Genomic DNA, 144,179 nt, shown 5'->3' on the forward strand with positions numbered 1-144,179 from the left:
GTCGATTTAGTCGTAAAAACTTGGTTTTTATGTGTTGAATGAGGTCGAAATAGAACTCAGCTTCAATCACGGTCGGGGGCCGGTAGGTGTTAATTCGAACGAGGTTGAATGTAATCTATACTTAGTTAATTCGAACGAGGTTGAATGTAATCTATACTTAGTTAATTCGAACAAGGTCAAGTGTGAGTTAATTCGAGTGAGATCGAATGTAACTTTTATTTAATTGTGGTCGGGGATCGAGCGGGTGTTGATTCGAACGAGGTCGAATATAACCCGTACTTAGTTAATTTGAGCAAGGTCGAATATAACTTTTATTTAATTATGGCAAGTGGCCGAGCGGGTGTTGATTCGAACGAGGTCGAATATAACCCATACTTAGTTAATTCGAGCAAGGTCGAATGTGAGTTAATTCGAGCAAGGTCGAATGTAACTTTTATTTAATTATGATCGGGGGCGAGCGGGTGTTGATTCGAACAAGGTCGAATGTAACTCGTACTTAATTGTGGCTAGGGTCCGAGTAGATATTAAGGCAATGTTGCTCTTGGCAAAAGTATGGGCGGACTTCAAACGTTTGTGTTTTGCTCATACTTGGAGAAATTTACTTGTTTTTCGGGCTGGCATTCCAGTCCTAGTCTATCTAGTCCCTTCATTGGGCGACCTGAAGACGTGTTGAGACGTTGGGCAATGAACTAATCATCCGATGCCTTCTTCCATTCGTATTTCAACTTGAAGTGCCCCCTTTGTCGCCTCGTTAAAACCCTCCTTGAGACAACTTAACTGGGACAAAACTCAAGTAAGGGAAAAAAGAGTACGACTTGGAGAATGGTTTTTCTTAAAAGTTGAAGTACTTGAGGTGCGTGATGTTCCAGTTGTTTGGTAGTAGTTTTCCTTCCATTGTTTCTAGTTAGAAAGACCCTTTGTTTGCTATTGCCGTGATTTTGTACGGGCCGTCCCAATTTGTTCCCAGTTTACCTTCCTGCGGGTCTTTGCTTTCTTGTGTTTTGGCCTTGAGCACGAAGTCCCCGACTTTGAGTGGTCTGATCTAGGCCTTTTTGTTATAATAGCATTCTGCATGTTGTTTTTGGGCGATCATCCTTAAGTAGGCCATATCTCTCCGTTCTTCGACTTCGTCGAGCTCTTGCCTTCTGCTTTCATCGTTCCTCGGCACGCTCCCATGGAAATATCTCAAACTGGGCTCTTCAACTTTGACCGGTATTACTGCATCAGTCCCATAAACTAATAAGTAGGGCGTCTCTCCTGTGCTCGTCTTCGGTGTTGTACGATAGGCCAAAAGCACTTCTGGTAATAACTCCGGCCATAGTCCATTGGCATCCTCAAGCTTTTTCTTCATGATGTTCAGTATTGATTTATTGGAGGATTCCACTTGTCCGTTGCCCACGGGGTGGTACGGTGTATAGAGTATTCTTTTGATAAGCCACTTCTTAAAAGCTTCGGTGGCCTTTTTCCAGTAAATTGGGGTCCATTGTCGCAACTGATCTCTTTGGGGAGGCTGAAGCGGCACACGATGTTTTGACATATGAAGACGATCACTTCATGTTCACATATCTAGGCAAATGCTCCTGCTTCTATCCATTTAGAAAAATAGTAAGTTAAAACCAAAAGAAATCATACGTTATCTCGCCCCGCATGGAGTGGGCCAACGATGTCCATTCTCCACTTGATGAACGGCCAAGGGGAAGTGACCGAGTGGAGGTGCTCTCCAGCTTGATGGATCATTGAGCGTATTTTTGGCATTGCTCGCATTTTTTCATGAAGTCTGCGACCTCTTTTTTCATAGTGGGCCAGTAGTCACCTGCCCGTATGAGACATCTGACCAGAGCTCAACTATCGGAATGAGCTCCGCACTGGACTTCGTGGACTTCTTCTAGTACGCGCCGAGTTTGATTCGGTCCTAAGCATTTCGCCTGGCGGTGCCATACGTTCTCTTGTATAGGTCATAATGAATGATGTTGTACCTGGCTGCTTGCATCCGAAGCTTCTTGGCTTCCTTTTTATCATCTGGGAGTGCGCCATCCTGGAAGTATGTAACAATACGGTTGCGCCAGTCCCAAATTAGATTTATGGTCCTTACCTCGATTTGATCTATTGATGAGCGGAGGAGGGTGACCACGTTTCTTTCTCCAGTTATGATTTTAGTGGTTGCTGCTAATTTGGCGAGGCCGTCTGCTTCGATGTTTTGTGCTCTAGGAATCTGGTCGAGCTGTCATTCGTCAAAATCGGGCAGTAGTTTGCAGATCTCGGTCTAGTATTTTTCTAACCTTTGCTCATTGATCTGGAAAGTCCTTGCAACTTGGTTGACGATGAGTTGAGAGTCGCAGCATAGTATGACCCATCTCGCCTTGTACTTGAGTGACAGCCTTAATCCTGCAATCACGGCCTCATACTCGGTCTCGTTATTAGTCATGTCTGAGCACCTTATGGACTGGCGAATCACTTCGCCTGTTGGGATTTCGAGTACAAGTCCCAGTCTAGACCCTGACGCAATAGAGGTGTCGTCGGTGTAAAAAATCCATAGATCTTGTGTTTGTGGAGAAGCGTGGTCCGCTTCTCTTTCTACTTTGGGCATTATTTTTGTGCTGAAGTAGGCGACGAAGTCGGCGAGGACTTGTGATTTTAACGCCATTCGCTGTTGATATGTGATATCATGCTCGCTTAATTCTGTGGCCCATTTGGCTAATCTTCCCGATTGCTCGGGCCTATGCAAAATACTTCTCAAGGGGAAAGTTGTGAATACCGAGATTGGGTGGCACTGAAAGTAGGGTCTAAGCTTTCGTGAAGCTACGACCAAGGCAAGGGCCAATTTTTAGAGGTGGGGTACCTTGTCTCGCCCTCAACTAAGGTTTTGCTAATGTAATAGATGGGAGATTGTGTATCTTTGTCTTCTCGGACCAGGACCGCACTCACCCTCACTTCAGATACGGCGAGGTAGACGAGGAGGTGGTTCCCAGGCTCCGCTTTGGAAAGCAATGGTGGTGATGACAGGTAAGCCTATAACTCCTTCAAGGCTTGGACGCACTCAGAGGTCCACTGGAGGCCGGTGTCCTTTCTGAGTACGTCAAAAAACTTGTGGCATCGGTCGGATGATCGCGAAATGAATCTTGACAGGGCGGCGATACGGCCAGTCAGCCTCTGAACCTGTTTTTTGGTGATTAAGTGCTCTAGTATTCCTTCTATGGCTTTAATTTGGTCGGGGTTGACCTCGATGCCTCGCTGTGATACTAGGAAACCTAGTAACTTTCCTGAGGTCACACTGAATGCACACTTTTCAGGATTTAGTTTCATTCTGTATCGCCTGAGTATGTCGAAGGCTACTTTCAAGTGGACGATGTGATCTTCTTTCCTTTTGGACTTGACCAACATATCATCTATGTAGACTTCCATAGTCTTGCCGAGTTGAGCTTTGAACATTTTGGTCACCAACCTTTGGTATGTCGCCCCTGCGTTTTTTATTCCGAAGGGCATAACTATGTAGTAGTACGACCCTTGATGGGTGATTAAGGTGGTCTTCTCCTGATCCTCATCTTCCATGAGCATCTGATTGTAGCCTGAGTAGGTGTCTAAGAAGCTTAGCAATTCATGCCCGGCCGTTGCGTCAATGAGCTGGTCTATATGAGGTAACGGGAATGAATCTTTGGGGCATACTTTATTTAAATCTTCAAAGTCTACGCACATTCGCCACTTCCCGTTTTTCTTTTTCACCATGACCACATTGGCGACCCATTAAGGGTATTTGGACTCTCTGATGGAGCCATTATCCAGTAATTTTTTGACCTCTTCGCGGACTGTATCGTTTATTATGGAATTAAACTTTCACCTAACCTGCCTCACCGGGGGTGGAATGGGTCGACGTTCAACTTGTGTGTGGCGATCTCATTCGGGATTTATGGCATGTATGCATGGGAAAAAGCAAACAAGTTTGCGTTAGCAGTTAAGAATTGACGGAATTTACCTAGTTCTCGAAGCTTGCAACCGATGTAGGTTTTCTTGTTGTGGACGTTATCATCAAGTCGAACAGGATCGAGGTCTGCTATGGTTGATTCTGCGGCCTCTACTATTTCGGGATCTCTGATGACATCCTCTCTTTAGTCACAGCTCGACCTCGACCCTGTTAATTTCTATGCCTCTTTTTCTTTTCCATTCATATATTGGGTGGTCGTACAATCCAGGGCGATGCGGTAGCATTCTCTAGATATGTGTTATATTCCTCGTATGCTGAATATTCCCTATAGGGTTGGAAATTGGATAACTTGGTACAAGCTGGAGGGGATGGCCCTCATGGCGTGTATCCAGGTTCGGCCTAGTATGGCATTGTACGTCGTATCCTGGTCCATGATGTGGAATGTGATTTCTAGAGTGACGCCGCTGGCCAGGATAGGGAGTGTGATTTCTCCAGACGTTCGTTCAATTGCATTGTTAAAACCTAGCGTGATGCAGTGCGGCACTATCTTATCCTCGTGTTTCATTTGTGCAAGTACTCGAGGGTGGATAATGCACGCGACGCTCCCATCATCCACCATAATTCGTCTTACATCTATATCTAATATTCATAAAGTGATAACAAGGGCATCATAGTGAGGGAAAACCAAACCGTGGGTATCTGACTTATCGAAGATAATACTTTCTTCGAGTTCGTCATACCGTTCGTAAGTGATCGACCGTTTGAGCTTGTAGTTTGTAGTGAACTTTACGATGTTGATCGAAGCGTCGTCGCCGTCCCCAATGATCATTTGAATGGTGCAAGCCGGTGAGGGTGGTTTCGGCGGTCCCTGGTGCTATTCACGTCCTCGGGCAAAGTTGGTCCTTCCTCGGTCGCTCAGCAATTCTTTGAGGTGTCCTTGGTGAAGCATGTTTACGACCTCCTACCTTAGGGTGATGCAATCCTCAGTTTTGTGACCTCGCTCTTGGTGGAACTCGCCGAGGGCATTTAACTTTTTGGTGCTTGGGTTTGACCTCATCTTTTGTGGCCACTTTACTTGGTGTACTTCATCCAAAGTAGTTGGAGGATATTTCATAAGCCGACTTAATAATTTTCTGGTCACCCTTGAGCCATTCCCGTTCAGCCCATTTTGGAAAGTTGGTACAACCATTCCTTCTGATACATTCGATAAGGTCATTCTTAATCGGTTTCATCGAGTGAGGAAGTCCCTCAATCCCTCTCCGGGAGATTGTTTGATGGAAAATATATTGTTCACTCTTGCCTCCGCCTTTTTGGCCCCAGCATGAGCCGTTACAAACTTGTCGGCCATCACTTCGAACGTTTCGATGGAACGCGTGGGCAGTTGTGAATACCAAGTTAATGCTCATCCGGTGAGGGTCTCGTCGAGCCTTTTCAACAAGATGGAGGATACTTGTTCTTTGGCGAGATCATTTCCTTTTACCGTAGTGACATAGTGAGTCACATGATATTCGGGGTTGGTCGTACCACCATATATTTTCAGATAAGGCGGCATCTTGAAGGTCTTGGGTATGGCATGTGGGACAGCTTCATCACTGTAGGGTTACTCAATGAACCGACCAGCATCTCTTTTAGGCAAGAGTTTTGGGGCACCCGGTAGTTTGTCGATTCTTTCTTGGTGCTCTCTCATTTGGTCCCGAAGTATTTTTTTCTCATTTTATATTTCTTCCATCTTCCTCAGTATGGTTGTGAGGGTGTCGTCACCTGCATTATTAACATTATGAGTGATACCTGTTACTGGAGGGAGAGGGTCGTGTTGCTCGGTCGTTGTCGGTATAATGCTAGTCCTTGCGTTTTCTCTAGTTTTCTCCTGGGCGTCCTTGTCGAGGATGTTGATTAGCATGTTTGTTAGCCAAGCCTCAAGTAGTTTTTTTACTGCTGGTGGCGCCTCTTCCATCGTGGACGTGGAAGCTCCTTTACAGCGGGATGTTGTTATATTGCCGCAAGGGAGGGGCGATCCACCTCGCCTGGGGAAGGCGTTGGGCATTATATCCTCATCGTATGTTTCAGAAACTTCATTGATGGTGTTCAAGAGGTTGGTGGTGAGATTGGCCACTACCTTCATTCTTTCTTATCCATTACCTGCCATGTCATATCCATGTGTACAAGGAAAAAGGAGTTTTGCTCTACTTTTTTTTGTAAACTATGCTAGTTATAGATCTAGAAGAAACTAAAAATTTAACTAGGAAATCCCCACAGACAGCGCCAAATTATTTGACCAAAAAGTATAAATCTTCGGTTAAACTAATCAATTTTATGTAATGAGGGATTAAGCCTAGTTGATAATAATATTCCTGAATTTATAACTAGCTAACACTAATAACGCGGGATAGTGTTGGTGAGGGATTAAATGCAGTATGCATTTAATGTTTCAAGAGATGTAATGATAGAAGAATATCAAGCAATAAATAATAATAAATAGCATTTAATGTAAATAAGGAGAATGATTCACCCAATATCGAATGAGGTGGATGATTCTTCTTTCTGACAGCGATGAGTGATAGACAAATCCTAGAATATTGAAACTATTCTTAGATCTGATGGAAAAGTATGGAATAACGGATGGCAGAATCTTATTAGAAAGGTAGTGCTTGTATCTTTTCTAGAGAGAGTCTTCTTCTCAAAAAGTGCTCTTATCAGAATAAATTACCTCTCCTTTCCCCTTATCTCTTTTTCTATTTATATGGGACATATCCCCAGTCAACCCTAAAAGTACCAGTATATAGAATATTCAATGTAATATTCCCTTAAATATCCTATTACAAAAACTAGTCGTTAGTACCGTCCTTGATACTTGACCTCAGCCATTATTGATGCCTCTCTTTTTTCCTGTTGTCTACTAGTCGACCTCGGCCACATCACTCTCTATAATACCACTCCACGCTAAATCCCATTGAGGTAGATTTTGACCTATACAATGTCACCTCATCGCACCTATCCCATTTTCCCCCCTTCCCTACTTCTTCTTCTACCACCACCAAAATCACCTTCTCCTTCACCACGAACCTATTCTTCCACCACCATCAAATCACTAGTCTTGACCATCATTCCTTTACCAAATATCAGACTCAATTAAAAAATTTAAATTTTTTATCTCTCTTTATAAATGCTAAACTATATCAGAGAGCAAGAGAAGAGAACAATCTATTGAAATTTCTTTATCCAATCTTTTGCCCCAGTTTTGCTCTAGTCGATTTTCCCTTAAGAGAAATAGGTTGATTCAAGAGGTTTAGTGAAGGAAATTTTGAAGTTGCAGGCATTTTCATTTGGGCAGAAAGTTTCTGAAGTCTTTCTTTAACAATGATACCTCAAAATCAAACTTGTTATGACTAATCACATTTACCTTTGCAGCGATATGAGCTGTGGTTAAGTACATCATGTCTATCAAAAAACTTCTTCCAAGAAGCTTGCCAACAGTTTGATTTAGTCTATTACAAAAAAAATCAAAACTTTCGATTTAATTTGATTTTTGGTGAAAGAATAGTGGTCACGACTAATGGTTTGATAGTAATAGAAGAATATGTGCGGTGAAGGAGGAGGTGATGTTGGTGGTGGTTGGGTGAAGAAGGAGGTGGTGGTTGGGGGAAAAGTAGGGGGTAAAATGGATAGGTGCGATGAGGTGGCATTCTATGTGGGATCCACCTCAGCAATATGTCAAGCCACGTGGGATAATTTCGGTATTGTGGAGGGTGTTAACGGCAGAGGGTTAGTTTTGCACAAGTTTTATGATGTCGGGGACTGTTGTGGACCAAAAGTATAACGGGGGATATAAATGAATATTTTTGAATACTAGAGGGATATTTTTGACCATTTTCCATTAAATAAATGCATGCAAGTTTATTCCTCATGGACCAGTGAAAAATATAGTTAAACATCTTCTCCTCTCAAATATTGATTTTATCGAGTATGTTGTTTTTTAGACATTTAAAAGTTTTTATCATATTTTTTTTCATAGCTGCTTTGATTTTGCTTTCCTTGACTTAGGGATCTATCAAAAACAACTTATCTACCTTTACAAGATAGGTATAAGGTCTGCATACACAATCAACACTACTCTTATCAGATCCCACTTGCAGGATTACACTTGGTATGTGGTTGTTGTTATTCAGACATTTAAAAGTTTAAATGATCTAAAAAAATACATGAATGGCGTGGATATTGAATTGTTGGTAGGGATGGCAGTGGGCGGGGAGGGCGGGTGCGGGGCGGGTTTGGACTAAACCCGCAAAATATTCAACCCGCCCCGCTCTGCCCCGCACTTCAAATTTTTTGTTTTCAACCCACCCCATCTAGCACCCGCAAAACCCGCCCTGCCCCGCCCCGCATAAGTTTTCTTTTTCTTTTTTCTTTCATTTTGTTATTTAACTAAAACAAATAAGTTAAACAATTTATTATTCTATAAAGTGGAGAGGTTATTATTTACATTACTCAAGCAATTTGATATTTTATTATTTTTCTTCTGTTAGAATTTAAATGATAATTTTATCAAATATACTCAATCCTTCCTCGTCATTTTTATTGACCTAGTTTGTATTTACAAAGTCAACAACTCTATTCTTATTTCTTTTTCAAAATCTTTTTGATAGTATACCATTTTAACTATTTCCTGGTCATTTTTAGTTCAGAAAGTTGGTTGCTAATAGTGTCTTCTGTAGTTGCAAAATATATACCAATACTAGTATAAAAGAAAAACAAACCAACGACTTAATTAGGCCAAGAATTTATCAATTCAATTGTAACAAACTGGGAAAAACAATTGTCATACACTGAATTAGTACAACTGGATCTTGGAGAAAGTGAGTTGATAATTCCACCAAATAACAGAAAAAATAGAAAGAGAGAAAAGAGTTTAACATAAATAGACAAACAAAATTGGACGAAGCATTTTAAGATTAATAAGAGCAAAAGAGGGAGCAGATTGCTTTAATGGTTTCAACCCACAAACTGCACCGCCCCGCTTGAAAGTTTTACAAAAGGGGAGTCAACCCGCCCGCCCCGCCCCGCACCCCATTAAAAGCAAACCCACCCCGCCCTACATCAGAGAAAATCCGTCCCGCCCCGCACATGCCCCGCCCCATTGCCATCCCTAATTGTTGGCGCATTCCCGCAATTTGAACATGTTAACTAATAAGAATATTACAAAGAAATTTCTAGAATTTGTAAGATAAATCAATGATTCAATGGGCCATTAACATTATTTTGAAGAGAAAAATAGGAACACTCAAATGGAACTCAAAGAAGAAAATCGTTTCTTTTGAATTAGTTTATGTTGTTCATCATTTGCTTGTTATTACTGTTAAATAAAATTACCCCACAAACATGTAGCATGTTGCTTTTGTTGAATTTGACAAGATTAATGTGAACTAGTGTGAACATTTGAAACCTCCTTTTAGGAAGAAATTGGTAGATGCATTTTTTATGTATTTACATTGCATGATCACACTTAATATGATGTCATGCATGACATTATTAAGGCCATTTCCATTCTATAAATAGCAAGAGTTTTGTTCATTTGTAAACATCTCTCACTTGCCTTCTTATCTCATGATATGCCTAGTATCACCATACTCATAACAACCCCTCTGAGGTCGCGTCTGCTCGTACTGAGTCTGTGCCGGATAACTGGAATAGCCACTGTAAGAATCTCGTGTCGGTGGTGCACTGTAAACTGGAGCACTCCGAGTAATCTGATGTGCAGGCTGAGCTGACCGACTGCTCGAGCCTCCGCTATAATGGGTTCTAGCTGAAGAGTAAAACCCACTGAATCATCCAGACCTTCAAGACCTTTTGGCCTCCTTAAACTCCCTTTCCTCGCCTAAAACACCCTCAATCTTCCTTGCAATCTCCACTACTTGTTGAAATGGAGCATCAGTTTGCAACTCTCGATCCATGCATATTTTAATATCATAATCGAGCCCCTCAATGAATCTGCGGACCCGTTCTCTGATTGTAGGAACTAAGATAGGTGCATGACGGGCTAACTCATTGAACCTGATAGCATATTCGGACACTGTCATAGTGCCCTGACGCAACCATTCAAACTTTGTACGCCACGCATCTCTGAGAGTCTGGGGAACAAACTCTTTCAAGAAAATTTTCGAAAATTGAACCCAAGTTAGTGGTGTGGCATCGGTTGGTCTACCTTCTTCATAGATTTGCCATTACCGATGCGCTGTGCCTGACAGTTGAAATATAGTAAAGGAAACTCTGCTAACTTCCACAATACCCATGGTGCGGAGAATACAGTGATAATTTTTCAGAAATCCTTGGGCATCCTCTGTAGTTGTGCCACTGAAAGTTAGTGGATCATATTTCTTAAACCTTTCAAGTGTCTTTTGTTCTTCTTCTGATGCCTCGGGCCTGACCTCAGGCTGAACCGGAATAACAGGTTGTACCAGTAGTACACCCGGAACCTGTCTAACGTGAACCTGCTGCTCTGGGGTTGTGGTAGGATTCACTACTCCCCCAATCTGTGGAATGTTTGGTGCAACAGAGATCAATCCCGCCTGAGTTAATGTACCAAACATACTCAGGAACTATGCTAAAGTCTCTTGAAGTCCTGGGGTAACAACAGGTGCTTCTGGTATTTGTCCCCCAACTGGAGCTACTAGTGGCTCCTCAACTGTTGTTCTGACAGGTGCTCTAGTCGCAGCACGTGCCCTTCCTCGACCTCTACCTCGGCCCCAGCCTCTTGCAGACCTAGCAGTATATGCGGATGCCTGCTGAGCTAACCCAGTAGCACGTGTTCTCACCATCTGTGAGAGAATGGAGATATAAAGGTTCAAATTTCAAATTCAACAAATTCTGCATGACAGGAATGAAAGAAATGGAAATTTCCTAACAGTTATGTAGCCTCTCGAAGATAAGTACAGACGTCTCCGTACCGATTCGCAAGACTCTACTAGACTCGTTCGTGACTCGTAGAACCTATGAACCGAGAGCACTGATACTAACTTGTCACGGCCCAAAAATCCCACCACAGGCGTCGTGATGGCACTTAGTCTCTAAGACTAGGTAAGCCAATTTTAATTATATTTTTTTTTGGAGCCATTTTTTTTAATTAAATAAGTAACGAAAACTAACAGCGAAACAAATATGAATGTACAACCTCCCAAGACTGGTAGTACTAAGTCACGAACTCTAACTGAATACATGGAATGATCACGAGGGCCAAATATACAATACTGTTTGATTAAAAATTAACAGTACAATGAAATAAAAAAACTCCAAGGGACTGTGACGACCAAGCAGCTCTACCTTGAATCCTTACGATCCCGCTTTAACTCTTCTCAAGCCCAATAACTCCAATACCTAGCTCTGCACAAAAATGTGCAGAAGTGTAGTATGAGTACACCACGGTTGGTACCCAGTAAGTATCAAGACTAACCTCAGTGGAGTAGAGACAAGGTACAGTCAAGACACTCACTAGTCTAATAGCATGTGCAATATAATATACAAAATAATAGGAAGCAGATAACAATAAGGACAACATAAACAACCAGTAATATGCACATCAGACAACAAGAATACCATTAATATCGCTTAAAGAATTAATAAATACAATTACACACAATAAATCAAATCCTTCAAATAAATGTCTTTCACATATAATTCTTTCAAATAAATCTCTTTCAAATATAATTTTCTCAAATAATTACCTTTCAAATATAACTCTTTCATATAATACCTTCTACATAAAAATCCTTTCAAATAAATATTTTGAATATAATCCTTTCAATTAAAAAGTCACCATGTGACACCTTGTTTCATAATCATAAAAATACGGGTCTCATCCCATTTTTATATTTTTCGTAAACACGGGTCTCAACCCATTTTTCATATTTCCACGGCACCTCGTGCCCATAATTAAATCATCATATTTGCCCCGGCACCTCGTGCCCTTATTTCATATCACAACTGCATGGACAATTCACGTGCCAAATATCATTAGCATTTAATCACAGCACCCCGTGCCCACAATTCATATCACAACTGCACGGACAATTCACGTACCAATATCCTCATTATTTACTCACGGCACCTCGTGCCCACATTTCATTTTATAATCTGCCTGGCAATAGCCACAGGCTCTCAATTTCAACATAAATCAGATTGTTATCAATTTAACAACAATAAGAAAAATTGCACAAGGTATAAAAATAAACACAGGAATATCACAATATCATATGAAAATCATCAACCCCACATCATCACATACCATCCCTGACAATAGCCACCCTTATCGCTCCTATTATTACCCTTATCACTCATATAGCCACCCTTATCGCTCCGCCCAGACAATATCAATAGCCACCCTTATCGCTCCTATTGTCATCCTTATCGCTCCGCCCAGATAATATTTCAACAAACACAATCACAATGAAATGCCACCCTTATACCCATATAATATCAACGGTGAAATGCCACCCTTATACTCACATAATATCAACGGTGAAATGCTACCCTTATATCTTCAAAATAATAATTAACACAACACAATAATTTACACGGAAAATTATCACGGCAATATAACAAAATCAATTCATATCACAATTTTCCCAATGGCTACAACCAAAATTCCAAAGATACAACTAAGTCAATTAATTTCACAATAAATAGTCGAAGGCTCCACACAATGTGTACAACACCCAAAAATAATCAACAGAGATAGAAATTACTCAACATAAAGCAAAGTTTTTATTAACTCCAAATTTTCGATAATTATATAAATACCTCTTCTTAAGCTCATTTAATTAATTATTTGCAGAGGGAAAAATCTAAAATGAAATTAAATTTCAATATTATCAAACCAGCAAATTCATAGAATTTCATAAATCAAATAACAATCACATCAACTTGTCATATAACAACAGAGTCAACAACAAGGATTTAGGCATGACAAATAGATAATTAAATATATGCCAACAATTATCCAATTTACTACACAATATGCTCAAGACTTTAACTCAATAAAATTTGCACATATAAACCAAGTACGTACTCGTCACCTCGCGTACATGGTTTTCAATTATACAAATTGTATATAAGACTTAATACCTAAGGAAAAATTCTCACACTCGAGGTTAAGCAAGACACTTACCTTTTTGAAGTTAGGTCGATATTCCAAAATAGCTTTCTCACGTGAATTGACCTTTGTACGGCTCCAATCTTTCTTGAGCCTTCCTTACATTACTACGAGATTCCGAAAATCCTAGCAACTTCAATCTATTTATAATCATAACAAAAGTGAACAATAATTAGGAAGATTTTCATGGTTTCAACTCATTTGAGCATTTTATCAAACACTAGGTGTGCAAATTTGGTTACAAGGTTCTTCTACAAGATTTCCTTCATCCCACAACCCAATCTTTACTTATTTAATCTCAACAATATTCCCACAAACCTTATTGGTACAAGAATATATAGATAATACTCTTACACCTAAGAATCATACTCCTAATCACCAATCTTTTACCCCAAACTCGAAATTGAAGACTAGGGGTTGAATCTTACCTCTTTGATTAAGATCTTATGATTAGCTTCCTTGATTCTTGAAGATTGGATGATAGAATGTTAGGTTCCCTACTTCTCTCTCTAAAATGCACTTACCTCTCTCTAAAACCCTCAGAAAAATACCCCAAAATAAGCCCCAAAGCCTATTTATGAAAATATGGTCGGGTTATGAAAATAGAAAAATTAACCCTCCGAAAGTAGGTCTGCGGTCGCATAATGGACCGCAGAATGGGTATGTGGCCCGCAAAATTGGTGCCTGGAACTTAGCTATTCTAGTCCATTCTGCGACCAGTTTGTGGTCGCAGAAGCAGTTTTGCGATCGCATAACTGTTTTGCGATCGCATAATTGGCCGCGAAATTGTATTTTTCCAGCCTTTGGTAATTTGGTCATAACTTCTTGTAGGAATGTCCAAATGACGAACGGTTTGAAGCATTGGAAACTAGACAAATAGACCTTTCTTTTTCTAGGTAACACTCTATATAAATCTTAATATCAAGAGAGGTATGCTCGTTTGAAGTTAGGTATGGTGCGAACTCACTCGAAACTTTAGTCTATTATGAAATTTCCAACTTCAACATTCAATGTTGAAACCTATCGAATCAAGTCCGATTGACCTCAAATTTTGCACACAAGTCATAAGTGACATAACGGACAGATTCAAATTTCCAGAATTGGATTCCGACCTCGTTATCAAAAATTCGACCTTCGATCGAACTTTCCGAAAATCATCTATTTTCCAACTTTCGCCAAAATACGTCGAATTGTCCTACGGACTTCCAAATCCAAATCTAAACACGCGCCTAAGTCCGAAATTACCATACGAAGCTATTGACATCATCAAAATTCTATTCCGAGGTTGTTTGCTCAAAAGTCAACTCTTTGGTCAACTCTTTCCATTTAAGCTTCAAAATGAGAATTTCTCTTTCAATTAAATTCTAAATCTTCCGAAAATCAAACTCAACCACACCCGTGGGTCATAATACATATTATAAAGTTGCCTGGGACCTTAAGTCATTAAACAGGGCATTAATTCTTAAAACGACAAGTCGGGTCGTTACATAAGTATAACTCGTTAAGTCGGGTAAATAATTATGAGGTCTTCATGCCTCACATTTTGATGTCAGTATTGTGAAGATTTGAAACGAGGTTTTGGTTAATATGAAGATAATAGATAACGCTAGAATTAATTATGAACAACTATTATAACCATAGATTTATGGACATATGTATTATGTGTGCATAAGCACGAGTTGCTACAGCCGGTTGAGACTAATACCGCGTGTTGATGCAAAAAATCAAGCCTCTTTAAAATATTTGGAGTGTAAGAAATTTGGTTTTAAAGTTTATAAGTATGGATAAAAGAAATAGTCTCAATTGAGATAGTGTTGTCGGGCCCATATTCAATTTGCGCTGGAATCACCCGTGAGTATATGTGTAAGAATACACTTAGAAATTTAATGTCCTCAGAATAATTCTTGGCACGTTCGAGGACGAATGTATGTTTAAGAGGGGGAGAATGTAACGACCCGACATGTCGTTTTAAGAATTTATGCCTCGTTCAGCGACTTAAGGTCCCGACTAGCTATGAAATGTGTATTATGACTTGCGAGTGTGATCGAGTTTTATTTTTAGAAGATTCAGAACTAAATTGAAAGAACAATTCTTATTTTTTAAGCTTAAATGAAAAGAGTTGATCGGAGTTTGACTTTTGAGAAAACGACTCCGAAATGGAATTTTGATAATGTCAATAGTTTCGTATGGTAATTTTGGACTTAGTAGTGTGTCCGGATATTTATTTGGAAGTCCGTAGTTGATTTTGGCTTGAAATGGCAAAAGTTTGAATTGGAAGGTTTGAAAGTTTGACCGGAAGTTGACTTTAGAGATATCGGGGTCAAAATATGATTCCAAGAGTTGGATTAGCTTTGTTATGCCATTTGAAACTTGCATGCAAAATTTGACGTTATTCCGGGTTAATTTGATATGTTTCAGCATAAGTTTTGGAAGTTGGAAGATTAAAAAATTTATGAGTTCGATTTGTGGTGCGATTCATAGTTTTGACGTTGTTTGATATGGTTTGAGGCCTCGAGCAGGTTCGCATTATGTTCTAGGACTTGTTGGTATATTTGGTTGAGGTCCCGAGTGGCTCGGGTGACTTTCGGGATCAGCTTTGAACAAGTTTGGGCATTTCGGCACTCTAATAATGTTCTGAAACAGTTGAAGTGCGGAGGAAATATTTTGGAGTGCGGATGTGCGGCCGCAAACTCCCAAAGTGCGGAGGCAGTGGTAATTGTGTGGACCGCAGTTGAAAATGTGCGGACTGCAGTTGAAATTATGCGGTCCGCAGAATTCTTCTTGCGGCCGTAGAAAGGAGATTCTGCAGATTTGATGGTCCAAATTCGGAAGCTTATATCCTTTGATCTATAAAGAATTTGGAGATAATACAAAAATAAAAGTTGTAGGCCTTTGAGTCCAGTTTTCAGAAAGGTAAACCATACATCATTTGGACATTTGTACCGAAAGTTATGGTCAATTTACTAAAGTATGATAGTGCAATGGCTGCTGAAGTGCGGGCGCACAATTTGGATTGCGGCCGTAGAGACCTTAAATGTGCGGACCGCACAAAAAAATATGCGGTCAGCACTTTGGAAGTAAGATGTGGTACCATATAAATGGGGTTTTCATCTCATATTTTATTTTCGGACTTTGGGAGCTCGGTTTGTGGCGAGTTTTTGTGGGATTTTCAAGAAAATCATCGGGGTAAGTAATTCTAACTCGGATTTAGTTAATATATATGAATATATCATTGTTTTCATCATTTAATTAGTATTTTGAGATAAAAATTTGGAAAAAATTATAGAAATTTCATAAAATGAATTTTTGGGATTTGAATGTCGATTCGGAGTCGGATTTGAGTGAAACTAATATGGTTCTACTCGTAACGGAATAGGTGTTCGGATTTCGTAAAAATTCTTTCAGGTTTTGAGAGGCGAGCCCCGCATTGATTTTTGGTTGACTTTTTTAAGGTAAATTTTTAAGTTGACGCTATATTATCCGGAATTATTTATGATGAATTTTAATGAAGTTATACAATCAATTTGGATATATTTGAGTTGTCCGGAAGTCAATTCATGCGAGTAGGCTATTTTGGAATATCGGAATAATTTCAAAAAGGTAAGTATCTTGCCTAACCTTGAGTGGGAGAAATTCCCCTTAGGTATTGAATCGTATGTGAAAATTCTGTGATTGAAAACCATGTACACGAGGTGACGAATACGTACTTGGTTTATATGTGCAAATTATATTGGTTTAAATTCGTAGACACCCTTATGTATTAAATTAGAAAAAATTTAAAACATAGTAAATCCTTTATTTGTCATGCCTCGTTCCTTGTTTGTCGAGTTTGTATTTTATATGATACTTTGGGGTGATTACCACTTGAATTTTATGTGAATTCTGTGTGTTTGTTGATTTGATATTTCTTGGAATTAATTTCATTATGGACTTTCCATCTGTAAATAATTAATTAAATAAGATTAAAAAGAGGCGTTAATATATTTATCAAAAATTTGGATTAAAGAAGGTGTTGTCCTATGCTGAGTTATTTTTCCATCTTTGTTGTTGTTTTTGAGGTTTTATATACATTGTGTGGAGCCTTGGGCTATTTGCTTTGAAATTAATTGATTTTTGTTGTATCTTTGGAGTTGGTTGTGGCAGGTGGGCAAATTATGATATGAATTATTGTATTGTGTTGTCGTTTAAATACTCTTCTTGATATTATTTATGCTTCCTACCTTGCTTGTTAATGATATACATGTGCTTGGTAAGGAAGAGTGTAAAACACGAAGGGTGATGCCGTGTCATTTGAGAGTGTAAAGCACGAAGGGTGATGCCGTGCCATTTGAGAGTATAAAGCACGAAGGGTGATGTCGTGCCATTTCAGTTATATTATCATGTGAGGAAAAAGTATAAAGCACGAAGGGTGATGTTGTGACATTCTTAATATGCACGAAGGATAATGCCATGCCATTTCATTTATATTATCATGTGAGGATGAGAGTAAAAGCACGAAGGGTGATGTCGTGCCATTATTTTTATATTATCTTATGTTCATGGCACGAAGGGTGTTTCCGTGCAGGCGAGGACAAGAGACATACATTATATTGTGATATCTTTTTCGTTATGTATACATTCATGCCTTTATCTTGAGCTGTTATTGTGCACCTATATTTTCTATGTGACTTGTAGTCGTTGTTGCTTCATGTGTTCCTCCCACTTTATTTCTTTTATTGTTATTAGCATTTCTCCCACCTAGTTGGTAATGTTATATGTATGCACAGTGAGAAATAGATAAATGCACGAAGGGTGTTGCCGTGCCAATTGACTTGATCTATATATATATATATATATATATATATATATATATATATATATATATATATATCGGGTGAGAATGAGACAAGTGTATGCAATTATTACCGTATCATTTGATGTGATATGTTGAATATATTTCTCACACCAGAAAAGTTAAATGAGGTGTCACATGGTGACTTTTACTTGAAAGAATTATATTCGAAAGGTATTTACTTGAAAGAATTATATTTAAAAGATATTTACTTGAAAGAATTATATTTGAAAGATATTTATTCGTAAGATATTTATTTAAAGAAAGTATATTCATGATATATTTAATTGTACGGATTACATTTTAAAGATTTTTATTTAAAAAACTTATAGATAAAAGATGTATATTTTGAAGGATTTGATTAATTGGTTGTACTTGTGTTTATTATTCGTTTGAGCAATATTTATGGTGTTCTTGTTGTCTTGTTGTTTATGTCACAAGTTGATTATTGTTGTCATCACTGCTATTTGTTTTCTACTAGCTTTAGGGTACATGCGTTGCACGTGAATTTTGCATCTTTCAATAAAAGTCTATATAATATAAAATAAAAATAAATTATGAATATAGACTTGAACTCACAATAAGGTTTGAACAAATTAGGAAAATTTATTACCTTATGCATCAACGCCACAATATGCAACAATTAGTTTAGTTGAAGAACACACACATCACTCTTCAAGCTTGCTCAGTATCTAAGTGTAATTTATTTGAAGATTTTTTATAATACCAAACAAAGGATTATTATAGATTTACATATTAATATCGAATATAGATTTAAAAGAAGACTTGAACAAAATATAAGGATTCATCATAATAGAAAATTTTATTTCCTAATACACTGACGGCGAAATATACTATAATTTGTTCGCGTGAGTTGAATGACACAAAATACTTTTTTTCAAGTTTTCCCAATATCTAAATGTAGTTTATTTACATATTCTTTTTGATAATATTAAACAAAAAATATTTACAGCTTGACACATTATTAAAATGAAATATATAGATTCAAAAGAATAACTTAGACAAAAAATAAGGATTGAAAAAATTAAAAAATGCACTGATGTCACAATATACAATAATTAGTTTGCATCAGTTGATGAACACCAGACAAACCATCATTCTTCAAGTTTATCTAGTAGTTAAGTGTACTTCAATTTGTTTTTAATAATACCAAACAAAGGTTTATTTATAAATTTACATATTAATACCAAATAAAGATTTATATATTTAAATATTTTCTTATAAGTGTTTTATTTACCATATCTTTAAATTCAATTAATGCGATATAACTTTCAAAACATAATAAATTATTTCCGTGCGCAATACAACTATAATGATTAGAAAAAATTTATATTATATAAGTGAGACAATAAAATTTTGCACCACTCTATAACAATCACTTTTCGTGAGATTAAAAGTTATTATACGAACTGATAAAACTGTCAAAATTCTGGCTAGATGCAAGGTTGCCAATTGCCATGTCTATTCTTAAATCATGCAATGTATATAATACAATCAATCAAAATAGCTAATCAAATTTATCTTTTACTTACATAATATGAGTAACTTGAACTGACTTAGCAATTAATAATTATAATAATAAAATATTTGACAAAAATAATATAAATTAATGAGATCTTTAATTGATATGAGCTAGAACGCCTTATTTATGGAACGCAATGACTTTAACAATCTCTACAAAATTTATAAATATGTCAATTATTAAACTGATAATCGTACATGAAATATGATAAATAAAAAATACAATTGATAACTTTTTAATTTGCAATTGTCTATCAGGAATAAACGAACGTATATTATCGGGCAACTTCAAGAAAAGCTTGAAGATTAGACTGTTTATCTTGAGTCACAAGTAAATATTCATGTGAAACGATTATTCTATCAAAATTTTATGATAAAGACCATAGAATACTTGCTACTTTTATAGAAGTATTCAACCCCTTATTCTAAATGGTTTTAGTTTTATAATCATAGAACATTGAATTTAATTCTTTTACTTTTAATTCAACGACAATTTATATTACTTGTTGAAACGTAAACCTAAAGTGATAATTCGGAGTTGAAAGTGGTCGAAAGTTTTACCTAAATATTTTAGAATATTTTAGAATAATTAAAGTTTAATAGCAAAACAAAAAACTCCTTAACCGAATAAGAGTACAAACGGGTCGAAAGATTCCTAACGTAATCTATTGCGTTATTACTTTCCTTTTACAAATTTGACTTATTACATAATTCTAATAAGGAAACAATCAATAACTAAATATTTAGTTAATTTTAAAGTCCCTAATATTAATTAAATGACTATTTTGTCTAGTGTGAACTATATTTCTAAAGGGTTAAAAAGACTAACGATATTTAGTTAAGGGCGTTCGTGCTTTTAATATAACTAGTTTTAGTGTACGTGCGTTGCACGTGTGCCTAACGTCAATCAGTAAAATATGTACAAAAGGAATATGTAAATTAGGTTATCAAATACTAAGTTTTAAAATGTCTACATTAAGTTAATATGATAAAATAAATAACTCACTATATAGAAAGTATAGGGAGTTGTCATTTGTCTAAATGAATATCAAAAGAAATAAAAATAATTAATGCCAACTCATGTAAAATATTTTTTATCTTCTAATATTTCATCCCTATTGTAATGACCCAACCGGTCATTTTAACTTTTAGAAACCCATTTTCTAAAATAAAACTCTCCGAACATGTTTTTATTAATTTATGACTCGCGGGGATAGTTGGTTCGGGATTTGGAAGTATTTGGGTTGAAATCGAAATACTCGGTTCCCTAAGTTGGCTTTAAATGGCCAAATTTGACTTCGGTCAATATTTTGAGAAAACGACCTCGAAATCGGGATTTGACGGTTCCAATAGGTCCGTACGATGATTTTGGACTTGGGCGTATATCCGAATCGGGATTTGGATAACCCGGAAGCGTTTTGATGCTTAATAGTAAAAATCAACTATTTGAAGGTTTAAAATTCTTTAAATTTGGTTTGGAGTAGGTTTTCGAGTAATTTAAGTCCGTTTGGAATTCCGAGTTTGGGAATAGTTTTGTATAGTGATTTAAGACTTGCACGTAAAATTCCGTATCATTCCGAGTAGTTTAAGTATATTTCGGCGCATTGGAGGTAAATTGAAGAACTTGAAATTCTTAAGTTTGAATCAATTTGGTTTGGGGTATGATTCATAGATTTGTTGTTGTTTTACACGTTCCGTGAGTTCGAGCGAGTCCGTTTTATGATTTTAAATGTGTTGGTATGTTCGGGCGGGGCCCCGGGGGTCCCGGGTGTTAACCGGACGAGGCTCAGACCAATTTCGAGAAATTGATCAAGGACTGAAGCTTCCAGCTACTGTCATAATCGCACTTGCGCTTGGACAGCCGCAGGTGCGAGCTCGCAGGTGTGAGTCACCAATCGTAGGTGCGAACGAGAGAAGCCTGCCCAGCCATTACAGATGCGAAGCAATTGGCGCACCTGCGAACGCGCAGGTGCGATGGCATTGTGCGCAGAAGCGGAAAAATGCGCAGGTGCGAAGGGATGGGCGCACCTGCGCTTGCGCAGAAGCGAGCATTTCTTCCGCAGTTGCGAAGCCAGGAAAAGAAAGAAAATGCGCACCTGCGAGAAATTTCCGCAGGTGCGAAAACCGTATGTGCGGTACTCCTTCCGCAGGTGCGAAAAACCTGTCTGGGCAGAACCTTAAAACGGACGAAAATTCAGTCTATTTTTTTATATTTTTCATCCATTGTTGGGCGATTTCAGAGCTCTTTGTGAGGAGTTTTCAACTAACAACTTGGAGGTAAGCTAATTATATACCCTTTGAATTAAATACATAGATTATGAGTAGATTATAACTAGTAAATCTTAGAAATCAAGGGTTTAGGTGAAAAACCTAGATTTTTACAAAATAAAATTTTAACCACGAAAATGGTTATGAAATTGGATAGAAATTATATATTTAAGTTGCTGAGGTTATGGGCAATGTTTTCATCCGAAAATTTCCAGAATCCGAGCACGTGAGCCCGGGGGTAAATTTTAGAAATTTTACCATTTTGGATAGAATAATTTATTTAATAGATGAATTTTGAATTATTGAACATATATTAATTATTTTGTATAATATTTGGATAGCTTCGAATTTTTCGGCGTCGAATCGAGAATTTTACGCGACGCAGTAATCGAAAAATGGACTTTGAGAAAAGGTAAATCTCTTGTTTAATCTTGTGAGGGGAAAATTACCCCATAGAAATTAAATTAACTAATTGTTGCTCATTGATATTTAGTATGTAAAGTTCATATATTTATTGTTCATTATTATGTTATTTTTTAACTAATAAATTTATTTCTAATATAATTTAGTCTAAAATAATTAAATTAGTAACAAAATAAATAGAGAAAATAAACAAAAACTTGGGAAGAAAGTAATTTTTCTCACAACATTCCGTGTTCATTAAAGTCTCCAAGAAATAGTACAAATTAAATAAGTTATATTAGTAGTTCAAATAAGGAAGGATATAATATACAAAATCTAATTGATTTGAGAAATCATAGATATTTGAAAAATAATTAAATGCATATAATTCAAATGACTATTTTGTCTTGTGCGAAAATAATATTTTAAGGGTAAAAAAGGCGAACGACATTTTGCTAAAGGTCTTCGTGCTTTTAATATAGTATAGATATAGATTATTTTCGTATGCTATATTGCACAGGTTATTTAACTAGTGAGTGGTCTTGATTGTATCTCGTCACTACTCCACCGAGGTTAGTCTCGATACTTAGTAGGTACCGACTGTGGTGTACTCATATTACACTTCTGCATATTTTTGTACAGAGCCAGGTATTAGAGATATCAGACTCGGGTAGAGTTAGTGTGTTGATCGCAAGGATTCAAGGTAGAGCTGCTTGGTCGTCGCAGTCCCTTGGAGTCTTTCTGTTATATTGTATTGTCAACTCTTATTCGAACAGTATTGTATATTTGATCCTTGAGATCATTCCATGTATTTAGTTAGAGTTCGTAACTCAGTATTACCAGTCTTGGGAGGTTGTTATATTTGTTTCCGCTTTTGGTTTCGACACTTATATTAAATTATATATTTTTTTAAAAGAAATGGCTCGAAATGTAATTGTAATCGGCTTACCTAGTCTTAGAGATTAAGTGCCATCACGACGCATGTGGTGGGATTTTGGGTCGTGACACCTGTCCTTAGGAGTATCGGGGCCATGACCCTCAGGTTCGGTTCGAATCCCAAAGGCCTCGGAGAGCATTACCAGATAATCGAGCACCGTGACCAGTCGGATGTCACGGGCGTGAAGCTTGGCACTTATCGGCAGAGAATCGGTGATTAGTCAAACATAAGATTTTTACCTTTCATGGAATTGTACTTAGGGTAAAATTCTCATGATATATAAAGGGGTGTGTGATTATTCATTAGACACATTGTAACACGTTCATCAAGGCAATATACTCTTATTTTCTCTTTTATTTAAAGTTCTTACTTTTGTTCATCAAATCATCAGCAACGTGAGCCCGGGATCAAAGGCAGGCATTTCATTAAGCTATTACTAAGTCCGGGATCACTCCTCTTGATTGGTTTGACAATTTATTACATCATTTATCTGTTTAATCTAACACAATTTATCGTTTGTCTTGAATTAATACATGTATCCTTAAAACCACTTACAAATTTAATTGTTATCTATTTTTTAGGGAAAATAGATAATTCATATATACGATCAAAAAAATAAATAATAAATTCGATCGGCTATTTATGTAAATGTCCTTTTTGATTTGCAGTCTGTCGTTAGGCCATTTTGGGCTCAGTTGAAGAGCCCGTAGGCAACCAAACCTTAGACACTTGACTTGTAGCTCGGTTACCAAATAGAACTAGGCAAACGAAAATGAGTGGATCTCTTTTTCCATTTATCTTATTTCTTTTTAAATTTTTGGTGTGTGTAATAACGAAAGTCATTTTGAAATATAATATTGTTTAAGATAAAATTATTTTCTGGTATTTAGTTGCCATTTTCTATCACAAAGAATAAAGTGAACTTACCTCACTAATGGGAGGAAATCATTTTTCTTACAACAATTTTAATTTCTGACTTCATATTATTTGTCCTTATTAACACTAGGATTAAACTTATATTACACAATCCTTGATCTTTATATTGTTCAGCTTACCTCAAAGAAGAAAAGGAACATAGATTTCAGGTATAAAAAATTGCTGTTGACTATTCCATTAATTTCATAATGTACAATGATACTTTTGACGCATTAATTAAACATGTATAAATATATTTCAAATTTTTTTTGAATCTTATTGTCTTAAATATGTAATTTAATTCTTATAAAAAAGTGTCATAGAAATATTAGAACTACAGAGTTTTGAAAGGAGTATAAAAAAGTGTCAATTTATTTCGAACAAATAAAAAAGTTAAATGTAATATAACATGGAACATAGAGTAACTTATTTATTAATTAAAATGAAATGATTTTTTTTTTTTTGAGATTCTTAGGACATGTATAGGCATCGAAGGTACTTCGATTTTTCTAATACTAAATTTTAATATTTTCAGGTACTGATTTGACTATTTATATTTGCAAAAATTGAACTTTATAAAGTTTTTCTTCAAAATTTCTTCACTCTCCCTCTTACCATAATTATGTTTATTTTTCTCACTTGGACACGTGTAAAAAGGTTCAAATTTCACAATTAACTGTCTTGTAAAAGTGACGGGTGTCAATCCTCCCCAACATCTTCTCCTCTCACCTCCCCCCAAAGATGAACTCCGGTGGACTGCCGGAGAAGGAAAATAGGCTTTCTGTGTGACGAGATTGAAATCTTGGCAAAGTTCAAAGAAATCACCCGCAGGTAAGATTGTTGATTCAATATACTCTAGGGTGTGAGGAAGTTGGTATAATGCTATAATGTATAATGCAAGCGAGATTTTCTTTTTAAAAAATGGAATGGTTTTTGATTCAAAATTAAGTTCATTGTCAGTATTTTTGTTTTCTCCACACGAATCAAAATCACCCAGTAGACTTCTATTGTATTATGATTTGATTTGTTTACGTTGCCAGTGAGTGGAAAACCCAGTAGTTTGTCAGGGTTGAAGATTGGCATAAGAGCTGTCCCACATCGGCCCGCTAACTTATCAATCTGCTGTTTATCGAGCCATTCATTACAACTGAAGGGCACGACCTTACTTGAACAGGATCTGTTCTATAGGCTCGTACCACTGTATCCTTGAGTTCTAAGGAGACAGAAAACCAAGTCTGGTTGACGAGGCATGGCTATGAGACTAGAGCGTGATTAACAGTCTACCATGGTTACTTGTGTGGCCTTGGAGCAGTAGAGGATCGTTCTCAGCTCTGTTTGCCAGGCCTGGGATGGTCTCATAGCTGTCTGACAGACTCCAAATCTTTTTTCCTCTTTCGACGCCTAATTGCTTCTCTTTTAACCTTGGAACAAGATTAGACCTAAACCAAGCAATGTCCTTCTTGTTTTGTCTTTAATGACATCCACTTAATAGAAAACATATTAGAGAGATTGAGACATCACATGCATTCCGCCAACTTCCAGTTGTCTCAATTCACTGGCACTTAAGTACACCAAATGAAGTGCAAATATGAGGGTGAAATTCAAGGTGTGAAAGCTGGGATCTTTTAACCATTGATTTGTTCCTGCTTAATTAGCAGGCCATGCCCTCCCAATAAAGATTGTGACTTTTGTTCGTGTATGCACACTTAAATCTAGATCACTTAAACAAAATTGGCAGTGCCTTTTCCAACAAACTCTCGTTTAATCACTTTGATAGTGTTTGAAGACATTGATTCATCCCAACTCTGAGACGGCAACCTTATTGTCTATTTCCTAGTACACTGAAGTGGCTTTTAATACTATAATACGGTAAACACCGGGGACGGAGTACTGTAAGTCGTAATCACTAATCAGTAAGCGAAGAAATTCTTATTCCTTGTGAGATCAAAGAGCAAAATCAGAAATATGGCAAAGCAGACAAACCTTGGTCTTAGATATCACAGTTACGCGTGTAATGGTGTTTTGTACCCGAAAGGCTGACTTGAAATTAATCCAAACTGGCAGTTTGTCACTGTCGTCGACCAAACATCTTCCCTTGTACACTATTTTTCTTACTTTTCAACTCTCAAGTAAAATAACCTTTAGCATCGAGTCAAAATGTCAAATATTTGTAAATTGAGCAATGCTAATATAAAGTACTATAATCCACGTCTAGCTATCACGCTGCAGTAAGCCATTACGTTATTGCTTTGAATCTGCTTCGTTTGACAAAGAAGGAAGAAGCTTCTAAGCTTTATGATCAAATAAGCGTTGCTTTGCACCAAATTGAATAATGTTGGCACATTACACCAAGGTAATGATACGAAGAATCTGTCCACATGCCTAACCTGTATATGAAGAGGAAATAACAGCACAAACTGCACTTTTATTAGCAACTTCCTGATAGCCAATCATCATTACAGAAACAACTCAAACAAGTGAGGAAAAACTGCCAAAAATTGGATAATGGCATATGAAACCTCAACATTTTACTGGCAGAGTGCATTGAAATTACAAAATACACACTGCAATGAAGCATTAATTCACAACTCATATATCTTCATCCTTACAGCTTTGAAGCTGCAGCCTTGTCTAAAAACCAAACCAATTCTCCTTCAGGTGAAACCATCTGCACGGGCAACAAATCAGAACTTTCACTATCACCTAGCGATTTATGCACTACATCTGCCTTCCCAGCACCTGCTACAACAAGAGCGATATTGGCGGATGAGTTTATTACAGGAAATGTAAATGTAATCCTTTCCGGTGGAGGTTTTGGAGATTCCTTAATGAAGGCGACCCACTTCTCTTTCTCATGGACAAGAGGATGCCCGGGAAATAAGGAAGCTACATGCCCGTCGGGACCCATACCCAATAGCATCACATCAAATTTTGGAAATCCAGTAGCATCGGATATGTCTACAATCTTGCTCTTAACCAAGTGTCTTAGACAAGTCTCGTAATCATCTGCCGCACCCTCTGCTGATAGTGCATCGTTTATCGCATACACATTGCCACTAGGAATAGGTATCTGCCCAAGAGAAAGAAGAGGTGAGCCAAAAAGCTTAGTAAATAGAATTAAGACGTGAAATGAGAAAAGTTAAGATGTAAGGAGAAGAGTGATGAAGCAAGAGCTTATCATCATTCTTAATAAGATCAAACCACTTGGGCAGTTTTGTTCGATTATTATGAACAATTCGTAATCCAAAAGATGCTCTCAGCAGCCATGCATCTCTGAAGTCTTTTCAGAAAAGAATTTGGTAATTTAGTTTGTAAACATCTTCATTTCAAATAGTATGTAGCTTTGGAGATGCTGGGACTGCCAGATAAGATGGCACAGCTCAGAGAAAGTCCATTCAACTTGCTATAGTTACCGAAGAGCCTTCACTGAAAGTGTATAGGCCAAGATTGAGGATATATTTCAAACCCGCTTAAATCATACTAAGCCGGAGTTAAGCAAAGTCAACATAAGTTCAAACTGTGCTTATCAGCAAGTCTACATGGTACTGAGCAGTGGCGGACCCAAGTGGTGGCTAGCGGGTTCAACTGAACCCGCTTCACAAAAAAATAATACTGTGTATACGTATAAATTTGATTAAAGCTGTGTAAATTTTGCATAAATATTTTATTTGAACCCACTTGATAACTACTATTTTACGACTAAATTTATATACTTCTAAGATTGAACTCGCTTGCACAAAATCCTGGGTCTGCCACTAGTACTGAGTGAGGGCAATTTTGCTCATTGAACTTCCAAACGTGTCAATTGGGCTTAAGCTATTCACTTACTTTTCAGCTGATCCTCTAGACTTTAACTACCCTACTAACAAAAATCTCCAAAACAATATCATTTAGTTTAAAGTAGGTAAGGTTACAATGGTAGATGTTTGAAGTATTTTGCTAATACGACATTGTCTCTCATATTAAGTTCCACACGAAAGAGGGAAAAAGAAGAGGCACCTCAGACATTGTTTAGAAGTCATTCATGGAAGGGCTTCAAGGATTGACAAGTTATTTATATCAGGATTTTAAGGATATGCTGTGCAGGCCAAAAGTAAAATTTAATGTTCTCTATTCTGACTTCTCTTCTTTTTGTACAGTGTACAGTTTCTTTTTTCAAATTCTTTATATGTTGCCTTTTTACATGAATCACATAATGTTACCATGTATTCCAGAGGATGTCATTTAAAACTGATTTGGCATATCCAGCTCATCCAAACAATTGGTTTATGATATCTTGGGTACCATTTGCTTCTTTTTTTTTTTGGGTGCATTATAAAGAGAGGATTTAAATGACACCCCCACCCCACCCCCTCCAAGAAAAAAGAAAAAAAACCACATAGGTAAATTTGCTTTTTTTTTATTCATTATAAAGAGACTATTCAAATGACAGCACCCAATAGCTTTGCACATGATTAATCAAGAGCCTAAAAAATAGCGTCAAGCCACAAGGAGCAAAAGCCAAATGGCCACATCCCAAGGAAATGAATAGGGGTATCAGTAATAGGGGGGCAGGTTTGTTTAGCATACCAAAGGCATTTCCCCTACACAGCAGCGGGAGGTTCAGCTTTCCCATACAACAACAAAATAAAAACATACCCAGTATATTCCCACAAGTGGGATTTGGAGAGAGTAGTGTGTACGCAGACCTTATCCCTACCGTAGAAAGACTGTTTCTGAAAGAAACTCGGCTTTCCCATAATTTACCAGTAAGCTTTTGGCAAGCAATCATTTCGCCCCGTATGACAAGTGGTTCTTCCTTTCTCCTACTTTCACAATAGCCCATTGCAATGCATTTTTTCTTTATGACTGAAAACAACAGTAGAAATTGTGTAATTCTCAAAAAACAGCCTACGCTCCACCTCCCGCCCCAAGCAATAGAAGGAGAAAGGGGACCGTCTTCATTTCTGCATTTCTATCTTCAAAAAATACCAGCCAACAACCTCTGCGACCACATGTTTAATCCAAGAACAAGCTGAAGCTGGTTGCAGCTTAGGATATCACTCTCTTTTGGATTTTAGAATATTAGAAGTTGGTGGATCAATGAACAGAATCTTGAGTGTGCGTCTCTTTAAGTTTCTACCTCAGCGAGATCTCTCGAAACTCACATGATCCTAGTACTAACTCTTTTCCTTTTGATCAAGATGATCTTTGTACTAACATGTTAGGGCAACATTTAGTACTTGATCTACTATGCTGAGACAATGCACAAAATGTATGAACAACAAGAAATCTGCTGGAAAATACAAGGGAAAAGGTAAATAAATATTATATTTATTAGCAGATAAACAAATAACATGAGTCGTGCTAGATATTCTGATATTGTCCTAAGAAAGGATTAAACATAGTCCAGAACCAAAATGATGCATTTTGACTCAAGACACAAAAATAGGTGGAAAAAACTATTTATGACTTTTTTTATATATAGCGCATGTTTTTAATGCGCTATACCTCAAAAACGGTCCCCCCCCCCCCCCCAACACACAAATTGTTTTTACAAAAATCTATTGGAGCCCACTTTATTCCCTGGAAACTTTTGTCGTTCATATTTTATCGATAAAAGACACGATCCAAGGCTGCCTCGTGGAGTATTACGCGATTTGTGCTCGATTCGGTTGAAAAAACAGCAAATTTTTTCCGTTCAAAAACATCCAAAAATAGGTATTTCGAAACACTCTTTTATTATAAGTTGTATATATGTGTGTGTGTGTGTGTATAGTTAGTTCGCAGTAATGTTTTGCATGATTTTGTGGGTGTTTTTTTACCTGAATTAATTTAATGTTTAGCAATTTTTTTTGAAAGTTGTTTATTATACCATTGTAATAAACATGTTGAATATTTTGTGTTACTTGTTGATTATTTTTATAATTGTACAACAAAAATATGTGCATTTAGTGTAGTATAACAACATGTGATTACTTTTTATCATCATGAATGAGCGGCATGAATTACATGCACCATACCTGACCGCCTTTTCACATTCATGTATAGCGCATGTAATATATGCGCTATACTGAGTCTATCAAATAATAAGCATAGAGCATGTATTTCATGAGCTATACCTTAACAGGGTAACTGGCCGTTAAGGTATAGCGCATTAAAAACATGTGCTATGTATAAAAAGTCGTCAATAGTTTTTTCCACCTATTTTTGTGTCTTGAATCCAAAAATGCATCATTTTGGTTCCGGACTTTGATTAAACAAGCGTTCCTTTATCCGAGGAAACATGAACAACAAAATTTAAATAACCACCAGCAAGTTATGAATAGAAAAGAAGAAAAGATCGAGCAGCTAGTGTTTTGGGGATATCGATTGCAGAGAAAATAAGGCTAGAGAGTAGGTATTATAATGGAGTAATAGTTAGCAACTATTGGTATGTTATGATGAAACCATAAAGAAGGCCAATTTTTGGTGTACTCTCATGGATTAAAAATGTGATTAGCTATTTATAGGATGAGAATCGGTCTCTAATAATGACAATTGACAAGTGTCATCCCACTTGTCCATAACTTTACATACATGATTCCACTTAGCTAATTCACTTAACTGTTCGTCCATAAACTCTCATGCATGAAACCACTTAACTAATCTACTTAGCCATTTGTCTATAAATTCTTATGCATAGAGCCACTTAGCTAAAATATTGCCAACAATCCCCCACATATTTCAAAAGATTTTTAAAGAGCAAAGAGTAAAACTTGCTAGATTTGTAGGGTCCAAATGCAATATATTTCTAGCAATCTCTGATAACTCACTCGCGTGTTGTCATGATACAAATCGCACCAAGTCGTGATAACACCTAACCCAACCGGTTAGGCGAACCAGCCAACACAAATACAACTCAAGTGGCGCATGGATTTGGATCAATCCTTCTGGAGTCACATGATTACCCATGTTACATTGGACTATGTGTGCGCAGATTGTGAGAAACTGACAGGTTTCTGGTTCGTTTGAGATATGAGATCTGATTGATTAGTTTTGAGCATAAAGGTGGAAGTTATTGATGTCTTTTGGACTATAAACCAAACTTAGACCGATAAAATTTGACTCACAGAATAATTATTGTTGAAATAGAATATTTATATGACCAATAATTCTTATTTGTAAGTCATTGATTTCATCAATCACATTTTGACCCCTACAATTATGGTGTTCGGCGCGATTTTGCGCGATTGTAATGTTATTATTTCTATGATTTTTGTTGATGGTACTGATATATTGTCTCTTTTCGTCTTCTTGAGCCGAGTGTCTATCGGAAACAACCTCTCTACCCCTCGGAGTAGAGGTAAGGTCTTCGTATACACTACCCTCCACAGACCCCACTTATGGTATTTTGTTGGGTCGTTGTTGTTGTTGTTGACACGATTTTGCGCAAATAGGCCACACATGTGCTTGATTATTCATGAGAACTCTAAAGATTTGATCAAAATCTCATATAGGTGACTTAATCAAGTGTATACTGTTTTAAATACAAATCAAGCAAGTTTTACTCTTTATTCTTGATTTTTTTTTAAGAAAATATGTGGGGGATTGTTAACAATGTTACAATAATATTTTAGCGAAGTGGCTTCATGCATGAAAGCTTATGGACAAATAGCTAAGTAGATTAGCCAAGTGGCTTCATGCATGAGAGTTTATGGAGAAATAGTTACATAGATTAGTCAAATGGCTTCACGCATAGTAATTATGGACAAGTGCATCACACTTGTCATGATTAGAGGTTTATTCTCATCCTATAAATAGCTAATCATACCCCCATATTTAATGCATCCAAACAGACCAAAAATGAGTCTTCTTTTGGCTTCACCATGACATACCAATAATTACTAATTATTACTCAATTATATACCTATTCTCTCTAGCCTAATTTTCTCCGAAATCAATTTCCGTATAAACACCTAGTTATATCTTTTCTTCTTTTCCATTCATAACTTACAGGTTGTTATTAAGTCTTGTTGTTCTTGTTCCCTATGATAGAAGAAGGCTTGTTTAATTTTATGAAACTTTGAAACATTCATTTTGGCAGGGGGTGCCAAATCATTTTAGTCCTCACTGATGCATTAGCAGGACTATCTTATTTACTGTCTTAAGCCATGGCATTGTGGTACATTATTTGATTACAGTATGGGCACAACTTGCATTCCCAGTTACCACTGGCCTCAACTCCTGACATAATTAGTTTTTCATCTGATTTTCCAAATCTTTCATCCGAAGTTGATGAATGGAAAGCTTAATAACTACAAGTTTATTCCATCAATACTCAGATAGAACCATAAAGGCAGCTTGATTTTTTTTTTAAATGAAAAATAAAAGCACCATAAAGGGCAGTTCATTCTGTTGAGGTTACCATTACACTCTTTTTTAGAAACTCAAACAATTAATACAGATCTTCCTTCAAACGTGGGGGAGCACCTGTATAAACAAACTACCACTATGTATGTTCATATATAGAGGAGATATCACATCGTGGGGCACCATTAGAATCAATACATAGTATAAAGACACAAATACCTTGGATAGAAAAGCATCATAAGCAAGCAAATAATTGCTATCAGGATGATCCTTTGGGACCACTCTCTCATCCACCCAGAAAACGTGCCACTTCGACCAGTCTATTGAATCAATATATGGTGGCTCCACCAATTTCCTGCACAATTGCAACAAACACAAGCATCCAATTAACTTAAACACCAAACCATCCCAAAAAGACTAAGAACGAAGAGAATAAACAATTACCTAAGAGACTTGATAAGTGAACCACCGGAAACAACAACAGAAAAAGAACCTCTCTCTTTGCAAAACTTCTCCGATAAATCAGCTGTGTACTTCGCTAGAGACACGGCAAGTTCCTCTTCAGAATCAAACACTTCAACTTTCCCTTTACTTTTCCCTGTCACAGTCTCAGCCATTGATGATTTAGTTCTAAACTGAGATTTCGTCGAGTTTGTACTCAATACTGAGATTCTCCTATGTGAGAGCGAGCAAAAAAGTGACTTGCCAATAATAGATGCAGAGGTCAACGGCAGAGATCGGCAAAGAGGAGAGAATCGGATAGGTGAGATGCGCAAGTTAGCAGAGACAGAGCGAGAAAAAGAGGCTAAGCGCACTGTGCACTCTGTCATTTTATATAGGAATGGAGAGTGAGAAAGACTGGTCCACTGGCGACTGGGAAAGAAAGAGCGTAGCGTGCTGGAGCTTTTAGGGTAGGTGAGTGAGTACCTGGGGCGTGGCATTCGATGAAAGGGTAGGGATCACTGACTGACACGTGTGCTACTGTCGTTTAACGTAGTTGGTGTTGGTAAAGAACTAAAGATGTTTTGATATGTACTTAAATTTTTATTATACATCATAATTAATTAATTAATATATAATTTATTTTAATATTTAATTTGATCACAATAAATTGGTAATATACTTTGATGAAATTACACAAGATTAGACGAGAGACTTTGTAATGACCCAACCGGTCATTTTAACTTTTAGAACCTCGTTCCCTAAAATAAAACTTCTCATAGGTGCTTGTAATGATTTATAATTTGCGGGGATGGTTGGTTCGGGATTTGGAAGTGTTTGAGGTGAAACCGGAACATTTGGTTCCTTAAGTTGGCCTTAAAGTGCTAAGTGTGACTTCGGTCAACATTTTGAGAAAACGACCCCGGAATAGAATTTTGATGATTCCAACAGCTCTGTATGGTGATTTTGGACTTAGGAGCGTATTCGGAATTTTATTTGGAAGTCCGTAGTTAAATTAGGCATGAAATGGCTAAAAACAAGAATTTAAGTTTGGAAGTTTGACCAATGAGTTGACTTTTTGATACCGGAGTCGGAATTCAGTTCCGAAAATTTTTATAGCTCTATTATGTGATTTATGACTTGTGTGTAAAATTTGAGGTCAATCGGAGTTGATTTGATAGGTTCCGGCATTGAATGTAGAAGTTGAAAACTCTTAGTTTCATTAAGCTTGAATTGGGGTATGATTCATGGTTTTAGTGTTGTTTGATGTGATTTAGAGGTTCGACTAAGTTCGTATGATGTTTTAGGACTTGTTGGTATATTTGGTTGAGGTCCCGAGGGCTTCGGGTGAGTTTCGGATGGTTAACGGATCAAAAATTTGAGTTAAAAAGCTGCTGCAATTTTTCCTCTTCTCTTGGACATTCTGGGCTGTGATCGAGCCCAGATATCGAGCCAGATATCGAGCCCAGGGTTGATGAGGTATAGGCTCGAGCTAGTGTATCGAAGCCATGATCGAAGGTCCAGCTCGATGGCCATGATCGAAGGCAAGGCTCGAGGGCCAAGATCGAGGGTCACAATCGAAGGCTCAAGCTCGATGCCATGATTGAGGCTATGATCGAAGGCCCAACCTCGATGCCCTGATCGAGGCCATGACCGAGGTCCAGGCTCGAGCCTATGATCGAAGCCGCGATCGAGGCCCAGTTTGAGGACCAGTTCCGAAGGCTGCTAGATAGTTTTATAAAAAGAGGGCATTCGTCCCATTTGCCATTTTTGACGAACTTGAGCTTGAGCAGAGACAACTTTTGGCAGATTTTCAAGGGAAAAATATTGGGATAAGTGATTCTAACTCGGATTTGGTCTACATATACAAGTATATCATTGTTTTCACAATTTAATTAGTGTTTTGAGATTGAAATTTGGAAAAGTTTAGAAATCTCATAGAAACGCAATTTTGAGATTTCGGAGTCGGATTTGAGTGAAACTGGTATGGTTGGACTCGTAATTGAATAGGTTGTCGGATTTCATAACTTTCGCCGGATTCCGAGATGTGGGCCCCGTGGGCGAATTTTTAATTAATTTCGGGATCTTTTCTTAAAAATATAGTATTTTCTTACAGAATTGATTCCTATAATATTTAGTGATTGTATCAAATTATTTTGGCTAGATTCGAGCCAGACGGAGTTGGATAATCGTGGAAAAGGCCTTATAGTGGATTAAATTGGAGCAAGACGAGGTAAGTCTCTTGTCTAATCTTGTGAGGGGGAAATTATCTCATAGGTGATTAAAATTAAATAATTGTTGCTAATTGTGGGGGGCTACGTATGCACAAGGTGACGAGAGTCTGTGCGTAGCTACTATTAATGCTAAAGTCCGGGTAGTTTAGGACTCAAAGCATGCCTTACTTGTGTAAATTGTAGTCTTTGATTTATTTATATTAATTGATATCTATATGAATATATTGTGAATTGTTAGATAAAGATATTAAAGGATGGAAATATCATAGGCTTGATTGTTTGTTTAAATCAATTAATTGTTAAAAAAAATTGTTCTCTTCCCGAATTTACCTTATAATAAATATATTCTCCTTCCGGAGGCACATAGAAAATGTTCTTCTTTCTTTTGAAGCGGGCCGAACGCCTCGGCAGGATAGATGCATCTATGGATCGCGTCGCACGTCCCTCGGCAGTGTATACGACACTCTGGATCGGGTCGTACGTCCTTGGCAGAAATCGTGCTTAATAATAATAATTACACGATACTTTAATAATTTATTTCAGCTTGTGAAGCTAATTAATAAATTGGAAGATTCTTGAAATTTAATGAATTATTATTCTTGCTTGTTTAGGAATTAATTGTCACTCATGTAAATGAGATTTAATTGATAAATTAAAATTTATTTGAATTGAAGGAATTTAATTAATATATTGAGAATTGTTACATTTGAAGGAATTTGATTATTTCAGCTGATTAAATAAATTATTGTAAATTCTGTAAATCATGCTGATTTAAATATCCTAGTTTTATTTCAATTATTATTGACCTATAGTGAGTGTCAAAGTCGGTCATCTCGTCTTTACCATTTCGAGATTAGGCTTGATACTTACTGGGTACACGTTGTTTACGTACTCATACTACACTTGCTGCACTTTTTGTGCAGGATCTGAGACAGGTACTAGTGGAGGACCTATCATCACATACCCACGTCATCCCGAGGCCTAGTGGTGAGCTGCCTTTCTGAGCCGTTCTGCAGCTACCAGTGCCTCTTCTGATATTTGTATTCTGTCTATTTCATTTCAGACAGTATTTGGAGTTTTGTATAATCTACTAGATGCTCATGCACTTGTGACACCGGGTCTTGGCACACACATTGGTAGAAATTGGTATTTTATTATTTTCTTGAAATAAAAGTTTAACCAATGCATGTTTGACTTATTAGTTGGCTTGCCTAGCTATAGTGTTGGGCGCCATCATGACCTATAGGTGAAATTGGGTCGTGACAACATGGTATTAGAGCACTTGGTTCACGTAGGTCTCACAAGTTATGAGCAGACCTAATAGAGTCTTGCGGATTGGTACGGAGACGTTTGTACTTATCTTCGAGAGGCTATATGGTGTTAGGAAACTACCTTTCTTCATATTCCATCGTGCAATTGATGTAGTATTAAATATCTTTCTCTTATTCCCTCACAGATGGTGAGAACACGCTCTAATGAGATTCCAGACCAGGGAAGAGCTACTCCCCCAGTTGCTAGAGGCCGAGGGAAGGCTCCAGCCCGTGGTAGAGGGCGAGGACGTCCCAGGACTATTCTGGTTATGCTGCCAGTGGATGCAATAAAGAATCCCATTATTGAGGAGCAGGGTGAGGTGCCTATGGCAGAGCCAGTTCCGGTGGACTTCACATCTGCACTGGGATTTCAGGATATCATGGGTCGTATGCTGCGATTCATAGACAATATGACTTAGGCCGGTTTATTTCCGGCAGACCCAACCACATCTCAGGCGGGCGGGGGAGCACAACCCCCTACCGCGCATGCTCATGGACAGGCAGCTGTTGTATATCAGACCCAGGGTGAACTACCCGTGGGTGAAGTCCAACTAGTGGCAGCAGCTACACTTGAGCCCAGGCCAGCTGTAGCCGCCGATCCTCAGAAACTATTGGACAGATGGACTAGACTACATCCTCCTGTCTTCGGGGGTGAGCGACATGAGGATCCACAGGATTTCATTAATCGTTGCAAGGATAGACTATACAACATGAGGATATTGGAATCCCATGGGGTTGATTTCGCTACTTTTCAGCTATAGGGTAGAGCCCGTAGATGGTGGCAGTCTTATGCTCTTGGCAGACCAGCAAATTCTCCTCCCATGACTTGGGACAGGTTCACCCGTATCTTCTTGGACAAGTGTATTCCACCCTCCCAGAGGGAAGAGTTGCGGTTTCAGTTTGAGCAGCTCCAGCAGGGTCAGATGTCAGTGACTGATTATGAGGCGAGGTTTTCTGAATTATCTCGCCATGCACTAATGATACTCCCTACTGAGGCAGAGAGAGTGCGAAGGTTTGTAGCCGGTTTACATACTGGTATTCAGGCCACTATGGCTCGAGAGGTTGAGATGGGTACTTCTTATGAGCGAGTTGTGGAGATAGCCCGGAGGATTGAGGGTGTACGTCAGCGGAGCCGAGAGCATATTATGAGAGATAAGTGGTTCAAGTACTCTGGAGAGTTCAGAGGTGCTCCGTCCGGGGGCAGAGGTCAGTTCGTGAGGGGACAGTCCAGCAGACCCCCATATCCAGCACCACCACCTCCTCGAGGTGCTCCAGTGCGACCTTATCTCAGTGCTATCCCAGAGAGTTCTTACCGCCCGCCAGCTATTTAGGGTCCTCCCAGTGGGTATTCAGGCCCCCAGGGCCAGACACTTAGTCAGCAGCCCATCGCACCAAAGAGTTATTGCGAGTGCGGGGATCCTAGTCACATGCGGAGGTTTTGCCCCAGGCTTCGAGGTAGACCAGTACAGCAGGGTCAGCAGCCTATGCTTACCGGACCAGCTGCTCCACCAGTAGTCCGACCACCCAGAGGTGGAGGACAAGTGGGTAGGGGACGTCCTAGGGGTGGAGGTCAGCCAGGCGGTGGCCAGCCAATTGGCGCTCCAGCTCGGTTCTATGCTTTTCCGGCTAGACCAGATGCAGAGGCCTCAGATGCCGTGATTACAGGTATTATTTCTGTTTGTGGCAAAGATGCTTCAGTATTATTTGATCCAGGATCTACGTATTCATATGTGTCATCTCTATTTTCTCCATTCCTGGGTGTTTCTCGTGAGTCCTTGAGTACTCATGTTTATGTATCCACTCCTGTGGGCGATTCTGTTATTGTGAACCGGATCTACCGGTCCTGTATTATTATATTCTGTGGTTATGAAACTAGAGCAGATCTCCTATTGCTTGAGATGACTGATTTTAAAATTATTCTGGGCATGGACTGGTTATCTCCATATCATGCTATTCTAGATTGTCATGCCAAGACTGTTACCTTGGCTATTCCAGCATTGCCTAAGCTGGAGTGGAATGGTTCGCCTGTTAGTTCGTTTAATCAAGTTATTTCTTTTATAAAGGCTCAACACATGGTTGAGAAGGGTTGTTTGGCTTATCTAGCCTATGTTCGGGATACCACTGCAGAGACTCCAGCTAAGTGCCTATAGTTCGGGAGTTCCCCGATGTATTTCCGTCAGATCTTCCAGGTATGACACCTGATCGTGATATTGATTTCTCTATTGACTTGGCTTCAGATACCCAACCTATATCTATCCCACTGTATCGCATGGTTCCGAAAGAATTGAAAGAACAGCTTGAAGAGTTACTAGCCAAAGGGTTTGTCAGACCGAGTGTATGGCCTTGGGGTGCACCAATATTATTTATGAAAAAGAAGAATGGAACAATGCGGATGTGTATTGATTATCGCCAATTAAACAAAGTCATTATTAAGAACAAGTATCCGTTGCCGCGTATTGATGATCTATTTGACTAGTTGCAAGGTGCTAGGGTATTCTCTAAGATCGACTTGAGATCGGGGTACCATCAGTTGAAGATTCGGGATTCGGATGTTCCGAAGACTACTTTCCGTACTAGATATGGTCATTATGAGTTTCTGGTAATGTCCTTCAGTTTAACTAATGCCCCGGCAGCGTTTATGGATCTGATGAACAGAGTATTCATGCCATATATTGATTCATTTGTCACTGTCTTCATTGATGACATATTAATCTATTCGCGCAGTAAGGAGGAACATGGGTAGCATATGAGAGTAGTGCTTCAGACATTGCGGGAACAAAAGCTATATGCTAAGTTCTCTAAATGTGAGTTTTGGCTAGAGTCTGTAGCATTTTTGGGACATATTGTATCGGGCGAAGGTATTAAAGTTGATCCCAAAAAGATTGAGGCAGTTCAGAGTTGGCATCGTCCCACTTCAGCGACGGAGATCAGGAGTTTTCTGGGTTTGGCATGTTATTATCGTCGGTTCGTGGAAGGTTTTTCATCTATTGCAGCACCTTTGACCAAATTAACCCAGAAGGGTGCTCCATTCCGATGGTCCGATAATTGTGAGGTGAGCTTTCAGAAGCTCAAGACATCATTGACTACAACACCAGTGTTAGTGTTGCCTTCCGGTTCGGGGATGTATATAGTGTATTGCGATGCTTCGCGCATTGGCTTGGGTTGTGTATTGATGCAGGAAGGGCAAGTTATTGCATATGCTTCACGTCAGCTGAAGTCCCACGAAAAATATTATCCGGTACATGATTTGGAGTTAGCTGCGATTGTTCACGCTCTTAAATTTTGGAGGCATTATCTTTATGGGGTGTCTTGTGAAGTTTACATTGATCATCGCAGTTTGCAGCATTTGTTCAAGCAGAGGGACCTAAATTTGAGACAGTGCAGATGGCTGGAGTTACTAAAAGATTATGATATTACTATCTTGTATCATCCGGGCAAAGCAAATGTGGTTGCAGATGCCTTGAGCAGAAAGGCGGAGAGTATGGGTAGTTTGGCTTTCATTTCAGCAGAGGAAAGGCCATTAGCCTCAGATATTCAGTCCTTGGCTAACAGACTTGTGAGGCTGGATATTTCAGAGCCCAGCCGAGTTCTTGCATGTGTTGTGGCCCAATCTTTACTATTTGAGCAGATCAAGGCTCGCCAGTATGATGACCCACACCTGGTGGTTCTTCGTGAAACGGTACTACGAGGTGATGCCAAGGAAGTCACTATTGGTGCAGATGGTGTTCTACAACTCCAGGATCGTCTGTGTGTTCCTAATGTGGATGAACTGAGGAAAAAGATCCTGGAGGAGACACACAGTTCTTGATATTCTATTCATCCAGGTGCTACGAAGATGTATCGTGACTTGAGGCAGCATTATTGTGGCGACGAATGAAAAAGGACATAGTTGAGTATGTAGCTCGATGTCTAAATTGCCAGCAAGTTAAATATGAGCACCAGAGGCCAGGTGGCCTACTTCAGCAGATGACCATACCAGAGTGGAAATGGGAACGAATTACTATGGATTTTGTAGTTGGGTTGCCGCGGACCTTGAGGAAGTTTGATGCAGTTTGGGTGATTGTTGACAGGTTGACTAAGTCGGCACATTTTATTCCTGTTGTGACTACGTATACTTCAGAGAGGTTGGCCCAGATTTATATTCAGGAGATAGTTCGGTTGCACGGTGTGCCAATTTCCATCATATCAGATAGAGGCCCTCAGTTTACTTCACATTTCTGGAGAGCAGTACATAGTGAGTTGGGGACCCGTGTAGAGCTCAACATAACCTTTCATCTGCAGACCGATGGACAGTCAGAGAGGACAATTCAGATTTTGGAGGATATGTTCAGGGCATATGTGATTGACTTTGGAGGTCAGTGGAATCGTTTCTTGCCTTTGGCCGAGTTTGCTTATAATAACAGTTACTAATCCAGCATCGAGATGGCTCCATTTGAGTCTTTATATGGTCGACGATGTTGTTCACATATCGGATGGTTTGAGCCAGGTGAGGCTAAGTTATATGGTACTGATTTGGTAAGGGATGCCTTGGAAAAGGTAATGTTGATTCAGGAGCGACTTCGTACAGCACAGTCCAGACAAAAAAGTTACGCGGATCAGAAAGCGCGTGATATATCATTTATGGTAGGTGAAAAAGTTCTCTTGAAGGTTTCGCCGATGAAGGGAATTTTGAGATTCGGGAAGAAGGGCAAGTTGAGCCTAAGGTTTATAGGCCCATTTGAGGTGTTGAAACGAGTTGGGGAGGTTGCTTATGAGCTTGCATTGTCTCCCAGCCTATCAGGAGTTCATCCGATTTTTCACGTATCTATGCTTCAGAAGTATCATGCCGACCTATCATATGTGTTAGACTTCAGCACAATTCAGCTAGATAATAGCTGGGGTTATGAAGATGAGCCAATTGCCATTATTGATAAACAGGTTCGCCAGTTGAGGTCCAAGAGGATTTTTGCAGTAAAAGTCCAGTGGAGAGGCCAACCAGTCGAGGAAGCGACTTGGGAGGCCGAGGAAGACATGCGGAGCAGATATCCACACTTATTCATCACTCCAGGTATAATTCTAAACCCGTTCGAGTACGAACATTTGTTTAAGAGGTGGAGAATGTAATGACCCAACCGGTCATTTTAACTTTTAGAACCCCATTCCCTAAAATAAACTTTTTGTAGGTGCTTGTAATGATTTATAACTTACGGGGATGGTTGGTTCGGGATTTGGAAGTGTTTGGGGGTGAAACCAGAAAATTTGGTTCCTTAAGTTGGCCTTAAAGTGCTAAGTGTGACTTCGGTCAACATTTTGAGAAAACGACCCCGGAATAGAATTTTGATGATTTCAACAGCTCTGTATGGTAATTTTGGACTTAGAAACGTGTTCGGAATTTTATTTGAAAGTCCGTAGTTAAATTAGACATGAAATGGCTAAAAATAAGAATTTAAGTTTGGAAGTTTGACCGATGAGTTGACTTTTTGATACCGGAGTCGGAATCCAGTTCCAAAAAATTTCATAGCTCCGTTATGTCATTTATGACTTGTGTGTAAAATTTGAGGTCAATCGGAGTTGATTTGATAGGTTCCGACATTGAATGTAGAAGTTGAAAACTCTTAGTTTCATTAAGCTTGAATTTGGGTATGATTCATGATTTTAGCGTTGTTTGATGTGATTTAGAGGTTCGACTAAGTTCGTATGATATTTTCGGATTTGTTGGTATATTTGGTTGAGGTCCCGAGGGCCTCGGGTGAGTTTCGGATGGTTAACGGATCAAAATTTTAAGTTAAAAAGCTGATGCAATTTTTCCTCTTTTGTTGGACATTCTGGGCTGTGATCGAGCCCAAATATCGAGCCAGATATCGAGCCCAGGGTTCACGAGGTACGGGCTTGAGCTAGTGTATCGAAGCCATGATTGAAGGTCCAACTCGAGGGCCATGATCGAAGGTCCAGGATCGAGACCCAAGATCGAAGGCAAGGCTCGAGGGTCGGGATCGAGACCCAAGATCAAGGGTAACAATCGAAGGCTCAAGCTCGATGCCATGATTGAGGCTATGATCAAAGGCCCAACCTCGATTCCCTGATCGAGGCCATGACCGAGGTCCAGGATCGAGCCTATGATCTAAGCCGCGATCGAGGCCCAGTTCGAGGACCAGCTCCGAAGGGTGCTGGGCAGTTTTATAAAAAGAGGGCATTCGTCCCATTTGCCATTTTTGACGAACTTGAGCTTGAGCAGAGTAGGGGTGAGCGTCGGTCGGTTATTATGAAAGTACGGTTCGATTTATCGATTTTTGATTTTGTAATATTAATAACCAAATCAAACTAAAGTATTTACGGTTCGGTGCGGTTTTTTCAAGGTTCGGTTCGGTTATTTCCGGTTTAGTTTTTCGATTATTAACGGTTCAAGATTTTTATATCTGATGTAGACTACAGATATTTAATTGTAGTAAATTCTTTCACTGTTTCTAGTTGGCAGTCCGACACTCTCAAAATACCAGTTATACCACTAGATTTTAAGCTTTGGCAATGCATGAAAAAGAACAGAAAAAAGATTGCAGAAAAGACTGCAAAATCTCAAACAGTAGAGCATTCTACAAATGCACCCTCCCATTTCAAAGAACCAAAGACTAACATCTAATTTGAGCATTTGGGCTTAGTAAGACTAATAGGCTAATAGGCTAAGGTACAGATGGGCTTGGCTAACTTGGGCTTCAGATGGGTATGGGTAGCGTAAGTCTGTAGGCCAGAAATTTTGGGTATGAGTTCAAAATTTTGGTTTTTCGGTTTAACCGAAAACCGAAATACCAAAACCGTAAACTGCACCGAAAAACCGAAATTTAATACTTTTAAAACCGCACACCGACCGAATAACCGTTTAAACCGAAACCGAAAAATTAAAATTCACGGTTCGGCCGGTTTTTTCGGTTCGGCCGGTATTATGTCCACCCCTATAGCAGAGACGACTTTTGGCAGATTTTCAAGGGAAAAACATTGGGGTAAGTGATTCTAACTCGGATTTGGTCTACATATACAAGTATATCATTGTTTTCACAATTTAATTAATGTTTTGAGATTGAAATTTGGAAAAGTTTAGAAATCTCATAGAAACGAAATTTTGAGATTTCAGTATCGATTCGGAGTCGGATTTGAGTGAAACTGGTATGGTTGGACTCGTAATTGAATGGGTTGTCGGATTTCATAACTTTTGCCGGATTCCGAGATAGGTCCCCGCGAGCGAATTTTTAATTAATTTCAGGATCTTTTCTTAAAAATATAGTATTTTCTTACAGAATTGATTCCTATAATATTTAGTGATTGTATCGAATTATTTTGGCTAGATTCGAGCCAGACGGAGTTGGATAATCGTGAAAAAGGTATTATAGTGGATTAAATTGGAGCAAGACGAGGTAAGTATCTTTTCTAATCTTGTGAGGGGGAAATTACCTCATAGGTGATTAAAATTAAATAATTATTGCTAATTGTGGGGGGCTACATACGCACGAGGTGACGAGAGTATGTGCGTAGCTACTATTAAAGCTAAAGTCCGGGTAGTTTAGGACTCAAAGCATGCCTTACTTGTGTAAATTATATTCTTTGATTTATTTATATTAATTGATATCTATATGAATATATTGTGAATTGTTAGATAAAGATATTAAAGGATGGAAATATCATAGGCTTGATTATTTGTTTAAATTAATTAATTGTTAAAAGAAATTGTTCTCTTCTCGAATTTACCTTATAATAAATATACTCTCCTTCCGGAGGTACATAAAAAAAATATCCTTCTTTCTTGTGGAGCGGGCCGAATGCCTCGGCAGGATAGATGCATCTATAGATCGCGCCGCACGTCCCTCGGCAGTGTATACGACACTCTGGATCGGGTCGTACGTCCTCGACAGAAATCGTGCTTAATAATAATAATTACACGATACTTTAATAATTTATTTCAGCTTGTGAAGCTAATTAATAAATTAAAAAATCCTTGAAATTTAATGAATTATTATTCTTGCTTGTTTAGGAATTAGTTGTTAATCCTGTAAATGAGATTTAATTGATACATTGAAATTTATTTGAATTGAAGGAATTTAATTAATATATTGAGAATTATTACATTTGAAGGAATTTGATTATTTCCGCTGATTAAATAAATTATTGTAAATTCTGTAAATCATGCTGATTTAAATATTCTAGTTTTATTTCAATTATTATTGACCTATAGTGAGTGTCAAAGTCGGTCATCTCGTCTTTACCACTTCGAGATTAAGCTTGATACTTACTGGGTACACGTTGTTTATGTACTCATACTACACTTGCTGCACTTTTTGTGCAGGATCTGAGACAGGTACTAGTGGAGGACCTATCATCACATACCCACGTCATTCCGAGGCATAGTGGTGAGCTGCCTTTCTGAGCTGTTCTGCAGCTACCTGTGTCTCTTCTGATATTTATATTCTGTCTATTTCATTTCAGACAGTATTTGGAGTTTTGTATAATCTACTAGATGCTCATGCACTTGTGACACCGGGTCTTGGCACACACATTAGTACAAATTGGTATTTTATTATTTTCTTGGAATAAAAGTTTAACTAATGTATGTTTGACTTATTAGTTAGCTTGCCTAGCCGTAGTGTTGGGCGCCATCACGACCTATAGATGAAATTGGGTCGTGACAGACTTACCTTGTCTCAAAGTCCACTTTTCCGATCAAATGTTGCGTAAAACCTCAATTCGATGCCGAAAAATCCGAAACTATCCAAAAGTTATATAAAATAATTAATACATGTTCAATAATTCGAAATTTATTTATTAAATAAATTACCCTATCCAAAATGGTAAAATTCCTAAAATTCACCTCGAGAAAAGCGTTACCCATAATCTCAAGAACTCAAATATATAATTTTCATCCAATTCCATAACCATTTTCGTGGTTAAAATTTCATTTTTATAAAAATTTAGGTTTTTCATCTAAACCCTTGATTTCCAAGATTTACTAGTTATTATCTACCCATAATCTATGTATTTAACTCAAGGTGTGTAGAATTAACTTACATTCTAATTGCTAGTTGAAATCCCCTCTCAAAAAGCTCTGAAATCGCTCAAACATGGAAGAAAAATGGACTAAAATTAACTGATACTCGTCCGGTTTTAAGGTTCTGCCCAAGCAAGTTTTCCGGACATGCGAAGGGATTGACCGCACATGCGGCTTCGCACCTGTGAAAATTCCTCGGAGGTGCGAGTTTCACTCGACATGCCCAGTCTCGCACCTGTGCGTTCGCAGGTGCGCAAAAATTCCGCATTTGCGGTGGTCGCCTGCCCTCCCCTTTCCGCTTCTGCGATGGTCGCACCTGCAACTGTCCAAGCGCAGGTGCGATCGTACCAGAAGCAGAAAGCTTCAGCATTTTTCTCCCAAGTCCGAAATTAGTCCGAGCCTCATCCGGTTAACACTTGGGGCCCCGGGGGCCCCGCCCGAATATAACAATAAGTTTGAAATCATAAAACGGACTTGCTCAAATACTCGGAACGTGCAGTCCTCCTATAAAAATATAGTTCCTTTGGATGGGATGTAGAGACCATATTCCTACTATTCCGAGTGTAGCTTAAGTTAATCTTTACATCAATATCCCTTCCAACAAACAAACAAAAATCTTTCTTAACAACCCATAAAGATGTGAATGAATTATCAGCCAACATGCACAAAATTAAACATTCAACTTCGTAATTGTCAGTAGCTTTCTTTTGGTTATGTTAGAGAGCCAAAATCTAATCTATAAAATATGATACTGAAAGAGACTAAAATTACCTCTAAAAGATTCGCGTATAGATGTTTTGTGTTGAAATAGCGTGAATATAATGAAATTATTTATATAGATGCAATATGTGTTTCATGCGTGGGATATTGTTATGGGTTTGAAACTCAAAGCATATGGGATTCTATTATTGTTTAGTGTAATTGTCCACGTACAATTAGTTTAGTATTAAAACTTTATATTGGATTATAATTTTAAAAAGTTTTATCATTAGTTGGTATCAGATTCCCAAATATTAAGCAAATTCGTATTAGATATTACTATTTTATCCAATATGGACTATCTTTTAGACAAAATATAAGGGTATAAAAGTCGATCAACATTTTAAGGATATTTTTATCATTCAACATTTAGTGTAAAACATTCGTGCTTTTATAATAACTAGTCTCTATGTTCGTGCGTTGCACGAATATCTTGTATCAAATATTACCAAAAGCTATTGTCAATAACAATAATTGTAAAAATTATATTGGATGGAATTGTAAAGTTTGATTGTTAATTTTGCATGATAAGCTTGTTAAATTGTATGAGAGTGCAATCTTGCCCTGACGAACAATTGGCAAATTTGAGCTGCACTTCCCTTGATATTAGGGCAATAAATTTCTTCCCCTATTTAAATTCACGTCTCTCGGATAAATCTTTCATCTAATACAACTCTTCCATCTAATAATGCTCATGTCCTCTTTTCAAGGGATTAATTTGAATTTATATAGAATATAAATGTTGATCAATAATTTATTTTTTTTAACTAAAAGTAAGAGTGAGGAACTTATAATATTTTAAACACTCACTCCCTCAACTAAATAGATTAGAGATCAACAAAAGAAAATGTATGTGAAATACTATTGATTCACGATTATACTCGTCGTGGTGTCATATTCTAGCCTATAGGTGAAATACTGCATGGAACTTCACAAACTATTGTTTGAGGTAAGAGACATCTTGTGGTGTGACCTGTGGTGCGATTCGATTATAAGGAAAAAAAACACGAAACATTGAGAGAGTCTTTTTCTTAGAGTAATTTTTCTTCGTAACGTCAATTCTCTCCCGATATCTATTACATGAATTTAAAGATGGACCGAATTTGTAATTAGTATTTGTATATTTCCATAATATGAATCATTTGAGCGAGTTCTTTCTTATTATTTTGTTTTGGAGAAAATATTGGAGACACTATTTTTATTTTCACACGAAAATCTGAGTTCAACCGGTCTAAGATTTTTATGGTAAGTCTAAGGTTATCCATTTGTTTGTACAAGTACTATCAGTATCGTATTTATTTTTTTAATACTGGTGATTTTCTTCATGTCATTCTATGATCTATTGTGTTGAAAAATCATTGACTTACTGTATTTTGTTGTATAATTTATTTTATGATAGTGGTGTCGGGTCAACTTGTGTGCATCTCGACTATTTCATCGAAATACGTAATTGAATAACTCCGCTCATCGAAATTTAGGCAAATACGAAGAAATTATTGTGTTATATACACAACACATCCATAGAAAGGTTTGAGAGTGGTGGTTGAAAATCATCATTCTTAGGTAGTTGCATCTTCAAGTCAAGTTAAATTCGTGGTTGCGGGGGAACCATAAGCTAGAACGAAATATGAAAATCAAAAGAAATAACGAAATCTAAGATTACAAAATTTGAATTCATTGATTAGGATTTTGATAAAATTTAATATTGAGGGCACTTGTTTTTTAATATAGCTGCAAATTATAGTGTAAGAAACTAATAATCTCTATATGTTTCATTGGTAATAAATTATGATCTTTGGAAAGTCGTTCAAAGTTAGTCTTAAATCAAAGAGAACATGAATTTCTGGTGGATAATATATATATTTTGAGTCGTCATGCTTTCTTTTTCTTTGTAATTTTTACCCTTTAATAATATACAAAATAAATTGATAACATTACTATTTAAGTCTAACTATAGCTTATAATACTTTCGAAATGATACTCGATAATTGTACGTTAATATACATTATTTAGTAAGTAATATGTATATAATTTTTAAAATTTTATACTCATCGAGATGGGGTACACGCGTATACTTAACGAAATTTCGTTCGTCTTTTTTATCTTTTAATAATAACTTTTACATTGGACAAATAAGTAATTTAAGTTACTTTCTTAATATTTAGGACTTTTAAATCAAATAAAATTTTAATTATTATCTAATATTTAGGAGTTCAAATTTAACTAAATAAGGATAAAATATGCTAAGAAAAATGAAGAGAATATAAAAAAGTAAAGGGTAAGTTTATTTTCAACCAAGGACAAAATTATTGTAATATTTTTGTGTAAAATTTGTATGCCTATATCGTACAAGAAAATTTTATCGTGCAAGATCAATTTTGATCTTTTATTTTCCTTTTCATACGGAAATATTTTCTTGGTTTGTTTAAGTTATATTTTATTAAAAAATTTCACAACTATAAGTAATTCATGTGTTAAATTTCCTAATATTTACTTATTTAGGACTTTCAAATCAGTTTATTTACCGAATATGTATTATTTGAACCATATCAAAAGTCTTAATATATAAAATTTAAAATCAATTAAATTCTAATCATCTTTTACAAATTATTCCCTTAAGAAAATATTTAATTTATTTTGATATAAATTGCTTTTTTTCAATAATTTGTTCTTCTAATGACGCGACACACACGTGCAACGCACATACACTAAAATTAGTAAATAATAAAATTATAATACGTATATTTAAGCCAAGGACTACTTTAAAAGTTGGTAAAATACGGAGTATAATATAGAGAATTGCAATGTCCAAACTACTAGAGAAGCAGGTGTAATAATATCTGAAGTTCTACAGCCTAATTTGTCACATTCAAATGGACAGGGAGGTGAATATAATTTCCAGATCTATACGGGCAGTAAATGGAATTTACACTTAGATTTAACACACGTTTACGACGTCGTTTCCCTCAAGGAGAAAACTCCTAAACCCTAAAAATCACCAATATAAGCTTCCTGAAGGAAAAATAAGCCTGCAATTCTCGTATCGGAGAGATAAGATGCAGATCTTCGTGAAAACCCTAACGGGGAAGACCATCACCCTTGAAGTCGAATCGAGTGATACTATCGACAATGTCAAGGCCAAGATTCAGGACAAGGAAGGTAATTCACCTGTTAAAATTTCTATTTTTTAAGTTTAATTGCTTCTCGTATTTGAGCTCTGGAAATGAAATGGTATCTAAATGAAATTAAATCAATTTAGCAGTAATGGGCATCTCTTATATGAATTGATGGGCTTGTTTCTAGGTATTCCGCCGGACCAGCAGCGACTGATCTTTGCTGGTAAACAGCTTGAAGATGGGCGTACACTGGCTGATTATAATATCCAAAAAGGTTTGTGTTGGATGAAAAGTTTGCAATATAAACAATTTTTTTGTTAGCTCGATTTTTAGTTAATTTTGTTTTTGTGTAAAACAGAGTCGACTCTGCATCTTGTGCTGAGGCTCCGCGGAGGGATCATTGAACCGTCTCTTATGGCCTTGGCAAGGAAATACAACCAAGATAAGATGATTTGCCGCAAGTAAGTTCTCCGCTGAACAACTTGGCTTTGAGCTTCATTTACTTATCTCGATCATTTGCTGAACTCTACATGTCAGAAATTGGAAGTGTTACAGTATATATGCTAGTTCTTTACGTTCCTTTAGAGCCCGGTGAAAGTAAATTGTTGTCAGAAGATGTAATATTTTACTTAAACATCAACTCTTTAAGATGGCCAGTAAGCTTAGATGGCATTTGTGTGTCATTGTCCTAACTTGCTCCTGATGGTGAATACAAACTTCTATCATGGGGATGAAATAGAATGAAGTTGAAAGATGGTGGTTTTGAACTGTGGGTGGGGTTTAGCCCCCCCCCCCCCCCCCCCCGCCCCCCCGCCCCCCCCCAAAGAAAAAAAGAACCTCTGTGGTGGAGCTGCACCTTGAAGACGAAACTAACAATACTAAAGCTGTTTTTGCTCTGATTCTAGCTTGCAAACTTTGGAGCTTTGTGCTTAGCTAAAGGAAAAGTTAAGGTTCTTAGAGGGTATCTGATGTATAAAAAACTACCAAATATTATCTACCTATGAACCGTCTTTCTAGATCTTCCACTATAGCCGTTTTACTACACACATTTATGTTTTACCATTTCCATAGTTATGATACAGAGTTAGCATGAGAAGACAGTTGCTAGAATATGGTGTAATTTTATTTTGAAATGGTAATATGATGTACTGAATTTTCCATTCGCTCAAGAAAATGTTGACAGATTAGTTCTCACTTTTGTCATTGTTATATCATTTGAGGCTCAATAATTATTGCACCAAGCAATAAATTTTGAGTGCTTGCCAAGGTCCTTTCCATCTAGTGCTTCGCTTTTATGTTTGCAGCGGTGAAAAAGAAATGTGCATGTGGAGTTGTGTTTTTTATGCCATCCATGTATCCAAAACTTTGGTGTATACTCTTGTTTTCTCTACAGGTGCTATGCCCGTTTGCATCCTCGTGCTGTAAACTGCAGGAAGAAGAAATGTGGCCATAGCAACCAGGTATCTTCTTGGGTTTCAGCAACATTTTCTATCATGTATGTCGTTCAACTTGAGTCTCCATACACTTAATGCTTTTTTTGTTACTTGCTTTGCAGTTGAGGCCAAAGAAGAAGATCAAGTAAACAGGCGGTTGCATTTACATTTTCTATCATGTATGGTTTTGTAGTTCTTTTGTTTAGCTCACATTTTGGTGGCTCTATTGTTGTCTGTTAACTGCAGCACATTTGTTTCAACTTCAGTTCCATTTACAAAAAGAATTTAGTGCTCATTTTGAGTTTAGTATGATTATGAGCCGCATTTTTATTTGTTATCTTCTGTGGCCCTGTTTCTGTTCCTACCGGCAGTATCCAAGACTACTTGAGGAAATGTTGATACGAGTGTTGTGACCCAACACTCGGCCTTGATATCTAGAGTTTTTACCTCCGTGGATAGGATATACATTACCGGTAAACAAAGCGACCTTGCTCATTCTGAAGAGCAAATGAATATATGAAAATGATCCATAGGTGTACATTGGTGTCCTTTAACTCGATTGCTGCCTTCTCCTTGTATATCCATTATGCGGAGAAGTTATCATTTTGTCTGAAATACGTTTTGGATCATCTTGCGTGGAGAATCAAGAGCTGCGTATTCTAATTGGAGCAATTCATCAGAAGTGAGTTGCCAGCCAAGGGCTCCTAGATTCTCTTCAGCTTGTTTTACAGATTTGACTCCAGGGATAGGAATTGTACCCTTGGATATACACCAGTTGATAGCTATCTGCAATGCAACTCTATGTTAATTGCCTGCAAATGAAATAACTACCGACAAGCAATGATAATATCGAGCACCGTTTTGTGAATAATATGAATGAAATATTAGACCAAGCATAAACAACAGTGTCTCTGATTCTATTCAAGAAATTGAGAGGTAAGGTTGTCAGCTTCTGCTGGAATACGCTTATAGTTCAGCCATGGGATCACCTGCAGGGGGGTTCAAAACTAATGTACGTTTGTTTTCCCAAAAATACCTCATATAAAAAACGTCATAGATAGACTAGAGATACTCGTCCGTCCATTAACATTTTTGCCTATTCGCTAAAGACGTCCAATCAATATGATAATTGATATCCATGCTACTACGGAAAAAAAGAGACGAAGAAATAGGGGAAGCAAACGAAAGAGGAGAACCTTGAATTCAGCTGTTAATCAGTATTGTCTATGAACAGCTTAAAATTCTTTGTTGAGAACCTATTCTCCTGAAGTTCCAGTTCATTTTTGTTTTTGCTTCACAAGTTAAATGCATCTATATCTAGAAAGACTAAGGAGTTCGACCATTTTTCCCACTCTAGTTTTTTGGTGTTGCTCGTCTGGTTATGGGTTCGTTTGAGGGAAACATATATGTTGAATCTATCTCCACCAAAAAGTCAGTCTATTTTGCAACCTCTCATCCTTCAATGAGAACTTTCCCAAAGTAAAGAAGAAGTACTCGAGAAAGCAAAATAAAAAAAAGAACAATTCGTCAGAGTAGATGATGTTAATTGATAATTGACAGAAGTTGCTGCTCAAGTGTTATAGCATTTGAAAGAGAGCTGATGAAGGCATACTTTATTAGTACAAAGAAAGGCTGCGTATTTCCTTTTGACATGTATCTTCAAACTTAACAATTGTGAGTGAGGAAACAGACTGAAACTGTTAAGATCAATGCAACGGACTCTGGAGAAAAGAGAAACAGAGAGTACTAGATTCTTTCTAAACTTTGCGGACTAAGGATTGTAGCTCTGACAAACAATGTGAGGATGGAAATGACCTAAAGTACATACCAACTGCTTTTTGCAGGTCTGCATGAGTAATGTCAAGGCCAGGTTAAAGGAAGTAAATTTTAGTGAAGACGAACTATACTTTCAATAGGGCTGAGAAAGATCCAACTAAATTAACAGCGTGAATGGACTAAACCCTGCACTATATGAAAGGCCTATTAGATGAGAATACTGAACCAGCAGTGAGATGCAGTGGCCTGCTTGTTTGTATTAAAGAGCTGAATAGAAAGTATCATAATACAGATGGAAGAGCATTCCACTAAAATTTCAAAAAGCGTTTACCTGTGGTATTATTTTCCCACGTCGTTGAGCTATTTCTCTCAGTGAGGTAAGTAATGGCTCCAATCCAGGTAGTATTTGTCTAAAGAGTAGTCCCCTACAAGTGATGTTTTACGTTGAGAAAAGTATCAAATAGTAGCTTGAGCTATACCTGCTGATTTACTAGTTAGAAAAATTAAAACTTGAGAAGAAATTGAGAGTGCGTACCTTGGCCCAGGTGGAAGATTTGAGGGCGTATATTTCCCAGCGAGCATACCAAGACCAAGAGGACTGTATGCTATGACCCGTATGCCTAGAGAATCACATACATTTTTCATCTCCATTTGATCACTTCCCATACTCAGCAATGAAAATTGTACCTGATGTTGGAGAGGTCACAGGATTAAGATTGTGGCACTAAAGCAAGCAACGCTTAAGAGCAATTTAACTACGATCTGGTTATATGAATTGATGACTACTACAATCAAGGCTAGCTTGCGCGACCTTGATGAATCTACCAGATACCAGATACATGCTACCTCGCACTAGCACAGGTACGAGGTAAGTCTGTCCCATTAGAGCTGACTGTCTTCATTTTCTTTAGACTTCCCAGAAGTAATACATTGTGTTGTTACCTCTTTTTAACAATAGAGCATTCCAGACTGTGAATATCTAACTTGAGCATTGTACATGTAACAAATTGTATTTGCTTCTGAAAAGAAAGGTAACTGCATACTTCATAGTAAAGTAGGAAGAAGACTCGGCACCTGGGCTGAGCGCAAAGGAACTCCTCGGTCATCAAGATATTTGTGTATTTTCAGCAGCTGCTTTGGTCCATAGTTACTCACCCCAACTGCACGAACTAAACCCTGCACGAGAGAAAAATTGTGCAACAATATGAATCAATCACGTATTTTATTCATTCGGTGATAATAAAGACCAGATTTAGCAAATAGTAGATTCAGAGTTGCTTTTTAGGAGTGACAGAATCACCAAAATGTTGATCTTCCCTCACACTAAATGGTCAAACAATGCACGCGATTCCAAATAAATACTTTGAGTTATTAGTAACCTTCTCGTACATGGCCACTAAACCATCCCAAAGAGCTTGTTCCTGCAGAGGTGCATAATTTGCAGTTGACCAGTGCAATTGTCCTATTCCAATTTGCTCAATTTGCATCCTATCCAGAGAAGACCTGACAAAAGATTCTGTATTTTGTTGGTTCATATGAAACAGCTAAATTATGAGGCTAACGTCTTCTGCTGTACTCTTAAAAGTTTGTTATACCAGATAAAGGTACTAGATAATGTAAATTAGTGCACTTCCTACAAACATGTAATTTTGATCGAGTGAAAATATAGATATATTTTCCCCATAGAACTGGAGTTTTGATATTCTGATTATCAGTATGTGCAGAAGAGATGAGGATGAGCAATACTTGCAAGCATTCACAAATTGTCCAGGTGTTAGGCGCCATGGGTATGCTGCAAACTTTGTTGCAATCACAATGTCATTCTTTACTTGCTTGTCTCCTGAAAACATGAGCAGTCAAAAACTCAGAAAACAAAAGAGAATGTCCACTGCCATTAGAATTGGGTAGACTTGATATATGTAATGAGCACCAAATGCTCAAAGAGCAGTCCAACAGTCAGTCCACCCTGCAGGTGAGCATAGCTATTATCCCTTTTCTGCTTCTCTTCCTATTATGTCACAGATTTACATAATTGATTAGAGCAGCAAACAATTCTTCGAGCCACACAAAATTAAACAAGAAAAGTTGGGAGCTAAACTAAATTCAGTGCTGCTCTATGTTTCCACAAATGTGAAACAACTAAGAATTTCACGATGAAGCATTCGCGTCCTAAGATAGGATCATATGAATTGGCAATGCAATTCTATGCCTAGTTCCTGAAGGGAATGATTCTTGAGTATGTGATTGGCTATTCAAACTTTCTAATGAATTAGTCCATGAAATGCTCAACAATGTCACCTGGAAATTCGCGAATGAATTTTCCGAGAAGTTTCTCACTTTGTCCATTTAACCTTCCAGTCCCATAAGAATCAGCCGTATCAAATAGGTTGATGCCATTCTCCACCGCAAGATTGAAAGTGCGCTGAAGTTCAGAGTCCATAGAATCTTGATAACCCCAGAGAAGTTGATTTCCCCATGCCCAAGTACCAAAACCCATTGGAGATACTGTTAAAGGTCCCATCTTTACCTACAAATTTAACTCAATCAACCTTTATTTTCTCAAAATTCATGCAGCTAGCAGAAGGAGATGAAACTGTACATGCAAGAAAGTACCTTTTGCCATGGCCAGAAACGGGGAAATTTGAGGGATTTAAACACAGAGGAAGATGGAACAGGATCATTTGTCGAATTGCTACATCTTATGTAAAAAATGGATTTTGAAGCTGGGAGTGAGAGAGCCATATGCTGATAACTGATAAGGTGCGGTTCTTCCGTTTTCGACCCTTTGGATAAAACGAGATTTTTAGTTGCAAATCGCTAATTGATTAAATGAAAAAACAAAAAATGACGGCTGTGGGATTTGAACCCACGCCCTTTCGGACCAGAGCCTAAATCTGGCGCCTTAGACCACTCGGCCAAACCGTCGGTATGCTGTTACAAATGTCTTCTTAATATATTTGATGTTTTTATGATTTGACACAGCAGCGCTTTTTTTATAGTCCAGGTTTCTTGCTGTTGGATCTTCCTCTAGTGAGTGTGCTGAAATACATACGTTTTCCAGTTGGAATTTACCCAATTATCTTCATTAAGTCATCCTATTGCTAACTCCAGCTTTCATGTAATTGCTGATTACTTCCTTGCCTTTCTAATTTAAGTAGATTGCCGCAATGCAAATGGAATATCTTAATTCCCTTTTTTTAGGACAAAATTGAATCTTTATTATTCCTACTTCTCAGTTACCTAATGGAGGGATGACTGGAAAAAAACGCCACGCTGGAAAGAGAAAGAGGGATATCTATTAGTATCTAATAATGATGAGCCTAACTAGTAAATAGCCAGCAGTCCTTTACCTTCAATTTTCTGTTCCTTTCTTTTACATTTTGGTCAGAATGATTGTTATTGTATTAACCGTCACTTGTTCCAGAATAGAAGTTCTATGCACTCAATTAAAATATCAGTTGCTGCAGCTTCAGACTGATAGAGGTACATGTATCTCTATTCTGGTGATTTTATATGGTTAGCAGTTGTCTTTAGTGTGATCGCACTTTAGGAATTTCATTCACAAAAATTAGTATAAAAATCCAGTGGGATATGCAATTTTAATTTTGAAGGCCGAGTATCTCTTTTGTCTGATTATGCTTACATAACAAGAAAAATGAGTGTTTTGTTTCCTCTTTTCCTTTCATTGCATGTTTTTTTTTCAGCAACTTCTTTTCCTATGCTTTCTGGTGAACAGCAAAAAGGTTTTGGAGAAAACTAAAGCATGCATCTTGTTCATGCACATTCATTCACAAGCAAAACCTCTGCTGTTTGTGCTACTACTCCTATCAAAAGACTAGAATAATTTTTATCAAGCTAAATTCTGATTCTTGGGCACAATGGAGAAAAAGAAAACAGAAAACTGGGATATAGATTCCTCCTATTCTCCTACTACTTCGACTCTATTAATGGTGAAAAGGGAGCTCTTTGAGAAAGTTTCTATACAACTGTGAGGCTCAGAAATCCCACAACTTGGAATTTCCACATGATTGGTTGAAGCTGCTACCTAAGCCAACACACCAGTGTTCTAAGGAACTGTCTCCTAATTCCTCCAGGTTCCAAAACTCCGTTTCTTCTTTGGGAGTGAAGTATTTATCTGTTTCTTCTGCTGTATCATCATCCTCTTCCTTTACCCTCTTGTGGTCAAATCTTGCATTTGAACAACCGGGACTATCTTTCAACTCTAAGTCTGTTCCTCCATTTTCTGAGCTTGTGTACAGTTCATTGTCTTTTAAATCTTGGATTCTGCTGCTCTTTTCTAGCTCATCATTTAATGTCTCCAACTGTTTAACACAACAAAATATTTAGCTTCTATAAGTTGGTTTTGACTGTTAGAAAGAGGATACAAAGAAAAGAAAAAAAGAAATATACCTGAATGAGCAGTCTCTCCTTTTCTGTTTTCAAGGATTGAAATTGCATGTTTAAATTGTCAAATTTAGCTTTGAGTACTATATATTCGTGCTCTAGTTGCTTTGATTTCCATCTGGCCCTTTTGTTCTGAAACCAAATAGCTACTTGGCGCGGCTGCAGCCCAAGATCTCTTGCCAACTGCAGCTTCTTTCTTGGCTCAAGCTTTGTCTCTAGTCTAAACATGGATTCAAGGAACTTGACTTGTTCATCAGTAAACCTTTTACCATTTTCAGTACTCTTCTTCTTTAAGGCTCTCTTAGAGTTGGGACTTTCAGATTTTTCCAGTTCTTGAAATTCTTGTGGTTCCATTAGTTTGTTGAGATCCAAGTCAGAAGAAGGTGTTCTGTTATCAATTGTGTATTCAACTGGACATATGGAGAATATTATATTAGCAAGGCAGCTATGTTTAAAACTTGTTGTATATGTGTCTTGATCTAATATATAGTCACCTATGTGAGAAGTATCTCCTGTGGTTGCTTTCAGGTGATTGGGACTTTTGTTTTGCTGGTTGATTCAAGCCAATTGTCTAAGCTGTCGTGTATCTTTTTCCAACTTATCTCTTTTGGATATTTTGATATCTTTTTAATTCTCAGGGATATTTAACTTCTTGCTGTACTGTGTGAATGTAATGAGATTGAGGACTTCCCTATACACAAAAGGGAAATTTAGATCCTACTTTAATTACCATATACATGATACTCTATTTAAGTTGTGCAGACTTTCCAAAACAGCTACTGCACTCGTGTCGGACCCTCCGAAAAAAGAATCCGACATGCACCCATCAATATTTTTGGAGAGTTCGAGTAACATAGCATGATGCATGATTAGTGCACTTAAAGGGTATGACATAGGCGGAGTCATTGAGTTCACAATTAAATATATATATGTATATAATGAATATTTTACTACAAATATAATAGTATTTAAGCAAAAATGAATGGGTCTGGTCGAATCCGTACCTAATATGCTAGCTTGGCCTTTTGACGGTATGAGTGTGCACAACTTGTGTGCTGTTTTGTAGTATTGGAGAAGTTTTTGCTGATAATTGTTCATATGTTTCTGACAGAATTAAAGGTTTTATACAATTGTTTTGGGATCGTAGAATGCATATGATCGTGTTACTTCTATTCAGCATGTATTCAAACATACGTGTAACATATTTTACACATATGGAGAGAGACGTTTTGGAAGTAAATGGACTGTACATAAAGACAGTAAGATAATGGATATGGTCGCCTAGTAGCTACAAAAGAGAGAGCTTTTTGGTACTTGTATTATTAATAATCATGAGGAGGAAGAAACAGCCAATTTTAGGACTTTAGCTTCGACTCAAGATTCCTATTCTTCTGATTTTAAGTAGACCCACGTATTCTATGCTAAATTTTGATTCCTGAAATTTACCCTTTTTTACTTTTAGCTTGTCTTTGTAATTGAATTATTATTTGTTTGATGTGGTTGCCTGTTTCTACCTTGTCCTTATTAGACTTGAAGTGTCTCTTATACTATATACAGGTGTCATATGATTTATGGTATCTTTCTTTATTACGTATCTTTTTTTAGCCGTAAATTTTGAAAGTGTCCTGAGCAATCTTGTCAATTGTGATAAGCTCGATCGAGAGTTCAGTTAGGAAGAAGCTATGGCTAAATGGTAGGTGAAGTTGCTATATGTTCTAGTACTCATAACGCATAACACAAATCCCAGTTTTCATTTAACTTTTAATATCAAGTTGATGATCCAAGTTGTAAGAGATGTACATTGTAGCTGAAGTAGACAAATGAACCCATGAACTTAAAGAATGAGATTATAGTTATCTTAATGTAATCTTGTTTTATGTGGGGGTTTCTTTAGTGGGAACTTAACAAATCTCTTTTTAGACTTTTGAGTGACTTCTGAATTCTTTGTACTGACCCAAAATGAACATATTATTGCTGCTAGTTTTCAATACCATGTCCTAAGTTTTAAGTCTGTCAATGGATTTGCTGGCAGTTGATGCAAGATAATGTTAAATTTATACAAAGAGAGAATTTTGTAAGAACCTTTAAGATTAGAGAAAGATAAAATTCCAGGGTCAAACAGTTAGATTTTTTAATCTTTATTCCAAGTCTAAGTTTTAGGATTCCTAACTAGTAGTTCTATGCTTGTGGGAGTCAATAAAACTATCCCCACTTATCAAATTTTGTTGGTGCATTGCACCTTCTCTCTTGCTACTCTTTCAAGTACCAACTCCCTGAAAATGACACCCAAATTTGTCCTAAACGGCCATGATTAGTCTTTCCTTTTCAATTAGCAAGGTATGCAACAGATGCCTTTATTACTTTTGTAATTTTCATTGTTCTTGGAGGGACATGTGTTTTTTGTAAGTAATTAAGTGGAATACTAAACTTTTTGTTTAATTATCTGACTTACTTAATTCCTATTCAAACTTTGTTAGTAAGAAAGTAGATTGATTTCAAGCTTAATAAGGAAGGTTCTGGACTTATAAATTGAAATAGGAGGAAGGTTCTGGACTTATAAATTGAAGGGCAAAGGTCCAAATATGCCCTTATACTATACGAAATTGAGTATATTTGCCCTTCGTTAATATTTTAGCTCAAATATGCCCTTACCGTCACATAGTTGGTCCATATATACCCTTAGAGTTACACAGTTGGCCCATATATGCCCTTTTCGAAACGGAATTCACCCAAATTAATTAACTCGTTCTTTAATTGTATTAAAGTGTATTACAAACACTATTTTCTTTTTATTAGTACTTTTTTTTCTTTACCTTTCTCTTTTCTTTCTTCTTTTTTCTTTTCTTCTCTTTTTTTTTTCCTTTTTCTTTCTCCCTTATCCGTTTCCTACATTACTGATGTCTTCTCCATTTTCGTCACCAATTTCACTTGACAAAACTCATGAATTCCAATTACTAAGAAAATTCTCCCATAAGGTAATCAAGTTCCAATTTCACTGGCCCTCTAAATAAACGAAATTAAATTGTTCCAAAAATTATGGTTTAAACTTTAAAATAATAAAAATATCTCAACCTTTAACAATACTCAAAAGACCAAAATATTTAAATTATTTCCAGAAAGATAATTTAATGATTAAAAGCCTAGAGTTTAAGTTGTAGTGTTATAAATTTGAGTTGTTAGTCTTTTTTCAGCTGGACATTTTCTATTTTTTTTATTAACTATGTAGATTAGGGGTGTACATGGAACGAGTTAGTTGGATTTTTATCAAAATCAAACCAAACCAATTATATCGGTTTGGATTGTTCGGTTTTTTTGGATTTTTGAATTTTTTGTTACATAAATATTATTTCAATATTACTTTGTTAAATTTTTTAAAACTAAATATATGTTCAGTAAAAATTAAAAAAATAAAAAACATATGATTTATAAAAATATTCTTATGAGAGAATTTTCTTAGTAATTGGAATTCATGAGTTTTGTCAAGTGAAATTGGTGATGAAAATGAAGAAGACATCATTAATGGAGGAAATCGGATAAGGGAGAAAGAAAAAGGAAAAAAAAAAGAGAAGAAAAGAAAAAAGAAGAAAGAAAAGAGAAAGGTAAAGAAAAAAAAAAGTACTAATAAAAAGGAAATAGTGTTTGTAATACACTTTAATATAATTAACAAAATAGCTAATTAGTTTGGGTGGATTCCATTTCGAAAAGGGCATATATGAGCCAACTGTGTAACTCTAAGGGCATATATGGACCAACTATGTGACGGTAAGGGTATATTTGAGCTAAAGTATTAACGAAGGGCAAATGTACTCAATTTCGTATAATATAAGGGCATATTTGGACCATTTTCGTAAATTGAAATAGGCACGTACAAGCTCCACTATTTCAAGCTTTAAAAAAAAAAATGCCTGTAGACTCTTGGGTTTTATATAATAGGAGAAGCGCATCTTCTACCTCTTAAAGAGTTGAGAAGAAGTGGTGCCTCGCGCCGCCGTCACTTGGCTTCGACTTGATTGATAATTTTTTGGACCAAATTTATTTTCCGTTTTTCGTTATTTATTTTTCTTTTTCCTGATATACTTTCGTGGATAATTTCCTAACACCTAACAGTCGTTTTTGAAATTAAAATTTGTGACCAAATAGAAAGGTTTTTTGCCGAAACAATACCTCATGTGAACTTGTACTTTCGCACCTATTCAACCCAGACTTTTTGGATATAAATTCAGAGGTTTGGTCTCACTTTCAGACCACCAAAAATTTGCATACTCTCCCTTTTCTCTTCTGCATTTCTGCACGGTCTTTCAAAAGCAAAAACGTAAGCATCAGTGTGATTTACTGCTGTTTGTTGAGTTCGACGAGGTTCTGTAATTTTCATTGCCAATATTATAGAATAGTTGTTCCGTTATATCCTGGGAGAAATTAATCCAACAACCTTGGGCAACAGTGAGGGAATTAAATTCCTTAAGGAAACACAATTTTCTGTTGGGCTCGGAATGTTGTTCATCTGATTTATTTCTGTCTTTTGTTTCTGCTTTCATTTTATTTTGCAGAAATTATATTTTCGAATACAGATACTAACAAGCTTAAGGATTTTTTTTAAATATTTTATATTCATCCTACTTTCTGCTTTGGGAGACTAAAATTCTTACGATTTTCTACTCCCGTTTTGGAAATTAAAATCTTCGAATTTTCTACTCCCGTGAGATTAAAGTCTTTATGTCTTTCTATTCAATCCGAGATTAAAATTCTAGTGATTTTTTACTCGGTTGTTTGTATTCGGTTTGAAGATATAAAAACTTCACCGACTTACTAATTCTGGTTGTGTCAATTTCTTTTACAAAAAAATGACAACAAAAGTATGGACCAACAAAATGCTGCAATGGCTGCGTCTTCAAGTCGCACAATGCCTGCACCTGCGATGGCTTCGGCAGAAAATCCCGAAAAGTTTGCCGGAGTGGACTTCAAGCGCTGGCAGCAGAAAATATTCTTCTACCTAACCACACTCAGTTTGCAGCGCTTTATTTGCGGGGATGTTCCAGTTTTAAGAGAAGATACTCCCGAAAATGAACAATTTGTGGTCACGGAGGCATAGAAGCATTCTGACTTCTTATGCAAAAACTTTATTTTAAGTTGCTTGGAAGACGGCTTGTACAATGTTTATAGCATCATGAAAACATCAAGAGAGTTGTGGAATGCTCTTGAAAATAAGTACAAGATTGAAGATGCTGGACTTAAGAAGTTTGTGGCCGCAAAATTTCTGAATTTCAAAATGGTTAACGGCAAATCTGTCATAATGCAAATCCAAGAATTGCAAGTTATTGTTCATGACCTCCTTGCTGAAGGTATAAACCGAGTCAATATTTTTATTCAAGATATTAATTATTTTACTAATTATAAATATGATTGAAGGTATGGTCATAAATGAAGCGTTTCAAGTTGCGGCATTTATTGAAAAGTTACCTCAGTTGTGGAAGGATTTTAAGAATTACTTGACACATAAGCGCAAGGAGATGACGCTTGAAGACCTTATTTTTCGTCTACGGATTGAAGAGGACAACAAGGCTGCTAAAAAGAAGTCCCGTGGTAACTCAACAATAATGAGAGCAAATATTGTTGAGGAAGCATCTACAAGCAACAAAAAGAGAAAGAAACTGTCTGGTCCAAAGAATTACCCGAGCAAGAAGAAGTTCAAAGGTAATTACCACAACTGTGGAAAGGTTGGACATAAAGCTGTGGACTGCCATGCACCGAAGAAGGACAAGAAGAAGAGTCAAGCAAACATGGTTGAAAAGAATGATAAAATTGAGGACTTGTGTGCCATGCTATCTGAATGCAGCCGTCACGACCCGAAATTCCTACCTTCGGGACCGTGATGGCGCCTAACATTTCACTTGCTAGGCAAGCCAACGTTAGAATAATCTTAACTATTTTAAAATAATTTAAATTAAACGGAAGCCAATTACTAAAATAAAATGCGGAAGACCATAACTACCGAATCATCAAAATACATCCCAGAATCTGGTGTCACAAGTACACGAGCTACTAGAATGATACAAATAAAGGTCTGAATAAAATTCAAGCTGTTTGAAAGATAATACACAGCTAAGATAGGATAGAAGGGGACTTCAGAACTGCGTACGCTGTGCAGTTATACCTCAAATCTCCTCTGGGTAGCTGAATCCGAGCAAGTCTATGGTACGCTACTGGGACCAACTCCAAAATATGCACAAGAAGTGAAGAGTGTAGTATGAGTACAACCGACCCCATGTACTCCGTAAGAATCGAGCCTAACTTCGACGAAGTAGTGACGGGGCTATGACAAGACGCATATATAAATAATCTGTACAAGTATATATAAATACGAAACAACAATAACAATTTATAAATTTGAGAGGGAACATGAGAAGGGGAATGATATATTTCAGCAGGAGAAGTGTCACGTAGCAGCCAATTAATTTATCAATAATAAAATGAGCGGCTGATAATATAAAAATGGCACGGCAACACCCTTCGTGCTTTTACTCTCATTCCTCCCATAAACTGATAAATAAATAATAATAATTGGCACGGCATCACCCTTCGTGCTTTAACTCTCTTTTGGCACATCACCCTTCATGCTTTTACACTTTCTGAAAATGACATGGCATCACCCTTCGTGCTTTTACACTCAAAAATGGCACGACAACACCCTTCGTGCTTTTACACTTTTTCTCACCATGACAATGATAGTATAAATAATAAAAATGACACGGCATCATCCTTTGTGATTTTACGCTCTTTCTCACCATATTCAACAATAATTAAATCAATAAAAATTTCATAAATAATGTTCAAATAATCAATAATAAACTTAACCAGGAATATCTTAATTAAATAAACAATTATTCAAAATGAATTAAATTCCTCCAGCATGCTTTGACTCAACCACAGTGCATAAGTACTCGTCACCTCACATATATGTTGTACCCGCACATTAAATCACGTAGCAAATAAATAAATAAATCCTACTCCCTCAAGTCAAAGTTAACCACAACACTTACCTCGCTTTGCAACCAACTCAAGATTCCAATAAACCTTTGCCTCGCGAATTCGTATCCGAAATCCTCAAATCTAATCATAAACAATTCAATATACTCAATATAAATCGTAGAAATTAATTCCATATGCATTTTCTAATTTTTCGTATTAAAATCCAAAATTCATCTAAAAAATCAACAATGGGACCCATGTCTCGAAGCTCAAAAAAACTTACGAAATCCTAATACCCGTTCCGAGACGAGTCCAACCATACAAAAATTATCAAATTCCGATATCAAACGGACCTTCAAATCTTAAATTTTCGTTTTTGGAAAGTTTTACAAAAATTCTAATTTCTTCCATCTAAATCCGAAATAAATGATGAATATAGACATGGATTTATGAAATATAATCACTTTTGGTTATAGAACACTTAACCAATTCAAACTTGTGAAAAATCCCTTTGGAATCGCCTAAATCCGAGACCCAAAACTCAAAATGAGTAAAAATGGTTTACTTCCGATTTTATGGGTTCTGTCCAGGCTTTTTCGCATCTGCGGATACTTAACCGCATTTGCGGAGGTTGGGGTCGCTTCTGCGGGCTGGCTCGCTTCTGCGCAAGGCTGGCCCTTCCCCTTTTTCCCGCTTCTGCGATGCGTGGGCCGCTTCTGTGGTCGCGCTTCTGCGACACCCTGTCCGCTTCTGCGAGGCATGGCTCGCTTTTGCGAGCTCGCACATGATGTCTAAAATCCGCAGGTGCAATTACACTAGAAGCCAAAATTTTAGATTTTCCTTAAGTCCAAATTTTGATCCGTTAACCATCCGAAATCCACCCGAGGCCCCCGTGACCTCAACAAAATACACCAACAAGTCCTAAAACATCATCCGAACTTAGTCGAGACATCAAATCACATCAAACAACGCTAAAACCACGAATCATACCCCAATTCAAGCTTAAGGAACTTAAGAATTTTCAACTTCTACATTCGATGCCGAAACCTATCAAATCAAGTCCGGTTGACCTCAAATTTTGCATACAAGTCATAAATGATATAACAGACCTATTCAAATTTTTAGAATTGGATTCCGACCCCGATATCAAAAAGTCAAATATGTGGTCAAAATTTGGAAATCTCTAGCCTTTAAATTTCTAGTTTCCGTTAAATGGTCATAACTTGAGTTAGGGACCTCCAAATTAAATTCCGGACATACGCCCAAGTCCCAAATTACTATACGGACCTATTGGAACTGTCAAAACACTGATCTGGATCCATTTACTAAACATGTTGACCAAAGTCATCTTAATTGAGTTTTAAAACTCTATTTCACATTTTAGTCAATTTATTTTCATATAAAACTTTCCAGAAAATTATACGGACTACACACGCAAGTCGAGGAATGATGAATAATGCTATTTGAGGTCTCAGAATATCGAATTAATTATTAAATTTAAAAATGACCTTTTGGGTCATCACATTCTCCACTTCTAAAACAAACGTTCGTCCTCGAATGGAATTTGAAAAGTACCTGAGTTGGTGAAAAGGTGTGAATATTTACTCCGCATGTCTGACTCAGACTCCCAGGTAGATGTCTCAATTGATTGACCCCTCCATTACACCCGAACTAAAGGATAACTCTTAGACCTCAACTGTCAGACTTGCCGGGCTAGAATAGCTACTGGCTCCTCTTCGTAAGTCAAATCCTTGTCCAATTGAACTGAGCTGAAATCTAACACATGAGACAGATCACCATGATATTTCCGGAGCATAGACACATGGAACACCGGATGAACCGCTGATAAACTAGGTGGTAATGCAAGCATGTATGCTACTTCGCCCACCCTTTCAAGAATTTCAAAGGGTCATATATACCTAGGGCTCAACTTTCCTTTCTTTCCGAACCTCATTACACCTTTCATAGGTGAAACTCGGAGCAATACTCTTTATCCAACCATGAATGCAATATCACGAACTTTACGGTCGGCATAACTCTTTTGCCTAGACTGAGCTGTGGAAGTCGATCCTGAATAACCTTGACATTATCCAAGGCATCCTGTACCAAATCAGTACCCAACAACCGAGCCTCTCTCGGTTCAAACCAGCTAACTGGCGAACGACATCGCCTCCCGTATAATGCTTCATATGGAGCCATATGAATGCCCGACTGGTAGATGTTATTATAGGCAAACTCCGCAAGTGGCAAGAACTGATCCCAAGAACCTCCAAAGTCTATAACACAAGCGCAGAGCATATATTCCAATATCTGAATAATGCGCTCTGACTGTCCGTCTGTCTGTGGATAAAATAATGTACTCAACTCAACCCGTGTGCCTAACTCACGCTGTACAATAGTCCAAAAGTGCAAGGTGAATTGCGTACCTCCATCAGAAATGATAGACACGAGCACACCGTGATGGCATACAATCTCGCGGATGTAAATCTCTGCTAACCATTCTGAAGAATAGGTAACTGCTACTGGAATAAAATATGATGACTTGGTCAAGTTGTCCACAATGACCCATACTGTGTCGAACTTTCTCCGAGTCCGTGGAAGCCCAACAACAAAATCTATAGTGATACGCTCCCACTTCCGCTCAGGAATTTCAAACTTCTGAAGCAAACCACCAGGTCTTTGATGCTCGTACTTAACTTGCTGACAATTCAGACACCGAGCTACATATGCAACTATATCCTTTTTCATTCTCCTCCACCAATAATGTTGCCACAAATCTTGATACATTTTGGCGGCACCTGGATGAGTAGAATACCGAGAACTGTGGGCCTCTTCCAGAATTAATTCACGAAGCTCATTCACATTAGGCACACAAATATGACACTGCATCCGCAGAACTCCATCTTCTCTCACAACAACCTATTTGGCACCACCGTGTCGTACTGTGTCCTTAGGACAAGCAAATAAGGGTCATCATACTGTCGCTCTCTGATGCGCTCATATAAAGAAGACTGAGCGACTGTGCAAGCTAGAACCCGACTTGGTTCTGAAATATCTAACCTCACGAACTGATTAGCCAAAGTCTGAACATCTGCAGCTAACAGTCTCTCACCAACTAGAATATACACAAGATTGCCCATACTCATAACCTTTCTACTCAAAGCATCAGCCACTATATTGGTCTTTCCAGGGTGATACAAAATAGTGATATCATAGTCCTTCAACAGCTCCAACCATCTTCTCTGCCTCAAATTGAGATCTTTTTGTTTGAACAAGTATTGTAAGCTACATTGATCAGTAAATACCTCTCACGAGACACCGTAAAGGTAATGCCTCCAAATCTTCAGCGCATGAACAATGGCTTCCAATTCTAAGTCACGAACATGATAATTCTTCTCGTGAAATTTCAACTGTCGTGATGCATAAGCAATCACCCTACTATCTTGCATCAATACTGTACCAAGCCCAACGGGAGATACATCATAATATGCCGTATAAGATCCTGACACATGTGGGTATTACCAATACTAGCGCTGTAGTCAAAGCGCTCTTGAGCTTCTGAAAGCTCATCTCACACTCGTATGACCATCTGAATGGGACACCTTTCTGGGTCAGTCTGGTCAATGGGCTTGCTACAGATGAAAACCCTTCCACGAACCTGCGATAATAACCCGCCAAACCCAGAAAACTCCGTATCTCCGTAACTGAAGTAGGCCTAGGCTAGTTCTGAACTGCCTCAATCTTCTTAGGATCCACTTTTATGCCTTCAACCGATATAACATGCCCCAAAAAGGCGCATTTTGAAAATTTGGCATATAACTGATTATTCTTCAAAGTCTGAAGCACAATCCTAAGATGCTGCTCATGCTCCTCTCGATTGTTGGAGTAAATCAATATTTTATCAATGAATACAACCACAAAAGAATCCAAATAGGGTTTGAATACCCGATTCATCAAATCCATAAATAGAGCTGGGGCATTTGTCAGCCCAAATGACATCACTAGGAATTCGTAATGCCCATACTGAGTCTGAAAAGCTGTCTTAGGAACATCGGATGACCTAATCTTCAATTGATGGTAACCAGACCTCAAATCGATCTTCAAAAATACCTTGGTGCCCTGAAGCTGATCGAACAAGTCATCAATTCTTGGCAACGTATACTTGTTTTTGATAGTGGCCTTGTTCAACTGCCGATAATCTATACACATCCGCATTGAACCATCTTTCTTCTTCACAAATAACATTGGTGCACCCCAAGGTGAGACGCTAGGTCTAATGAATCCCCGATCAAGCAAGTCTTGTAATTGCTCCTTTAATTTTTTCAACTCCGGCGGGGCCATACGGTATGATGGAATAGAAATTGGCTGAGTGCTCAGATCCAAATCAATACAGAAGTCTATATCCCTGTCGGGTGGCATCCCCGACAAATCTGCAATAAATACTTCTAGAAATTCACAAACAACTGGTACTGAGTCTATAGAAGGAACATCCGCACTGGGATCACGAATATAAGCTAAATAGGCTTGACACCCCTTCTCGACCATACGCCGAGCTTTCATATAATAAATAACCCTGGTGGTAGAATGACTAGGATTTCCTTTCTACTCTAATCGAGGTAACCCCGGCATGGCTAGGGTCACTATCTTGGCATGACAATCCAATATAGCATGATAAGGTGACAACCAATCCATATCCAAGATGACATCAAAATCTACCATATCAAGAAGTAGAAGATCCACACTAGTCTTAAGACTCCCAATAGTTACCACACACGAACGATAGACATGATCTACCATGATAGAATCTCCCACCGAAATGGACACACACATACATGAGCACTCAGAGAATCACGAGGCATCACCATATATGAAGAAAAATAAGAGGACACATAGGAATAAGTAGATCCTGGATAAAATAGAACTGAAGCATCTCTATAGAAAACTGGAACAATACCTGTAATCACAACATCAGATGATTCGGCCTCAGGCCTTGCTGGAAAAGTATTAAATCGGGCATGGTCCTCACCACTATGAACTGCTTCCCTAGGATGACCTCTAACTGGCTGGCCTCCACCTCTAACGGCCTGACCTTCACCTCTAGCTGCCTGACCCCTACCTCTAGCTGGCTGGGCGGACGATGAAGCAACCGGTGCTAGAATCATAGCAGGAGAACCCTGTTGTTGAATGCTGCCCTGAGACCTGGGGCAGAATCTAACAATGTACCTCGGATCACCACAAGTATATCAAGACCTCGACTGCTGTGACTGCTGACCCTGAAATTGTCCCTATCAACGTAAGTAACTACCTTGAAAACTCTGGATCAGAGGTGCACTAATAGGAGCTGGTGGTTCACTATAGGATGCCTGGAGCGCTGAATGAAATAGCCTGGGAGGATGACCCCTGCCAAAAGTACCCCTGCCTCCAGACGAGGCACTACTGAACCCACTGAACTGACGGGGTCTCTTATTAGACCCCTACCTTCTTTCCTATGCAAGAACCATCTCGATCCTCCTAGCAACATTAGCAGCCGCCTGAAAGGAAATCTCACTTTCGATCTTCTTGGACATTTGAAGCCTGATAGGGTGAGTAAGTCCTTTAATAAACCTCCTCATTCTCTCTCCCTCAGTAGGAAGTAAAAGGAGAGCATGACGGGCTAGATCCACAAAACGGGTCTCGTACTGAGTAACAGTCATACTGCTCTGCTGGAGACGCTCAAATTGCCTGCGGTAATGCTCTCTCAATGTGATAGGGAGGAACTTCTCTAGAAATAGCCGTGAGAACTGATCCCAAGTCAGTGTAGGCGACCCAGCTGGTCTGGCCAACATAAGATCTCCCCACCATCTCTTGGCGGAACCTGTCATCTGAAATACAATAAAATCGACCCCATTGGTCTCAACTATACCCATGTTCCGCAGCACCTCATAGCAGCGGTCAAGATAATCCTATGGGTCTTCAGAAGGTGTACCACTGAAGTGAACTGGAAAGAGCTAAGTAAATTTGTCCAGCCTCAATAAAGCCTCAAAAGACATAGCGAGCCTATCACCGGCCTATGCCGTAACAACTGGCTGAACTACCCCAATTGGTAGGGCTACTAGAGCCTGATACTGTGGTCCTCCCCCAGCCTGTGAGACGGTTGATGCCACTGGAAATGTATCATTCTGGGCCACGCCCTCCACAAAACTCACCAAAACGGACTAGAGCGTCCTGAAGCACTAAGTAACTATGAATCCTTCCGGGACCTGGACTGGTACAACAGGTACCGTCTGAGCTAGAACCTCCGCTCCTAAATCCACCTGAAGTTATACAACAGGTGCTGCTGCTCGAGCTCTAGATTGAGCTCTGCCTCTGTCTCTGCCTCTACCTCGGCCTCTACCCCTAGTCATAGTTGCCACCGGGGGCTCTGGTTCCTATCCATCAGTAGATGTATTACATGTTCTCTCCATCTGCGAGAGAATAAGAATAGAGTGGTTCAATCATCGATGATAGAATAAAATTGCACGACAGAATATGAAAAAGTGATATTGTTCCTAAAATTCATAGCCTCTGAGAGATAAGTACAGATGTCTCTGTACCGATTCTTCAGACTCTACTAAGCTTTCTCGTGACTCGTGAGACCTAGGTAACTTAGTGCTATGATACCAACTTATCACGACCCTAAATTTCTACCTTCGAGACCGTAATGACGCCTAACATTTCACTTGCTAGACAAGCCAACGTTAGAATAATCTTAACCATTTTTAAATAATTTAAATTAAATGGAAGTCATTTACTAAAATAAAGTGCGGAAGACCATAACTACCGAATCATCAACATACATCCCCGAATCTGGTATCACAAGTACACGAGCTACTAGAATGATACAAATAAAGGTCTGAATAAAATTCAAGTTGTTTGAAAGATAATACACAACTAAGATAGGATAGAAGGGGACTTCAGAACTGTGGACGCTGTGCAGTTATACCTCAAATCTCCTCTGGGTAGTTGAATCCGAGCAAGTCTATGGTGCGCTGCTGGGACCAACTCCAAAATCTGCACAAGAAGTGAAGAGTGTAGTATGGGTACAACTGACCTTATATACTCCGTAAGTGTCGAGCCTAACCTCGATGAAGTAGTGACGAGGCTATGACAAGACACGTATGTAAATAACCTGTACATGTATATACAAATACGAAACAATAATAACACAATAAATAACAATTTATAAATTTGGGAGGGAACATGCGGAGGGGAATGATATAGAAATTTCAGCAGGAGAAGTGTCACGTAGCAGCCAATTAATTCATCAACAATAAAATGAGCAGCTGATAATATAAAAATAGTACGGTCCCACCCTTCGTGCTTTTACTCTCATTCCTCCCATAAACTGATAAATAAATAATAACAATTGGCACGGCATCACCCTTCGTGCTTTAACTCTCTTTTGGCACGGCATCACCCTTCGTGCTTTTACACTCTCTGAAAATGACACGGCATCACCCTTCGTACTTTTACACTCTCTGAAAATGGAACGACATCACCCTTCGTGATTTTACGCTAAATAATGGCACGATAACATCCTTCGTACTTTTATACTCTTTCTCACCATGACAATGATAGTATAAATAATAAAAAAGGAACGACATTACCCTTCGTGCTTTTACGCTCTTTCTCACCATATTCAACAATAATTAAATCAATAAAAATTTCATAAATAATGTTCAAATAATCAATAATAAACTTAAGCAGGAATATTTTAATTAAATAAATAATTATTCAAAATGAATTAAATTTCTCCAGCATGTTTTGACTCAACCACAACGCATAAGTACTCGTCGCCTCACATATATATTATACCCGCACATTAAATCACGTAACAAATAAACAAATAAATCCTACTCCCTCAAGTCAAAGTTAACCACAACACTTACCTCGCTTTGCAACCAACTCAAGATTCCAATAAACCTTTGCCTCGCGAATTCGTGTGCGAAATCCTCAAATCTAGTCATAAATAATTCAATATACTCAATACAAATCGTAAAAAATAATACCATATGAATTTTCTAATTTTTCGTATTAAAATTCGAAATTCATCTAAAAAATCAACAATGGGGCCCACGTCTCAAAGCTCAAAAAAACTTACGAAATCCTAATACCCGTTCCGAGACGAGTCCAACCATATAAAAATTATCAAATTCCGATGTCAATTGGACCTTCAAATCTTAAATTTTTGTTTTTGGAAAGTTTTACAAAAATTCTAATTTCTTCCATCTAAATCCAAAATAAATGATGGATATAGACATGGATTTATGAAATATAATCACTTTTGGTTATATAACACTTACCCAATTCAAAGTCGTGAAAAATTTCTTTGGAATCGCCTAAACCCGAGACCCAAAACTCAAAAATGAGTAAAAATGGTTTACTTCCGATTTTATGGGTTCTGTCCAGGCTTTTTCGCATCTGCGGATACTTAACCGCATTTGCGGAGGTTGGGGTCGCTTCTGTGGGCTGGCTCGTTTCTGCAGACTCGCTTCAGTGCAAGGCTGCCCCTTCCCCCTTTTCCTACTTTTGTGATGCGTGGGCTGCTTCTGCGTCATCCCATTCGCTTCTGCGAGGCATGACTCGCTTTTGCGAGCTCGCACCTGCGGTCTAAAATCCGCAGGAGCGATTACACCAGAAGCCAAAATTTTAGATTTTTATTAAGTCCAAATTTTGATCCGTTAACCATCCGGAATCCACCCGATGTCCCCGGGACCTTAACCAAATACACCAACAAGTCCTAAAACATCATCCGAACTTATTCTATACCTCAAATCACATCAAACAACGCTAAAACTACGAATCATACCCCAATTCAAGCTTAAGGAACTTAAGAATTTTCAACTTCTACATTCGATGCTGAAACCTATCAAATCAAGTCTGATTGACCTCAAATTTTGCACACAAGTCATAAATGACATAACGAACCTATTCAAATTTTCAGAATCGGATTCCGACCCCGATATCAAAAGGTCAAATCCGTGGTCAACTTTGGAAATCTAAAGCCTTTAAATTTCTAGTTTCCGTTAAATGGTCATAACTTGAGCTAGGGACCTCCAAATTAAATTTCGGGCATACACCCAAGTCCCAAATCATGATACGGACCTACCGGAACTGTCAAAATATTGATCTGGGTCCAATTGCTAAAAGTATTGACCAAAGTCAACTTAATTGAATTTTAAAGTTTTATTTCACATTTTAATCAATATTTTTCATATAAAAATTTTTGAAAAATTATATGGACTGCACACGCAAGTCGAGAAATGAAGAATAGTGCTATTTGAGGTCTTAGAATACTGAATTAATTATTAAATTTAAAAATGACCTTTTGGGTCATCACAACAGCTTGGTAGGAAATCCCTAGGAGTGGTGGATTGATTCTAGAGCCACTCGCCATGTTTGTGCTAACAAAGAGTTATTTGCCTCTTATGTTCCCGCAGAGCCCGATGAGACTATCTTTATGGAAAACTCCGCAACAACAAAAATTGAAGGAGTTGGGAAGATAACTTTGAAGATGACTTCGTGCAAAGTTGTGACACTAAACAATGTTCTCCACGCTCCTGAAATTCGCAAGAATTTGGTCTCTGCTGGACTTCTTATCAAGAATGGATTTAAGTGTGTGTTTGTTTCTGAAAAAGTTGTAATAAGTAAGAATGATATGTATGTAGGAAAATGTTACCTAACTGAGGGCCTTTTCAAGTTGTTCAAGTTTCTTCTCACTTACTTGAGTCAGATAATTTATGGCATGCACGTTTAGGTCAAGTAAACTTCAAAACTATACGAAAAATGATTAACTTGGAAATATTGCCTAAATTTGAATGCAATAATTTGAAATGTCAAATATGTATGGAATCTAAGTATGTTAAACATCCTTATAAGTCAGTTGAAAGGAATTCAAATCCTTTAGACTTAATTCACACAGATATTTACGACATGAAGTCAATACCATCTCGCGGTGGAAAAAAATATTTCATAACTTTTATTGACGACAGTACTAGATATTGCTATATTTATTTACTTAATAGTAAAGATGAAGCAATTGAGGCATTCAAGCAATATAAAGCTTTGATGCCCCTACTCCCAACAAGTTGCTGGTCGGGATCGTGGAACTATCGCTCGAGAAGTTAAAATGAAGTTGAAACGCAACTAAACAAAAAGATCAAAATGATAAGAAGTGATAGGGGTAGAGAATATGAATCTTCTTTTGAAGAAATATGTTTGGAATATGGCATTATTCACCAAACAAATGCCCCTTACTCAGCGCAATCTAGTAGAATTGCAGAAAAAAAAATAGAACGTTAAAGGAGATGATAAATGCCTTGTTGCTAAATTCGGGTTTACCCCAGAACTTGTGGGGGGGGGGGGGGACTATTTTTTACAGCTAATCAAATACTCAATCGAGTTCCTCATAGCAAAACACAATCCATTCCATATGAAAAATGGAAAGGTGGGAAACCCAACTTAAAATATTTTAAAGTGTGGGGGTGTTTGGCTAAAGTACAAGTTCCTAAACCCCAAAAGGTGAAGATTGGACCGAAAACGGTTGATTGCGTTTTCCTAGGATATGCAAGAAATAGTAAGGCATCTCGTTTTCTAGTTCATAAATCAAAAAATCCCGACATTCATATTAATACGGTAATCGAATCCGATAATGCTGAATTCTTTGAGAATATTTATCCGTATAAAAATGAATGCGAGTCGTCTAGTAAAAATTCTAAGCGACCTCGAGAAGAAGCAAATGAAAGTACGTTTAATGAGGAAAATCTAAGACATAATAAACGTCAAAGGACAACTACTTCCTTCTGACACTTTTGTTGGAAAATGAGCCTCAAACGTTTAAAGGGCATGATATTTTATTGATATGATTGAACCTTCCATCTCAACCACGGAAGGCAGGAAGCTCGATAACCTCAACCTCATTATAGATCGAAATTGGTACTTCGTTTCTAGTTAATAATTCGATAAAACATTTGTATTATTTTACAAGTAACCTAACTGTGTAAACTCTTTTAAATTGTCTAATAGTGTTGTAGGTTGCACTACATATCGCAATCTTGTAGCATGAGTTTCGTGTGCAGGATCATAAGATTAAATAGGGGTGGTCCAGAGTGGTTTATGTCAATTTGTGATGTTTACTAAACGTGGGAAAAGGAGAGTGAATGTGGTGTTGTATTTGGATTACTATTACACTTTCAAACCTAATCTGGACAACGTCTCGTCATAGTCAAGCTATTTTTCTTTTTCTTTTTTATTGTGCCGACAGGACATGTATAAATTCTTCTATTAAATGGGACAAGAATGGAGCGTACAAGATGAGATCGATTAGAATGTTGGAGTAAAAGCTTAAGAATCTACCATGAATCCTTAAAATAATATAATAATGAAGGTTTTGGTGCAAATTGTATATTAGCAATAACTTCCTATTTAAAGAATTCATTCACAGTTGAAATCGGAATTCAAGTTGGGGGTGTAATAAGGTTGGGCTAGTTCAGATTTTTTAATTACCAAACCAAACTAATAGTGTAGAATTTTTAAATCTATTAGTTTCTCGACACGTGCATTGCAGGTGTATCCCGAGTTATGTAAACTATTTTTCATAAACCTACAAAGATGAATAATCAAACGTAGTATTTATATTATGTCTAAACAATAAAACTGGATTATCTCTGAAAATTAATGTAATAGTAATAATATAAGATAGGTTTTGTATTTTCTAGCTAGTATGATTAACATTCTTGTTTGATATAGACATTAAATTAAAATAATTCTTAAAAATGTGACATCTTGCAGTGACAATAGCTATTATTAATTAATTTAGGTAATATATTGAAATAATTATTGTTATTTTAAAAAATAGAAGTATTACCAATTGTGCGTTCGAGTAAATACAAGTAGCTGTAACTAAGAAGAGTGGAAAACAAATCAACACTTGACGGCCACAGATTATCGATAAGAAAAGACAACTGAAGCGTGCGGAGAGGATCTTGGAAAGCTTAGTAACTCCTGTGCCATTTCGAAATAATCCAGCACATCAATGACAAACTTTTCAAGCACAGTTGGATGCTTGAGAAAATATTTTACCAATGGCAGCAGCAACTTATTTTCACTTAGTGGTCCATGAAAGTTAATGATCTCGATGGTCTTCAGATGTGGAAATAAGCAGTTAAAATTACGTGTTTCAAACCTCCTTTGTTCATCCTCATTTGTGTACCTTGACAGCAGGTCCTGCATGAAAGAATCCGCTATATTAGCCAGTTAATTCTCCTTAGAATCTTAGCTGGAAGTAGAACGCCAAGGAGTTGATTGTGGATAGAAAAAAGAGGTGACGAGTTTTTAGATTCAAGGAACATGTCAAGTGCTTAATAAACGTTACAAAGTGGTACACACAAACAACAAAAAATGTTTCAAAGTTTAATTGAAGTCGATCCTGTATCTCCTCCGATGAAGGTGAGTACCATCCCTTGTTAAAAATCTTTTTCCTACAACTACAAAAAAGTTTTAACTGTCGAAGAATCAGTTTTGACAGTGACAACATGAAGTTTCTGCCAAAGCAACTCAAGCTGGACTATCTTCTTGAGAAAAATAAATTGAGAGAACAAAAGAGTTCCGCTAAATTTCTTACACAAAAATGGAACAATAAGCACGCTGCTGCAGCGGTTTTAGCAAAGATAAACCATCAACTTTCAACACTAAAAAGCAGATTCTGAAATCCATGCAAAGCAGCATTCAATTGAAATTTCCAGAATTTGAACTACCAATTCCCTGGAGCAATTTCATTGAACACATTGAGAAATGCTCACCTTGATGAATAAGCATTATTGTAAAATATTCTAACACTGATCTACGATTGGTAAAACTAAACATGGATGGCAGTTGCGGACAAGGAAAATGTGGACCAGGTGGCATAGTGAGGAACTCTCTGGTGATATTATTATGGCATATGTAGTCCCACTAGCTAGGCCATGGAACAAACAATACGGCTGAAGCATTTGCACTTTCCTATGGGCTTAAATAGTGTCTTGAACATTGTATTAGAAACATTTGGGTGGAAGCTGACTCTCACTTATCGTGAATGTCGTCAAGGGAGTTGCAGAACCGTCTTGGCGCTATGAACCTATTATTGAAGAGACTAAAGAGTTTATTCAAAGTGAAGAAGTCAGGGTGATACACTATCACAGAGAAGCAATGGTGTGGCTGATTCTTTATCTGGATACAGCCAACTGTTGGATGCAGAGAAGAAAATTTTCAGCTTTAACTCATTACCAAGAGAAGCTAGAGGGCACTTAAGGGTTGACAAGTGGCAGCTCCTTTCCTTCAACATTCGGAAAAAGGCCCAAAGCTTACCTCCAATAATCAACAAGATGAACCTCCCGGTTAGAACCTTCTGTGAGCTCACATGTTACTTGAGAATACCCCCCTCACTTGTTCTCTTTTTTATAGCCTGTTTGGTCAAGCTACTCCATGGCCAAAAGTACCTTTTTTTTTTTAAAAAGTTCTTTTTTTCCAAAGTTAAGGTGTTTAGCCGAGCTTTTGGAAGAAAAAAAAAGTGTTTGTGAGCAGAATTAGAAGTAATTTTAGAGAAGGAGAAAAAAAAAGAAGCTTCTTCCTAAAAAAATTTTTTTTTTTTGAAAAGGTAGCATATTACATATAAATAAAAGACTACACAAAGGCTGTGAAGTCACCCATAATTACAAGGAGGCCTAATAAGAAAAGACACTCCTAGTCCTTTGTCTTCTCATAAGGATTTTAAAACATCAAAAATAAATTAATGATCTTATGATCTTCTAAATATTCTCCTTTACACTAAAATAAAAAAGAACTAAACATTTCATTTTCAACTTTTGAATGTTACTATATCTATCTTCAAAGCAACTTTGATTTCTTTCTTCCCAAATTGTCCACCATATGCAAGCTAGGACAATCATCCATCTCTCTTTATGACGGAATAGGTTGCTTTCTCTGTTCCAACATGTTAAAACTTAATGTATTCTTCTTGGCATAACCCACAATATTCCCCTCAAATTGATGAATATCCTCCGTAATCGTAAAGCCACTTTACAGTGCAAAAAGAGATGATTGATTGTCTCTGCCTCTGCTCCACATAAGTAACATCTAGAACATAGCTGGAATCCTCTCTTGATCAAATTATTCTGAGTTAGGATTGCCTCCTTTGCTAACAACCATGTAAAGCATACTACTTTATAAGGAATTTTAACCTTCCATGGCCAGCAGCCAATCTGATTGTTTGAGATGTTGAACTCCTTATATTATATGCTGCTTTGGCTGAGAACTTCCCGTTGCTATTCCCTTGCCATGTGACAGTCTTAAGCAGTAGAGATCCCTTTGAATCATTCCAAATTCTCATAGAATTCTATAATTCTGTCAATCTCCTCTTCTGAAGGTCAAAATCCATCCTTGACTTGTCCAAACCTCTGCTACTATTGCCCCCTACTGTTCATTCAGTAAATAAATATCAGAAAAAAGCTATTTTAGCTGAAGTTTGACTTGTTAATGAGCTTATGCCAAAGATTTCTAATAGACTTTCACAAACTGAACCCACATGGATTTGTCACAAGCTTGCTTATCCATTTTCCTTCCATGCCATACTTTTCTCTGACTACCTCCTTCTATAAAGAATGTTCTTTCGAAGCAAATCTCCATAACCACTTCATCAACAAACTTTGATTCTGGATCAATTTCTTGATTCCCATTCCCCCTTCCTTCTTGTTAACTGTGAGTGAGGTCTATCTAACCAAGTGAATTTTTTCTTCTCACTGTTACCTTCCCAAGAAATTTCTTCTCAAAGCATCTATTCTATTCTATTCACCACAGTCGCTGGTATTGGGAATAGAGAAATCATATACGTCGGCATAACATCAAGAACTGACTTTATCAGGACCAATCTTCCTCCCATGGACAGGTATTGGCTCTTTCAATTAGCTAGCTTCTTCTCACATTTCTCTAAGACCCCATTCCATATCCTTTTTGACTTGCTTTTGGCCCCCAAAGACATTCTCAAATACACAGTAGGCAGGTTGCCTATTTTACCACCTAGATTTCCAGACAAGTTTTGGAGCTCCATTACCTCATTAACTGGATAAACAAAACTTTTATTCTAGTTAATGTGCAAGCCAGAAATGGCTTCAAACAAGATAAAAATGACCCTCAACATTTGAAGGTGAGCTTTATCAGCTTCACAGAATACAAGAGCGTCATCTGTATATTGTAGATGGGAGATCTCTAGTTGACTGCCTGCCCTGGAATTTACCCTGAAGCCTCTTATCCAATTGTTTATCTGAGTTGTCTTTAACATGTCATCCAATCCTTCCATGATAATGATGAATAAAAAGAGAGATAGGGGATCACCCTGTCTCAGGCCCCTCTGAGAACAAAATAAAACAACTGGTGAAACATTAATAAAAAATGAGAATCTCACTATACTGATGCAAACTTTGATCCAATTTACCCATCTACCACCAAACCCCATCTTCCTTAGAGTCTCTAGCAAAAAATTCCAATTCAAATGATCATAGGCCTTCTCAATATCCAATTCCTATAAAATACCAGACTCCTTACTTAATATCCTTGCATCCAGACATTCATTAGCAATTAATATGGCGTCCATTATATGTCTGCCTTTAATGAAGGTCATCTGCTTCCATCAAATTATTCACCACCTTCTTGAGTCTCTATATCAACAACTTGGAGACGATTTTGTAGATGCTGCCGATCAAACTAATAGGCCTGAAGTCTTTCAGTTCCTTGGCTCCAACCTTCTTAGGAATTAAAGCCACAAAAGTGGCATTAAAACTTTTCTCGAAAATACCCTGGAAATAGAAGTTCTGAACATCAGCTACCACTTCCTTATTCACCACTTCCCTTCACACGCCTTCACACGCCTTCACACTATCCTATATCTCCTGAACACCAAAAGGACTTTGACGCATTTGATTGTCCTCGATGGTAATCATAGGACAATTCCTAAAATTACCTTGTTGTCTCCATTCATCTTCTTCAAAATATAGATTTTGATAGAAAGTGACAATCTCTTTCTTGATAACTTCAGGATTCTGCACCAATATCCCTTCTACTACCAGTTCCTCAATATGGTTGTGTCTCCTAGTGTGTATTTGTAATTCTGTGAAAAAAAAATTGTATTTTTATCCCCTTCCTTCAACCACAATGCTCTGGATCTTTATCTCCATGCCACCTCCTCATGTTTTGCAATTTCCTAAAATTCCATTGCCTTGGCAGTTTTGGCATACATTTCCTCTTCATTTAGAGGGCTCTGGTCATGAATCTTCTCCAATTCTGCAAGCAGGTAATGTACACTTGCCTTTGCAATTCTACATTTCCTTGTAAAGCTCGACTCCATTCTCTGAGTTTTTCCTTCATGGCTTTAAGTTTGAAAGCCAAAATAAAGTTCGGCCTTCCTTCACAGATAAAGGAATTCCACCAAACTTTGATGATGTCTATAAAGCCATCAATTTGTAGTCACCAATTGTTAAACTTGAAATAAGATTTGATTGGCTCCCAACTGCCACATTGTAGTATCAGAGGTGAATGGTCTGAAGTTACTCAGTGGATCATTAATTGTTTGACGTTTCTAAACCCATCATTCCAATCAACAGATACAAAAAACATGTCCAGTCTAGCAACTATGAAGTGTCTGTCACCTTTTCTCCACATGTAATTACCACCTGCTAATTGTAAATCTACTAAGTCCATATCTTCAATGAATTCTGAGAACTCTTTCATGGCTCTAGTGATTCTATTGCAATTTTTCTTCTCTGAAGGAAACCTCATAGTATTGAAATCCCCTCACACCACCCATGGCCCCTCAAATAAACCTTTGTCCCTTGCCAATTCCCACCAAACATCTTCCTTTTCCACTCCATCATTAGGGGCACATACACTAGACAGATGCCAGATAAGTTCTTGAGTTTTACCAGTGAACTTATAGGTAATACAGTGTGATCCCAAGCTGCTAATTTCCCCATCCCATATTCTTCTGTCTCACAGCACCACAATACCTATTCTAGTCCCACTAGCTTCTAATTGTGCAAATTTTACCCAACTATTAGCCCATAATTCTTTTACAATCTCTATAATATCCCCCTCTAGCTTGGATTCTTGGAAGCAAAAGACATCTGCCTTTCAGCTGCTCATTAGACTTCTAATCAACGTCCTCTTCTTTTGACGGTTTAACCCCCTCACTTTCCATGATAGAATGTTAACCTTCATTGATCTTTTATAACAATACATTTCCCTTTCCTTCTAGTTTCATTGCTCTTGAAATTACTCCCGATATCCAACCCCTTTATTTCATTGATACCCTTTCTTTTTGGAGTATCCCTCACATGTAATTCTAATTTTCCTTTGTTCTCTTGCCTTTTGTTGTCGATTTTTAAAAAGAGCTCCAGAGCTTCTCTTTCACAACCTTGAAAAGCACACTTTTGAGAAAAATGCACTTAGAAGCACTTTATAAAAGCTTAGATAAACACTAATTGCTGCTGAAAAGTACTTTTCAAATTAATTAGCCAAACATAAACTGCTTCTCACCAAAAGTACTTTTTTGAAAAACACTTTTGAAAAAATACTTCTCAAAATAAACTGATTTTAGAAGTTTGGCCAAACAGACTATTACTCTTATGGAAACAATGTACAGGTTAGCAAGTCTCCACAAGTTAGAAGCTATTCTTGTAAAGCTCATTAGGTACGTAGGCCAGTTATGTTTCACATTGCAAAGAGGAGTCTTCCTATACAAAAATTCTTTTTTCTTACTCCTTAGAGGCTTATCTCTTACACTATTCTCAAAGATTAAACTGCCTCAATCTTCTCTTTACTTGAGGATTGAATCGGTTCAAGTCTTACCTTTTTTGAAGAGGTAAGGCAATCAAATCCCCCTCTTTGTAACCTTTTATCATTATCTATAAAATATACCACTAATGATCTAAATAAAAAAAACTATGACTATTTTCCTAAAGTACTTAAAATTAGAAATATAATGGAATAAGTGTTGTTTTCTTCTTCCATCAATAGTTGTTTGATATGGATAACATGAAGTAACGAAAATAAAGGTCTAACGTAAACATACTCTTTCTTCCTCATTGTACCACCAGTCAATGACCAATGTCTCAAGATCCAATGAACATGGTAGAAAGCTGCAAAGTCCAGGGAAGTCCAACTGTTGTAAGGCTGGAAGTTCTGAGAGTTTCCAGCTTGATGGTGGAGGCTGCCACCCTTTCAACTCCAGTACAGACAGGAACTTATAAACAAAATAGACATAAACCACAGTATGTCAAAACAAGGAAATATGACATAATTAATAAATGAAATGTAAATTGTTGAATAATTCACAAAATAGCTTGGACTAGACGACTGCATTTTGCCACAACTTAGTGTTCATGATTGGTTTGAAAATTCAAAGATGGACTTCTAAACACTTGGAAAACGCCATTCACATGATTTAAAGAGTACGATCAATGTAAATCAATCCAAATTTTACATGTTGTTCTGTCCATTGCAAAACTCTTCATTCTCAGTGTTCATCAACCAAACTTTTGTTGAAAAGATCTTGTTTCAATCTGCTGCCACTATCCAACCATATTGACCGCGAGAATGTAATTCTTTAGTACTTACCAACTTAATTATCAGATTATCCTAAGTAGTGGAACTGTTAATGTTACTAAAGTGATGATTCAATAGCAAGTAAAAAAACCAAAAACAAAAAAGATAGTGAAGAGTATGAATAAACCTCTATGCACCATGGACCCAATTCAAGATTCTCGACATTGGCAATACCGTGAAGAAGCTCCTTCAAATATATACACTCCTTCTCCAAGTTGCCTTCCGCATCGTCAAAAGCAAAATTTAAGCGAAGGACTGCCTGTGACAAGTGAAGCCACATTTCTCTGCCGGATGCGTATCTCACTGCAGTACCCCAAAAGTTCCAATTTTTGAATATACGGGGCTAATATTTCAAGCCACAGGTCAGGATTCTCATTTCCGTAATCTTGTATTGTCAATTCTCTCAGCTTGACAGAGCTGATTTCCAAAAGATGAATGCCCGAAACACTATCCAGTTCCAAGCACTCCAAGTTAGGGCAACCTGATAATACCTTTTCCATTACAACATCAGTCAAAGGCAAGGACCCAAGTGAAAAAGAAACGAGACTACTCCAGTTTACACTACCAGTAGGGTTGAGTTGGCAGTACCATAAAGCCAAATCACTCAACGATGCATTTTTATATGTAAATTGAGGAAACTCATATCTTTGGTGATTTGTATCGATAACTCCCAGTGCAAAACTTTCAACATTAGCAACTTTAATTGCAAAATGTACCCATAAATCAATATCTTTAGCAAAACGATCCTCGTACCTAAGGCGCCAGACCCTGAATTTCTGTATTTTCTCGCAATTCCTCCAGCTCTCTATGGATGGAAGCCAGGTAAAAGAGATTGTCATTTTCGCTTTCACAAATGGGGAAGTCGAAATCGAGTGATATTGGGACGGACTTCCAAAGAAACCTCCATCGTCTAGATAATACGCTGGTTCTCACAACTTCTTTATTGTGCCACCCCGGCAACATTGAGAGGATGTGAATTAGAATTGCGTCGGGCAAATTAGTGAGTCGGTCTTCTATAGCAGTGATTTTCCTCTGCATTTCCATGAGTACAACTCTCACTTGAGGGAGCTTGCTGTAGTTTGAATTTGGAGAGCAAAGGGTTTTCTTTTTCCGCGCAAGAGCAAAGGGACTGTCACCGATTTCGGGGTGTGCCAGGGGGTGGGGGCGCATTTCGGGTAATTGGGCTTTGACCAGTCGGCCGATTGGGTAAGGGGCGAGTGCACAAATAGTCATTCTCAGGGATACTATTTAAATATTAATCAGTACTTATTTTGTTATGAAATTTTAAACTGAAATATTAACTTCCGGACACTTTTGTCTAGAAAAATTAAACTGAAAAATTAAAATTTAGGATGCACTGACTAATTCTTAAATAGTTGCAATGGTTATCTGGTGTCATTTCTACTTGTTTGGGGGTAAGTGGAGTCTGGGTAATTGAGCTTTGGCTCAACAATTTTAGGGTTGATTTACAAGAATGGCCTTGAAAATAGGTGATTTTGATTTTTTAACCACGTTTGTTCATGAGCGGAACTTCAAGTTTAATAAGTGATGTCCTTCGCTTTCTCCATGGAAAACACTTTTGACTTTTGATCTTAAATATTTGCCTATGGGCCAATCAGGGGGCACAACATAAGACCATTTATTTTTTAGGTCCTTTGGTGTAATTGTTTTTTAGAGTGACCGAGAAATAAGGCCCGTTCCTTCTTCTCTTTATTTTTGGAAGATATGCAGAAATAGGATATTTGCATACCATTTTTTAGCTTATATCCATGTTTAAGAAATTTATGCAAAATAGTTCGAGCATAACTTTTCTTGCTAGATTGGAAAATTTTGGCTTATTTGCAAGTTATGATGGACGGAAGTTGTATAAGAAACTGAAAATTTTAATGACCAAATTTTGTCCAAATTCACACATGTTTGGAAACTTTAGACTACAATATATAGTTATCGTTAAGGTTGAATTCACACAAGTTTAATTGAGAACTTTAGATGATGATATTCAGTTCTGTTCACTTGGCGATTATCAAGACATGGTGCTTCAGCATACCAAGGATATGGCTTTGATAGGAAAGTGTGGAGGTCGAAAATTAGGGTAGACGATTAATAGATAGTTGTGCGTCTCCCTTGCCCTGACCAGTAATATCTAGATTTGTTGGTTCGTTCGCCTCGTTTATCTTATTATCTTGCTGGTGTTACTGTTTATTGTTACTGCTTCTTCTTTTTCATCTTTTCTTGAGCCGAGGGTTTACCAGAAATAGCCGGTCTACCTTCTCAAATAGGGATAAAGTCTGCGTACACATTACCCTCTCCAGTACTCACTTGTGAAATTACACTGAATTTGTTGCTATGGTCATCATTTTTGCGATTAAGGAATAGACAATATCGAAGGTCAATTATATTCAAATTCAACCCCTTGTTTTAGTTGATTGCAACAAGCGAACCGGAATCGTTAAAATTGGTACTTAATATGTTATATATTCTTGTAGTAAGCATTGTGTTATTGTTATATTACAATGTAAGTAGTACTTTTAATTTCTTAATTTTTTACAAAACAAATGTATAGTAATTTTAATTCTTAAACTGTTAATACACTTTTGGCAAACAATTTGTGTTTGAAATCTTGGCTGGTTTTACTGTTGATGCTCTTCAAGCAGCGTTTACAGCATTGTGGGCAATCTTGGCACTCTGGCTCCATTCACAATACATTGTTCCTTTTATAGAAAGTTTTATTTTTATGCTCTTCGGTATGTGATTTTGATTTTTTGACTCCGCTGATCTCATGAGCAGAAGTTTAAATTTAACAAATGTTGCCCTTCCCTTTTTTCAGGAAAAATACTTTTTGACTTTTGACCTTAAAGGTTTGCTTATGAAGCAATCGGGAGCAAAAAATTAAGACCATTTATTTTTAGGTCATCTGGTCTAATTTCCTGCTACTTTAGAGTGATCGAGATATATGGCTCGTTCCTTCTTCTCTTTATTTTTGGAAGATCTGCAGAAATAGGATTTACATACCATTACTTAGCTTATGTCCTTGTTTAAAAAGTTTATGCAAATTGTTCGAGCATAACTTTTCTTGCTAGATTGGCAAAATGTGGCTTATTTGCAAGTTATGATGGACAGAAGTTGTATAAGAAACTGAAAATTTTAATGACCAAATTTTGTCTAAATTCACACGTTTGGAAACTTTAGACTACATTAGGTTGAATTCACACAAGTTCAATTGAGAACTTTAGAGGATGGTATTCAGTTCTGTTCATTTTTGCCGGATATGGCGCTACTTCAACTTAGCGAGAACATGACCATTGATGGGTAGGTGTGGAGGTCGAGAATTAGGGTAGAAGATTAGTAGGTAGTTGTGCGTCTCCCTTGTCCTGACCAGTAATATTAGTGTTAGACTTGTATTTTTTTATTTTCTAATTTTTATCATTATTTGTTGGTTCTTTCGCTTCGGTTATCTTATTGGTGTTACTGTTTATCGTTACTGCATTTCTTTTTCATCTTTCCTTGAGTCGAGGTCTACCGGAAAAAGCCTCTCTACCTTCTCAAGGTAGGGGTAAGGTCTGCAGACACATTACCCTTCCCAGACCCTACTTGTGAAATTACACTGGATTTGTTATTGTTGTTGTCATTTTTACAATTAAGGAATAAACAATATCTTAAGGCCAACAAATTCAACCCCTTGTTTGAGTTTATATTCTTGTAGTAAGCATTGTGTTACTGGTATATTACAATGTAAATAGTACTTTTAATTTTTTAAATATTTACAAAAACAAATGTATAGTAATTTTAATTCTTAAACTGTTAATACACTTTTGGTGAACAATTTGAATTTAAAATCTTGGCTGGTTTTACTGTTGATGCTCTTCAAGCAGCATTTACAGCATTGTACGCAATCTTGGCACTCTGGCTCCTTTCACAATATATTGTTCCCTTTATAGAAAGTTTTATTTTTATAAACCGACTTAATACATTTGATACTTTCCGTAAATAAAATTGATGGAAAGTTGACGCTTAAACATATAAAATGCTCTCTAGGCATATAAGTTCCTTTTCATTTCATTTACATGAGCATTATAAAAAGGAAAGCTCTCGGTGCACAAAATATTTTGCGTTCATGTAAGATCCGAAAAAAGCCGTACCCAAGTTGTATGACGTATGCATCATACTTGATGCAAGCATTAGTACTAATATCAAGGCTCCCTTGCATTTACACGAGTGTTATGTCTTCTCCAATTATGCGATATTAAAAGGTTACAATTTGTCCTTTGAGATCGACAAGTGCATTTAAAGACTTCAATTATATTAGGCAAATATTTGAGATGAAATTCTAATTTACTTAAAATCTTTAGAAGTACTTCTTCCATCAACAAAGGAAACATAATGTTCATCTTAAGAAGATTCTTTTTAATCTTTGCAGTGACTATATTGAAATTGTCTTAACAGTGACTAGATGAACGGGCCATATTATATTCCACATCTAGTCTTGAATAAAGTTAATGTTATTAGATAGTTATACTCAGAGGCGGAGCCACCGTGTCGGTTACGGGTTCAGACGAACCCAATAACTTTGGTTCAAATCATATATTTGTCTTAAATATTTTATTAAATATATCCAAACTATTAATTTAGAACCCAATAACAACAACAACAACAACATACCCAGTATTATCCCACACTGTGGAGTTTGGGGAGAGTAGTGTGTACGCGCGGACCTTACCCCTACCTTGTGAGGATAGAGAAGTTATTTCCAATAGACCCTCGGCTCAATAACTTAGAACCCAATAACTTAAAAATAATTAGGATCCTGAACCCATAAGCTTAAAATTCTGATTTCGCCTATGATCATGTACTGTCGTGGAAAGATTTGGATGATCATGTTTGTACTGGATTTTGCTAAATGAAGTTCCACTTTTGCCAAATTAAAGAAAAGTCCACCTTTTGTTAAACCAACCTTGAACACTTTGATGTGGAAAAACGCCGTCGCCTATTAATCAACAATTTGCATGCATTTGTTAAGTATGTCTTACTTTCTTGTTCTGACTTCTGACATATTGTGGTTTATCTCTTTGGTTTATAAGTGCATGTCCTTACTGGAGATTAAAGGGTGGCAGTCTCCACATCAAGCCGGAAATTCTTAAAACTTAACGCAGACTTAAAACAGTTGGAACTTCTGATATTTTTTCTTCCTTTTTTGGTGTCCCGATTTCTGGTTTTCGCATTGAAACCCGACTAATCTAAATTTCCGCCGCGTAAGATTCATTAAAAGAAGAATCCTACCACAGCCATTGGTGGTGATGTTAGTTGAATTAATATATCATACATATATTCAGAGAGCTATTGGCCTATTTTATTTGTCATCCCATTACCAGTTTGTGACGAATTGTTATGAGGTTAAAATAACTTTCAACCGTATACCTTCAGAAGTGTATTGGTATATTATAGCAAACAATGGTCCTCCATATGAATTTTAACGTCCAAAAAAGATCTTTCAGGTGTTAAGTCCATAAAAAAGAATGCACCTCAGAAGATGTCCGAAGACATTTATAATAAGTAAACAAATGACTCAATAAATATTCTTTGGAACTAAAGGATAGTTGTTAATTTAGAGGGAATATAGAATTTGAAGTTTATGGATTCCTACGACAATTTCATATTAATATATAATAATAATAACTGGTTCACAGCTATTAGGTTCTCGTAAACCCATAGATTACGAGCTAGATCTTTCTCTAGTTGTTACTAGTATTAGTACCCGCACGATGTGCGGTTAATATTAAAAGGAACTAATTGTAGTATATTGATATTTATATCTTATTTATAATATCTCACATCAAAATTCATGTTTTAATATTTAAATTATCTTTTTTTGTTGAGGACAATTATTTGAAATACTCAACCAATAACATATATAATTCTCCAAGAAGAGTCATCTCATGGGAAAGTCAGCTTGAAATATAGATTTACCTTGTTGTTTAGCTTATATTCGCTTCTAACTAACTAAATAGATGAAACTAGCTAAAAACTGTAAAAGTTGTATCGGTGATTTCTTAAACTCTCAAACATCTAATTTCTAGATGAACACGAAGTTAAACACACGGTTCTTTATCCTATACATCAAATAATCACAAATTTTCAGTCAAACTATAATAGATGGTCATCTTCTTTTACTAAAAGTAAGAAAGGTTGTTGAAAGAAATTACCACCTTAATCAATAAAGTTAAAAAGGATGGCGAATTTAATAAGATTTTGACTCCTATTGTATAGACATCTTATCATAAAAGAGAACTTGCCCGAAACAAATAAATTTTCAACAGGTTAGGCAATAGCCGTTAAACATGTTTTCTCGAGGAACAGCGGACACTAAATTACCTGATCATTCACTACTCATATTGCTTTACATCTCCTCACTTTGTACTTTCTTCTGCATCCACAATTAGTGGTTAACATTTTTGGTTCTCAAACTATAAGCTGAAATCGAGTAGAAAAAAAAAAATTAAAAATTATGCATTGTTCTGAGGTTCAAATCGCAGCATTTTGCTTTACCTTTGCGAGTAAAGAGAGTTTAAGTTTCAATCCCTGCATTTTAACAGAGTCAGTTCAAGACCTTGGAAGTACAAAAATAAAAAAAATCTAAGCAATTCAGTTTTCTTGAATATTGACTGCCCTGGAACATGAAGAAAAAGTGATAAGATATCATAATCAATTGAATTTTGACATCCAAACTTAAGTTGGAATGTGTAAAGATTCTATTAAATAGAGGACGGAGATTTTTTATTTGAAGTTGTATTTGAACACTCTTGGAAACTACAGAGAAAATGCAGAAAAAGAATTTAGAAGGCCGCTGAATCGTTTCAAGAGGAAAGCTACTGTTTTGTTGAAGAAGAATAACCATTGTACAAACCCTTTGACATTCTTAGCAACATTGTTGAATGTGCTTTCGCATCCATTACAGTCCATTTAAACACTTATTTAAACCTCTTGCCAAGAAAAAGGAAGAAGAATTTTTCAAATAATACAAAAATATAAATTGAGAATAAGCAAATAGAAAAAAGGAGAAAGAAAGATAGAAGAGTAAAAAAACAGGAATAGAAATTAGAAAAATTTCAATACTAGCTCCAATTATCCCTAAAATCGGCATAGATCCATGTTCCTTTAATCCCAAATCTTCAAATTCTTTGCAAAGTGTGATCTTTGGTTTGGCTCTCAGCGGTTTCAATCTCTCAGAGAGAGAGAGGGAGGGCTCTTTTAACTATAGCAGTTATTGACAACCGTTTTTGGAGCGTTTTTCTGCCTATTTTCTAGTTTCAAATTGGTTAGGAGTTTCTTCCTAATATGGTAGTCTATATCTATAAAATACTACAAATATATTTTTTGATATAGAAAATAATTTGATTTTAAATTTAAAGATAAAAATATTATTTCAAATTTATAGATAGAAATATTTGAGTTGAGATAAAATAGAAGTTCACCCGCCTATGGCAAATAATGCAAAAATAACAGTTATTAAAAATATCAGTAAATTTATGACAAAATAGTAAAATTACTTATCTCTTATATTCTATAGTTGTCTTACTAAGTTATTTTTCCTTCTCATTTTGTTAAGTTTTTCAAATCGACATGCTGTGTTCTTCGTTTAATTTATTTATTTTTGTGTGTATGTATTTAATGTGTAAAAAAATCATATCTCTCTACTGTCATTGAATTCGTGACTGCACAATTGCTTCAATTTATATTATTATTTGGTCATGCCTTAGGCACTATTGAGTATAGTTATTATTAATACATTCATTATTATATTGTACAATGTAAAAACTAGTAGATTTAGTTAGTGGTTTAGCTTAGCTAAGTGGTTAGCTTAGTCAACATGTATATATACTTGTAGAGTTAATGAAATCAGTAGAGAGTTCTCATTATACAAAACACACAAATTCTATCGATGCTTTCACTCTCTCTATCTCACGCTCCCCTTCTTCTCTTCTCTCAGAATACTTTAGAGAACTCCATGGGAACTCTATCATTCTAAGCTTACATGCAAAACTGTTATGGTATCAGAGCTTGGATATCAGTTCGGATCCTTTCAGCATCTCCGTTCTTCGTTCTGAATTTCATCTGGTTTTGTCATTCACTAGGGTTTCGGCGATTGCCGCCCAATTCTGAAAATTCTTCCACAAATTGAAGATCTTAGACCTAATTGAAGGTTTTATACTCCTCAATTTCATCGAATCGGAGCTTCGCAGATGGCTATCGATCAGACTGAAGAGACCACTTCTGGCACGAGCAGAAATGACCAATTGGTCATCGATACAGGTAATCCCCTATACATCCATCCTTTGGATAGTCCTGGAGTGACTTTAGTACTAGTTCCGTTCGACGGAATTGGATATCGTTCCTGGAGAAGAAGCGTGTTGCGAGCCCTGTCAGTTAAGAACAAGTTAGGGTTTATTAATGGGGGAATGTAGAAGACCTAACCCTAATTCGCCTCAATTCCGTCAGTGGGAGAGATGTGATGACATGGTAACCTCATGGATCCTCAATTCCCTTGCTAAGGAAATCTATGATAGTGTGGAGTATGTGAACGACTCAGTTGAGTTATCGAGGGAATTAGAGGATCGTTATGACCAAACGAATGGGGAAACATTATATCAGATTCATAAAGAGATTAATGATCTTGTACAGGGAACCTTAGACATTACCACGTACTATACACGAATGAAGAGATTGTGGGAGGAACTGAACACTTTGAGTGCCAAATCTCAATGTAGCTACAATTGCACATGTGGAGCAAAAGAAACTATGCACAAGGCAGAACAAGATCGACGACTTATCCAATTTTTAATGGGCTTGGATGAGGTCTACACAATAGTGCGAGGAAGTATCCTTATGATGAAGCCTCTGCCTTCTATGGCACAAGCTTTCTCTCTACTGATACAAGAAGAAAAACAAAGGGAATTCAAACCTAATAGCCAACTTAGTTTGGACTCTACTTCACTGCATGTAAATGCAAATTCACAACATCAGAATCCATTTAGAGCCAGGAACTTCAAGACACATTATACAGTCAACAACAATAATAAGGGTCGTCTATTTTGTGACTACTGCAAAAGACCAGGGCATATAAGGGAGAAGTGTTATAAGTTACATGGATACCCTCAAGGCAGTTCATATAATAATCAGAACTTTAATCGTACCAATACTCAGCCCTATAATCAGGGGAACAACCAGAACCATAAGTTCAACAAAGGAAAAGGCTCTGTGGCAAATGTACATAGAACCCCGACTGATATGATTCATGAGAATGGAGATGAGCAGGACCTACAAGATGAAAATCAGAATGTCAACCTGACAAAATAGCAATATGGGTAGATAATGAGCTTGCTGCAGCACTTTCAAGTAGGGAATGCAGGAGGATCTTCCAGCAATGACAATGTCACCAGTGGTAGTGCCAACTTTGTAGGTATTGTTGTATGTACTTCTTCCATTGATTTTGACAAACTTTCATGCAAATATTTTGAATCAATGGCTGACCTTTGGATCATAGACTCAAGAGCATCTAACCATATGACCTTTAACAAACATGCCCTCACTAACATCACTAGACTACCCTATCCTCTACTGATAAGCCTGCCAAATGAATATAGAGTAAAAGTTCTTGAATTTGGAGATGTGATACTTTTTTTAGACATTGTCTTACATAGGGTCCTTCATGTTCCATCATTCAAATATAATTTGAGTTCTGTTCACTCCCTTGTAGTACACCTTAGATGTATTGTATTCTTTAGTGATTCACTCTGTCTATTGCAGGCCCCTTCAGTGAAGATGCCTCAGGTGATTGGTAGTAGCAAAGAAGGTTTGTACTATCTCCGTTCCTAGTGTTTGAAGGGTAAAAAGGTTGTTTTGCCCTCTACTGTTTCAGCTTCTTACTGCAATTGTATTCCTGCTCCCAATGTAAATAGTCATGAGTCTGTTAGTCATACTCATTCATGCCACAATCTACAATCTGTAAATATTCCCATTTCAATAAGAATGAGTCTTCATATGTATTTGATAAACATGATATAAATTCTCTATGGCACAATAGGCTTGGTCATGTTCCTTTTGTTAAAATGAGAGGAATATCCTTAATTCCTACAAAATTTGCACCAAGACAACCATTTATTTACCCCATAAACCCTATGGCAAGACAAACCAGACTCTCATTTCCTCAAAGAGCCAGCACTACCTCCCAATTATTTGAACTAGTGCACATAGACATATGGGGCCCTTACCATGTGACTACCCATGATAACCACAAATATTTTCTCACCTTAGTGGATGACTTTAGCAGATCCACTTGGACTCACCTGTTGAGCTGCAAAAGTAATGATCTTCAGGCTTTAAAAGCTTTTGTAGCCATGATTGAAAACTAATTCAATACATCTATAAACTCCATTAGATCTGATAATGGCTTAGAGTTCACCAGCCATGAAACATCCCCATTCTACCAATCCAAAGGGATCATACACGAGAAAACCTGTCCCTATACACCACAACAGAATGGTGTAGTAGAGAGAAAGCATAAATATCTCCTTGAAATTGCTAGGGTACTCATGTTTTAGTCCAAACTCCCAACCAAATATTGGGGAGAGTGCATCCTAACAGCCACCTTTCTAATAAATAGGTTACCAACCACTTACCTAAATAACAAATGTCCTTTTGAATTGTTATACCAAAAGAAACCCAACTACTCTCATTTGAGAAGCTTTGGTTGTCTCTGATACCCTACTATACCCAAGATACAAAGAGACAAATTTGAACCAAGAACTACCCCTCACATCTTTGTAGGATATCCACTTGGAACAAAAGGTTACAGGGTACTAAGTCTAGCCACCAAGAGAATACATGTCTCCAGAGATGTAATTTTTCATGAAAGTGTATTTCCTTTCTCTATGTCTTCTAAAAATGCTTCCTTTCCTTCCGTTCTTAAGACAATCTCATTTCCTAATTATGCTCAGGACAGTAGTCAGAATTCTCCTATGAACACTGGACAAAGTCCTGTTAGTGTCATATCTCCAGACATGGAACATTAATCCGAGACACTAATTACTTCTAATTCCACATCTTCAAGTGATAACAATGTGCAAACCTCATCTACACCTGTACAGTCAGTAGCACCAGTTTTAAGGAAATCCAATAGAAATCATCAGACTCCTGTCTACCTAAAAGATTATGTTTATCAATTGTCCAGTAGTACTACTCAACTGACCACTACTTCTCACTAGTACTACTCAACTGACCACTACTTCTCACCGCACTCCTTCATTAAATGCCTTATTCTCTAATCATCATCACATCACTCTTGATGTTCTTTCTTCTGAAAGTCAGCACTTGGTACTAAGTGTTTGCTATGGTAGTGAGCCATCTTCATATGAAGAGGCAACCCTCAATCCTGCATGGCAAGAAGCCATGACACAGGAATTTGAGGTACTCCATGCCAATCATACTTGGGATTTGGTTCCTTTACCAGCTGGGAAACAAGCAATAGGTTGTAAATGGATATATAAGGTTAAACATAATGCGGATGGGAGCATTGAAAGGTTTAAAACCAGGCTGGTAGTAAAAGGTTATACTCAGCAAGCTAAGATTGATTATATAGAAACCTTCTCCCCTGTTGTGAAAATGATAACTGTTAGGGTATTAGTTACAGTAGCTGTTAAGAAGGGCTAGGACATATTCCAATTAGATGTGAATAATGCCTTCCTCCATGGAGACTTATATGAATAGGTATACATGGAGGCTTCTCCTGGTCTTGTAGTTGATCAGTGTAGTTCAAACAGGGTGGTATGCAGGCTGAACAAATCATTATATAAGCTGAAGCAAGCCAGCAGACAATGGTATGCCAAACTAACTGAGGCATTGTCTTCAAAAGGGTACCAACCCTCTGAAAATGAATACTCCCTTTTCTACAAGAAAACTTTCTCATCCATTATCTTTGTAGCTGTATATGTCGATGATGTTATAATCACTGGGACCGACTCAAAAGAGATTGCAAGGTTGAAGGCTTTCCTGGATCAAAGGTTTAGAATAAAGGATTTGGGCAGACTTCACTATTTTTTGGGTCTAGAAGTCTTATACAAACCAAATGGTGTTCTTATTTCTCAAAGAAAGTTTGCCTTGGTTTTATTGAAGGAATATCAATGTTTTGACTATAGCAATGTGTCCTCACCTCTTGATCCTGCTGTGAAGTTGAAAGCACAAGAGGGGAATCTTCTACTAGACCCCACATACTACAGAAAATTGGTGGAAAAGCTCAACTTTCTCACTAATACTAGGCTAGATATAGCCTACAATGTGCAAATCTTGAGTCAGTTTATGCAAGCTCCAAGAGACTCCCATTTGACTGCAGCATTTCATCTTCTTAGATACCTCAAAAAGGATCCTACACTGGGTGTTTTCTTCTCCAACAGTCCTGACTGTTCGATCAAGGCTTATTGTGACTCAGACTGGGCTGCCTGCCCGGACTCTAGAAGATCTGTTACTGGGTACATTGTTTTACTAGGAGACAACCCTATTAGTTGGAAGTCCAAGAAGCAGGAGATTGTTTTCTTATCCTCAGCTGAAGCAGAATATAGATCCCTCAGGAAAGTAGTTGGAGAGTTGGTGTGGTTGAGCAAACTGTTTCCCAATCCAATCCTATTAAAGTATTTTGTGATAGCCAGTCTGCCATACACATTGCCCATAATCCAGTGTTTCACGAAAGGACCAAGAACATTGAAGTCGACTGCCACTTTGTAAGGAACAAGCTGCAAGAAGGCCTAATCTCTCTTCATCATGTGACTACTCACAATCAATTGGCTGATATTCTTACTAAGGCCCTCACAGGGGTCAAACATTCAGCTGTTCTGGGCAAGTTGGTTGTGAGAACCTCACTTCCAACTTGAGGGAGGTATTGAGTATAGTTATTATTAATACATTCATTATTATATTGTATAATGTAAAAGCTAGTAGATTTAGTTAGTGGTTTAGCTTAGCTAAGTGGTTAGCTTAGTCAACATGTATATATACTTGTAGAGTTAATGAAATCAGTAGAGAGTTATCATTATACAAAACACACAAATTCTGTTGGTGCTTTCACTCTCTCTATCTCACGCTCCCCTTCTTCTTTTCTCTCAGAATACTCTAGAGAACTCCATGGGAGCTCTATCATTCTAAGCTTACATGCAAAACTGTTTGGCACCTTGAGGATAAACTGGGGAAAAAGGATTATTTGTGATTTAGATATTTTTGTTTCTATCATGTTTTAGTGAATTGTAACCGAGAGTCATTAATATCTTATATGAAGCTTATGAACTTTATGGAAGCCACTAATCATATTGATGGTATTTCTATTCCTGTCACGACTTATGTAAAGCAACAAAAACTCTTTCTTTATCATGTTGTGATATTATCTAATAGAGCATCTTCGTTCCTATATTGTGAACAATATAACAATTGATAAGTTTGACAAAATAATGACTATATAATTCCTTTAAATTCACATTTCCCTTCTTCTTTTCTCACTATTTGAACTTAAAGTTTCACCAAGTCTATTGTCTAAAGTTGAACAATTTATGTATCTTGCTCTATGGACCTTCTTTGTAGAATGCGTCTTCAGAGATTGTACTAGGCACTTTTCTTCTCTGTCGTCTAGAACTTCTCTGTTTTATTTAATATGTATGGATTCTTTTATTGTTTGTATTCATTTAAGTTTGTGAATATATCATTTCATTCTGCACAATGCTCAATTCAGTTTCATTGTTTTGATGGAAAAGAGTCGAATATTATTCAAGATTAAATTTACGAATACCACTAGAACAGATGTACACAAGGTGTTGATCGATAGAAAGGTAGATGAAAGTTGTGAAAGTTAAATAAGATGTTTGTGGATGTAAAGTTATAACATCTTATTCAATTTTGTTATAACTACTTTGATCACCCCACTTTAGGATTTTCACCGAACTGCTTATGTTTGGGAAGATGTTTGTGGATGTAACAATTAAGAGGCTAAGATGACTCCTATGCAAATAATTATTTATGCGGATTCTATATTCCCATACAAATGAATGTTATGAAGGTTAAATAAGATGTTTGTGGATTCAAAGTTATAAAATCTTATTCAATTATATTATAACTACCTTGATCACCCCATTATGGGAATTTCACCGAATTTCTTATGTATAGAAAGATGTTTGTGGATGTAAATTAGTTATAACAAAGTAGTACCTGTATGTGAAATTCCCAAAGAGGCTAACATGACTCTGTATTCAATTCCCATAGCGTGCCAATTTCTCATAAATTAAAGTTCTTGTTCTTCCCAGTTTGTGGATTTTTACCTGCCTTTGGGTTGTAAAGATTGTAGATAGTTAAATTAGTAGTCATCATTTAAGCAAAAGAAAAACAATTGTAGCATATAGAGATTGTATACTATTGTGTACTAATTTCTCTATAGTTGCAATTTATATGTTGCCTCGACTTTCTTGACGTGTCTTGCCTGATTTAAAGGATTATGGTTGCAAATAGTTCACTAAAATGAAATAACTGTTATATTCTTACTTGAAGATTTTTTTGAGCAATATGATACATCCTGATAATTAATCTGCCATACAGAATATATGCCTCAATCGGGAAGTATGTTATAAAGTTCTTCAAGATGAAGTGTTGTACTCGACATATATCACATAAATAATTTTGTTGTCGACCAAATAACTTGAAATTAAAGACTACAACACATACCTCAGGCTGATATTTACAGAGAGGACATGTGTTGAGGAAATAATTGATCTTTCATTTCATATGGGGATCTTTAACTTGCGTCCTTTTGAGCAGCTAACAAATCAATATGATGTTAATGGAGCAGAATAATTCGGTAATTCTTCTCTTCCATTTTATTATAATATCAGGTGTTATTAAAATGTGCAACTTACTTTTATATTTGTTGATGTCATTGGTCAGGTTGTTACTTATGAAGCTGTTCATACCTACAAGTAGGAGTATTCATAAAAACCCAAAAAATCGACCAAAAAACCCGATACTTTTTAGCTTTGGTTTGGTTTAGTTTTGGTTTTGAATTTTAAAAACTGATCAAATTTGGTTTGGTTTTGGTTTTAATAAAAAAATAACCGAAAAACCCGAACCAAACCGACTATAAAAGTGTCACGACCCAAAATCTCATCGTCGTGATGGCGCCTATCTCAATACTAGGCAAGCCGAAAATCTCAATAAACCACAATTTCTCTCAAGTTTGAAAATATAATAGTTAAATACAATACAAACACTCCCCAAAACCTGGTGTCACTGAGTACATGAGTATCTAATATGAATACAAGTCTGGAAAATATAGTCTATAAGAGTCTGAGACCAAATACGTTAAACAAAGAGATAGGGAAGGAGAGACAAGGTCTGCGAAACACGGTAGCTACCTCAAAATCTCCTGAAAATCAACCGCGCGAAAGGATCAACACCAACTATGTCCGAGAACACTTGGATCTGCACACGAAGTGTAGGGTATAGTATGAGTACAACCAACTCAGCAAGTAACAATAATAAATAAGGAACTGAAGATAGTAACGAGCTACACAGTTATGGTTCATTTCGAGTAATTCCAACAAAGAATAGACATGCTATCAAGTCTAGCAGTTTAATGTCAAATCAATTTTTATACAGTTCCTGTTCATGTAATCCGTATATCAACAATCTTTTAGAGATTTTACAACAATGACAAATAGCAACTAAGTACAACAATAAATGAAAATCAAGTACAACCTCTTAGGACAACAATCACTCACTGGGCTCCCAGCCCTCATCACTCCCTGGGCTCCCAATCCTCATCACTCTCTCAATGTGTAACGACCCGGCTGGTCGTTTTGAGTATTACAACAACGTTTCCTCATTTACTGCTCAAATTGTACTTTACAGTTGTTGTATGAATTGCCGAGGTAATTGGTTCGGGTCCGGTGAGGTTTTGGAATGAATTGGAATACTTAGTTCCAAGGTTTAAAGCTTAAGTTAAAATAGTGATCGGATGTCGACTTATGTGTAAACGACCTCGGAATGGAGTTTTGATAATTCCAATAGCTCGGTATAGTAATATTGGACTTAGGAGAGTGTCCGGAAAATTATTTGAAGGTACGTAGTGGATTTTGGCTTGAAATGCCGAAAGTTAAATTTTTGGGAAGTTTGACTGGGGGGATGACTTTTTTATATCGGGGTCGGAATCTGATTCTGGAAATTTGAATATGTCATTTATGACTTGTGTGCAAAATTTGAAGTCATTCCGGATTGATTTGATGTATTTCGACACAAGATATAGAATTTGAAAGTTCAAAGTTTATTAGGCTTTAAGTGAGGTGTGATTCGTGGTTTTAGCGTTATTTGATGTAATTTGAGGCCTCGAATAGGTCCGTGTTATGTTATGGAACGTGTTGGTATATTTGGTTGAAGGTCCTTAGGGGCTTGGGTGTATTTTTGGATCATTGATTGAGAGATTTATAAAGTTAAGAAATTTGGGAGTTTGGCCATGGTCAATATCAGGTCAAGGCGACCTCTTTTCAATGTTTAGAGTGCGCGAGCAGGTCCGTAGCATATTTTATGATTGAAATTCATATATGGTTTGTGTCTGGGAGGTTACGGATGAGTTTCAGGATGAGTTTTGAGCGAGTCCGGACATTTCAGCACTCAAATATTGTTTTGGCACTTTCGGGGACTCGAACCGTGCATTTTTGGACGTTGAGGTGAAGGAGGAACGCGGACCGCACATTTTGGGGCGCTGGGGCGCTTGGAATTTCGTGGACCGCGGCAAACTTTTGCGGACCGCGGTTGGAAATTTTGCAGATCTGCTGGTCCGACTTCGGAAGCCTATATCTTTTGATCTACAAAGAATTGTAAGATGATTCAAAAACGAAAATTGTAGCCCTTCGTGTCTAATTTTTAAAAAGGTAAAGAAGTCATCATTTGAACATATGTAGAGAAAGTTATGGAAAAATACTAAAGCATGGTAGTGCAGCCCCAAGAATTTCGCGGACGCGCCAGTTTTTCGCGACCGCGGGACCCGGGGCGCGGCCGCGCTTGGAATTTCGCAGACCGCGCATGGTGAGTTCAGAGAATGGGCTATATAACCGAGGCTTAGGTTATTATTTTATTTTTGGACCTTGGGAGCTCGGTTGGAGATGAATATTCGTGGATTTTTCAAGAAATTCATCGGGGTAAGTGATTCTAACTCGAATTTGATTAATATACATGAATATATCAATGCTTTCATCATCTGATTAGTACTTTGAGGTGAAAATTTGGGAAAAATTGTAGAAACTTCATAAAATAAATTTTTGGGATTTGAATGTCGATTCGAAGTCAGATTTGAGTGAAACTAGTATGGTTGGACTCGTCAGTGGATGGGCTGTCGGATTTTGTGAGTTTCGTCAGATTCCTAGACATTGGGGCGTAATTTCGGATTTTTGTGGAAATATTAGTATTTTGATATGGAATTAATTCCTATAAATTTTGTGGGCTGAATCAAATTAATTGTAACTAGATTCGAGCCGTTTGGAAGTCGATACACACAGAGTAGAATTGCTAGAGCATTGCATAGCTTGCTCGACATTGGATTTGGCTTGTTCAAGATAAGTAACTCTTCTAATCTTGGAGTTAAGGGTATGAACCCTGAATATATGTATTTCGTGAATTGTTGGGAGGTGACGCACATACTAGGTGACGGGCGTGTAGGCGTGCACTATAGAAATTGCAACATAATTGTTTCTGTAAAATTTTATAATTAAATGATCTTGGCATTTTCCATGCGGTTTTATGAATTAAAGAAATTGAGCTAAAAAATATAATAAAAATCATGTTGAGGCTATGTGCCAGTATTATTTGGACCCACAGAGGTCATATTGATGTGAAATATTTGTTTAAATTGAAAATACATACTCAGTCATATTCATTTCATTGCATATCATATCTTAGTCTCTGTTGTTATTTATTGATGCATCATATCATCATTTTTGGGCTATTCTCATGACATTGTGAGCCCATGAGGGAGAGACTGGAGAGATTGATGATTGAGGGAGGCCTAGGGCTAGAGGATAATTTGGGATCGGGCTGCACGCCGCAATAGTATATATTATTACTATTATATGGATCGGGGCTTCCCTCCTGCAGTAGGCCTTATTGGCTTATTATGTCACGTGAGTTGTCCGTGCGGATTCTGATATGATATTATAGCACGTGAGTTGTCCGTGCAGATTTTAGCGCTTGGGCTGCAGAGGCATGAGTGATTGTGAGGTATGCCCGAGTGGCAAGAGTGATTGTGAGGTATGCCCGAGTGGCACGAGTGACTGTGAGGTTTTCCCGAGGGGCTGTATATGAGTGATATTCTGCCCGAGGGGGTGTTTATGATTTTTTCACTGAGTTGCATCGCATTAGCATGCACACATGACATACATGCATAGAGATGTATTTTCCTCATACTGTACAACATCACATCATTCATGATTTTTTACACATTTCGATAGATGGTCATGATGATGCATTTGTTTTACATGGGTTATCCGGAAGGAAAATGAAACATCTTATTTATTATTGAACAGATTTTGTGAGAAATTTATTGTTTTCAAACTATTCATATTTTTGACAACTTCAACAAACGATTTGGGTTTTCACTGATGTATTTGAAAGAAAGAACTATTATTTTTGAAATCATGATTTGGCAGAGTATTTTATCCCCGAGTTACTTCTGGTATTATTTTCTTTATGTTGTTATGGATTGTTGTGGACTATTGGTTTTGGACCCAACCTTGGTGGAAGCTCGTCACTACTTTCAATCTACGACTAGGTTTGTTACTTACTCAGTACCTGGGGTCGGTTGTACTGATACTACACTTCTGCACATTGTGTGCAGATGTTGGCTGCTGTTGTTGCTGTGCTCGATGGTTGCGGGACTTGAAAATGTACCTGCGTTCCTGTTGTAGCTGCCTCTTGTTCAGGGTAGCCTTAGATTTATAAAAGCTATGTTTATGTATTATTCAAACAGACTATGTATTTATTTCATTTCCGCTTTTGTATACTCTATTCTTAGTAGCTCATGATTTGTACTACCAGTTCTTGGGGATGGTATAAGATTAAGACCTTTATTCACTTAAATTACTTTAATGATTATTATTGGAATTGGATAGTTGGTAATTGGCTTACCTAATGGGTTGGGTTAGGTGCCATCACGACTAGTTGGATTTTGGGTCGTGATAGATTGGTATGAGAGCTCTAGGTTCATAGGTTCTACAAGTCATGAGCAAGTGTCTAGTAGAGTCTTGCGCATCGGTATGATGGCGTCCATACTTATCTTCGAGAGGCTATATAGGCATTTAGGATATATATTTCCCATCTTTCTTTCCTTATCGTGCTAGATTGATTCAACTTGGGACATAAACTCTTTGAATTCCTTCCACGTATTCGTATGCGCACATGAGCGCTCAGTATCAGCTGTGCATCACCAGCTTGTAATTCTATGGACGCGGTTCGATACGTGTACTATGTGTTTTGGTGATGGGCCAGTCTGGAGGACTTGAGGCCAAGTTTAGACCACAGCTTAAGCTCGGTAGTTTCTGTTGTGAGAACTTGTACATTTGGACTCGTATGTCCGGTAATGTCCCTACGAGTGGAATTTGTAGCTCGATGAGTGGTGGAATGGCCTTGTGATAAGTACGATGTAACTGCAGGATGTGTTAAGACGATTTGGATGTGACCAGAAGTGTTTCTGTGAAATGTAAAGGAAAGGCCATTGGGTGCTTGATTTTCATTTTGATGTGACGTAGAGTCTCGAGTGTGAATATTTTGAAGGATCTTTCACGTGTTTAAATTTTGGGATAAATTAAACTCTCATGTCTGGTTAATAAGTTTGGACTTAGATAGACTAAGTGATTTCGTAGTAATTGTGACAGCGAAAGGGGTATAACAAGATACCAATTTGAGGCTAAGCAGGTGGGTTATCCCCTGGGGAGTAATCTACGTAGGTGTATTCCTTATGACGTGAGTATAGAGTTTCTTTTCTTCCAGTGGGGCATATGTATGGAGATTTGAATTTGAATCTGGCTGAGAAAGTCGACTTAAGTGTCAAGAGAATGATTGCGAGCTTAGCGGATGATTTGGGTATTTTTATGATTGGTGTTGTATGAGCTTGAGAAGAATTTTGTGGCACTGCCTACGGTAATATGATAGTAATAAGGTATGGGTATTGTGAATTATGGAGTGTTTTAATCTATGGCTTTGAGCCAAGTGGGAGAGCCTGCTATTGACAATTTGATTTGATGTTTATATGTTAAATTTTAGTTTTGGGCTGAGGCATACCGGTGGGATAGTTATGACTTGCAGAAGTTGAGATCGAGGATGACCCGAGTAAGGAAATTTCTGAATACGGGTTATGTTGCGCTTTATGAGTATAATCGTGGGATGAGGGAGTCGTTATTTGAGAATGGTGTAGTGTGCACGGAGTATGAATTTGATCGGTGGTATTAAAGTAGAATTTCTTTTGGAGTGTTGTTGTGCTAATGGGCACGTGTCTTTTGGCCCATTTGGGTTGTGCAATTTAGATTTGAGCAAAGTGGGTGACTTCCGAGAAATTTTAGTGGGTTTGAGAATTTTATATAGCAATTGAGAATTTCTCCGGACTTGTGTATGGGTAAAACCTGAGATTTGCATTTGATGGTGCCTGGACTTACGAAAGTTCTGTATGACTAGGGATTCTACATTTTAGTATAAGGAAGGTAAGAAGAAAAGTTTTAGATTCACATAAGGTATTTTCAGAGTGAGTGTTACACTTGTGGTGTTTCTGGAGGTGCTTAAGAAGAATACAATTGCTCAAGAGCCGTAGGGCATTGTGGTTCTATGTTAGGGTTTGTAGGGGGAATTGTGGTTAAAGATCGTGGTGTTTTAGCAAGGAGATGTATCAATCTGAAGACAGGTTCGGAAGGGACTCAGAGAAAAAGAAAATAGGACAATTGGGTAGTAAACTTGACCAGTATGGTAGTGATAGGATCAGTCCTTTGGGTAATTACGATGTGGTAAGACTTTGCAGATGTTTTGGTGGTAATATTCTTGGGTTTGGTGACCTGCGTGGCTTGATTATGTGCAAATGGATTCCAAAGTATTCTTGATGGTTTCTACCTGTGTGAAAAACGTGTTGTGTGTTGTGATTTTCTCCTGGAAGAAGCAAGAGAAAGGGTTCTACCTAATAAGGTATGTAAATTGTGGGTGACTCAAAATTTATAATAAAATTCTTGTGCTTTTCACATGATGACAAGATAGATGTTATGTGTTGTGCGGAAGTTAGATTTACATGTACGAGGTGGCAGTACAGTTTCGAAGAGAAGGTAACAAATGCTGGATAACATGGATGGTTCCAAATAATTAGATGGATACTATTACTACTTGGTGTTGTATGAGAAGGGGGCGGACTTCAGAAGGCGCATTATATTTTGACTTACGGGTGTATAAAATAGTATTGCGATACTCACATGGTTGATGGACTGCTGATATTTAAATTTTGCCAAGTGGCACGGAAGAACTTTTAAAGTATTTTTCGTGGGATGATTATGTGAGAGAGGTGTTAGGCATATGGGCGGTAGAGATGGAATTGAATATGGTGATTCGCGTGTTCTATGGATTTGGAGATTCAGAGTTCTCAGGAGCGGATTGTTTCATGGTTGTGGACTGTGAAGTTGTGGTCGGAGCTAGCCAGATGATAGAATGTATTGTGATTCATTGGTTATGTGCACAGATGGTGCGGTTCTATTTGAACTTTATAGCAGAATTGGAGTGTGATTAGTATTTGGGTATTGCATGATCGATTGCGTAATGGTTATGTTCTTTCAAGTTTTGTGTGGCATTTTTGTCATTTGCCTCTCTGTGGTTATTGATTTTGAGCGGGGTGGCTCGAGGTATATATTATGGGCCAGCATTTGGATGGGGTCACGCATTGCAGTGAAGTTATGTTAGGTGATTTTATGTCCGTGGTTATGGTTATGGTTATGGCTTGATACAGCTTGTTTAAACTCATACAGTGGGTAAATGTAAGATTCATGTCTTGAAAGAAATTCTAAAGGTTGGAAATTAAATTCCAAGGTTTATGGGCTAAAGTTAAATCAATGATATCAGTTGTATTGTGTAGTCAAGCTTATATGGAACAGGGTGACGTGAGTTCACCCCCGGGTACATATGTGGTAATCTAGAACCGTGATTTGGTGGCTTGGAAACAACTCTTGGCACGTTCGAGGACGAACGTATGTTTAAGTGGGGGAGAATGTAATGACCCGGCCGGTCGTTTTGCGTATTACAGTCCTGTTACCTCATTTACTGCTCAAATTATACTTTACAGTTTTTGTATGAATTGCCGAGGTAATTGGTTCGGGTCCGGTGAGGTTTTGGAATGAATTGGAACACTTAGTTCCAAGGTTTAAAGCTTAAGTTAAAATAGTGATCAGATGTCGACTTATGTGTAAACGACCTCGGAATGAAGTTTTGATAATTCCAATAGCTCCTTATGGTGATATTGAACTTAGGAGCGTGTCCGAAAAATTATTTGGAGGTACGTAGTGAAATTTGGCTTGAAATGCCGAAAGTTGAATTTTTAGGAAGTTTGACCGGGGGGATGACTTTTTTATATCGGGGTCGGAATCTGATTCTGGAAATTTGAATAGTTTCGTTATGTCATTTATGACTTGTGTGCAAAATTTGAAGTTATTCCGGATTGATTTGATGTATTTCGACACAAGATATAGAATTTGAAAGTTCAAAGTTTATTAGGCTTTAAGTGAGGTGTGATTCGTGGTTTTAGCGTTATTTGATGTGATTTGAGGCCTCGAATAGGTCCGTGTTATGTTATGGAACGTGTTGGTATATTTGGTTGAAGGTCCTTAGGGGCTTGGGTGTATTTTTGGATCATTGGTTGAGAGATTTATAAAGTTAAGAAATTTGGGAGTTTGGTCATGGTCAATATCGGGTCGAGGCGACCACTTTTCAGTGTTTTGAGTGCGCGAGCAGGTCCGTAGCATGTTTTATGATTGAAATTCATATATGGTTTGTGTCCGGGAGGTTACGGATGAGTTACGGGATGAGTTTTGAGCGAGTCCGGGCATTTCGGCACTCAAATATTGTTCAAGCACTTTCGGGGATGCGGACTGCGCATTTTTGGACGCTGAGGCGAAGGAGGAATGCAGACCACGCATTATGGGGCGCTGAGGCACTTGGAATTTCGCGGACCACGGCAAACTTTCGCGGACCGCGGTTGGAAGTTCTGTAGATCCGCTAGTCCGACTTCGGAAGCATATATCTTTTGATCTACAAGGAATTATGAGATGATTCAAATCGAATGTTGTAGCCCTTCGTGTCTAGTTTCCATAAAGGTAAAGAAGTTATCATTTGGACATCTGTAGAGAAAGTTATGGCCAAAATACCAAAGCCTGGCAGTGCAACCCCAAGAATTTCGCGGACGCGCCAGTTTTTCGCGACCGCGGGACCTGGGGCGCGGCCGCGCTTGGAATTTCGCGGACCGCACATGGTGAGTTAAAAAAATGGGCTATATAATCGAGGCTTAGGTTATTATTTCATTTTTGGACCTTGGGAGCTCGGTTGGAGATGATATTTTGTGGGTTTTTTAAGAAATTCATCGGGATAAGTGATTCTAACTCGAATTTCGTTAATATACATGAATATATCAATGATTTCATCATCTGATTAGTACTTTGAGGTGGAAATTTGAGGAAAATTGTAGAAACTTCATAAAATAAATTTTTGGGATTTGAATGTCGATTCGAAGTCGGATTTGAGTGAAACTAGTATGGTTGGACTCGTGAGTGGATGGGTTGTCGGATTTTGTGAGTTCGTCGGATTCCGAGACGTTGGGGCATAATTTCGGATTTTTGTGGAAATATTAGTATTTTGATATAGAATTAATTCCAATAAATTTTGTGGGCTGAATCAAATTAATTGTGACTAGATTCGAGCCGTTTGGAAGTCGATACGCGCAGAGTAGAATTGGTAGAGCATTCCATAGCTTGCTCGACATTGGATTTGGCTTGTTCGAGGTAAGTAACTCTTCTAATCTTGGAGTGAGGATATGAACCCTGAATATATGTATTTCGTGAATTGTTGGGAGGTGACGCACATGCTAGGTGACAGGCGTGTGGGCGTACACTATAGAAATTGTGACATAATTATTTATGTGGAGTTTTGTAGTTAAATGATCTTGGCATTTTTCATGCGGCTTTATGAGTTAAAGAAATTTAGCTAAAAAGCATAGTAAAAATCATATTGAGGCTATGTGTCAGTATTATTGGGACCCACAAAAGTCATATTAATGTGAATTATTTGTTTAAATTGAAAATTCATACTCAGCCATATTCATTTCATTGCATATCATATCTCAGTCTCTATTGTTATTTATTGATGCATCATATCATCATTTTTGGGCTATTCTCATGACATTGTGAGCCCATGAGAGAGAGACTGGAGAGATTAATGACTGAGGGAGGTCGAGGGCCTGATTGTGAGGATATTTTGGGATCGGGCTGCACGCCGCAGCAGGCCATGTTGGATTTATATATATTATTACTATTATATGGATCATGGCTGCCCTCCCGCAGCAGGCCTTATTGGTTTATTATGGCACGTGAGTTGTCCGTGCGGATTCCGATATGATATTATAGCACGTGAGTTGTCCGTGCAGCATGTGAGTTGTCCGTGCAGATTATAGCGCTTGGGTTGCCGAGGCATGAGTGATTGTGAGATATGCCCGAGTGGCAAGAGTGATTGTGAGGTATGCCCGAGTGGCACGAGTGACTGTGAGGTTTGCCCGAGGGGCTGTATATGAGTGATGTTGTGCCCGAGGGGCTGTTTATGATTTTATCACTGAGTTGCATCGCATTGGCATGCACACAGGACATACATGCATAAAGATGTATTTTCCTCATGCTGTACAACATCACATCATTCATGATTTCTCACACATTTTGACAGATGGTCATGGTGATGTATTTGTTTTACACGGGTTATCCGGAAGGAAAATGAAACATCTTATTTATTATTGAAAAGATTTTGTGAGAAATTTATTGTTTTCAAACTATTCATATTTTTGATAACTTCGGCAAACGATTTGGGTTTTCACTAATGTATTTGAAAGAAAGAACTATTATTTTTGAAATCATGATTTGGCTCAGATTTTTATCCTTGAGTTACTTCTGGTATTATTTGCTTTATGTTGTTATGGATTGGTGTGGACTATTGGTTTTGGACCCGACCTTGGTGGAAGCTCGTCACTACTTTCAACCTAAGGCTAGGTTTGTTACTTACTCAGTACATGGGGTCGGTTGTACTGATACTACACTTCTACACATTCCGCGCAGATGTTGGCTGCTGTTGTTGCTGTGCTCGATGGTTGCGGTACTTGAAGATGTACATGCGTTCATGTTGTAACTGCTTCTTGTTCAGGGTAGCCTTAGATTTATAAATACTTTGTTTATGTATTATTCAAACACACTATATATTTATTTCATTTTCGTTTTTGTATACTCTATTCTTAAAAGCTCATGATTTGTACTACCAGTTCTTGGGGATGGTATAAGATTAAGACCTTTATTCACTTAAATTGCTTTAGTGATTATTATTGGAATTGGATAGTTGGTAATTGGCTTACCTAACGGGTTGGGTTAGGTACCATCACGACTAGTTGGATTTTGGGTTGTGACAGATTGGTATGAGAGCTCTAGGTTCATAGGTTCTACAAGTCATGAGCAAGTGTCTAGTAGAGTCTTGCGGATCGGTATGATGACGTCTATACTTATCTTCGAGAGGCTACATGGGCATTTAGGATATATATTTCCCATCTTTCTTTCCTTATCGTGCGAGATTGATTCAGCTTGGGACATAAACTCTTTGAATTCCTTCCACGTATTCGTATGCGCACATGAGCGCTCAATATTAGCTGTGCATCGCCTGCTTGTAATTCTATGGATGAGGTTCGAGATGTGTACTATGTGTTTTGGTGATGGGCCAGTCTAGAGGACTTGAGGACAAGTTTAGACCGCAACTTAAGCTCGGTAGTTTCTATTGTGAGAACTTGTACATTTGGACTCGTATGTCCGGTAATGTCCCTGCGAGTGGAATTTGTAGCTCGATGAGTGGTGGAATGGCGTTGTGATAAGTACGATGTAACTGTAGGATGTGTTAAGACGATTTGAATGTGACCAAAAGTGTTTCTGTGAAATGTAAAGGAAAGGCCATTGGGTGCTTGATTTTTGTTTTGATGTGATGTAGAGTCTCGAGTGTGAATGTTTTGAAGGATCTTTCACGTGTTTTAATTTTGGGATAAATTAAACTCTCATGTCTAGTTAATAAGTTTGGACTCAGATAGACTAAGTGATTTCATAGTAATTGTGACAGCGAAAGGGGTATAACAAGATACCAATTTGAGGCTAAGCAGGTCGGTTATCCCCTGCGGAGTAGTCTACGTAGGTGTATTCCTTATGACGTGACTATAGAGTTTCTTTTCTTCCAGTGGGGCGTATGTGTGGAGATTTGAATTTGAATCTGGTTGAGAAAGTCAACTTAAGTGTCAAGAGAATGATTGCGAGCTTAGCAGATGATTTGTGTATTTTTATGGTTGGTGTTGTATGAGCTTGAGAAGAATTTTGTGGCACTGACTACAGTAATATGACAGCAATAGGGTATGGGTATTGTAAATTATGGAGTGTTTTAATCTATGGCTTTGAGCTAAGTGGGGGAGCCTGCTATTGACAATTTGATTTCATGGTTATATGTTAAATTTTAGTTTTGGGCTGAGGCATACCGGTGGGATAGTTATGACTTGCAGAAGTTGAGATCGAGGATTACTCGAGTAAGAAAATTTCTGAATACGGGTTATGTTGCGCTTTATGAGTATAATCGTGGGATGAGGGAGTCGTTATTTGAGAATGGTGTAGTGCGCACGGAGTATGAATTTGATTGGTGGTAGTAAAGTAGAATTTCTTTTGGAGTGTTGTTGTGCTAATGGGCACGTGTCTTTTGGCCTATTTGGGTTGTGTAATTTAGATTTGAGCAAAGTGGGTGACTTCCGAGAAATTTTAGTGGGTTTGAGAATTTTATATAGCAATTGAGAATTTCTCCGGACTTGTGTATGGATAAAACCTGAGATTTGCATTTGATGGTGCCTGGACTTACGAAAGTTCTGTATGACTAGGGATTCTACATTTTAGTATAAGGAAGGTAAGAAGAAAAGTTTTAGATTCACATAAGGTATTTTCAGAGTGAGTGTTACAGTTGTGGTGTTTCTGGAGGTGCTTAAGAAGAATACAGTTGCTCAAGAGCCGTAGGGCGTTGTGGTTATATGCTAGGGTTCGTGGGGTGAATTGTGGTTAAAGATCGTGGTGTTTTAGCAAGGAGAAGGATCAATCTGAAGACAGGTACGTACGGGACTCAGAGAAAAAAACAAATAGGACAACTGGGTAGTAGACTGGACCAGTATGGTAATGGTAGGATCGGTCCTTTGGGTAATTACGATGTGGTAAGACTTTGCAGATATTTTGGTGGCAATATTTTTGGGTTTGGTGACCTGCGTGGCTTGATTATGTGCAAATGGAATCCAAAGTATTCTTGATGGTTTCTACCTGTGTGGAAAACGTGTTGTGTGTTGTGATTTCCTCCTGGAAGAAGCAAGAGAAAGGGTTCTAACTAATAAGGTATGTAAATTGTTGGTGACTCAAAATTTATAATAAGATTCTTGTGCTTTTCATATGATGAGAAGATAGATGTTATGTGTTGTGCGGAAGTTAGATTTACATGTACGAGGTGGCAATACAGTCTCGAAGAGAAGGTAATGAATGTTGGATAACATGGACGGTTCCAAATAACTAGATGGATACTATTACTACTTGGTGTTGTATGAGAAGGGGGCGGACTTCAGAAGGCGCATTATATTTCGATTTACGGATGTATAAATTAGTATTACGATACTCACATGGTTGATGGACTGCTGATATTCAAATTTTGCCAAGTGGCACGGAAGAACTTTTAAAGTATTTCTCGTGGGATGATCGTGTATGAGAGAGGTGTTAGGTATTCGGGCGGTGGAGATGGAATTGAATATGGTGATTCGTGTGTTCTATGAATTTGGAGATTCGGAGTTCTTAGGAGCAGATTGTTTCATGGTTGCGGACTGTGAAGTTGTGGTCGGAGCTAGCCAGATGATAGAATGTATTGTGATTCATTGGTTATGTGCACAGATGGTGCGGTTCTGTTTGAACTTTATAGAAAAATTTGAGTGTGATGAGTATTTGGGTATTGCATGATCGATTGCGTAATGGTTATGTTCTTTCAAGTTTTGTGTGGCATTTTTGTCATTTGCCTCTCTGTGGTTATTGATTTTGAGCGGGGTGGCTCGAGGTATATATTATGGACCAACATTTGGATGGGGTCACGCATTGCAGCGATGTTATGTTAGGTGATTTTATGTCTGTGGTTATGGTTATGGTTATGGCTTGATACAGCTTGTTCAAACTCATACAGTGGGTAAATGTAAGATTCGTGAGTTAAATCAATGATATCAGTTGTATTGTGTTGTCAAGCTTATATGGAATAGGGTGACGTGAGTTCACCCCCGGGTACATGTGTGGTAAGCTGGAACAGTGATTTGGTGGCTTGGAAACAACTCTTGGCACGTTCGAGGACGAACGCATGTTTAAGTGGGGGAGAATGTAACTACCCGGTAGGTCGTTTTGAGTATTACATTCCTATTTCCTCATTTACTGTTAAAATTATACTTTACAGTTGTTGTGTGAATTGCCGAAGTAATTGGTTCGGGTCCGGTGAGGTTTTGGAATGAATTGGAACACTTAGTTCCAAGGTTTAAAGCTTAAGTTAAAATAGTGATCGGATGTCGACTTATATGTAAACGACCTCAGAATGGAGTTTTGATAATTCCAATAGCTCCGTATGTGATATTGGACTTAGGAGCGTGTCCGGAAAATTATTTGGAGGTATGTAGTGGAATTTGGCTAGAAATGCCGAAAGTTGAATTTTTAGGAAGTTTGACCGGGGGGTTGAATTTTTGATATCGGGGTCGGCTGGAAATTTGAATAGTTTTGTTATGTCATTTATGACTTGTGTCCAAAATTTAAAGTCATTCCGGATTGATTTGATGTATTTCGACACAAGATATAGAATTTGAAAGTTCAAAGTTCATTAGGCTTGAAGTGAGGTGTGATTCGTGGTTTTAGCGTTATTTGATGTGATTTGAGGCATCAAATAGGTCCGTGTTATGTTATGGAACGTGTTGGTATATTTGGTTGAAGGTCTTTAGGGGCTTGGGTGTATTTTTGGATCATTGGTTGAGAGATTTATAAAGTTAAGAAATTTGGGAGTTTGGCCATGGTCAATATCGGGTCAAGGAGACCTCTTTTCAGTGTTTTGAGTGCGCGAGCAGGTCCGTAGAATGTTTTATGATTGAAATTCATATATGGTTTGTGTCTGGGAAGTTCCGGATGAGTTTCAGGATGAGTTTTGAGCGAGTTCGGACATTTTGGCACTCAAATATTGTTCTGGCACTTTCGGGGACGCGGATCGCACATTTTTGGATGCTGAGGCGAAGGAGGAACGTGAACCACGCATTTTGGGGCGCTAAGGCGCTAGGAATTTCGCGGACCGCGGCAAAATTTCGCGGACAGCGGTTGGAAGTTCTACAGATCCGCTGGTCAGACTTCGGAAGCCTATATCTTTTGATCTACAAGGAATTTTGAGATGATTCAAAAACGAAAGTTGTAGCCCTTCGTGTCTAGTTTCCTTAAAGGTAAAGAGTCATCATTTGGACATATGTAGAGAAAGTTATGGCCAAAATACTAAATCCTGACAGTGCAGCCCCAAGAATTTCGGGGACGAACCAGGTTTTCGCGACCGCGGGACCCGGGGCACGGCTGCGCTTGGAATTTCGCGGACCGCGCATGGTGAGTTCAGAGAATGGGCTATATAACCGAGGCTTAGGTTATTATTTCATTTTTGGACCTTGGGAGCTCGGTCGGAGACGATATTTCGTGGGTTTTTCAAGAAAATCATCGGGGTAAGTGATTCTAACTCGAATTTGGTTAATATACATGAATATATCAATGATTTCATCATCTGATTAGTACTTTGAGGTGGAAATTTGGGAAAAATTGTAGAAACTACATAAAATAAATTTTTTGAATTTGAATGTCGATTCGAAGTCAGATTTGAGTGAAACTATTATGGTTGGACTCGTGAGTGGATGGGTTGTCGGATTTTGTGCGTTTCGTCGGATTCTGAGACGTTGGGGCTTAATTTCGGATTTTTGTGGAAATATTAATATTTTGATATGGAATTAATTCCTATAAATTTTGTGGGCTGAATCAAATTAATTGTGACTAGATTCGAGCCGTTTGAAAGTTGATACGCGCAGAGTAGAATTGCTAGAGCATTGCATAGCTTGCTCGACATTGGATTTGGTTTGTTCGAGGTAAGTAACTCTTCTAATCTTGGAGTTGAGGGTATGAACTCTGAATATATATATTTCGTGAATTGTTGGGAGGTGACGCACATGCTAGGTGACAGGCGTGTGGGCTTGCACTATAGAAATTATGACATAGTTGTTTATTTGGAATTTTGTAGTTAAATGATCTTGGCATTTTCTATGAGGTTTTATGAGTTGAAGAAATTGAGCTGAAAAGCATATTAAAAATCATGTTGAGGCTATGTGCCAGTATTATTGGGACCCACAGAGGTCATATTGATATGAATTATTTGTTTAAATAGAAAATTCATACTCAGTCATATTCATTTCATTGCATATCATATCTCAGTCTCTGTTGTTATTTATTGATGCATCATATCATCATTTTTGGGCTATTCTCATGACATTGTGAGCCCATGAGAGAGAGACTGGAGAGATTGATGACTGAGGGAGGCCGAGGGCCTGATTGTGAGGATAATTTGGGATCGGGTTGCACGCTGCAGCAGGCCATGTTGGCTTTATATATATTATTACTATTATATGTATCGGGGCTGCCCACCTACAGCAGGCCTTATTTGCTTATTATGGCACGTGAGTTGTCCGTGCGGATTCTAATATGATATTATAACACGTGAGTTGTCCGTACAGATTATAGCGCTTGGGCTGCAGGAGCCCCTCCGGAGTCTGTACACACCCCCAGTGAGCGCAGGTACCTACTGAGTACGAGTGCCGAGTGCTAAGTGACTGGGAGGCATGAGTGATTATGAGGTATGCCCGAGCGGCAAGAGTGATTGTGAGGTATGCCCGAGTGGCACGAGTGGCTGTGAGGTTTGCCCGAGGGGCTGTATAAGAGTGATGTTCTGCCCGAGGGGCTGTTTATGTTTTTATCACTGAGTTGCATCGTATTGGCATGCACACATGACATACAGGCATATGGATGTATTTTCCTCATGCTGTACAACATCACATCATTCATGATTTCGCACACATTTTGACAGATGGTCCTAGTGATGCATTTGTTTTACACGGGTTATCCGGAAGGAAAATAAAACATCTTATTTATTATTGAAAAGATTTTCTGAGAAATTTATTGTTTTCAAACTATTCATATTTTTGACAACTTCGGCAAACGATTTGGGTTTTCACTGATGTATTTGAAAGAAAGAACTATTATTCTTGAAATCATGATTTGGCTGAGTATTTTATCCCTGAGTTACTTCTGGTATTATTTGCTTTATATTGTTATGGATTGTTGTGGACTATTGGTTTTGGACCCGACCTTGGTGGAAGCTCGTCACTACTTTCAACATACGGCTAGGTTTGTTACTTACTACTCAGTACATGAGTTTGGTTGTACTGATACTACACTTCTGCACATTGCATGCAGATGTTGGCTGCTGTTGTTGCTGTGCTCGATGGTTGCGGGACTTGAAGATGTACATGCGATCCTATTGTAGCTGGCTCTTGTTTAGGGTAGCCTTAGATTTATAAAAGCTCTGTTTATGTATTATTCAAACAGACTATATATTTATTTCATTTCTGCTTTTGTATACTCTATTCTTAGAAGCTCATGATTTGTACTACCCGTTCTTGGGGATGGTATAAGATTAAGACCTTTATTCACTTAAATTGCTTTAATGATTATTTTTGGAATTGGATAGTTGGTAATTGGCTTAACTAACGGGTTGGGTTAGGTGCCATCACGACTAGTTGGATTTTGGGTCGTGACACAATGGGTACCCGCGCTCACTGGGGGTGTAAGGACTCCAGAGGGGCTCCTACAGCCCAAGCGCTATAATCTGCACGGACAACTCACATACTGCACGACCAACTCACGTGCTATAGTATAATATAAGGATCCGCACGGCCAACTCACGTGCTGCATGGCCAACTCACGTGCTATAGTATAATATAAGGATCTGCATGGCCAACTCACGTGCTGTACGGACAACTCACGTGCTATAGTATAATATAAGGATCAGCATGGCCAACTCATGTGCTATAGTATAATATAAGGATCTGCACGGCCAAATCACGTGCTGCACGGACAACTCACGTGCTATAGTATCAATATCTCACAATCAAGCCCTCGGCCTCACTCAGTCATAAATCTCTCCAGTCTCTCGGGCTCTCAATAATCATGAAATCAGCCCAAACAACAATGATATGATGTATCAATAATAATAACAGAGACTGAGATAAAATATGCAAGTAAAAACTGAGACTGAGTACATATAGCATTTAGCAGGCAATTCAACAAGTACGCGACCTCTGTGGATCCCAACAGTACTATCACATAGCCTAAGCATGATTTCTAACATGATTTACAGTCAAATTTTATCAACACATAGAGAGCATATAGCTAGCAACAAATTATTCAACTTTACAGTTTCTCGGGATGAACCAAGTCACAATCTCTTCGGTGCACGCCCACACGCCTGTCACCTAGCATGTGCGTCACCTCCAAAATAATCACATGATACCAAAATTCGGGGTTTTATACCCTCAGGACCAGATTTAAAACTATTACTTATTTTAAGCCGTGAAATTCTTATTCTGCAACGCCCTTTCCTCGTGATATGGTCTCCAAACGCCTCGAATCTGGTCATAAATAATTCGTTTCAGTCAATAAAATTTATTGGAATTAATTCCATAAGAAAATAATGATTTTCCATAAAAATCCAAAAATTAGCTCAAAAATCGTCTGTGGGGCCCATGTCTCGGAACTCGACAAAAGTTATAAAATTCGGAAGCCCATTCAACCACGAGTCTAACCATACCAATTTTACCAAAATCTGACCCCAACTCGACCCTCAAATCTTCAATTTAAACCAATAGGGTTTTTAAACTTTCCCAATTCAATTCACCAATTAAATGATAAAAACAACCATGGATTCGGGTAATTTAACCAATGTTGCGTTAAGAACTCTTACCCCATTGTTTCCTCTGAAAATCACCAAAATATCGCCTCAATCCGAGCTCCAAATCATCAAAAACTGAAAATGGGACGACGTCCCATTTTCAGAACTTAAACTCACTGCCCAGGCTTTTCTTCTTCGCGAACGCGGTTAGTGCCTCGTGTTCACGAAGCATAAAATAGCTCCCGTCCAAATTCCTCCTTCGCGAACGCGACATCACCCTCGCCTTCGCGAATCACAAAATGCCTCTGCCTCAATGCCTTCTACGCGAACGCGTTCAACCCATCGCGAACGCAATGCTTCATTCCCTCTCACTACGTGAATGCGATACCCCATACGCGAACGCGTAGACCAATTGCCTGGGATCCTCAGCTGCTTCCTCTCTTCTTCACAAACGCGTAACACCTCTTGCGTTCGCGATGCACACCCAGTCCACCCTTCGCGAACACATTCTTCTCTTCACGAACATGAAGAAAAAATATTGCCAGCCTTTAAGTTCCTCTTCGCGAACGCGAGGCTCCACTCGCGAACGCGATGAAGGAAACCAGATGGTGCATCAGAAAAATTCCAGCAGAGTTCCAAGTCCAAAATCCAACCCGTTAACCATCTGAAACTCACTCGAGCCCCTCGGGACCTCAACCAAATATACCAACAAGTCCTAAAACATCATACGAACTTAGTCGAACCTTCAAATCACCTAAAACAACGCTAAAACCATGAATTACACCCCAATTCAAGCCTAATGAACTTTGAAATTTCTAATTTCTACAAACGACTCCGGAACCTATCAAATCACGTCCGATTTACCTCAAATTTTGCGCACAAGTCATAAATGACATAATGAAGGTACTCAAATTTTCAGAATCGGATTTCGGCCCTATTATCAAAAAGTCAACCCCCTAGTCAAACTTCCCAAAAATTTAACTTTCGGTATTTCAAGCCTAATTCCACTACGGACCTCCAAATAATATTCCAGACATGCTCCTATGTCCAGAATCACCATACGGAGCTATTGGAATCATCAAAATTCAAATCCGAGGTCGTTTTCACATAGGTCCATATCCGGTCCAATTTTCTAACTTAAATTTTCAATTATAAGACTAAGTGTCTCATTTCACTCCGAATTCCATTCGGACCCGAATCTACTAACCCGGTAAGTCGTAAAATAACTATAAAGCATAAATTGAGCATTAAATGGGGAAATATGGTTATAATATTCAAAACGACCGACCGAGTCGTTACATTCTCCCCCTCTTAAACAAACGTTCGTCCTCGAACGGGTTTAGAATAATACCTGGAGTCTCAAATAAGTGTGGATATTTGTTCAGTATCTCCTGCTCAGTCTCCCAAGTAGCTTCTGCGACTGGCTGGCCTCTCCACTGTACCTTCACTGATGCTATGTTCTTTGACCTCAGCTTTCGAACCTGCCGGTCTAAAATAGCCACCGACTCCACATCATAAGTCAAATTATCATCCAACTGTACTATACTGAAATCCAGAATGTGAGGCGGATCCCCGACATATTTTCAGAGCATGGATACATGGAACACTACTTGAACACCTGATAGACTAGGTGGCAAAGCAAGTTCATAAGCCACCTCCCCAATTTTCTTAAGTATCTCAAAAGGCCCAATATACCGAGGGCTCAACTTGCCCTTTTTTCCCGAACCTCAACACACCCTTCATGGGTGAAATCTTGAGCAGAACCTTCTCCCCAACCATGTGAACAACATCACAAACCTTCATGTCGGCATAACTCTTCTGTCTAGACTGTGCCATGCGAAGACATTCCTGAATTACTTTGACCTTCTCTAAAGCATCCTGAAGCAAGTCAGTACCCAATAGCCTAACCTCACCCGGCTCAAACTAACCCATCGGATACCGACACCGTCTCCTATATAAAGCTTCATACGGAGCCATATGAATGCTTGACTGATAGCTATTATTGTAAGCAAACACTTCGAGTGGCAGAAATTGATCCCAAGAACCCCCAAAATCAATTACACAAGCACGTAGCATATCCTCCAATATCTGAATAGTGCGCTCGGGTTGTCCGTCTGTCTGAGGGTGAAATATTGTACTCATCTGAACCTGTGTGCCTAATTCTCGCTGCACTACCCTCCAAAATTGTGAGGTAAACTGCGTACCCCAATCTGAAATAATGGACACCGGCAAACCGTGTAGGAGGACAATCTCGCTAATATAAATCCCAGCCAACCTCTCCAAAGAATAATTAGTACCGACTAGAATAAAATGCGCAGATTTGGTCAACCGATCTACTATCACCCAAACAACATCAAACTTTCTCAAAGTCCGTGGGAGTCCAACTACGAAGTCCATGGTAATACGCTCCCACTTCCACTCCGGAATTTCAAGCCTCTGTAGCAATCCGCCCGGTTTCTGGTGGTCGTACTTTACCTGTTGACAATTTAAACACCGAGATACAAATCCAACTATATCTTTCTTCATCCGCCTCCACCAATAGTGCTGTCTCAAATCCTTATACATCTTCACGGCGCCTAGATGAATAGAGTACCGCGAACTGTGAGCTTCCTGGAGAATCAGCTCACACAACCCATCTACATTAGGTACACATAGCCTGCCCTACATCCGTAATACTCTGTTATCTCCAATAGTGACTTCCTTGGCATCACCGTGGTGAACCGTGTCCTTAAGGACAAACAGATGTGGATCATCATACTGGCACTCTCTGATGTGATCATATAAAGAAGACCGAGAAACCACACTGGCCAAAACTCGATTCGGCTCGGAAACATCTAATCTAACAAACTGATTAGCCAAGGTCTGAACCTCCAAGGCTAAAGGCCTCTCTTCTACCGGTAAGTACGCTAAGCTTCCCAAACTCTATGCCTTATGACTCAAGGCATCGGCCACCACATTGGCCTTTCCGGGATGATAGAGAATGGTGATATCATAATCCTTAAGTAACTCCAACCACCTTCGGTGCCGCAAGTTACGATCCTTCTGTTTAAACAAATGTTGTAGACTCCGATGATCGGTATATACCTCACACTGGACACCGTACAAGTAATGCCGCCAAATTTTCAAGGCATGAACAATAGCTGCTAACTCAAGATCGTGGACTGGATAATTCTTCTCATGTACCTTTAACTGTCTGGACACATAGGCAATCACCCTACCGTCTTGCATAAGTACTGCGCCGAGACCAATCCTCGACGCGTCACAATACACAGTATAAGACTCTGAACTTGTAGGCAATACCAATACTGGAGCTGTAGTCAAAGCTGTCTTGAGCTTCTGAAAGCTCTCTTCACATTCATCTGACCACGATTCAATAGACGAGAAACCTCCACGAAGCGATGATAATAACCGGCCAAGCCAAGAAAACTCCGAATCTCAGTAACTGAGGATGGTCTGGGCCAATTCTGAACAGCCTCTATTTTCTTCGGATCCACCTTAATACCTTCACTGGACACTATTTGTCCCAAGAATGCCACCGAACTAAGCCAGAACTCACACTTAGAGAATTTGCCATAAAGTTTCTCCTTTCTCAGCCTTTGTAATACAATACAGGTGTTGTGCATGCTCCTCCTGGCTACGTGAGTACACCAAAATATCATCAATGAATACCACGACAAATAAATCAAGATATGGCTGGAATACACTATTTATCAAATGCATAAATGCTGCTGGGGCATTGGTTAGCCCAAAAGACATCACAAGAAATTCATAGTGGCCATAACGAATCCTAAATGCCATCTTTAGAATATCCGAATCCCAAATTTTTAATTGGTGATACCAGACCTCAAATCAATTTTGGAGAACACCTTCGCTCCCTGAAGTTGGTCAAATAAATCATCAATACGCGGCAATGGATAATTATTCTTGATTGTAACTTTGTTCAATTGTCTATAATCAATGCACATCCGCATAGTACCATCTTTCTTTTTCACAAACAGAACCGATGCACCCCAAGGTGATACACTAGGTCTAACAAACCCATTTTCAAGGAGTTCCTGAAGTTGCTCTTTCAATTCTTTTAACTCAGCTGGTGCCATACGGTACAGAGGAATAGAAATGGGTTGAGTGCCCTGTACCAAGTCAATACCGAAATCAATATCCCTGTCGGGTGGCATACCGGCAGGTCTGCAGGAAATACATCCGGAAAGTCTCGCACGACCGATGCTGAATCAATAATAGGAGCATCTGCATCAACATCTCTCACAAAGGCCAAATATGACAAGCATCTCTTTCCAACAATACGTTGGGCCTTCAAATAAGAAATTACCTTGCTAGGAACAAGATCTAGAGAACCCCTCCATTTAACCTTTGGCAACCCCGGCATCGTCAACGCCACGATTTTTGCGTGACAGTCCAGAATAGCATGACATGGAGACAACCAATCCATACCCAGGATTACATAGAAATCAACCATACCGAGTAATAAGAGATCAACTCTAGTCTCCAGTTCTCCAATAGTTACTACACACGACCGATACACACGATCCATAGTAATAATATTGCCCACCGGCGTAGATACACAAATAGGTGAAACTAAGGACTCACAGGGCATATCCATATAATGAGCAAAATATGATGATACATATGAATAAGTGGAACCAAGGTCAAATAATATAGAAGCCTCCCTGTGGCACACTGAAACAATACCTATGATCACTGCGTCCGAGGCAACAACATCTGGCCTGGCAGGAAAAGTATAGAATCGAGCTTGCCTGCCTCATGATCGGCCTCCCCCTCTTGGGCGACCCCTAGCTGCCTGACCCCTACCCCGAGATGGCAGGGCGGGTGGTGTAACTGCTGGTACTGGTGCCGTCGGTCGAGAACTCTGCTGTGAAACCTCACTCAATAGCCTAGGACACTCTCTCTTGAATTGACCAAATTCTCCGCACTCGAAACAACCCTTCCTCTAACGAAACTACTGCTCCTGATACCCCGAGGGATGACTTGCAAAAGCATGTGCGGACGAGGCATGATGAGAACTCTGCGCTGGTAGTGTACTGAATGAAGACTGGCCTAAGTGAGCACCATAATAACCATGGCTAGCTGATGCACCACGATGAGCTGGACGGCCCGTCTGAGCGTTCCTGTAAGAATGACCCCTACCACGGTGAAACTGACCCCCTGAAGGAACACCGCTGTAATCACCCAGACCACGAGGCCTCTTAGCCTCTCTCTCTCTCTCCACGTTCCGGGCTACAAACCATCTCTATCTACCGAGCAATGTCCACTACCTCATTAAAAGTAGCACCAGATACTCTCTCCCTAGTCATAAGTAACAGCAGCTGATATTTGAGGCCATCAATGTACCTCATAATACTCTCCCTATCAGTGGGAACCAACCAGAATGCGTGACGAGCCAACTCAAAAAATCTCATCTCGTACCGTGTCACAAACATATCACCCTGGCGAAGCTGCCAAACTGTCTATGCAGCTCTTCTCTGCGGGACTGAGGTACGAACTTATCCAAAAAGACCACGGAAAACTGATGCCAAGTAAGGGGAGCTACGCCAACAGGCCTACGTCTCTCGTAAGTCTCCCACCATCTGAGTGCAGACCCAGAAAACTGAAAAGTAGTGAATGAGACCCTACTGGTCTCCAGAATACCCGCTGTCCGAAGCATCCGTTGACACCTATCCAGAAAATTCTGAGCATCCTATGACTCAGTACCGCTAAATGGTTGAGGTCGAAGCCTCTCAAATCTCTCAAGTCTCCTCTGCTCATCATCTTCCATAACAGGAACTACTGGGGCTTGAGCAGCTGCAACCGGCTGGGCTGGTAGTGCCCTCGGTATCTGAAGTCCCTGTACTACCTAGTCTGGAGTACGGGAAATGGAGGTATGAGTACCTCCCCCAGCCTGAGAAGTGGCAGATGCGTCCTGAGCCGAAACCACCTGAGCAAGGCCAGTACAGGCTGCCAATATCTGGGCCAAAGTCTCCTGAATGCCTGCAATCTCAATGGGCACAGCTGGTGCCTGAGCTGATCCTGCCGGCTCAACTATATCTGGAATCTGCTCTTGTGCTGGAACAACTGGTGGAACTACAGGTGCTATTCCAACTGTGGTACGAGCTACACCTCGACCTCTACCTCGGCCCCGGCCTCTACCACAGCCCCGACCTCTCACGGCCCTAACTGGTGGCACTGGTGGCTGATCGTCCGATCCGGTAGTACGTGTCCTCACCATCTATAAGAGAATAGAATTGCAGAAATTTAGTTTCTAGAATCAACAAATTCGCACGACAGAATACAAGAAAGTGAAATGTTCCTAAGGGGTCTGCAGCCTCTCGAAGATAAGTACAGACATCTCCGTACCGATCCACAAGACTCTACTAAACCTGCTCATGACTCGTGAGACCTACGTAACCTAGGATCTGATACCAACTTGTAACGACCCAAAATCTCACCCGTCGTGATGGCGCCTATCTCAATACTAGGCAAGCCAAAAATCTCAATAAACCACAATTTCTCTCAAGTTTGAAAATATAATATTTAAATACAATACAAACACTCCCCAAAACCTGGTGTCATTGAGTACATGAACATCTAATATGAATACAAGTCCGAAAAATATAGTCTATAATAGTCTGAGACCAAATACGATAAACAAAGAGATAGAGAAGGAGAGACAAGGTCTGCGGAACACGACAGCTACCTCAAAATCTCCTAAAAATCAACCGCGCAAAAGGATCAACACCCACTATGTCCGGGAACACCTGGATCTGCACACAAAGTGCAGGGTGTAGTATGAGTACAACCAACTCAGCTAGTAACAATAATAAATAAGGAACTGAAGATAGTAATGAGCTACACAGTTATGGTTTATTTCGAGTAATTCCAGCAAAGAATAGACATGCTATCAAGTCTGGCAGTTTAATGTCAAATCAATTTTTATACAGTTCCTGTTCATGTAATCCGTATATCAACAATCTTTCAGAGATTTTACAACAACGACAGATAGCAACTAAGTGCAACAACAAATGAAAATCAAGTACAACCTCTTAGGACAACAATCACTCACTGGGCTCCCAGCCCTCATCACTCTCTCAATGGGTACCCGCGCTCACTACGGGTGTACAGACTCCGGAGGGGCTCCTACAGCCCAAGCGCTATAATCTGCACAGACAACTCACGTGCTGCACGGACAACTCACGTGCCATAATATAAATATCTGGATCCGCACGGCCAACTCACGTGCTGCACGGCCAACTCACTTGCTATAGTATAATATAAGGATCTGCATGGCCAACTCACGTGCTATAGTATAATATAAGGATCTACACGGCCTACTCACGTGCTGCACGGACAACTCACGTGCTGCACGGACAACTCACGTGCTATAGTATAATATATGGATCCGCACGGCCAACTCAAGTGCTATAGTATAATATAAGGATCTACACGGCCAACACACGTGCTACATGGACAACTCATATGCTATAGTATCAATATCTCACAATCAGGCCCTCGGTCTCACTCAGTCATAAATCTCTCCAGTCTCTCGGGCTCTCAATAATCATGAAATCAGCCCAAACAACAATGATATGATGTATCAATAATAATAATAGAGTCTGAGATAAAATGTGCAAGTAAAAACTGAGACTGAGTACATATAGCATTTAGCAGGCAATTCAACAAGTACGCGACCTCTGTGGGTCCCAACAGTACTATCACATAACCTAAGCATGATTTTCTAACATGATTTACAGTCAAATTTTATCAACACATAGAGAGCATATAGCTAGCAATAAATTATTCAACTTTACAGTTTCTCGGGACGAACCAAGTCACAATCCCTTCGGTGCACGCCCACATGCCCGTCACCTAGCATGTGCGTCACCTCCAAAATAATCACATGATACCAAAATCTGGGGTTTCATACCCTCAAGACCAGATTTAAAACTGTTACTTACTTCAAGCCGTGAAATTCTTATTCTACAATGTCCTTTCCTCATGAATTGGTCTCCAAACGCCTCAAATCTGGTCATAAATAATTCGTTTCAGTCAATAAAATTCATTGGAATTAATTCCATAAGAAAATAATGATTTTCCATAAAAATCCGAAAATTAGCTCAAAAATCGCCTGTGGGGACCACGTCTCAGAACTCGACAAAAGTTACAAAATTCGGAAGCCCATTCAACCACGAGTATAACCATACCAATTTTACCAAAAACCGACCCCAACTCGACCCTCAAATCTTCAGTTTAAACCAAGAGGGTTTTCAAACTTTCCAAACTCAATTCACCAATTAAATGATAAAAACAACCATGGATTCGAGTAATTTAACCAATATTGAGTTAAGAACACTTACCCCATTGCTTCCTCTGAAAATCACCCAAAAATTGCCTCAATCCGAGCTCCAAATCGTCAAAAACTAAAAATGGGACGAAGTCCCATTTTCAGAACTTAAGTTCACTGCCCAGGCTTTTCTTCTTCGCGAACGCGGTCAGTGCCTCGCGTTCGCGAAGCACAAAATGCCTCTGCCTCAATGCCTTCTACGCGAATGTGTTCAACCCATTGCGAAAGAGATGCTTCGTTCCCTCTCACTACGCGAACGCGACACCCCCTACGCGAACGCGTAGACCAATTGCCTTTGTCCTCAGCTACTTCCTTTTTTCTTCGCGAACGCGTAACACCTCTCGCGTTCGCGATGCACACCCAGTCCACCCTTCGCGAACGCGTTCTTCTCTTCGCGAACGTGAAGAGCAAATATTGCCAGCCTCTCAGTTCCTCTTCACAAATACGATGCTCCACTCGCGAACGCGATGAAGGAAACCAGATGGTGCATCAGAAAAAATCCAGCAGAGTTCCAAGTCCAAAATCCAACCCGTTAACCATCCGAAACTCACCCGCGCCTCTCAGGACCTCAACCAAATATACCAACAAGTCCTAAAACATCATACGAACTTAGTCGAATCCTCAAATCACCTAAAACAACGCTAAAACCATGAATTACACCCCAATTCAAGCCTAATGAACTTTGAAATTTCTAATTTCTACAAACAACTCCGGAACCTATCAAATCACGTCCGATTTACCTCAAATTTTGCGCACAAGTCATAAATGACATAACGGAGGTACTCAAATTTTCAGAATCGAATTTTGATCCCGTTATCAAAAAGTCACCCCCCTAGTCAAACTTCCCAAAAATTCAAGCCTAATTTCACTACGGACCTCCAAATAATATTTCGGACACGCTCCTAAGCCCAAAATCACCATACGGAGCTATTGGAATCATTAAAATTCAAATCCGAGGTCATTTTCACATAGGTCCATATCCGGTCCACTTTTCTAATTTAAATTTTTAATTATAAAACTAAGTGTCTCATTTCACTCCGAATTCCTTCCGGACCCGAATCCACTAACCCGGTAAGTCATAAAATAATAATAAAGCATAAATTGAGCAGTAAATGGGGAAATGGAGTTATAATATTCAAAATAACCGGTCGGGTCGTTACAAAAAGTAGCTATTTATATTTATTATTACAATATATATATATATATATATATATATATATATATATATATATATATATAAAGTTTCTAAAATTTTATGGTACATATTAGTCGTTTGTATTTTTAGTCTAGTTCTTTGCTATTATAATAATCTAATTCTTTGTCTTTACATTCTAGTTTGATTGGTAGTTTTCTTTTGCGAAGTATAAGAATTTATTTCATGTTAAAAATAATTAATTTTTAATTGAGTACTTAAATTATTCATCACTATTTGATTCAATTTTCATTAATATATCTTGGTAAATGATAGATTTCTTAAAGAGCAATTGGTTTGATAGTGTTACGTTGAAAATGTAGTCGCCGAAATATGCATTTGGTAGTGTATGTCTCATATTAAAGGAAAAAACCCGATAAAGAATCGAAAAAACCGAAAAATCAAAAAAAACCAAATCGATAAAAAACCGACTTAATTGGTTTGGTTTGGTTCCAATATTTAAAAACCCGACTTATTTAGTTTGGTTTCTTTTTAGGGAAAAACCAACCCAAACCGAACCATGAACACCTCTATCTACAAGCAAGGAGAAAACATGTATGATACACATTCGATAGTTGTCAAGTCCTAGCAGGGAGTTGCTTTTCAGGAAGTTGTCTCTTATCATTAGGGTTCTGTAAAGTAGAATTGCACACTTGACTTGTCACAACCCAAAATCCAAACAGTCGTGATGACGCCTATCTCAATACTAGGCAAGCCGACAATATCAATAACTCACAGTTTCTTTTAAATACGGAAAAACATAATAATTTAAGTTTAAGAGAAAATTCCACAAATACTGGGTATAAATACACTCCCAAAATCCGGTGTCACTGAGTACATGAGCATCTATATATTACAAGTCTGGAAAATATGGTCTATAATGTCTGAGACCAAATACAGTAAACAAGGAGATAGGGAAGGAGAGACAAGGTCTGTGAAACACTGCAGCTACCTCGAAATCTCTGAAAAATCAACTGTGCGAAAGAATCAACACCCGCTGTATCCGGGATCACTTGAATCTGCACACGAAGTGCAGGGTATAGTATGCATACAACCAACTCAATAAGTAACAATAATAAATAAAGAACTGAAAGTAGTGATGAGCTTCACAGCTAAGTTCAAATACAGTAATTTCCAACATGAAAAGGTAGGCATGCTTTCAAGTTCAACATTTAAAACTCCACAGTAATTTCATAATAAATTTGACTCAAATAGAAATAATGTCTTTCAGAGTTTTTCAAAACAATGATATATGACAGCTGAAATGCAACAATAATGGAATCAATGCATCCTCTCAGAGTAACAGTCACTCAATTCTCCCATTCACTCCAACCTCACAGTCACTCTTTCCTCACATTCACTCATTCCTCACAGTCACTCATTTCTTTCAATCACTCGGCACTCGTACTCTGTAGGTACCTGTGCTCACTGGGGGTATATACAGATTCCGGAGGGGCTCCTTCAGCCCAAGCACTATAACAAGACAATCATGGCATAAATCAATGAAACATACTGTGGCGTGCAGCCCGATCCCATAAATATTTCACAATTAGGCCCTCGACCTCACTTAGTCATCAATCTCTCCAGTCTCTCGGGCTCTCAAAAATCATGATAAGCAGCCCAAACACCAATGATATGATGCATCAATAATGAACAATAGAGACTGAGATGAAATGTGCAAATAAAACTGTGAGTGAGTGCAAAATAATAATTTAGCAGATAATTTCACAAGTACACGACCTATGTGGGTCCCAACAGTGTAAACACATGGTTTAAACATGATTTATAGTTCGATTTCTCTAAAACGTGGAAAAATGTACTGATATCAACAGATTATTCGACTACTTAGTTCCATAGAATTGACCAAGTCACAATTTCTATGGTGCACGCCCACACGCCCGTCACCTAGCATGTTCGTTACCTCAAAACCAACCACATAACATATAATCCAGGGTTTCATACCTACAAGACCAAATTTACAACTGTTACTTACCTCAAACCATGTAATTCTTAATTCTGCAATGCCTTTGCCTCGTGAATCGACCTCTAAACGCCTCGAATCTAGCCACAAATAATCTGATTCAGTCAATAAAAATTATAGGAATTAATTCCATATGAAAATATAAAATTTTCATTAAATTCTGAAATTCACCCAAAAATTGCCCGTGGAGCCCACATCTCGGAACCCAATAAAACTCACAAAATTCGACAATCCATTCAATTGCGAGTCCAACCATACTAAATTCACTCAAATCCGACTCCGAATCGACATCGAAATTTCAATAATTCTTTTTATGAGATTTCTACAAATTTTCCCAAATTTCCATCTCAAAGCACTAATTTTATGATGAAAATAATGATATACTCACATATATTGACCAAATCCGAGTTAGAATCACTTACCTCGATGTTTTTCCTTGAAAACCTCTCAAAAATCACCTCTCCCCAAGCTCTAATTTGTCAAAAATGGAAAATGGGACGAAGTCCACTTTTTATAACTTAAAGTTTCTGTCTAGGCGCTGCTCTCGATCACTGCCTCAATCGCTACCCCCGATCTCTGCCCCCGATCGCTTCCCTCAATCGCTGCCTTGATCGCTGCCCCCGATCGTTGCCCTCAATCGAATTTCTGCCCCCGATTTCCAGCAGAAAAATTTCAGCAGCTGTTTAAGTCCTAATTTCGATCCGTTAACCATCCGAAACTCACCTGAGGCCCTCGGGACCTCAACCAAATACACCAACAACTCCTAAAACATCATACAAACTTAGTCGAAACCTCAAATCATATAAAATAATACTAAAACCACGAATCATACCCCAATTCAAGCTTAAGGAACTTAAGAATTTCCAACTTCTACATTCGATGCCGAAACCTATCAAATCAATTCCGATTGACCTCAAATTTTGCACACAAGTCATAAATGACATAACAAAGCTATGCAAAATTTTAGAACTGGATTCTGACTCTGATATCAAAAAGTCAACTCCCCGGTCAAACTTCCAAAATTAAATTTCTATTTTAGCCATTTCAAGCCTAATTTAGCTACCGGCTTCCAAATAATTTTTCGGACACGCTCCTAAGTCCAAAGTCACTATGAGGAGCTATTGGAATCATCAAAACTCTATTCCAGGGTCGTTTACATATAAGTCGACATCCGGTCACTATTTTAACTTAAGTTTTAAACCTTGGAACTAAGTGTTCCAATTCATTCCAAAACCTCACCGGACCCGAACCAATCACCCCGGCGAGTCGCATAACAACTGCAAAGTATAAATTGAGCAGTAAATGGGGGAACGGGATTGTAATACTCAAAATGACTGACCGGGTCGTTATATGGCTGAACTGCTTCTCCCAGAATGGAAATCAAATTCTATTATTCCCTTATTTGTTTTGCCTGCTATTTTCTTATAATAATTATTAGAGGAAAGTCTGCAAAACTTCAGAAACTTATTGGATATTGTGTTCAAAATGAGAGAGTTGCAGTTAAAAACCTTGCACTTTTTTTTTTATATGAGGGGGTGTACAATATTTAGTTTTAAAATGATCCATTTAAACAATCTAACCCTTATGTGATACAAAATTATTTTATCTATCCCACAATTAACTTATCATAGAGGATGATTACACTTAATGTGAAACTGGCCTCTGTTGGATGTCTCCCAAAATGAGCAGATGGTCATCTCTAGGCCTGTTCATGGATCGGATTTGCTAAATTGAAATTCAAATCCGAATTAAATTAAATTCGGTTTGTATTGGATTTTGATATTTGGATCGGATATATATTTAAAATTACGGTTTGGATTATAAGCCTTATATATTAAGATGCTAAAATAAAAGACTTTAAGTATAGCTAGCTATAACTAATGAGTCATATATAATATTCCATACAATTACTCAAATATTTCATGATAAGGAAACTATGTAAGATCACAACACACTTAGATTGAGAAACAAGCAAAAGCACACCCGTTTCAACCATCACATAACCAGCTAGAACAAAAATATAAGGACATGATTAACCTCACTTGTGTTTCTCTGCATAAAAACTCAGAGAAACAAGACCTATCCAAATTTCTTATTAATTGCTGCCAAATAATGAAATATACTTTGATGCTCTTACTCTCTAAACAACTTCTCCTATTATTTTGCACAAGACAATCAATATCAAGTATTGTTACAAGCTTATCAACTAGCATTAGACCCCATTGAGAGCCTTCATTTCTGTCGATATGTGCTCTTCACGAAAGAATATGAGAGAAATAAGACAAATGAAACCTAGATTTATCTGATGGCACCCTCACTTTTATATGTAGACCCTATATATTCGAATATCGGATCGGGTTAGATTTAAATTAAGCCAAAACGTATCCGATCCGATCCAAAATAATTAAATTTAAAATCCGAAATCCAATCCAAAGAGTTGAAATCCGATCCGAACCAATCCGAATAACACGGATCGGTTCGGATTTTTGGTTTGACCGAAATAATGCAGTCCTAGTCATCTCTACCTGTTAGGCATTAAAGTTGTCTATTTATCTATAGTTTGATCAATTTTCAGTAAAATGTTTATCCTATATTTTCGTGTTCTTCTTATTTATTGGTTGCCAAGAGATCAATGGAGTTATCATCAATGTTTCACATACATGAGATTGAAGTATTCCCAGTTATTTCTTGAATTAAGAGATAATTTTATATTTTTTGATGAAGTAAATAGATTCATTGAGGGGATCAAGAATATGCAGGATTACAAAAGCGGCAAAACTCATTCCTTTAGCTCAAATACATGAGATAAATCTAGGACTAGGGAGCTTATAATGTCCGTAAAATGGATAATGCTATACTTACACAAGAGAATTTACACCAGCTAAATAGATTCATAAGACACCTAGCCTTCAGGAGTTATTTGGTGTTGAGATACCATCAAAACATTTATGATTCGTTAGTGTCCAAATACATCAAAAATTACTAGCATGTACTTTCTCCAGATGTCCCTGATGGGGAACTGAGTTAGGAAACAATATAGCAATAATGTGCCTATAAGTTCCTAGACTGCTAACTAATTGAAGGAATCTATTGGTGAAGTTAAAATTTCTGTTTCAACTTATGTTTTCAAGACTTAATAGCCTGTGATGTATATATTCTGTTATACATATCTTATTCTTAAAAATTAAAACAATTACTTTGTAGCTGCAATTTGATTGCCATTGAAAGTTGATTTCTGTTTGGTTGGACCGATCGATGAAAAGGGTCGTAATATCAACGCGCTATTTTAATCATTACATTCGCTGTGGAGATCATTGACGATTGCTGCCATTTTTATGGTACATTCTTCTCCTATTCCTCAACATTTATAGGTGTACGTTAATTTGTGCAAGTGTGAATTACATTAATATTAACGTTGATCTATGCAGTGTGCAACTAATAATCGTCATTCAATTGCAAAAACTATTTCCCATATATAATTTTTTCATTGTTCTTCTATTTTCTTCTATAGTATGTATTGCACAAATGTGTCTCGCTTTGTGATAGTTATTTTTAGATATGAGAATGATGTCGAGCTTGATTAAATTGGAATTTCAAATCGAAATAGTCTGTTCGAACAATAACAAATAGAAAAGTCAATGATTTGGTGTATTTGTAATATGTAGTTGCTTAACATGTGTGTATGTGTTCTTATTTTCTTTTCTTTTCTTTTTTTTAAAAATTTATTTCTTTTCGGAACAAGTTCCTGAATTGATACATTTTTTAGTCCTCTGCCATACTGCTTTGCTACTGACCGTTTTAACCCGTCCATGGCTTGATGTTCAGCTTTTCCATGGTGGAATGAACCAATAGAAACAACACGTGAACAATGGGATTGATAAATGTTGAAAAATGCATATTTTTGTGTATATTTGCATATTAATTCTTGTATGAGTTGCGGGAGTTTATGTATTTTTTAAAGTGAAATATGCTCATTATGTGTTTCTTATGTGTATGAGCGAGTTTGGATGATAAATGATCACAATATGACCATTTGACACAAAAAGGAAGAGATGGAAAGAATTGGGAGCTCATCCAATCTCGTGCGTGGCACAAAAATGGACGCGAAATAAGGAGAAAAACGAAGGCACAAAACAGCGAAGCGAAGCGAAGGCACGGATCGCTTCGCGAACTGAAAAATTGCAAAAGCTAAGTCCGCGTCTATGGTCGCCCCCTGCGCGAAGGCAGACGCGCCCTCGAGTCTCCTATCCGATTTTGGATTTGCCTTGGACGACCCTCCACCCTACCTAGATCATATAAATACATCCTAAAACATAATTTTTGAGGAGGAGACACTACTTTAGGGTTACACAACACATTTGGAGGCAAGAATATACTAGGAGCAAGGAGGAAGATTCAACCACAAGTTTTTCCTTTCTTCTTCTTGTTTTCTATTGTTGGTTATGAATTTTAGTATTGTATTTTCACATACTACTATGAGTAGCTAATTTATTATTTAGGGTTTTGATGGAACCTTTTGGAGGATGAATTCTTGTTAAGTTTAAATATAATTTAGCCTTTGAATTTCTTTACTTGTTCAACTACGTGCTTATTTCTGTTGATTAAATGTCCATCAATTTACTGTATCTATTTATTATGTATTATTTGGGAAAGGGTACATACTTAGGTAGTTGTTGAACAACATCACTCCTAACGTATATGAGGAATCAATACGACACGTTTAAAGGTAGGTTTAGGAATAATAAAGCCTTGACGTTGTCTTAGTGAGCGGTAAGATTGTGCCACCTAGCGTAGTTCGGGAGAATATGTCTAGTAAATTGTTGTAGTTTCTCGGGAGAGAATTACGACACCTGAAGTGCCCATGATCAGTATAGAATAATTAGACAAAATTATAGGAGACGTAACCGGAAGGATTCCGACAATTGGAGAAATCATAATTCTAGACCTCCTTAATCTTGTCTCTAACCCTTACTATATTTAGTTGTTAATTTTCTATTTTAATTTGTTAGTTAATTAGTTAGACATAAGAATCTTAATACTTATAACTTAGGAATTGTTCGAGCTTGTCTTAAAGGTAATATTGAACAGTTGTAGTTAAACCTTAATTCTCTGTGGGATTCGACTCTGGACTCTTAGACCGAATTATATTTGCAACGACCGCTTATCCTTTTTAGGACTAGAGTTAGGCATCATCAAATTTTGGCGCCGTTACCGACGAACTAACGGTGTAGCTGTAGGTGTACATATTGCTAGGTTTCAAGTTCCAACTTTTATTTTGTTTTCTAGTATATGATTATTTGTTTTTGTTTTACTTGGTAATTTGAGAAACATGGCATCTTGGAATTATGAGAATTTTGATGTTGGTACTTCTACTTTTGATCTTCCTTATGCATATTGTGGAGAAAATCATCCATGGCAAAATTATCAAAATATTTTCGAGAGCGGGTTATGTGCACCAACTCAATCTTATGTGTAGAATGTGTGTGATATGTGTGGTGGTCAAGATGGTCACTTTCATGGTTGTGCTTATATTTCTTATCTTCCTCCAACCCCTTACTATGATGGTTATACTTTTTCTTATGAGGTTAACAGGAATAAAGAACCCGGGGATGACAACCTGAAAGGGATCAAGGATATGTTAAGGTACCTTGTGAAAAAAAATGATGAGACACAATTGTGGATACAAAGGCAAAATACAATTATTCGCAACTTGGAGGCTCAAGTGAGTCAACTAGTTGAAACTTTTAATGCTCAACATGTTAATATTATGGATAGTAGCCAGGAGATGTGTGCATTAGAGACATGAATTTAGGTGCTAATGGAGGAGTCCAAAGTAGAACACCAACACTCTAACCAGCTAAAATTTGAAGATGTCAATGTTGTAGAAGAGATACTGGAGTCAACCAAGGATATTGAGGGTACATATTTAGTTGACTCTAGTGTCATTGGTGTTGAGGATGTTGACAATCCCAAGGTTCATGTAGTTGAGCGCATTGGTCCACACTCCAAGCATTTTTTCATATTGTGTTTGGATGATGATATGAAAATAGAGTCATTCGAGCCAATTGAAGAGTCAAGGAATGAGGAACAAGGTGCCTACATTTTGGAATTCTTCTTGCTAGAAAGTCAGGATTACATACCTCATGCAAAGGCTAAGAAGAGCAGAATGCTATATTATTTTCTTGGGGCAGTTAGATTTGTTCCACCACCCTTAGAATATAACCGAAAACTTGAAGCAAAACTTGGGGTTCAATTCATATGCTCAAGGTGGAGGCAAAAAGTGATTCGCGGCATTAAATCAAGCGCTTGTTGGGAGGCAACCCAATTTTACTATTATTTTTTTTCAATTCTTTTTTTTATTATTTTATTGTATTATTTTTGTAGTGCCATTTTTTTATTTTCTAGGAGCATGGGAAGCAAAACTATTGGAAGAAAGCAAAAGCAAGTGAAATGGCTAGAACTAAGTGTGGGGTACCCGCATAAAGAACCAAGTATGGGAGAAGTCTGAGTACCCCATGAGCTGCTAATATTTCGGCCTTTCGCCTACCAGGGAGTTTTTTTTACCCTCTTGTATTTATGGGTGTGCATTGGGGACTGTTTGTGTGATTTTCTATGCTATTTTAGTTGTATTATTTATGCGTGTTAAAAAAAATCAAAAATAAAAAATCAAATAAATAAAAAATTTTATGTAGAAATAATCCCTCTTAGTTTTTCTTATAGCCACGGTTCTTTTCCAAGGGATGAATGACTCTTTGAACCGGGTAGCAATTTTTTTTTCTTGTAGTTAGAATTCTCAATAAGTTTTGAACTTTTCCCGACGATGGACCTCCTAGACAGTTTTCTTGAGGGTTTAAAGTCCAAAGAAAAATACAAAAAAAAGTCCATTATTTTTTCTTTTTTAACTGATAATGGAAGGGGAAGAACTTGAGTATCTATGCTTTTTGACATGTTTTATGTTGGGGCTTAGAGTTGGAGCATTTGTGTTGAGTACTTTCTTCTTGAGCCTTTTGACTATATGCCTTGAGAGTATATGTGACTTATTCGGACACTTGGGCTCATCTTTTGACTCCTATTATGTACGTCCTATGTGATTGAATTATATTATGATTGTGCTAGTTGCTTTAACTTGAGAGTCGGGTCTGAGCCGTCCTGAATAAGTCATGTGCATTGTGTGAGGTGAGATTTTGGTTGTACTCTGTGCCATCCCTTGTTAGTCTAGAACTTGTCCCGTGTGTGGCTCAAAGCAAAATGATTAAGTCTTGTGAGTTTAGGAAATGATATAGGCATTTCTTTGATTGACCCTTCAGTCTATTTGCCTACAAATGATAAATATTATCCTTTGTTAGCCCGTTTGATCCTGTAAACCTTTTCTTTGGTATCCAAATTACAAGACGAATCCCTTTTGTTCTTAATTAAATCTTGTTGAACCTTTACCTTCGAAAGCACTTAAGTCGCTAGAAGTGAAGGAAAAGAGATTGGGTAATTTTTTAGTGGAACCATAATAAGACCAATAGGTGCATGTGTGAATGGAGAGAGCTACTAGCTGGAAATACCAATTTATGAAGGGTGTTGAAAAGATTTTGAACCAAAAAAAATACAAAAAATAAATCCCTCCAATTCACTTTGATATGTGCTAGTGCTTATGTAGATATGCTTAAAGTGAATAAGCTATGTTATTTACGGTGTTGTAGCGATATGTTGAGTGATCACGAAGAGGATGTGCTTAAAAGTTAAAGTGTAATGTATTAAAAGTACTTAGGAGGGTTAGTCACTATTATCCATATCTATCCTACACGTCCGTTAGCCTACATTACAACCCATAAAGAACTAATTGTTCCTTGACTTTGCGAGCTTAAATTAGTAGAGACTTACATTACGGGCAAGCTTATGGTACGAGTTTTGGGGGAACATGAGTTTCTTTGCGAGAGTGAGTGAATTCTTTCATTCTGTGAGTCCTTAAATTATACTTGAATTCATATTTGAGTGTGTGGACTGATTACTCTCTTTGTTTTGTTGGTGAGGGCACATGCTTTATAATGGATTGGTAAGGAACTCGTATCTTTAGTTTGCACAAGAAGCGACTCACAAAGAGGAATGTAGTGGAGTCAATTTTTGAGGCTACGATGTTAGAAGAGTCATACAAATATTTTAAATAGTTTTGGAATTGGTCTAACAAATGGAAAATGTATGAAGAGTGCATATGCTAGGTTCTAAGCGTTGATATAAACCATTGTCATTGGTGTGATGCTTGAGTATATTTTGAAATGTATTTCTTGCCTATGCGCTTAATTTTATTCGCTCGAGCACGAGTAAAAGTCTAAGTGTGGGGTGGTGATAAATGACGAAAAATATATATTTTTGTGTATATTTGCATATTAATTCTTGTATGAGTTGCGGGAGTTTGTGTAGTTTTTGAAGTGAAATATGCTTATTATGTGTTTCTTATGTGTAGGAATGAGTTTGGATGATAAATGATCAAAATATGACAATTTGACATAAAAAGAAAGAGATGGAAAGAATTGGGAGCTCGTCCAATCTCGCGCGTGGTACGAAAATGGATGCGAAATAAGGAGAAAAATGAAGGCACAAAACAGCGAAGTGAAGTGAAAAATTACAAAAGCTAAGTCCGCGTCTATGGTCTCGCGCTGCGCGAAGGCAGACGCACCCTTGTCACCCAAAATCCTAACCTTCGTGATGACGCCTATCTCAATACTAGGCAAGCTGACTACATCAATAACCCAAGATTTCTTTTAAATACAGAAAAACATAATAATTTAAGTTTAAGAGAAAATCCCACAAATACCGGATATAAATACACTCCCAAAGCCCGATGACACTTAGTACATGTGCATCTATACATTACAAATCTAAAAAATACGGTCTATAATAGCCTGAGACCAAATACAGTAAACAAGGAGATAGGGATGGAGAGACAAGGTCTGTGAAACACGGAAGATAACTCTAAATCTCCGAAAAATGAACTGTGCGAAAGAATCAACACCCACTGTGTCCGGGATCACCTGGATCTGCACACGAAGTGCAGGGTGTAGTATGAGTACAACCAACTCAGTAAGTAACAATAATAAATAAGAACTGAAAGTAGTGACGAGCTTCCCAACTAAGTTCAAATACAGTAATTTTCAACGGAAAAGGGTAGGCATGCTCTCATGCTCAACATTTAAAATCCCACAGTAATTTCATATCAACCTCGACTGAAATTGAAGATAATGTCTTTCAGAAATTTCCAAAAACAATGATATATGACAGCTGAAATGCAGCAATAATGAAATCAATGCATCCTCTCAGAGTAACAGTCACTCAGTCCTCCCATTTACTCCAACCTCATAGTCACTCTTTCCTCACAGTCACTCTTTCCTCACAGTCACTCAGCACTCGACACTCGCACTCAATAGGTACTTGTACTCACTGGGGGTGTGTACAGACTCCGGAGGGGATCCTTTAACCCAAGCACTATAACAAGCCAATCATGGCATAAATCAATGAAACATATTGCGGCGTGCGGACCGATCCCATAAATATCCTCACAATTAGGCCTTCGGCCTCACTCAGTCATCAATCTCTCCAATCTCTCGGGCTCTCAGAAATCATGATAAGCAGCCCAAACATCAATGATATGATGCATCAATAATGAATAATAGAGACTGAGATGAAATGTGCAAATTGTGACTGAGTGAAATTTCACAAGTACACGACCTCTGTGGGTCCCAACAGTGTAAACACATGGTTTAAACATGATTTATAGTTTGATTTCTCTAAAACGTGGAAAAATGTACAGATATCAACAGATTATTCGACTACACAGTTCCATGGAATCGACCAAGTCACAATTCCTACGGTGCACGCCCACACGCCCGTCACCTAGCATGTGCGTCACCTCAAAACTAACCACATAACATATAATCCGGGGTTTCATATCCTCAGGACCAAATTTAGAACCATTACTTATCTCAAACCATGTAATTTCTAATTCTGCAATGCCTTTGCCTCGCGAATCGGCCTTTAAACGCCTCGAATCTAGCTACAAATAATCTGATTCAGTCAATAAAAATTATAGAAATTAATTCCATATGAAAATACAAATTTTTCATAAAACCCCGAAATTTCACCCAAAGATCGCCCGTGGGGCCCACGTCTTGGAATCCGACAAAAGTTACAAAATTCGAAAGCCCCATTCAACCACGAGTCTAACTATACCAATTTTATTAAATTCCAACATCAACTCGGCCCTCAAATCTTAAAATTAAACCAAGAGGTTTTTCTAAATTTTTCAACTTAATTCACCGATTAAATGTTAAAAACAACCATGGATTTAGGTAATTTGACCAATATTGAGTTAAACTTACCCTGTTATTTTCCTTGAAAATCTCCCGAAAATCGCCTCTTTCCGAGCTCCAATTCATCAAAAATGGAAAATTGGACCATTTTCACATCTTAAACTTTCTGTCCAGACCTCTCTTCTTCGCGAACACGACAGGTCCCTCGCGTTCGCGAAGCACGAAATTGTGATGTCCAACATTGCCCTTTGCGAACGCGAGACACTGCTCGTGAAACGATGCTTTACCAAGCTCCTCTTCGTGAATGCAAAAATCCACCCCAGCTATTTTCCCTTTCGTGAACGCGATGAACAACCTCGCCTGACCTCAGCTCCTCTTCGCGAACGCGAAGAGCAAATCTCGCCTGCCACAAATTCCCCTTCGCGAATGCGAGAACCAACTCGCGAACGCGAAGAAGGAAACCAGACACAGACATTAGAAAATTCCATTAGTGCTTTAACTCCAATTTTTGACCCGTTAACCATCCGAAACTCACACGAGGCCTCCGGGACCTCAACCAAATACACCAACAAGTCCTAAAGCATCATACGAACTTAGTCGAAACCTCAAATCACATCAAACAATGCTAAAACCCCCAATCACACCCCAATTCAAGCTTAACGAAAACTAATGAATTCCAACTTCTACATTCGATGCCGAAACCTACCAATTCAATTTCGATTGACCTCAAATTTTGCACACAAGTCATAAATGACATAACGGAACTATGAAAATTTTCAGAACTGGATACCGACTCCGATATCAAAAAGTCAACTCCACGGTCAAACTTCCAAACTTAAATTTCTATTTTAGCCATTTCAAGCCTAATTTAACTATGGACTTTCAAATAATTTTCTGAACATTCTCCAAAGTCCAAAATTACCATACGGAGCTATTGGAATCATCAAAACTCTATTCCGGGATCGTTTACACATAAGTTAACATCCGGTCACTATTTTAACTTAAGCTTTAAATCTTGAAACTAAGTGTTCCAATCCATTCCAAAACCTCACCGGACCCGAATCAATCACCCCGGCGAGTCACATAACAACTGTAAAGCATAAATTGAGCAGTAAATGGGGAAACAGGGTTGTAATACTCAAAATGACCGGCCGGGTCATTACATTCTCCCCCTCTTAAACTAACGTTCATCCTCAAACGGGTTTAGAATTATACCTGAAGTCTAAAATAAGTGTGGATATTTGCTTCGCATCTCCCGCTCAATCTCCTAAGTAGCTTCTCCGACTGGTTGGCCTCTCCACTGCACTTTCACTGAAGATATGTTCTTTGATCTCAACTTTCGAACCTGCGGGTCTAAAATGGCCACCGACTCCACATCATAAGTCAAATTACCATCCAACTGTACTGTGCTGAAATCCAAAACATGCGACGGATCCCCGACATACTTCCAGAGCATAGATACATGAAACACTGGATGAACACTCGATAGACTAGGCAGCAATGCAAGTTCATAAGCCACCTCTCCAATCTTCTTAGGCACCTCAAACGGCCCAATATACCGAGGGCTCAACTTTCCCTTATTCCCGAACCTCAACACACCTTTCATGGGTGAAATCTTGAGCAGAACCTTCTCCCTAACCATGCAAGAAACATCATAGACCTTCCAGTCGGCATAACTCTACTGTCTAGACTGCGCCGTGCGAAGCCACTCCTGAATCTATCTAACCTTCTCCAAAGCATCCTGAACTAAGTCAGTACCCAATAGCCTAGCCTCAACCAACTCAAACCAACCCACCGGAGATCGACACCATCTCCATATAAAGCCTCATACAGAGCCATCTGAATGCTCGACTGGTAGCTGTTATTGTAAGCAAACTCCGCGAGTGGCAGAAACTGATCCCAAGAACCCCCAAAATCAATGACACAAACACGCAGCATATCCTCCAATATTTGAATAGTGCGCTCGGACTGTCCGTCCGTCTGAGGGTGAAATGTTGTACTCAACTGAACCTGTGTGCCCAATTATCGCTGCACTGCTCTCCAAAACCATGATGTAAACTGCGTGCCCCGATCTGAAATGATGGACACTAGCACACCATATAGGTGAATAATCTCGCGGATATAAATCACAGCCAACCGCTCCAAAGAATACTTAGTACCAACTGGAATAAAATATGCGGATTTGGTTAACCGATATAAAATCACCCAAATAGAATCAAACTTTCTCAAGGTCTGTGGGAGCCTAACTACGAAATCCATGGTAATACGCTCCCATTTCCATTTCGGAATTTCAAGTCTCTGAAGCAATCCTCCCAGTCTCTGATACTACTTTACCCGTTGACAATTTAAACACCGTGCTACAAACCCAACTATATCTTTCTTCATTCGCCTCCAGCAATAGTGCTGCCTCAAATCCTGATACATCTTCGCGACACCTGGATGAATGGAGTACCGCGAACTGTGAGCTTCCTGGAGAATCAACTCACGCAAACCATCTACATTAGGCACACATAGCCTGCCCTGTATCCGTAATACACCGTCATCCGTAATAGTGACTTTCTTAGCATCACTGTGCTGAACCGTGTCCTTAAGGACAAACAGATGAGGGTCATCATACTGATGTTTTCTGATTCGATCATAAAGAGAAGACTGAGAGACCACACTAGCCAAAACTCGACTCGGCTCGGAAATATCCAATCTGACAAACTGGTTGGCCAAGGCCTGAACATCCAAGGCTAAGGGCCTTTCTGCTACCCGTAAGTATGCTAAGCTGTCCAAACTCTCCGCCTTATGACTCAAGGCATCGGCCACCACATTGGCCTTTCGAGGATGATAGAGAATGGTGATGTCATAATCCTTTAGCAACTCCAACCACCTCCGCTGCCGCAAATTAAGATCCTTCTATTTAAAGAGATATTGTAGACTCTGGTGATTAGTATAAACCTTACAATGGACATCGTACAAATAATGCCGCCAAATCTTCCAGGCATGAACAATAGCCGCTAACTCAAGGTTGTGGACCGGATAATTCTTCTCATGTACCTTTAACTGTCTAGACGCATAGGCAATCACCCTACCGTATTGCATCAGCACTGTACCGAGACCAATACGCGACGCATCACAATACACGTTATAAGACTCTGAACCTGTAGGCAACACCAATACTGGGGCTGTAGTCAAAGCCGTCTTGAGCTTCAGAAAGCCATCTTGAGCTTCAGAAAGCTCTCTTCACACTCATCCGACCACCTGAATGGAGCACATTTATGGGTCAATTTTGTAATAGGCGATGCAATAGACGGGAAATCCTCCACAAAGTGTCGACAATAACCGGCCAAACCGAGAAAACTTCAAATCTCCATAGCTGAAGATGTCCTGGGCCAACTCTGAACTGCCTCTATCTTCTTTGGATCAACCTTAATTCGTTCACTGGACATTATGTGTCCCAAGAATGCTACCGAACTAAGCCAGAACTAACACTTGGAGAATTTGGCATAAAGTTTCTCCTCCCTCAGTCTCTGTAGTATAATACTCAAATGTTGTGCGTGTTCCTCCTGGCTACGTGAGTACACCAGGATATCATCAATAAATACTATGACAAACAAATCAAGATACGACTAGAATACACTATTCATCAAGTGCATAAATGTTGTTGGGGCATTGGTCAGCCCAAAAGACATCACGAGAAATTCATAGTGACCATAGCTGGTCCTGAATGACATCTTTAGAATATCTGAGTCCCGAATTTTTAACTGGTGATACCTGGATCTCAGATCAATTTTGGAGAATACCTTCGCTCCCTGAAGCTGGTCAAATAAATCATCAATACGAGGTAAAGGATACTTATTCTTGATTGTAACTTTGTTCAACTGCCTGTAGTCGATGCACATCCGCATAGTACCATCTTTCTTTTTCACAAACAGAACCGGTGCACCCCAAGATGACACACTAGGCCTAATAAACCCCTTATCAAGAAGTTCTTGAAATTGCTCTTTCAATTATTTTAATTCGGCTGGTGCCATACGATATGGAGGAATAGAAATGGGCTGAGGGCCCGACACTAAGTTAACACCAAAATTAATATCTCTGTCGGGTGGCATACCCGGTAGGTCTGTAGGAAATACATCAATTGTAGGAGTATCTACATCAACATCTCTCACAAAGGCCAAATATGACAAACACCCCTTCCCAACCATACGCTGGGCCTTCAAATAGATAATTATCCTACTGGGAACATAATCTAGAGAACCTCTCCATTCGACCTTCGGCAACCCTCGCATTGCGAATGTCACGGTTTTTGCGTGACAGTCCAGAATAGCATAACATGGAGACAACCAATCCATACCCAGAATTACATCGAAATCAACCATAATGAGCAATAAAAGATCAACTCTAGTCTCCAGCCCCCCCAATAGTTACCACACACGACCGATACACACGGTCCACAGTAATAGTATCGCCCACCGGCGTAGATACACAAACAGGTGAAACTAAGGACTCACGGGGCATATCCAGATAATGAGCAAACTACGATGATACATACGAAAAAGTGGAACCAGGGTCAAATAATATAGAAGCCTCTTTGTGGCACACTAAAACAGTACTTGTGATCTGAAGCAAAAGCATATGGCCTGGCAGGAAAAGCATAGAATCTGGCCTGACCGCCACCTGATCTCCCTCCCCCTTTTGGGCAAACCCTAGCTGACTGAGCCCCACCCCGAGCTGGCTAGCGGGTGGCAAAACAACTGGTGTTGAAGTCGTAGTTTGACCTCTCTGCTGCACTAGACCTCCCGGGCGACGAGGACACTACCTCCACATATGCCCAAACTCCCCGCACTCAAAGAAGCTCTTCGATACTGGTGGTGGTGCGGACTGAATCGGCCCCCTAGAACCAAAAGCACCCGGTGCAAATGAACCCTGAACTGAAGGGGCACAGGACAAACTCTGGGCTGGAAGGGCACCGAGAGATGGCTGACCCTAATGAGAACTGTATGAACTATGGCTAGATGATGCACCACAGTGAACTGGACTACCCGTCTGAGCGTGCCTGTAAAAAAAAACCCTGCCGCGGTAAAACTGACCCTTTGAAGGAACACCGCTGAAACCACCCAGTCCGCGAGGCCTCTTGGCCTCCCTCTCTCCACACTCCTAGCTACGAACCATCTCTATATGCTGAGTAATGTCAACAACCTCATCAAAAGTAGCACCAAATACCCTCTCCCGAGTCATAAGTAGCCGAAGCTAATATGTGAGGCCATCAATGAACCTCATAATCCTTTCCCTATCAGTAGGAACCAACCAAACTGTGTGACGAGCCAACTTAGAAAATCTCATCTCGTACTGCATCACAGATGTACCATCCTGATGTAACTGCTCAAACTGTCTGCGTAGCTCCTCTCTGCGAGACTGCAGCACAAACTTCTCCAAAAAGAGAACGGAGAACTCCTTCCATGTAATTGGTGCCGCACCGATCGGCCTGGGCCTCTCATAATCCTCCCACCATCTGAAGGCAGCCCCAAAAAATTAAAAAGTAGTGAACGAGACCCCACTGGTCTCCAGAATACCAGCTTTTCGAAGCATCCACTGGCACTTATCCAGAAAACCTTGAGCATCCTCTGACTCAGCACCGCTAAATGATGGAGGTCTAAGCCTCCCAAAACTCTCAAGTATCCTCTGCTCATCGTCTGCCATAACGGGGACTACCGGGGCCTGAGCAGCTACAGCCGGCTGGGCTGGTAATGCCCCCAGTATCTGAAGTCCCTGCACTACCTGATATGGAGTACGGGAAACAGGGGTATAAGTGCCTCCCTCGGCTTGAGAAGTGGCAGGTGCGGCCTGAGCTGAAACCACCTAATCAAGGCCAGTGCAAACTGTCAATATCTGTGCTAGAGCCTCTTGAAGGCCTGGAATCACAATAGGTGCCTGAGCTGGTCCCATCGGCTCAACTATATCCGGAATCTGCTCTCGAGCTGGAGCAACTAGAGGTGTTACAGATGCTGCTCCAATTGCTATATGAGCTATACCTCGGCCCCGGCCTCTACCACGGGCCCGGCCTATCACGATCCTAACTGGTGGCACTAGTGGCTGGTCGTCCGATCTGGTAGTACGTGTTCTCACCATCTGTGAGAGAATAGAATAATAGAATTTTTAGTTTCCAGAATCAACAAGTTCGCACAACCGAATACAAGAAAGTGAAATTTTCCTAAGGGTTCGGCAGCCTCTCGAAGATAAGTACAGACATCTCTGTACCGATCCGCAAGAATCTACTAAACCTACTCATGATTGTGAGACCTATGTAACCTAGGCTGTTATACCAACTTGTCACGACCCAAAATCCTTATCGTCTTGATGGCGCCTATCTCAATACTAGACAAGCCGACAACATCAATAACCCACGATTTCGTTTAAATACGGAAAAACATAATAATTTAAGTTTAAGAGAAAATCCCACAAATACTGGATATAAATACACTCCCAAAATCCGGTGTCACTGAGTACATGAACATCTATACATTACAAGTCTGGAAAATATGGTCTATAATAGTTTGAGACCAAATACAGTAAACAAGGAGATAGGGAAGGAAAGACAAGGTCTGTGAAACACG

At 38.3% G+C, this 144,179-nt stretch overlaps 8 protein-coding genes, 2 long non-coding RNA genes and 2 other non-coding genes across 14 annotated transcripts; 6 read left to right on the forward strand and 6 right to left on the reverse strand.

Moving 5' to 3' along the window:
- The first annotated feature begins 24,586 nt into the window (after nt 1-24,586).
- Nucleotides 24,587-25,342, forward strand: LOC104086631 (uncharacterized). Its single transcript, XR_684139.4, has 2 exons — nt 24,587-24,787; nt 24,997-25,342. It is a non-coding gene; the product is annotated as an uncharacterized lncRNA (long non-coding RNA).
- On the forward strand, nt 25,113-25,331 carry LOC117274273 (small nucleolar RNA U3). Its single transcript, XR_004504373.1, has one exon. It is a non-coding gene; the product is annotated as a small nucleolar RNA U3 (small nucleolar RNA).
- Nucleotides 25,343-26,361: 1,019 nt separating the features above from the next.
- On the reverse strand, nt 26,362-33,176 carry LOC104086632 (probable 6-phosphogluconolactonase 4, chloroplastic). The gene is made up of 3 exons (XM_009590948.4): nt 32,732-33,176; nt 32,507-32,642; nt 26,362-27,026 (listed from the first exon to the last, which is right to left on the reverse strand). The coding sequence occupies exons 1-3, from the start codon at nt 33,115-33,117 to the stop codon at nt 26,562-26,564; spliced, it is 987 nt and encodes a 328-aa protein (XP_009589243.1). The 5' UTR covers nt 33,118-33,176; the 3' UTR covers nt 26,362-26,561.
- Nucleotides 33,177-48,906: 15,730 nt separating this feature from the next.
- LOC104105259 (ubiquitin-ribosomal protein eL40 fusion protein) lies at nt 48,907-50,899 on the forward strand. Its single transcript, XM_009613512.4, has 5 exons — nt 48,907-49,200; nt 49,345-49,431; nt 49,516-49,618; nt 50,551-50,617; nt 50,713-50,899. The coding sequence occupies exons 1-5, from the start codon at nt 49,098-49,100 to the stop codon at nt 50,737-50,739; spliced, it is 387 nt and encodes a 128-aa protein (XP_009611807.1). The 5' UTR covers nt 48,907-49,097; the 3' UTR covers nt 50,740-50,899.
- Nucleotides 50,900-50,974: 75 nt separating this feature from the next.
- Nucleotides 50,975-55,162, reverse strand: LOC104105258 (pyridoxal reductase, chloroplastic). Its single transcript, XM_009613511.4, has 8 exons — nt 54,980-55,162; nt 54,665-54,893; nt 54,113-54,206; nt 53,746-53,869; nt 53,441-53,542; nt 52,902-53,053; nt 52,698-52,791; nt 50,975-51,376 (listed from the first exon to the last, which is right to left on the reverse strand). Exons 1-8 carry the CDS (start codon nt 55,106-55,108, stop codon nt 51,191-51,193), a joined length of 1,110 nt encoding a protein of 369 aa, XP_009611806.1. The 5' UTR covers nt 55,109-55,162; the 3' UTR covers nt 50,975-51,190.
- Nucleotides 55,163-55,211: 49 nt separating this feature from the next.
- On the reverse strand, nt 55,212-55,291 carry TRNAL-UAG (transfer RNA leucine (anticodon UAG)). The gene has a single exon. It is a non-coding gene; the product is annotated as a tRNA-Leu (tRNA).
- Nucleotides 55,292-56,191: 900 nt separating this feature from the next.
- LOC104105256 (homeobox-leucine zipper protein ATHB-7-like) lies at nt 56,192-57,234 on the reverse strand. The gene is made up of 2 exons (XM_009613510.4): nt 56,777-57,234; nt 56,192-56,688 (listed from the first exon to the last, which is right to left on the reverse strand). The coding sequence occupies exons 1-2, from the start codon at nt 57,122-57,124 to the stop codon at nt 56,362-56,364; spliced, it is 675 nt and encodes a 224-aa protein (XP_009611805.1). The 5' UTR covers nt 57,125-57,234; the 3' UTR covers nt 56,192-56,361.
- A 141-nt stretch (nt 57,235-57,375) lies between these two features.
- On the reverse strand, nt 57,376-57,896 carry LOC138907105 (uncharacterized). Its single transcript, XR_011414846.1, has 2 exons — nt 57,775-57,896; nt 57,376-57,461 (listed from the first exon to the last, which is right to left on the reverse strand). It is a non-coding gene; the product is annotated as an uncharacterized lncRNA (long non-coding RNA).
- Nucleotides 57,897-61,483: 3,587 nt separating this feature from the next.
- Nucleotides 61,484-62,711, forward strand: LOC138908781 (uncharacterized). Its single transcript, XM_070199428.1, has 2 exons — nt 61,484-62,109; nt 62,177-62,711. Exons 1-2 carry the CDS (start codon nt 61,935-61,937, stop codon nt 62,638-62,640), a joined length of 639 nt encoding a protein of 212 aa, XP_070055529.1. The 5' UTR covers nt 61,484-61,934; the 3' UTR covers nt 62,641-62,711.
- Nucleotides 62,712-75,556: 12,845 nt separating this feature from the next.
- Nucleotides 75,557-83,561, reverse strand: LOC108942816 (uncharacterized). The gene is made up of 3 exons (XM_070197274.1): nt 82,512-83,561; nt 81,852-82,022; nt 75,557-75,979 (listed from the first exon to the last, which is right to left on the reverse strand). Exons 1-3 carry the CDS (start codon nt 82,662-82,664, stop codon nt 75,698-75,700), a joined length of 606 nt encoding a protein of 201 aa, XP_070053375.1. The 5' UTR covers nt 82,665-83,561; the 3' UTR covers nt 75,557-75,697.
- A 6,737-nt stretch (nt 83,562-90,298) lies between these two features.
- Nucleotides 90,299-95,492, forward strand: LOC138907106 (uncharacterized mitochondrial protein AtMg00810-like). 3 transcript variants are annotated; one of them, XM_070197276.1, is made up of 2 exons: nt 90,299-91,846; nt 92,186-95,492. In XM_070197276.1, the coding sequence occupies exon 2, from the start codon at nt 94,151-94,153 to the stop codon at nt 95,153-95,155; it is 1,005 nt and encodes a 334-aa protein (XP_070053377.1). In that variant the 5' UTR covers nt 90,299-91,846; nt 92,186-94,150; the 3' UTR covers nt 95,156-95,492. The 3 variants fall into 3 exon arrangements, with proteins under 3 accessions (XP_070053377.1, XP_070053376.1, XP_070053378.1); XM_070197275.1 differs by having other exon boundaries at nt 90,299-91,838; XM_070197277.1 differs by having other exon boundaries at nt 90,299-91,834.
- LOC104105260 (uncharacterized) lies at nt 90,830-91,735 on the forward strand. Its single transcript, XM_009613513.1, has one exon. The coding sequence runs from the start codon at nt 90,830-90,832 to the stop codon at nt 91,733-91,735; it is 906 nt and encodes a 301-aa protein (XP_009611808.1).
- Nucleotides 95,493-144,179: the final 48,687 nt, after the last annotated feature.

Source organism: Nicotiana tomentosiformis, chromosome 3 (genome assembly GCF_000390325.3).
Source record: "Nicotiana tomentosiformis chromosome 3, ASM39032v3, whole genome shotgun sequence".
Taxonomy (NCBI): Eukaryota; Viridiplantae; Streptophyta; class Magnoliopsida; order Solanales; family Solanaceae; genus Nicotiana; species Nicotiana tomentosiformis.

Bases quoted from the DNA above. Each gene is read 5' to 3' on its own strand.
- LOC104086632 (XM_009590948.4), bottom strand. From the start codon at position 33,117: ATGACAGAGTGCACAGTGCGCTTAGCCTCTTTTTCTCGCTCTGTCTCT. The intron at 32,643-32,731 runs GTAATTGTTTAT...GCAATTGTGCAG, and splicing joins TCACTTATCAAGTCTCTTAG to GAAATTGGTGGAGCCACCAT. The intron at 27,027-32,506 runs GTATTTGTGTCT...TCTCTTGGGCAG, and splicing joins ATGATGCTTTTCTATCCAAG to ATACCTATTCCTAGTGGCAA.
- LOC104105259 (XM_009613512.4), top strand. From the start codon at position 49,098: ATGCAGATCTTCGTGAAAACCCTAACGGGGAAGACCATCACCCTTGAA. The intron at 49,432-49,515 runs GTTTGTGTTGGA...TGTGTAAAACAG, and splicing joins TGATTATAATATCCAAAAAG to AGTCGACTCTGCATCTTGTG. The intron at 49,619-50,550 runs GTAAGTTCTCCG...TTTTCTCTACAG, and splicing joins GATAAGATGATTTGCCGCAA to GTGCTATGCCCGTTTGCATC.
- LOC104105258 (XM_009613511.4), bottom strand. From the start codon at position 55,108: ATGGCTCTCTCACTCCCAGCTTCAAAATCCATTTTTTACATAAGATGT. The intron at 54,207-54,664 runs GTGACATTGTTG...TCATGTTTTCAG, and splicing joins ATTCATTCGCGAATTTCCAG to GAGACAAGCAAGTAAAGAAT. The intron at 53,870-54,112 runs GTATTGCTCATC...ATCTTTTGTCAG, and splicing joins CAATTTGTGAATGCTTGCAA to GTCTTCTCTGGATAGGATGC.
- LOC104105256 (XM_009613510.4), bottom strand. From the start codon at position 57,124: ATGGAACCACAAGAATTTCAAGAACTGGAAAAATCTGAAAGTCCCAAC. The intron at 56,689-56,776 runs GTATATTTCTTT...TGTGTTAAACAG, and splicing joins AGGAGAGACTGCTCATTCAG to TTGGAGACATTAAATGATGA.
- LOC138908781 (XM_070199428.1), top strand. From the start codon at position 61,935: ATGAAAACATCAAGAGAGTTGTGGAATGCTCTTGAAAATAAGTACAAG. The intron at 62,110-62,176 runs GTATAAACCGAG...ATATGATTGAAG, and splicing joins TCATGACCTCCTTGCTGAAG to GTATGGTCATAAATGAAGCG.
- LOC108942816 (XM_070197274.1), bottom strand. From the start codon at position 82,664: ATGTGGCTTCACTTGTCACAGGCAGTCCTTCGCTTAAATTTTGCTTTT. The intron at 82,023-82,511 runs GTTTATTCATAC...TTTGTTTATAAG, and splicing joins TGGGTCCATGGTGCATAGAG to TTCCTGTCTGTACTGGAGTT. The intron at 75,980-81,851 runs GTATGTTTACGT...TCTTTCATGCAG, and splicing joins GGTACAATGAGGAAGAAAGA to GACCTGCTGTCAAGGTACAC.
- LOC104105260 (XM_009613513.1), top strand. From the start codon at position 90,830: ATGGGGGAATGTAGAAGACCTAACCCTAATTCGCCTCAATTCCGTCAG.
- LOC138907106 (XM_070197276.1), top strand. From the start codon at position 94,151: ATGGAGGCTTCTCCTGGTCTTGTAGTTGATCAGTGTAGTTCAAACAGG.